This window comes from Zalophus californianus, chromosome 1 (genome assembly GCF_009762305.2).
Source record: "Zalophus californianus isolate mZalCal1 chromosome 1, mZalCal1.pri.v2, whole genome shotgun sequence".
NCBI lineage: Eukaryota > Metazoa > Chordata > Mammalia > Carnivora > Otariidae > Zalophus > Zalophus californianus.
The window spans coordinates 141,296,984-141,441,162 of NC_045595.1; positions in this window are offsets into that span (position 1 = coordinate 141,296,984).

Sequence of the window (144,179 nt, forward strand, 5' to 3'; positions counted from 1 at the left end):
GGGACCCCAAAAGATATTTGTATTAAACTTAGTGAATCAACAGGCAGTTGGCAATGGAGGATGGATGGGAACTGGTGAGGGTGAAGACAGACCATGGGTAGTAACTGGATCCGGGATGGACTGAGACTGCCCTGGTCTCTTACTACCTTCCAGTCTCCAATTTGACTGATACGGCTGTCCTTTGCCAGGTACATAAACAGCACCTGAGACAGAAATCAGGAGAGCTGCAGGTGGATCTGGGGGGAACTGTGGCGGCAGCTGGCCCAGCCTGCTGCCCTGTATTAACAAGGTAAGGCCAGCTATGAGCAGCAGTGTGAGCCAGCTGCCACGCTACATAGGGCCCCTGCACCAACCTTCCCAATTCAACCAATACGTCTCTTGCGTCACTTCCCTTTCCCACCACAGGCTCCAGCACCACACAAAGCTAACAGCCTTCATGCACATTGAACCAGCTCCCACAATGGCATATACTATGAAATACTTACATACTTACAGTCAGTCAACTTGTGCGTGCGTACGTGTGCATGCATGTGAGTGAGATTCCTGGTGGTATAGTTTCTTCTTCAAACTGCACTGATTTATAACTCAACAAGTTATGATATGGTGCTTTAATGGGCAAGAGGCTTTGCTTTGAGGCTGTACTGATGATGGTGATCATCATTACATTACATCATAACCACAGCTAAAATTTACTGTGTCCTTACAGTGTGATAAGACTCTTTTTTATGATATCACTATAACCTCGGAGATAGGTGCTTTCCCTATCATCATTCTTTTTATACAAATCAGACAACTGAGATATATGGCATTTAAGTCTCATCTACACCTTGGGATTGGAAGCCCAGAGCGGGGCACAAAGGACCTGCTCTAACCATTGTGGTATGGGGCTGTCAGTCCAACCCTGTAAATGAAGCTCAGTATGAATGATCTGATCTGATTGACCTGTGTGTCAGATAGTGGGCTAGAGGAGGGGGAAATGAGATAATGGGATTATCTGTCTGTTAACTGGGTTTAGGGATTCTGGTAAATTGGTGGTAAAAGGAAAGGAAAAGAAGTAAAAGAGGAGGAAATGGGAACAACTCTTGTACCGTGAACACACAGCTGCTTTGAACCACTTTGATAGTCATCTACTGTCTCGGGGGAAATAAAACCTTTTCTCCAGTGTGTATACTATTTTATCAAACAATGCTCTGGCTTAGTGTGCCAGACATCTGGCAAAAGATGCTATGTTCTAACTTTTGCTGTCCTTAATCTTGCCAGAATTTCAGAATCATCAATTTTCATTTCATATTTAGTGCATTAAAATGATCATAACCTATATTTAAGCTTATAATCAAGCTGTTCTCTGCTTTTATGGTAGAATTTAACTTAAGAGGACAGTAGTTTCAGTGATTACATCAACAGGATTTTTTTCATCTAATATATTTGAATTTTTTATTGAGGAACATTTTGTATAACATAAAATTAATCATTTTAACGATTTTTTTATTATTATTATTTGAGAGACAGAGAGCGCAAACAGGAGAGAGGTGAGCAGGGGGAGGGAGAGTTGCAGAGAGAGAGGGAGAAGCAGACTCCCCGCCGAGCAGTGGGACCCAGGCAGGACTGGATCCCAGGACTCCAGGATCATAACTTGAGCAGACGCTTAACTCACTGAGCCACCCACGCGCTCCCAAATTAACCATTTTAAAGTGAACAATTCATTGGCATTTATTACACTTACAGTGATATACCACAACTATCCTCCCTATGTAGTTCCCAAACATTTTTATCACCGCAAAAAGAAACCTTATATTTATTAAGCAGAGTAACTATTATCTTAATTTTTTAAAAAATTGTGTGTGGAAAATCCTAGTTGTGGCTGTTTGTTTATTTGTTTTTTTAAGCAGGCTCCATGCCCAGTGTGGAGCCAACGCGAGGCTACCCTGAGCTCAAGACCTGAGCTGAGATCAAGAGTCAGACACTTAACCAACTGAGCCACCCAGGCATCCCAAATCCTAGCTGTTTTTTGAAATCTACCAAAAAATACCTCCCATTCTGCATTGGTTTTTCTCTTTTACTTATTGACACTAGTATATTCTCCCAATCTCTGACATTTTAAAAATTTGTTGTGTGTGTGTATAATATTAATATACATATATGTCATGGATATCTATTAACACATTTATATATTTATATTCTATTTAAGGTACTTTAATGTTTTATATATTTATATCTTAACATATTAATATATTATGTTTTTAATTATAATTTTAGTCAAGTCCACCTGTCTTTTTTTTAAGTTTTATATTTTCCAATTTCTGTTTTCAAAAATCCCTTCTTATACTGAGATAATAGAAAATATTTTCTTCTAAAATGTTAAGGCTTACTTTTCAAGGCTTCACTCTGGAATTTGTATAGTGTAAAATAGGAAATACTGTTTTACATGTGGAGAGACATTTGATTAAGAATCAGTTTCTGATAGCTGGTTCCTTTCTATCTGGTATGTTATGCTACCTCTTTCCTTTATAAGTTGCTGTCCAAATGTAGGTTTAGAAAGACAAAAAATTAGCTAGCCTAGTCCTCTTATTTTATAGGATAGGGTAAACTAACAGGACCAAGGCCAGAGCACATAGTACAGAAATAGAAAACTCATTCTCGTCCATGGACAGAGGTTAGGCAAATGCCTGAGTAACAGCCTGGATCATGTTACTGTAATTTCTACGTGTATTTTTTTTTTAAGATTTTATTTATTTATTTGAGAGAGAGAATGAGAGAGAGAGAGCACATGAGAGGAGGGAGGGTCAGAGGGAGAAGAAGCAGACTCCCTGCTGAGCAGGAAGCCCGATGCGGGACTCGATCCCGGGACTCCAGGATCATGACCTGAGCCGAAGGCAGTCGCTTAACCAACTGAGCCACCCAGGCACCCTCCACGTGTATTTTGTACATAAAAATGATGCCTGTGTTTCTAAAAAGTTTTGAAAAAAAATATGTAAGACCTGAATAATGCTGTAAATATATTGTTAAGTATATTAAAAGAAAATTTATAACATTTGCCACACTTTATAGGTTTATAGGTAAGGCAACCCTGTGATGCACTATATTTTCTCTTATGTTTTAAATAACCTATGAAGTGATGAATAGCAATGGTTGGTCACCTTTTATATTTGACCTTGAATCCAAGAGACTTATGTTTAAATTCTAGTCTTCCCACCCATTAGCCAAATGACTATTGAGAAATTTCTTAAATTGCTGAATCACATTCTACTCATCTGTATTACTACATAAATAAGATTGTTCGAGTATTACTTGTTGAGATGATACATATAAAACACTTAGCTCAGAATCTAAGTCAAAGTAATGCCTATTGAATGATATTTTTTATTATTATTATTATTATTAGTGTTCAAACACCCAAAATTGCAGAACTATAATTAAATGAGTCTCAGTGTAGCACATGAGTGGAGTGGCACAAGAACTAAAGAATTATATACTCAACAAGTAACACTAGTACATGTAATAATCTATTACATGATAAAGGAGCCATCATATATCAATGTAGAGGCATAAATTTAAAAAGTTGTTTTTGCATATTTAGCCAATTATTTTGTCTAAAATATTTTGGAGCCTTACTCTTCACCCTATTAAATGTATATTTTTTTAAAAGTCAGATCAAAAAGAACCAGAACACAGTTCAGGTGAGTGTGTAACCCAAACCTATAGTCAACATTACCCTTGATGATGAGTTTCTAGCAGCATTTCCTTTAAAGTCAGGAGGAAGTCAAATAGAACTGCCATGTCTGCACTTGTTTAACGTTGTTCTGGCAATTATAAATAATGCAAGAATTTAGCCAAAGGAAAAGGACAGATCTACATATTGGAAAAGAGGAGGCAAAATCATTATCTTTTCCAAATGTTGATTTTTCACGTGAAGAGTTTGTGAAACTAACCAATAAAACAATTAGAACTAGGAAGAAACTTCAAGAAGTCTCCCATCACAAAACAAGCATTCAGAAATTTAAAACTTTCTATCTAAGCAATAAGTTGGAAAATAGACAAGGGAAGACTTAATTCACTCTGAGAATCAAATGTATAAACTATTTGAATAAACTCAAGAACAATCATTTGGAATCAATATGAATTTAGCTACAAGTTTTTTTTTCCTTAAACATAAAAGCTGATTAAAATTTTAAAGTGTTAACTCTCTCCAACTTTGTTTATTAAGTACAAGTCCAAACAAGTTGAACCAAATGAGCCCAAAAATGTATCTGGGAAAATAACCTAGTAAGAATAATAAATATTATATAGTTTGTATATACACATGTCACATGCACGTGCAAAGTTCCTACCCAATATCAAAACATGTTAAAGCTACAGTAACTTGTGTGGCATTGTTCAGGAGTAGGTAAATAGCATAGCAAAGGAAAGTTCTGCAACAAACAAAGATATTTGACAAAGATGAATTCACCACCCTGGAGTCAGAGAGAAGTGACCAAGTCCCTACCCTTAACCCACCGTGATAATCCTCACTGAAAAAAAAGGGAAAGTTAGTTCTTTGAGAAGAAGGAAATTGGTCTCAGAAAAGGGAAAAGCAAGAGAAAATAGGGAGAAAAGAAACTGGTAACCATGTAAATAAATCTAAATCAAAGTGTGTGTGAGTGTGTGTGCACATTCACTTTAGAAATATAAAAACAGCCATGCCTGGGTGGCTCAGTCGTTAAGCGTCTGCCTCCGGCTCAGGTCCTGATCCCCTGGGATCAAGCCCCACAGGCTCCCTGCTCCGTGGGAAGCCTGCTTCTCCCTCTCCCGCTCCCCCTGCTGGTGTTCCTTCTGTTGCTTTGTCTCTTTCTGTCAAATAAATAAATAAAATCTAAAAAAAAAAAAGAAATATAAAAACAGGTTGATATTGAATACAAGATAACAAAAAGTATATAAGATGGTAGAGATAAAATCAGATTTAAGTTTTACTAAAGTCTTTTATTGTAGGTTAAAGTTAGAGATACTGATATTGATTTAGAATTCATTAAATCAAATGTTCTCAGTAAATTTTAAGTAAAAATCCTAAGGTACGTATAACATATATTTTATATATAGAATATATAACTGCCAAAATGTTATATGGATGGACAAAAACAAAATAAATCAAACTTGATCATTCCAGTCAAATGTAAGAAGGGAGGGGGAAATACTTAGAAAGTTGGGTAAATAACAAATATAAATATATAAGAAATAAATCCAACTATATAACTAATCATAATAAATTGAAGTAAACTTCATATTTGTCATCACAGTCTGGTGTGGCTAAGATTGTAACGTTGGCTATAACAAGTAATATTATTTGGGTGTGTAGTGTATGCCAAGCTCTGTTCAAAGTACTTTATCTGTATTAGCTTATTTAGCTACTGTAAGAACTTTTGTAGGTAGCTTGAGTTCCACTTTCATAAGAGGACAGATAAATGGAGAATTTAGGTATCGAGGATAAAGAGAGGAATCACGTTTGAATTTCAGGTAGTTCAGTTTTAGACCTACTGTCCTTTATTACTATGCTCTATAGTTGCTCTAAGAGAATTTTAAAACAAATGTCATTCCTAGGACTGATATGTTTAGGCATGTTTCCTTTAATGTTAGGAATAGAAAAAGGATGCCTGATATTAGGGCTTCTATTAACATTGTATCACTTATCTTAATAAGCCTGGTAGTGAAAAGATAAAGAAGTAAGGGGTACTAGAATTAGGAAAGAAGAAACAATTTTACCACTGTTCATAGCATTGTGGTTACCAAAAAAAAAAAAAAAAAAAAGGAAAAAAGAAAAAAAATGAATAAATCCTACAGGCAGATTCCTTACTTTTATAATTTGACATTAACCTTTTCTGGCTATATGATTTTGGGCAAGTTACTTGATTTTTTCTGAGACTGTCTCTGTAGCAATGAAATGGCACACTAATTATACTTACTTCATAGAACTTTATGAGGGTTAAATGATGTTCCTGCTTACTAAAAAGGGAATAATTTCACATAGATTGTGTGAAAATTAGACATCTAACAATAAAATGTGCAATCAGGAATGAAACCACACACACATACACACACACTCATACCAGTATTACACATACAGTTTTTATATCCTGGATCATTCTTTAGAATTAGCATCTTTTAATATGTTACTGGATTATTATGCTCTTCTGTTAAATGACTATTCATATACATCACTGTTGTTCTGTGAGGTTGTTTTTCTTACACATTTCTTTATTATCTACAAGATACCTGTAAAATAAATGGATTCTGGATACTAAGCCTTTATTTTATATGGTCTTTTTCTTTCAATCTTTGGCGCTTTTTTTTTGTCCCTTTGTTAAGGGTTTTTTGATGGACCAGAATATTTATTTCAATTGAGGCAAGGTTATCAACATTTTCTTTTAGGGTTTGCACTTTTTATATTGATAAAAGGAACTGTTCCATATTCAAGATCCTAGTCTCCATTTTTTTCCTGTGAATGTCTAAAGATTTGCTTTCCGTATTCAGGTCTTTCATCAAAAAAAAAAAAAAAAAAGACTTTTATCTATGGTGTAAGGAAGCATTTTTTCTCATATAGTAAACGATTGCTTCCTCATAATTTATTAAATAGTCTGTCTTTGCCCCAGTAATTTATAACATTTCTATATCATTTATTAAATGCCTTTTTACGTGTGAACTTGTTTTAAGTCATTCTAGTCCATTCTTTTGGTCTGTTTGATATCACCTGCAGCAATATCAGATTGTCTTAACCATAGCTTTGTGATAATCCTGGGTATCTTATAGGCCAGTTCCTATGTTTTATTATGGGTTTCCCAAGAAGCAGAGCCTAAGGTGGAAAACTTATATCCTACAGCTTTATTGGGGAATGCGATCCCAGGGAGAAGTGAGGGACAAGTGATACGAGGCAAGGATGGAGGGTGAGCCCTTAGGTGTAACTGATTGCTAGATATACAGGACTCTTCTCAATAAGCAGAATATATCGAGTCTTATTGAGTTTGTACAGTCCATTCAGGGGAAAAAAGGGAATAAATTTATTCATCCAGCATTTATTCTTGTATGCTTTCATGTCTGTGTATCGGAGCTGAACAAGCTTGGCATGAACAGGGAATCCCTGAGGCAGGAGGCAAGAAGGATACAGCAAGTCCTGAGCTAGGTGTGGTCAGGTTGGAGCACATGCATAATGAGATGCCTCAGAAGTAGCTGGAACAAGAGTGAGAGGCCACAAGGACCTGGAGTGATGCCTGGATGGTAGCTGGTACACTTTCTAGCTTGTATTTCGTCTGCAAAATGTTCCTGGCTATTTTTGATTCTTCATGTTCAATATGAATTTTAGAATCAGATTATCAACTATCATTTTAAAAAGTACTGTTTGGATTTTGATTGGGATTACATTGAATTGATAGATTTCTCTGGAGAAAATTGACACTTTTATGATGCTTAGTCTTTCATACAGTTCAAAGAATTATCTTTCCGTATATATTTGTCTTATTCAATGTATTTGAGATTTTATATTTATCACTAAAGATCTGCAAACTCCTGTGTATTTATTCCCAAAAGTCTATTAGCTTTTGTTGCCACTCAGTATTTTACCCAGAATATATTTATATCTTAGAAATCTGTAAGAAAAATAAAAACAATCTAAGAGAAGATGGTAAAGGTCGTATCAGAGGAAAACTATTTGGTCAAATAATATGTAAAGCTCATGCTTCCTAGAAAATAGAATAATTACTACTTAACAAAATAATATTTTACCTACATCATACAAAAATTAAAACCTGAAAATAATATGTGTAGTTAAGAATGAAACCAAACAGGGGCACCTGGGTGGCTCAGTAGGTTAAGCATCTGCCTTCGGCTCAGGTTATGATCCCAGGGTCTTGGGATCAAACCCTGCATTGGGCTCCCTGCTTAGGAGGGAGCCTGCAGCTCCCTCTACTTGACTCTCTCTCTGTCTGTCTCTCTCTCTGTCCCTCTCTCTCTCTCTGTCAAATAAATTAAAAAGAAAATATAAAAAAGAAAAGTGAAACCAAACAAATGATCATTCTTTCGATGAAGTATACACTGGTAAATGGTAAATGCATTTAGATCAATTTGACAATATCTAGTAAAGTTAAATGTGAAAACAATTTCCAGAGAAACATGCATATGGTTAAAAGACTAAACAGAAGGGAACATTGTTGTATTATGATAGAAAAACATCTGAATATTTGCTAATCAGTGAATTGATGAATACGTTATAGTATATCCATAATGTGATATACTTCAAGGCAATTTAAATGAATGAGCTATATTTACATATATCAACAAAGATGAATATCAAAGAACACAAAATCATGGTAAAAAAAACAAGTTGCAAAAAACTGTGTATAGCATGGTAGCATTTACATAAAGCTTAAAGCAAACAAAATAATGCAAATCATTCTGAATGGAAGTAGTTATAGAGGTAAACATATACAACCATAAATGCTGTTGACAAATGCAAAATTAAGCCTATTCAGTATCTTTTGAGAAAGAGAGCAAAGGAATGCAAGAGGAACATCCAGGAAACTCAACCTTACTTATAATGTTATGTTTCATAATAAAAATTACCTTTATGTAACATGATAAGCTGGCTAAATTTTAGCAGAGTGGTGTCTATACAGGAGTTTGTTAAATATTCTCTTTACAATTAATATTCTTTGGGATGAAACATCCTTAGCCTTGTAGCCAGTCCCAAGAATTACTTAAATTCTGAGTTGTTTTGTAGGCTTTCTATTGCAGACAATTCTGATATCCATAGAAAATAAGGAAGGCATACCTTGTGCTAAACCTGAGACGAGTTTTAAGCAACATTATTAGGCAACCAAGTAGGTGCTCCGATTCCATTCAGTCAGAAAACATATAGACATATGCCATTTCCAAATGGGATAGTCCTTTTCTGATTAAGAGGACATTTTATTCTGTCTAAACCTTTTCACCTATAGGTGGATTCTTGCTTTGACATTTACATATTTAATTGACTCCATCTGGTCGCAACTACTTCCTCACAAAGCTTTGCAGCTTCTCAACTGCATCCAAACAGTACTTTTAAAGAAATATCTAAATATTTTTCCAGTATAAACTATTTCCCATCATATGAGCTTTAAATAATATTTTAATATAAAATATGCAATTTAAATGGGATATATAAAGTGATGTATGTATAAATCCACTAGTGAATGTTTTTGTAAAGTTAAATTCTTTTTGTTAGGGGAATTCTTTGTAAGTATAAACCATAATTGTACTACTTTGTTTTCTTAAATCAAGGTGAATATTTATTTTTATCCTTAAATTATGTTTTGAATTTGTTTTTAATTAATATTTTATTAAAATACTTTATTGAATTATAACTGACATGTAAAAAGCTGTACTTAGTTAATGTATACAGCTCAGAGTTTGAAGTTAAGCGAACATCCATGAAACCATCATCATCATTAAGGCCACAAACATATCCATCACTTCCCTGAATCTTCTTGTACTCTCCCTTATTATTTACATATGGTAAGAATATTTAACATAAGATCTACCCTTTTAGCAAAATTTTAGTATACAGTACAGTATTGTTAGCTATCCTAGGGCTATTTTTATGATAAGTTTGTTTTTCAGAAAGGGAAACTATAGGTGTGGCTAGAATCTCTTTTGTATGCATCACTTTGTGGGAATGGATAGCTCTGGTTAGGATTTCTTAAACTGTGGTCTACCGTGAACACTTTTCAGACCTTCAGAGAAAGTTAACTCTCTGTTCAGAACAGAGTGGGTACCCAAGAACAAATTCAAGTGTGCTTGGCAAAGATAAAAGGCTGCTAAGGTCCATGAAATAGTAACTGAAAAAGGACAATTCAGGTTGTCATGTTGTGATCAGATGCAATGTCCACAGTTACTTAAACAGAAAAATTCACTTAAATATCGTTTAGTAGGCAGTCTTTCTGGGGGGAGCTTAAGGGGCTCAGTATCTTCCATATTGAACAGCCTGTGAGTAAATACTTGAGCCATTTCCTTGGAAATTGACACTTCTTTTACTTCCAGTAGCATCAGGAACTCATTGCCTTTTTCTCGCTAGATCTTTCCCAATTCTGTCTTCAGAAGAGTGAGTTACTAAAAAATACTTAACCATCGATTTTTTTCGGGTGACTGAAGGAAGTGGGAGCATTAGTGTTCATAATAGCAAAGTGCTATCGTTGCGTTTCCACATGCTCACAGGGTACCCTTTCCCAGAATAGCTACACGGCCATGTAAGAAGGGCTCTTGCTCACCCAGCTTTCACAAAGAAATATTTCCTGTGGCTGGGATGCAAAAATACTCCTCCATCACTTGATGGGAGTTTTGTAGTAGTTTTTCAGCACAGTTGCCTTCTGCCACATTGTCAGATCTCAAGTACAGACATCTGTCCTCCAGTACTGACTCCATGGGCTCGACCCTGTTTGTGTCCAAGGTTCAGAGCTGGTCTCCAAAGGTGATGGCTTTCTTCCGCAAAGTCCTAGCCTCTTGGCTGCTGAAGTCCCCAAGCACTAGATGACGCAGCTGTTGGATCACCTCCACTGTGATATGGAGACTTTCCTGAGGATCTACCTTGGAGGTAAAACCCTGTGTCACGCCCCCGCCCCCCCCCCCCCCCCCACTGGCTGAAAGGCCAAGTCACCTATGACTTTATTTTTTTAGAACAGTTTTAGGTACACAGCAAAATTGAGAGGAAGTTACATAAATTTCCCATATACACATGCATAATCTACCCCATTATCAGCATCCCCCACCAAAGTGGAACATTTGTTACAATCGATGAACCTACATTAGCACATCGTAATCATCCAAAGTCTATAGTTTACATTATGGTTCATTCTTGCTGTTGTATATTCTGTGGATTTGGACAAATGTATATCATACAGAGTATTATCACTGCCCTATAAATCCTTTGTGCTCTGCCTACTCATCCCTTTCTTTTTCTAGTCCCTGAAAATATTTGTATTATTATCCTTGAAGAAACCTCGAATTAAGGGTTTGAGTTTTGTGAAAGTTACATAACCTCTGTCAAATGAAAGTGTTTTGTCAGTGATTACAAAATCAATAATCTGGTGACATAAATAGATATATGAAGAGATCCTAAGATTAAAGAATTAAAGAATTAAATTTGCTGCTTGTTAACATTCTAGCTAGTCTAACACTTTATGCCAACTGTCATCCTGAAAAATAAGGAGCCACAATGAGAGGCAAACGAGCATTTATCTGGGATCAAAGAATTGCAATTTGAGGAATAGATTCAGATAGAAACCCCAATAGTGTTTCTACTTCTAGGGTGAGAGCAGGGATATTTTTAGGAGGAAAACTAAAGGGGGGCAATTTAATGACTTGGATAAAAGAAAAAAAAATGTCAGCACAAACAGGCTGAGCTGCTTTGAGTTACACATTGATCGTCTATTGGTGTTAGCAAGCGAAACTATTCCTGTCATGCATTACTTAACTATTCTACAACCAAAGTCTTCTGATCAGGATGCTCCTTGTCAAACTGACTTCTCAAATAATTGCATAAAACAACTGCTGTTTTGCTAATCCGAAAGGTTTTATGTTTGTTTGCTTTTGAGAGGGATGGGGAAGGGCAGAGGGAGAGGGAGAGGGAGAGAGAGAATCTTAAGCAGGCTCCATGCCCAGTGCAGCACCGGACACCAGGCTCAATCTCACAATCCTCAGATCATGACCTGAGCGGAAATCAAGAGGCAGACACTTAACCGCCTGAACCACCCAGGTGCCCCCAGTCCAAAAATTCTGGCCCAGTTCAAACAAAAGCAGGTAAGACTGTTTCTCTACAGAAGCCTCTCCAACTCTATTTTAAAATGGCTCTAAGTCATGTCAATTTTTCACAGAACCAAGAACATAAACATTAACTAATAGATCAGAATACACTTTATGGTTTATGACTAAAGAAGATAAATACTATTTCAGAAAATTTTAAAATACCAACTATATTATCTCTAAAAATAGCATCAGTTTTAGTTACATGGGAATCAGTCTTTGAATGTGTAATTATACAGCACTGGAGCAATCCAAGGATTTCTTTTAGAGTGATAGACGTCCAGATCTTCAGTGTGCTTCTAGCCTCTAGGGGCAGTGGATAAGTCAGAAACTAGATGGGATTCCCCCCATTTCTAAAATGAGGGAACTGATCTAAATATTTTAGTTTGTTTGCCCAGTTTAACAAAACAAGAATCTCTTACATATTTGATTGTCTCTGTTCTCTGGATAATTTCACTTGCATTTTATCATCTTTGTGATCTTGTACCTCACTCTATTTCTTTTTTACTGAATGCTACGAAACCTTTCTCTTGTCCATGGTTGGTGCATAATTTCTTACATAGTCTTAGAAACTTTCAAGAGGAAAGGAACAAAATGAATAGATTAATGAGGAGCTGTTTGTGAAATTCTTAGAGCTCCTTCAATGGCAGGTGTGATAAATTACACACATTATCATTGTGATGATCATGCGGCAAACCATTATTAGAGCTTAATGTAGACTAGCTCATTACACAAGCACTACTTAAGTCTGAACATACTTTAGCAGAAAATGTAAACTGTTCACATAATTCCAACTAAATAGGCATTTCTCTAGATTGAAAATAGGCTTTCATTTAAAACCATTAGCCATGTTTACCATCAAATGGATCAGTTATATTTTACTCATGGACAAAGCAACCTATAACCTAAGTCTCATGTACATGGGAAATACGTCAACTCAAACACTTCTGTGTTTATAATGACCTGATTTTATAGCAATTTATATGTATGACACATTACTTAAATAAAACTTCTGCTGAAATAACAGCAATTCAATGAGTTTAAAAGCAGATATATGATGCAATAGGACAGTAAGAAGCTTTTATAAGGAATAGATTGCATAAATGAGCAATTGTGTTTGGTATAAGTGTTATATTGTCAATGTTCTTTTATGGGTAAAATGACTATTAATATCTAAAGGAAGTTTTGGTACTAAAAACCATTGTGTATTGAATAGAAAAATTCCAGTTTTTAACTATATCTTACTTTATCAAGTTAATCATTATTCAAAACACCTCAGATTATTTTTTATTTTTTTCAAATAAAAGAAATTCTGTGCAACACGGACCAACTGAATATGAATTTGGAGACATAAACTCCATTGTTAAAGTGTTTTGACTGGTTTCCTTGCTTCTACCCCTGCTCTCTACATTCATTATCCACAGAGTCATCAGAATATACTTTTAGAAACATATATTATAACCTGTTACTCTCTTGAATAAGACATTCCAATGCATTTCTACTGTAAATAGAAAACAATATTTCTCCCATGGCCTCCAAAGCAAGCATAATCGTGTTCCTGCTCATCTTTCCAGTGTCTCATTGCTTCTGTCACTTCTTTCACACTGGACTTTTCTACCCATTGGAAAATTCCAGGCTTATTCTGGTCTCAGAATCTTTACTCTTATTGTTAACTTTGGAATGGTTTCTCTCCTGCTTTCAGTATGGCTGTCTCCTTCACTCATTTCTTAGGTCCAATATTGCATCTTCTTAGCTAGATATTCACTTGCTAAGATTCATTATTGTGCTAGATTATCATTGATTTAGAGCTGCTAGGGTCTTTGCAGACCCAAAATAAAAGATGTCAGCAGTTTTGACTATATTCTGAGATAATGGAATTCATTCTCTGTTTCTCTCTCTCTCTCTCTCTCTGTTTATCTGTCTCTGTCTCTCTCTCTATATATCAGAATATACTTTATGCTATATATATGTATATATATATATATAATATATATTAACAAATTAAAACAATGCCATATAATACCCAGAATATCCACATATCTATAAAACTAAATCAAAAACTCATGATGTAATGTATGGTGACTGACATAATAAAAAAACTATATGAAAATAATGAAGGCACTAACTACATTCACAAATAAGGAAATTCAAGGAATCCAAGGAATCCAAATTCATGATGAGGGCTAACCAGTAATATATAGTTTAGTTCTAAGAACACATTATTCTAAAGATCACCTTGTTTTTAGCCTAGAAGAATCAAATAAAACTAAATAAACTAACAAAAAGTTTTCCTCTTCACCATGTTATTATTAGCTGGCCTTTTTATTTTTTGCACTTTCCATTTTACAAGAAAACAGATGTTTCTGAACAGGTGTAAGTGGGTGGATTTGGAAACCTACAAACACTGAAAGCTTTTATGTCTCTTTTTTGAGAAGAATAGAGAAGGAAAGAAAAAAAAATACAGTGCCCATTTCTTTTAAAAGTCTTTCTTGGCACCTGCTTTTACATTTGACAGCTATTTTCATTTTTCTTCCCTTAAGCTAGTTGACCAAATAAATAAATAATAATGAAATGCAATTTACTTTTATTTCCTTCTTCAAAATTGAACTACCCCAGAGGGAAAATACCCAGTTGTCCAGTGGTCTGTGTAATAACCTCACACTACCTCTCCCATCTGTCCTGGCATTTCCATTCCTCTGTTCTGGTTCACGTCCTCATTGTTTCATTATTTCATCCCCGCACCTCTCTTTTTCTTTCAGAAGATTCCTAAATGAACTCCATAACTAGATTTTTTTTCTCATTAAACTATCTTATAAATAAAGCCTCCAAAGTAATATTTTAAGCTGGAGATGTACTCAGGTTAGGCAGAATGGAACAAATCCTAAACCCCAAATCAGAAGACTTGTTTTAAAATTATTCCTTGCACCTACAAGCTTTTACCCTTTCAGGTTATTTATCTTTTCTGAGAACCTGTGTCCTCAATTCTACAACCTTATCCTCAGACATATTGAGAGGATTAAATAACATATCAATTTCTTTGGATGATGCCTGATTTTACATAAACACTACAAAATTACTATTTCACGTTTCTCCCCTAGACAAAATCATTAATGGCGTTTCATTAGCAAGAAAATAAATTCCAAATGTCTATGAATGGTACTCAAATATTGCCAAAGTTAGCACCAACATATCCATTCAGTGAACTCGCCTCCATATATTTAGTCCTTTAGGAACTTGGACATCCTTTCTCTATCAGGAATGTTTTTCTCCCTTCTTCTCTAGTGATTTAAACAATGCTCATTGATCTCTTCCAAAACCTCTTGTGCCAAACTTTCCAGATCTCTTTTCAAGATGTTATAAGGCAATATATTGTTACCTACGTAATAGTTTCTACAAAATTCTATGTCGTCAAACACCATAGAGTTAAGCAGTCAATGATGGTTGAGCCTGCATCAGAGGAAATTTTCTGCTCCTTCATTACACCCAGGCAGTGGGTTCTCTGAAGGTAAAACGCATGCCTTGAGCCATTTCCCTTCCATAACATACTGTACCCAAATGAGCAGAACCTGGTGGAAATCTTGATACTTAATGTTTTCTGAATTAAATAAAGACAAAAATTCTTATATATGTGTGCCAGTGTGCATGCATGTTAGTGTTAGTGTGGGTGCTGTGTGTATGTGCTTGCATGCATGAGGGCATATGGAGATAGAGTTAGAGTGCACTGTTATAAACAGTGACCTTTATGAGCTACTCAAAAAACTCAACTATCCGTCACTTCAGCATATTATCACTGAGTGTTTAAATCTGTGTGAGGCACTGTTGTAAAGGGCCAGGGATACAGCTGGGCGTACGACAAAGTCCCTGCCTTTCCATAACACTTACATCCTAAAGGGGGATATAGAAAATTAACAGGTGGACAAATAAATACAACTACAATGTTAGGATATGATAAGTGTTATAAAGAAAGTAAAATGGGATAAAGGGCTAGAAAGGGTCACCCATTTTGAAAAGGGTATTAGCGAGGCCCACTTAGGAAGTGACATTTGTTGATCAAGGACATGAATGAAGTGAGATATTAAATTAGGTAAGTATATAAGAAAGGATATTTCTAGGCAGGAAAACAACTGCAGGTTTTAGAAAAACAAAATGAGTATAACTCAGGCTCACCCCTCCTGTGGAACCTAGATGAGTCTGTCCCTCTTAGAAGTGAAATCACTATTAGTGTTTCTGCAGCAGAGATAGCATTTTTATTGTCAGTAATGTGACAATATTTATTATTTCCCTCAAACTTCTTTATTTTTAAAGTAGGGTTCCACTAGAGGAACATTAAAGTCACTTCTAATTCCAGACTGATATACTTTATGACTTAAATGCTTCTCTGTTCACTTGGCTTCACGTTCTTCATTTGGATGATGAGTGTAATATTTTTATTTCATGAATTTATATAAATGGTTAGGACACTATGAAATAAAAATTGTTGTTAGTAGTAGTGATATTTTCTCTTTATTTCTTTTTTAAAAAGATTTATTTATTTGAGAGACAGAGAGTGAGAGAGAGCATGAAAGCTGGGGGAGGGGCAGATGGAGAAGCAGGTGTCCCGCCGAGCAGGGAGCCTGACGAGGGGCTCTATCCCAGGACTCTGGGATTATGACCTGAGCCAAAGGCAGATGCTTAAGGTCTGAGCCACACAGGTGCCCCTCTCTTTATTTCTTGATTGCTGAAGTAGTGACTGCCTGGCCCTTTCTGTTTCAGTCATGACTCTAGTTTTGAGGCAACAAATAAGTGGTCAGGAATATGCTGCAGAGTTAGATTCTCTCTTCCTTATTAACTCCAGCACATCCAGAAAAGAGGAGGTTTGGGGGCACATTAAGAGGGGTTCACAGTTGGTCTGTTGCTCAATCAAGGTACAGAATCCATGGACAGTTTGTTGCTTGTTGGAAGAGGTCATGGGGAGGATGTGACCATCCAATTGACCCCTGAACTGGATCCCAGCCATCAGAGGCTCCTCACCCCATCTCCTGTCCTTGGCATGTATGTTTCTCTCACCATTTCCAGAATAGGAGCTGTTTGAAGGACACAGCCTTGAGAGAGGGAGGGGTTGTTGAGACCTTCAGGATCTTGTATATGACTGAACCCAGTTAAGGCCTCTGCATAAACTTCTAAGATTCTGGCAGCAGATACGGAAATCTACTTGTCTTGCATCTCTGAAGATGAGCCTCGTGTGTAAGTTCCTTCTTTGTTAAAGCTGCTACCATGGATCTGAAGCAGTCTGCTCTTCCTTATGTCTCTCTTTGCCTTTCATATCTGGGACAGTTTCCAGGTTCACCCTGGGACTCACCCGGCTTGTGAACGAACACACTAGCTGTGGGTTTGGAGGCCAAGAGGGAAACCTAGAGCAATTAGCCATATTTACTTAAACATCTGGCTGGAAGATTGGTTTGGGAAGACAGTGGCTCAGCTGGGATGTTGCACGTGGCAGGTCCCCAAACCAAATTCACAGCAGGAATTTTACACACACAGGCACAAATGAGCACTTGTGAAAATCCCTGTGAAACGGCTGCTAATATTGTCTAAACTGACTTTCAGCTTGTAGCCAGTCTTCTGGATAAATGTCAAATTAACAGGATAATTACTTGAGAATGAGCTTCGTGGCCAGTGTTAGGTATTTGGGAGGCAGATTTATTTTTCTTTCAACTGTGCTGTCTTCATAATTATATACAGATGTTTACCTTAGATTCTGAAAAGTATTCAAACAGACAAAACACTAAACAAAATGGGCTGTTTCTGTAGGGGGATGGGTTAGCCTGGTGATGGGTATTAAAGAGGGCACATTCTGCATGGAGCACTGGGTGTTATGCACAAACAATGAATCATGGAACACTACATCAAAAACTAATGATGTAATATATGGTGATTAACATAACAATAAAAATTTTAAAAAAATGGGCTGTTTCTTTCTCCCTCCCTCCTTTCCTCCCTCCCTCCCTCTCTCCCTCCCTTCTTTCACCTCATAGTACCTACTGTGTGCCAAGCATTATTCTGGGTGCTACGGAATAAAAAAAGACAAAAAGACAAGTTAACATACATCCTTTTGATAGTCAACTAGCAACCTAGTGGAGCATGTAGACATACACAGGCTAAATATAAAATATAATAAACCATGCTGTCATAGGAATACCCACAAAGTGTTTTGAAAACACAGACAGCCAGGAATGTGTGTCTTGGCTGCTGGTATTAAACTGCATTGCTCAGCAGGGTGATGAGACATAGTAGGTGTTTACAAAGGAGGAGGAGGGAATACCTTGTCTAGCTTTGTGGAAGAAACTGGGGGACAATGAATGAAAAATTAACAGAAGAAGTCATTCTGTACTAGGATATAAGGATATTTCCTTTCTTAACTTGTCTCTGTGAAAAGAGCCCAGAGCCTTCAAACATTTCCTCCCTCTACCATGACCACACTTTTGTGTTCCTGGGGCAGCACAAATACAATGACTGCACTGTGGTTGGCTTTAATTCTCACCAGCACTGGGCGAGTATTCTGGTTGCTCTACACACTTACGAACACTGGTTTTCAGTCTTTATTTCATCATCGCCTTTTTAAAATGTATGTAGTGCCATTTCTTTGTGATTGTAATTTGCTTTTCACTGATGACTAATGATGTTGAGCATATTTTTCAAGTGTTTCTTGGTCATTTGCATATCTTCTTTGCCCATGTGGTTTTTTAGACTTTTGCCTGTTTCTATTGGGTTGTTTGCATTTTCTTTTTTTTCTTAAGATTTTATTTATTTTTTGTGTGTGATAGAGAGAGAGAGAGAGAGAGAAATGAGTGGGGGGGAGGTGCAGAGGGAGAAGCAGAATCCCCTTAGAGCAGGGACTCTGATGTGGGACTCTATCCCAGAACCCTGGGATCAGACCCGAGTCAAAGGCAGATGCTTAAGTGATTGAGCCACCCAGGCTCCCATGCGTTTTCATTTTTTAGTTATGAGAGTTCTTTATATCCTCTGGATGTATGTTCTTTGTCTCATGTTGTGATTATTATCTCCCAGTCTGGGCATTGCTTTTGGGTAAATTAACAGTGATTTCCAGGAGGAAAATTTTAAGTTTTGATTAAATTTGTTAAAAAGAAAATCACAAACCCAAATGGAGTCACTTAAGTCCCCAGGTCAGTAAACCAAGACTTAATACATAACCTAACTACAGTTTCAACCCCCAGGAACATAACTTTTAACCACTTAAAACAATGCTTTATTTGCTAATAATTTCCTTTCCCCACCTTTAAAACCTTTCCTTTTCTGCAGCTCTGTGTAGCTCCCCTCTATTTGCTAGATGGGATGCTGTCCAATTCATGAATGTTTAATAGTCAATTAGATCTTCAAATTTACTCAGCTGAATTTTATTTTTCAATAGGTTCAGCTTATCAATGTTTTCTTAATCGTTCATGCTTTCTGTGTTCTAAGAAACCCTTGCTTAACCTCTCTAGAAATGTTATAATTTTACATTATACATTAGGTCTGTGTATAATTTCCAGTGTGTGGTATGACATAAGAATCTTTTATCTAATTTTTAAAAATCTCTATGGAAATCTAATCCAGTAATATTTATTGAAAACAATTTTCTTTATGCATTTAATTGCTTTGGCAACTTTGTCAAAAATCAACCTAACTGTGTTTGTGTGGATCTATTTCTGAACCCTTGATTTTGTTCTGTTGTTCTGTATGCCTAACCTCGTGCCGCTCCCACTCTTTCTGTAGTTTTATTTTATTTATGTATTTATGTATTTATTTATTTATTTATTTATTTATTTATTTATTTATTGAGAGAGGAGGAGAGGAGGGGCAAAGGGAGAGGGAGAGAGAGACTCTTAAGCAGGCTCCATGCCCGGCACAGAGCCGGATGTGGGACTCGATCTCACAACCCTGAGATCATGATCTGAGCTGAAATCAAAAGTCAGAGGCCCAACCAATTGAGCCACTCAGGCACCCCATCTGTAGTTTCATCTTGAATCCTAAAATCAAGTATGGTAATTATTCTAACATTGTTCTTTGTAAGAAAGTACTTAGCAAGGTAATGTCAGGTCCTTTGTAGTTGTATATAGATTTTAGAATGAGTGTCACATTCTACAGAGTACGTCTGCAAGATTCTTATTGGAACTGCATTGAATATGTAGATCATTTTGTGGAGAATTGACATTTTAACAATATTAAGTGTTCCAGTCCATTAACAAAATATATCATTCCATTTATTTAGACCTTCTTTAACATCTCTCAACAATATTTTATAAATCTTAGTGTGGAGGTTTTGGTTTTCCTTGTCATGTTTTTCTATTGTAAATGTTTTTAAAAAGTTGTATTTTGCATCTATTTGTGTCAGTATATGCAAATGCAAAATATTTTTATATTCACTCTCTGTCCTATAACCCTGTAAAGTTTACTTACTCATTCTATTAGTTGTTTTGTAGATTTGTTGATTTTTTTTAAATGTAAGCAAAGATAACATTTCCCAAAAGAGCAGTTCTACTTCTTTATTTATGAACTTTATATGTTTATTGCTTTTACTCTCCATATTCCAAATGATAGGACATCTGATATAATTGTTGAATGGAAATGGAGAATATGGGCTTCTTTACTTTGCTCTTGATCTTAACCAGAAATTTAGTCTATTACTATTAAATATAATGTTAGGAATACATTTTGGATGATATGCTTACTATTCCTATTTTGCTAAGAGTTTTATCGTGAATGGGTATTGAATTTGGTCAAATGCATATATTGAAATATATTTTTACAAATTCTGTTAATAGAGTGAATTACATGGTTTGGTATTTGTTAGACCAATCTTGCATTTCTGGAATGAAACTTAATTGTTTATATTGTGTTATAATTTCTATATTGTTTAGTTTTATAATATTTTCCTAGAAATTGTTGTGTTTATGTTCATGAAGGATATTGGGTCATAATTATTGTTTGCAATGTCTTTTTTCATGTTTTACTCTTAGATTTATGTTAACCTCATAAAATGATTTTGGCAGTGCCTTCTTTCTTTATTTCCTGAAAAAGTTTATATAATGCTGATATTATTTCTTTCTTCAATCTTTAATAGAGTTAACACTTGAAACCATTTGGGCTTGGAGTTTTGTGTGAAGGTTCTTGATAATGTGATTTAAAAATGTATGTATCAGACTATTCAGGTTTTCTCATTGTTATTGTGTCAACTTTGGTGAATTGTATTTTTTTTGTTTTAATTTTTTATTGTTATGTTAATCACCATATATTACATCATTTGTTTTGGTGTAGTGTTCCATGATTCATTGTTTGTTCACAACACCCAGTGCTCCATGCAGAATGTGCCCTCTTTAATACCCATCACCAGGCTAACCCATCCCCCTACCCTCCTCCCCTCTGGAACCCTCAGTTTGTTTTTCAGAGTCCATCATCTCTCCTGGTTCGTCTCCCCCTCTGACTTACTCCCCTTCATTCTTCCTCTCCTGCTATCTTCTTCTTTTTCTTTTTTCTTAAAATATGTTGTGTTATTTGTTTCAGAAGTACAGATCTGTGAATTGTATTTTTTAGGGCTATTTTCCATTTCATCTAAACTGACAAATCTGTTGGCATAATGGTATTCATATTATTTTTTCATCGTACTTTTAATGTCTATAGAGTCAGTAGCAAAAACCCCTCCTTCATTTTTGATATTGGTTATTTTTCCCTTTTTCTCTTCCTTAGTCTATTTAGGAGAGTGTTAACTTTGTTTATCTTTGCAAAGAATTAGGTTTTGGTTTTGTCAATGTCTTATTATTTGTCTCTTTTTATTTTCATTTATTTTTACTCTTTATTATTCCTATCCTTCTACTTACTTTGGTTTTACTTTGGTGTTCTTTTTCTAGCTTTCTAAGGTTGAACCTTGGATCACTGATTTTTTCCCTTTTATATATGTATTTCTTCCTTTCTAAGATAAGCATTTGCATTATTAGCTGCATCTCTTTTTTTTGTAAATTAAAATAAAATGTAATAGCTTTAAATTTAATAGTTTGGGATATAGTTATAAATTCACATGCAGTTGTCAGAAGTAACATGAAGACATGGATGAACTTGGAGGGTATAATGTAAGTTAAATAAACCAGACAGAGGAACGTAAATATTATATGATCTCACTTATATGTGGAATCTAAAAAAAAAAAAAAGTCAAACTCATAGAAACAGAGAATAGAATGGTCATTGTCAGGAGTTGGGTGCTGAGGGAACGGGGAGATGTTAGTCAAACTAAAAAAATTTTAGTTATAAGATGAATAAGTTCTGGGGATCTAGTGTACATCATGGTGACTATAATTAATAATGCTGTATTGTATACTTGAAATTTGCTAAGAGAGTAGATAGATCTTAAGTATTCTCTCCATACACACATAGAAGGTAACTATGTGAGGTGATGGATTTGTTAATCAACTTGATTTTGGTAAATATTTCACAATATATACATATGTCAATCATCACATTGTCATCAATTTAAATATACACAATTTTATGCCTCAATAAATCTAGAAAAAAATTAAATATCATCCAAAAAGGAAGAAAAAATAAAAAGAGATCCCCTGTCCCCTTCATCTGGTCTTCCTCAATGGTAAGGTCTTACAAAATTATAGTAAAATATCACAGCCGGGATAGAAACATCAATACACCCCAAATAGAAAACATTGCCACCACTACAAGGATCCTTATATTGTCCTTTAATAACCAAACCCCCACCCCTCCTTGCCTCACCTCTCCAACCCCATCCTTAAAGCCTAGGAAAATAACATGCTTCCCATTCATATAATTTTGAAATTTTAACAATATTGTATAAATGGAATCATACAGTATGTAATCTTTTGGGATTGGCTTTTTACTCAGCATAATTCTCTGGAGATTCATCCAAATTGTTATGTGTATCAATAGGTCATTCTGTTTCTTCCTTTCTTCCTTCCTTTTTTTTTTTTTCTAAGTAAAATTCCATGGTACAGATGTACCACACCCATTGAAACACATCTAGGTTGTTTGTGTTTTGGGCTATAATGAGTAAAGCTGCTATACACATTTCTTTACAGTGATTTCTGTGTGTGTGTGTGTGTGTGTGTGTGTGTGTGTGTGTGTGTGTGTGTGTGTTAACATGCGTCTTTGTTTCTCTGGGGTACATGCCCAGGATAACAATTGCATGTTTATTTTTAACTTCCAAAGTGTTTTCCAGAGTGGCTGTACCATTTAATTTTTTTAATTTTTTATTGTTATGTTAATCACCATACATTACATCATTAGTTTTGGATGTAGTGTTCCATGATTCATTGTTAGTGTATAACACCCAGTGCTCCACGCAGAACGTGCCCTCTTTAATACCCATCACCAGGCTAACCCATCCCCCCGCCCCCCTCCCCTCTAGAACCCTCAGTTTGTTTTTCAGAGTCCATCATCTCTCATGGTTCGTCTCCCCCTCCGATGTTCCCCCACTTCATTCTTCCCCTCCTGCTATCTTCTTCTTCTTTTTTAACATATATTGTATTATTTGTTTCAAATGTACCATTTAATATTTTAATCAGCAGTGTATGAGTATACAGTTTCTCCAAATCATCGCTAGGATTTGGTGTGTCACCATTTTATTTTAGTCATTCTGATGGGTGTGTTGTTGTATCTCATTGTGATTTTAATTCACATTTCCCTAATGACCAATGATGGTAAATTCATAAACTTATTTGCCATCTGTATATCCTCTTTGTTGAATTCATGTCTTTTGACCATTTCTAAATGGATTGCTTGGAGGTTTAACCATGGAGTTTTTAGAATAAGTTTTAATTTACAGAAAAATTACAAACATAATATAGTTTCCCATATACTTTGTACTCACTTTCCCCTATTGTTAAAATCTTACATAATATGGTACTTTTATTATAAGTAATGAGCCAATATTAATATATATGCTGAAGTCCTTAGATTATTCTGATTTTGTTAATTTTTACCTAATGCCCTTTTTCTATTCCAGGATGCCATCCTTATCATGTCTTACAATTAGTCATAATGTCTTCTTTGACTGTTCTTGGCTGTGACAATTTCTTAAGCTTTCCTGTTTTGATGACCTTGACAGTTTTGAAGAGTACTGGTTAGATATTTTGAAGAATGTCCTTCAATGGTGTTTGTCTGATGTGTTTCTCATGGTTTGATTGAAATTATCAGATTTTTGAGAGGAAGATGACAGAGTTAAAATAAAAAATGGTATAGGATGCCATTCTCATCACATAGTATCATGCGTATATTGACAACTGGACTTGTCACTTTTGATGTTAATCTTGTTCATTGGCTAAGTAGTGATTCTCCAGCTTATCCATTGTAAAGTTATTCTCTTTCCCCCTTTTCAAACAGTACTTTGGAAGGCAGTCACTGTGTGCAGTACACACCGAAGAAGTAGGGATTATATTTCACCTGCTATAGGATAGAATATTTATAGAAATTATTTGGAGTTCTGTGCAGGAGACTTGTCTATTTTCTCTCATTTATTTATTTAATCATTTATTTATATCAGTATGGCCTCATGGATAGTTACTTTATAATTTTGGTTATAATCCAATACTACTTAATTTTGTTGTTCAACTTTTTCCAGTATTGGCTATTGGGGGATCTTTCAGTTGACCCCTATATCGGTTTGGCATATCTCCATCTCTGTGTTTGTTTAAGCATTTATTTTCTGGTCTGCCAGAGTGCCAAGCTCATTTTGTATATTTTCTTCCCCAGTCCTAGAAATAGCCATTTATCCAAGGAGGCTGAGTTTCTTTCATTAGAAAATAGAATTGAAAATAATACGAGAAACCAAGATCTGGGTGCTATGTGTTATCATTGCTATCAGGATGTCATTGATTCTAGGTCCTCTTAGCTAACAGAACAAGAGTGTATACTAGCCTGTGTATGTGGGGGGGTATAATATATATAATAAGATATATGTGCACATATAGGTAATGATATATATTACCATATGTAACCATTGGGTATCTATACTTAGCTAAACATAAGTTCATAATGATATCTCTATCTCTAATCAGTTACTGTATGGCTTCATATTCCAGTTTATCTGTAACTTTCCTCATACTCCCAACAGTGAAACACCCGGCTCTCACTCTCTGCCATCCAATAAATTAGTTATTTCTATTTCAATATAGGTGCCAGTAGGTTTCAGAATTGTTATCCTGCACTCTTGTGGGAAATAACTTTATCAACTAGAGTATAGTACTTATGTTTAGTTCTTTCTGACCTTAGTCTTATAAATTCCACTTGTCAAAGCATCATCTTTCTCCCTACTCTCTTAAATGTGGTTATTTCAGAAATTTTGATTCAGGTCTTCACTCTATTCTGGATCCTCCAAACTCTTAAATGAATTTTTTTAATTACATAAATTAAGGTTTTTTCATTGTTTTGTAAAGTTCTATGGGTTTTGTCCAAATGCATGGTGTCATGTAAACACCATTATAAAATTGTACAGAATAGCTTCACCATATTAAAAAAATTCCCTGTGCTTTACCTAATCAATCTTCCACTACCCCTTGAATCCTTGTCAACCACTGATCTTTTTACTATCTCCATAATTTTGCTTTTTCCAAAATGTTCTATAGTTGGAACCATCCATTGTCTTTCTAGACTCAGTTCCTTTACTAAGCAATATGCATTTGAGATTCATCTATATTATTGCATGGCTTAATAGATTATGCCTTTTGACCACCAAATAATATTCTATCTATGGATGTACTACAGCTTGTTTATTCACTTTTTCAAGAGAATCTTGATTGCCTCCAGTTTTTAGGAATTATGCATAACTCTGTTATAAACATTTTATGCGAATTTAAGTTTTCAAATCAGTTGGATAAATACCTGGACTATATTTAGCTTTGCAAATAACTCCTAAACTGTCAAACTTCCAAAGTGTCTGTGCCATTCCGCCTGCTGTCTTAATGTGTATTTCCTTAATGATAATGTATCTTTTTATAGACTTAATTTCCATCTGCATATTTTTTTGGTGAGGTGTCTGCTAAGAGTTTTTGCCCATTTTTCAATTTTTTTTAAAGATTTTATTTATTTATTTGACAGAGAAAGACACAACGAGAGAGGAAACACAAGCAGGGTGATTGGGAGAGGGAGAGCAGGCTTCCCGCTGAGCAGGGAGCCCAATGCGGGGCTCGGGATCCCAGGACCCTGGGATCATGACCCGAGCCTAAGGCAGATGCTTAACGACTGAGCCACCCAGTCGTCCCTGGGTTGTTTGTTTTCTTATTGAGTTTTAAGTGTTCTCTGCATATTTTGTGTAAAAGTCCTTTATCAGATGTGTTTTGCATTCTCCCAGGCTGTGGCTTGTATTTTCAGTGTTAACAGTGGCTTTCACAGGGCAGAAGTTTTTAATTTCAATAAATTCAATTAATCAAAATTTTTCTTTCATGGATTATGGTTTTTGTTTATTGCTATTTTAGGGCTTAAGTGTACCACTGTATTTTTGGTTTTTGTGTGTTCTGTTTTTCCATTTCTCTTTCTTCTTGCTCTGCCTTTCTGTGGATTACTTGAACAACTTTGCAAATTCTATTTTTATTTATCGCTAGTAATTTTAAGCGTATCTCTTATATATAGATATTTATATTTATTTATTGCAGTAAGACACATACATATAACAAAATTTACTGTTTTAATCATGTTTAAGTGTATAATTCAGTGTTATTAAGTACATTCTCATTGTTATGAGTACAAGTATCATTATCATCCATCTCGAGAATTTTTTCATCTTCCCAACAGATAACTTAGTACCAACTAAATGGTAACTCCTTGTTCTCCCCTTTATCCAGTGCCTGACAACCATTATTTTACTTTCTATCTCTATGGATTGGACCACCCTAGAAAATCTGGCTTTTTGTATAGCTTTCATAGCGGTTTCTTTAGGTTACTATAATTTATCACAGTCTCCTGGTGTTGACATTTTATAAGTTCAAGTGAAGTGTAAAAACTACATTTCCTTTTAGGCCTCTTTACCCTCTGCCATTTATAATATAATTATCTTAGGTATTTTCTCCATTTATATTGAGAACCGTATCAGACAGTGTTATAAATTTTGCTGTATTGTTAAACATAGTGTAGAAATTCAAAAAGAGAATACAAATACATTTTATTTATGTATATTTTTACTCTTCCCATTGTTCTTTCCCCTTTCTGATGTCCAGATAGCTTGTTTCTCCTTTTATCATTCTACTTTTTTGATATGTTGTGTTTTCATTATCATTTGGTTAAAATATTTTCTAATTTTCTTTGTGATTTCTTTTTTAACCCATGACTTAGTCATAAGTGCATGATTTCGTTTCCAAATATTTGGTGTTTTTCAGGATATTTCATTGTTAGTGATTTCTAATTTAGTTTCAAGTTTGATTTCTTTTACTAATCATGTTAACTATAGTTCTTTACATTTTTGGTCTTAAAATTCTACTATCCAAGATCCTTTTCAGGTCTGACTTTCTTACTTTGCTTTTATATTGAATCCCCATCATTGTGTTCTGTTTTCCGTATGTAATTTGCTTTTTTAGACTGCAGTTTGTTCATTTTTGAATTACTCTTCAGCTTCCACAGTATTACATATTTTTATTTTTTCAACCTCACTAGGTTCAGTTTTTTAAAAACCCTTTAGGGAACCTTCTCCTTCTATGAATTTTTCAAATGTTATATCACTTATATCCTTTTCTTTACAATCAAATTTCCTATCTAAAATGAGCATTTTTGGGGCGCCTGAGTGGCTCAGTTGGTTAAGCGGCTGCCTTCGGCTCAGGTCATGGTCCTGGAGTCCCGGAATCGAGTCCCGCATCGGGCTCCCTGCTCAGCAGTGAGTCTGATTCTCCCTCGGACCCTTCCCCCTCTCATGCTCTGTCTCTCTATCTCATTCTCTCTCTCAAATAAATAAATAAAATCTTTAAATAAATAAATAAATAAATAAATAAATAAAATGAGCATTTTTACTTCCATGACTATGCTGATATCTTCCAAATTTTCATCTCCTTTTCTGAGGTCCAGACTCATTGGATACCAATGGCTTACTAACATGTCTATTTATATATAAATTATATATATAATTTATATTCATATATTATGCATATTTATATATATTATGCATATTACATTCCATTTCTATACAAAATACATATTATGGGGCGCCTGGGTGGCTCAGTCAGTTAGGTGTCTGCCTTCGGCTCAGGTCATGGTCTCAGGGTCCTGGGATCAAGCCCCGCATCAGGCTCCCACTCAGCTCTCCCTCTGCCTGCCTGCCTGTCTGCCTACTTGTGATTTCTCTCTCTCTGTCAAATAAATAAAATCCTTAAAATACATATTATATATAAATGCAAAATAGCCTGGTGATGGGTATTAAAGAGGGCATGTACTGAATGGAGCACTGGGTGTTACACGCAAATAATGAATCATGGAACACTACATCAAAAACTGATGATGTAATGTATGGTGATTAACATAACATAAAAATATAATTCTATTCCTTTTTGCATCAGGCTGTCTCCTTTTTGTGAAAAGAACTACTATGACCCTCAAATATTTGCTTTAGACAAAAAAACTATGCATCAAATTGATTCCTTTTTTGTTTCATCTTCCACATAAATCCAGAAAAACTTCTGGGTATCTCTGCCTTCTTAAATCTTTCCAGTTCTATTTATTTCTACAATTACCACCTTAGCCCATGGCCACAATCTTCTTACATTTGTTCAATTAAAAATCACTTACTAAATGGTATTCTTGCTTCTACTTTTGCCCCCCAACACACACAACAAAGACAAAAGGATCTTTTTTTAAATGTTAGTAGGATCATGCTTACTAGCTTTCAGCACTATCCCATTAAACTTTAATTGCAGATTACTTACCACTGTCTTCAAGAGTATTTCTCCCATAGTTATCCACTATCTCATTAATCTGCTTATTTCCTCCAGAGCATTTATCACAATCTGAAGTATTCTTTTTATTATTGTTTTTCACCGGTCTTGCTTCTATTACTAGAATAAAAGGGCTCTTGTCATTTGGGCTTATTGCTATATTCAGTGTTTTATTTATTTATTTATTTTTAAAGATTTTGTTTATTTATTTGACAGAGAGAGACACAGCGAGAGAGGGAACACAAGCAGGGGGAGTGGGAGAGAGAGAAGTAGGCTTCCCACTGAGGAGGGAGCCTGATGTGGGACTCCATCCCAGGAACCTGGGATCATGACCTGAGCCGAAGGCAGACGCTTAATGACTGAGCCACCCAGGCGCCCTTAACAGTGTTTTAAATAATGCTTGACACATAGTAAAATCCAACGCATGTGTATTGAATGAATAAATGAATGAATAAATATTCCTAAGGAAAGAGTCTAAGCTTTTGTTAAATTCTTAAAGAGAAACTTTACTTATAACTTAAGAACTACTGCTTTTAAAGTATGAAAAACAAAGATTTGTTCTGTTTTGTTACAAAACATGGAAAACAGTAACATTAATCAAAGGTGGGCATAAGGTTGGAAAACACATACAGATTAAATAGACCTCTCTATATCAGTTGATTTCTATCAACTTATTAAATCTTAAACAGGTAACATGTACTATGAGAGGTTCACTGATAGTTTTTCAGGATTTATTCTGAGATGTGCAATTTATTAACCTCTTTGATTGCTTTAGAATTAGACTGGTCTATTATTTACGGGGTTAAGATGTTGCCTTGGCTATGTGGGGTGTTTTGCAGTTCCATACAACTTTAGGGTTCCTTTCTCTATTTCTGTTAAAAAATGCCATTGGAAGTTTTATAGGGATTTTATTGAACCTGCAGATTGCTTTGGGTGGAATAGACATTTTAACAATATTAATCATTGCAATCCATGAACATGAGATTTAGTTCCATTTATTTGTATCTCCTTCAATTTCTTTCATCAATGTCTAATAGTTTTCAGTGTATAGGTCTTTCACCTCCTTAGCTAAATTTACTCAAATATTTTATTCTTTCTGGTGCTATTATAAATGAGATTACTGTCTTAATTTCTTTTTCAGATAGTTTGTGGTTAGTATATAGAAATGTAACTTGTTTTTTTGTATGTTGATTTTGAATCCTGCAACTTTACTGAATTCATTTATTAGTTCTAATAGCTTTTGGGTTCAGTGTTTACTGTTTTCTCTTTATAAGATCATGCCATCTGCAAAGAGAGACAATTTAACTTCTTCCTTTCTGATTTAGATGCCTTTTATTTCTTTCTCTTGCCTGATTGCTCTGATTAGGCCCTTTGCTACTTTGTTGAATACAAGTGTAAGAGTGGGCACTCTTGTCTTATTCCTGATCTCTCAGGAATAACTTTTAGTTTTTCACCATGCGTATGATGTTAGCTATGAACTTGCCATATATGAACTTTTTAATGTTAAGTCATATTCTTTGTATACCTAATTTGTTGAGAGTTTTTATCATAAAATGAGATTAAATTTTTTCATTGATTTTTTGCATTTATTGAGATGACTATGATTTTTATTTTTCATTCTGTTAATGTGGTATATCACATTTATTGATTTATGTATACTGAACCATCCTTGCATCTCAAAGATAAATCCCACTGGTGATAGTGTATGATCCTTTTAATGTGATGTTCAAATTGGTTTGCTAGTATTTTGTTGAGGATTTTTGCATCTATATTCATCAGGGATATTGACCTGTAACTTTCTCTTTTTATAATGTCCTTATCTGACTTAGGTATTGGGGTAATGCTGGCCTCATAAAATGAATTGGAAGTATCTGTGCCTTTTTTATTTAGCAATCTTAAGAAAGAAAAACAAAGCTGGAAGTATCATACTTCTTGATTTCAAACTATATTATAAAACTATAGTAATCAAAAGAGTATGCCATTGGCATAAAAATGGACATACAGACCAGTGGAACACAGAGACAAGATAAACCACCCGTATATGGGCAACTAATCTTTTTTTTTAAAGATTTTATTTATTTGAGAGAGAGAGAGTGAGAGAGCCCAAGCAGGGGGAGGGGCAGAGGGAAAGGGAGAAGCAGACTCCCCACTGAACAGGGAGTCCAATGCGGGGCTTGATCTCAGGTCCCCAGGATCATGACCTGAGCAGAAATCAGATGCTTAACTGACTGAGCCATCCAGGTACGCTGGTCAACTAATCTTTGAAAAGGACATTAATAATACACACTGGGAAAAACAGTATGTTTAATAAATGATGTTGATAAAACTGAATACCCACATGCAAAATAATGAAATTAGACACTTACACACAAAAATTAGTGGATTAAAGACTTAAATATAAGATCTGAATGTAAAAGTGTTAGAAGAAAACATAAGATATAAGTTTCTTTACATTGGTTTTGACAATTACTTTTTTGAATATGACACTAAAATCACAAACAACAAAATAAAAAACAAGTGGGACTACATCAAACTAAAAAACTTCTTCACAACAAAAGAAACAATCAACAAAATGAAAAGGCAGTCTATGGAATGGGAGAAAATAATTGCAGGCTGTATATATAAAAAGGGGTTAATATCTAAAATGTATAATAACTCTTACCATTCATTAGCCAAAAAAAGAAGAAGAAAATAATAATAAAATAAATAGCTTGGTTAAAAATTGGCAAAAAACCTGAATAGGTATTTTCCCAAAGAAGACATACAAATGGCCAATAGGTACATGGAAAGATGCTCAACATTGCTAATCATTAAGGAAATGTGAATCAAAACCACATTGAGATATCACCTCACACTGTTAGGATGGCTACTATCAAAAAGACATAGGTAACAAGTGTTGGTGAGGGTGTGGAAAAGAGGGAACCCTTCATATTGTTGTTAGTAATGTAAATTGGTATAACCATTATGAAAAAACAAAACAAAACAAAACCAGAGAGTTTCTTTGAAAAATTAAGAATAGAACTCACATGTGATCTAGCAATCCCACTTTTCGGCTTGTATCCAAAGGAAATGAAATTAGGATCTCCAGGAAATATCACATGTTTATTATAGCATTATTTACCATAGCCAAAATAGTAGAAACAATTTAAGTCTTGAAGAGTGAATGAATAGAGAAATGTCACACACACACACACACACACACACACACACACACACAATTTGTAATATTATTCACTCACATAAAAGAAAGAAACCCTGTCATTTGTGACAGCATTGATGAACCTGGAGGACATTATGTTAAATAAATATGCCTGATAAGGAAAGATAAATACCATGTGGTCTCACTTCTACATGGAATCTCAAAAATCAGAGTTACAGAAGCTGAGAGTAGAATGGTGATTGCCAGGGGTTAGAAGTCAGAAGAATAGGGAGATGTTATTCAAAGTGTACAAACTTGGGGTGCCTGGGTAGTTCAGTCAGTTAAGCATCTGACTCTTCGTTTTGGCTCAGGTCATGATCTCAGCGTCCTGAAATCAAGCCCCGTGTCAGGCTCCATGCTCGATGTGGAGTCTGCTTGAGATTCTTCCCCCTCTCTCTTCCTCCTCCTCTGCCCCTCCCCCCACTCATGCTCTTTCTCTCTCTCTAAAATAAATAAATAAAATCTTCAAAGGGTACAAACTTTGTCATAAGGTGAATGAGTTCTGAAGATCTGATGTACAACATGGTTACTATAGTTAATAATACTATATTATGTTCTTGAAATTTGCTAAGAAAGTAGATCCTAAATGTTTTCAATCCCCCCTCAAAAAAGGTAACTGTGTGAGGTGATGTATGTGTTAATTAGCTTGATTATGATAACCATTTTACATTGTATAGGTATATCAAGTGATCACATTGTATACCTCAAATATATATATATTTTGATATCTCAAATAAACCTCAATAAAGCTGGAGAAAAAAAAGACTTTGCTAATCACACCATTCAGATGAGAGACAGTATTTCCCCTATAAGAATATTAATTGATAATCCTTATCTGCTACTCATATTGTTTTTTGCATTTACCTTAATTGTCTAGTTTTTTGGCTTGTTTCTTACATCTTTTAAAAAAATACAGCATCATCTTACTGTTGAATTTTTTCAATTGAGAGAAATTTATCTGTGACTTAAATCATATTCCTCCTCATTTTCCAAGACGTACTAAGGGAAATCTTAGTCTCTCTATTTTATAATATTAATTTACAAGGTATCTTTTTCCTTGTCAAATGGTCAGACACCATAACAACAATATATGTTTTCACATGAATTTTAATCACATTTGAACAAACATAGCCTGCCCAAAAGTTATGTTGGTGTTTCTTCATCTCTTTAAATCACAGAGGGAAAAACATGGTCAACACAAACCACTACATAATTAAAATAAGTAAACTGATAATAAGTTTCCCCTAATAAAAGCAATCTACCTATTCTTCTCATTTCCAGTGTATTTTGTATCTCTCTTACAGCATTTACTTGGCAGCTGTCATTTATTGAGTGACTTCTGCTATTACAATATTTAATACACATGTTTTTATTTCGTTTCTTTTCCCACACTGGTTATATTGTAAGCTTCTTGAGTATTGAGTTAAGTATTCTGATTTTAAATATTCCACAATACTGAGAACACAATAGCTGCTTGTTGAATTTAACTATTTGTATTGGTCAAAGGTCTTCAGAGAAATGGTACCAAGAAGATATAGATATATAAATAGATAGATATAGATAGATATAGATGATATGGATATAGATATGTAATAGGAGATTTATTATAATTGTCTCATATCATTGTGGACACCAAGATGACATGATATGCCATCTGCAGACTGGAAAATCAGGAAAGTCACTTGTATAATTCAGACATCCCAGTACAAGAAGAGAAAGAGAATTCATTTTGCCTTTGCCTTTTCATTCTATTCAGACTTTCAACATATAGGATGATGCCTGTTCTCATCAACTGGATCTTCTTTACTAGTCTACTGATTCAAATGCTAATCTCTTCCAGAAACATCCTCAGTGACATACCCTCAAATGATGTTTTACCAACTGTCAGTCAGGGCATCCCTTAGCCCAGTCAAGTTAACACATAAAATTAATCATCACATGTATATTAATTGGTCGTTCTTTATGAACTGCCTGTTAAACTCTTGTTTATTCATATTGATATTTATATCTCAGTATTACAATATCTCTATGTATTAAAGGTATTTAATTATATGTGTTACAAATAATTTCCAGCTCTTCACTTGCACAGGTAGGAAAATCTGAACTATAATTGATGAATTGCTAGGTGCTCAGTGTGGACAAGTCTGAGAGTTAAAAACTCCAGGGGCACCTAGGCATAGTAGGCCCCCATATTTTTGTGAGATTTATGTTTAGGAGCTTGACAATATTTCCACAGTAAATACCAGAGAAAAATCCCCTCTTGCTTCTAACAGAGGGAGAAAGAAAGGAACCATGTTGAAATGCATCAGAGTATTCTATTCTTCTTAACAAGGTCTACCCTTAGGGGACACTAATTAACCAGAGCCTAACCTACTGGGCTATGATCAGAGCCTAACTGATCTGGGGGAGAGAAATACCCAACTCCAGCCCACTTTAGCCATCCTGTTCCACCTAAACAGAGAGAGAGAAAAAAAAAAACTGAGAAATGTTTGTGTAGTTTACAGTCCAAAAGCATAGGTTCATTAAAAGACTGAGACCTATTCATAACACTGTAGAATGCTTCTCCTCTCCCTACATCTCACCACCACATTACTAAAGGCCTATTTTTGGCAGTTCCTTTTACCCAGTACATCACATCTGGCTATCAAGAAAAAATTACAACTTATATCAAAAGGCAAAAAACACAATTTGAAGAGACAGAACAAGCATAACAAGACATAGCAAGGATGTTGGAATTATCACACTAGGAATTTAAAACAAATATGACTAACATGCTAAGGACTCCAGTGGATAAAGTAGACAGCATGTAAGAACAGATGGGTAGTTTAGAAAGATAGAAATTCTAAGAAAGAACCAGAAAGATATGCTTAAGATAGAAAACAATGTAACAAAAATGAAGAATTCCTTTGATGGGTTTATTAGTATATTGGACACAGCTGAGGAAAGAATTTCTGAGCTAGAGGATAGATGAATAGAATCTTCAAAAAATGAAAAAGCAAGGTTGAATCCCCATCATGTAATGTCTGCTTTTCAAGATTGAAAAAAAAGAAGACAATATTTGAAGACTGTGAAACAATTGCAAAAGGTGTAACATACACATTATAGGAATATTATCAGAAGAAGAAAGAGAGAAAGGAAGAGGAGAAATTCTTGAAACAATTAATGTCAAACACTAAACCATAGATCCAGGAAGCTCAGAGAATACCGAACAGGATAAATACCAAATAATACACTTATGCATATTATTTTGAAATTGCAGAAACTGAAAGTTAAAGAAAAAAATCTTTGCAGAAGCCATAGGGGAAAAGAAGAAGCACTTCAGTTATAAAGGAACAAAGATAAGAATTACATCTGTCTTCTCATCAGAAATATCACAATGAAGAAGAAAGTGGTGCTAAATATTTTAAAAATTGAGAGAAAAAAACTCCATCAACCTGGAATTCTCTACCCTATGAAATTATCTGTCAAAAATGAAGGAGAAATAAAAACTTTCCTAAATAAAAATAGAAAGAATTTGTTGCCAATAGATCTGCCTTCCAAGAAATGTTAAAAGAAATTCTTTGGACAGAAGGAAATAAAATAGATCAGAAACAGATCTATATAAAGAAAGGAAAAGCATTGGGGTGTCTGAGTGGCTCAGTCAAGTGTCTGACTCTTGATGTCAGCTCAGTTCTTGATCTCACTGTCATGAGTTCAAGCTCCACGTGGGACTCCATGCTAGCTGTGAAGCCTACTTAAAAAAAAAAAAAAGGGAAGAGCATCAAAGAAGGAATAAATAAAAGTAAAATAAAACTTTATTTTTCTTATTCTTAATTTCTTATTCTTAATTGATGTAACAGATAACAGTTTGTTCAAAATAATAATAGCAATAATGTATTAAGTATGCTTGTTATATACATAAATATATAAAATATAATACATATATAAAATATATACTTATATATGCTTATATATAAATGAAATGAATGACAGAAATGATACAGGGACAAGAGAGAGGAATTAGGATTATTTTGTCTTTAAAACATACACTACCATGAAGTAGCACAGTTTATTTGAAAGTGGATTTAGATTATTTGTAAATGTGTGTTTCAAACTTAAAGGTAACCACTAAAATAAGAAATATAATTGATATGGTAAGAGAGAGAAATGGAATCACATGAAGTGCTCAACTAACCCACAAAGGGCAGAAAAAGAGTGGATACAAAAATAAAAGAATAAGGGCAACAAATAGAAAATAGTAATGAGTATGGTAGGTATTAATTAAACCATATCAATAATCACTTTGAACATCAGTGGTCTAAATGTACCAATTAAAAGACAAAGATTGTCAAAATGGATCAAATAACATGACTCAACTGCATGTTGTCTATAAGAAATCCACTTTAAATATAAATACATATAGATGAAAAGTACATGGATGGAGAAAAATATACTATGCTAATACTAATCAAAAGAAGGACCTCGAAGTCAGGAAAATGATCAGGGACAAAAAGGTCAATACATAATGATAAATGGTTCCTTCTCCAAGAAAGTATAATTCTTATCATGTAACAGAGTGTCAAACTTCATGAAACAAAAATGGATGGAACTTCAAGGAGAAATGGATGAATCTACTATCTTAATTGGAGACTTCAACACCTCTCTCTCAGAAATTGACAGATTCTGCAAGGAGAAGATCAGTAAGGACATAATGGAACTCAATAACACCATTAATCAACTGGGTATAATTGATTTCTATAGAATATTTTATCTAACAACAGCAGCATACCCATTTTTTTTCTCAAGCTCATATGGCACATTTTCCAAAGTAGACCACATTCTTGTTTATAGAACAATTTAACAAATTGAAAAGACTAAACATCATGGAATGTCTGCTCTAAGACCATCATGGCATTAAACTAGAAATCAATAACCAAGAGATAACTGGGAAGTCCAAAAATACATGAAGATTAAACAACATATTTTCAAGTAATACATGGGTTAAAGAAGAGATCTCAAGAGAAATTTAAAAATATTTTGAAGTAAATGAAAATGAAAACACAATTTGTCAAAATTTGTGTAATGCAGCAAAAGCAGTTCTTAGAGAAAAAAATACTAGAAAAAAAAGAAAGATCTAAAATTAATAATCTATGTTTCTATGTGAGGAAAGTGGGAAAAAAATGAGATTAAATTCAAAGTAAGCAGAAGAAAAGAAATAATAACTAGAGACAAAGTCAATGACATTGAAATAGGAAATCAATAGATGAAGTCAACAAAACCAAAAGCCATTTCTTTACAAAGATCTACAAAATCAATATTTCTCTAGCTAACTAACAACAACAAAAACAACAAAGAGGACACAAATTACTGATATCAGAAATGAAAGAAGGGACATCACTTCTCATCATAGATTTCATGGAAAGTAAAAGGATAATTAAGGAATACAATGAACAACTCTGTCCCATAATGTTGATAACCTAGATGAAATGGACCAACTTCCTGAAAACCATAATCTGCTAAAACCCACACAAGAAGAAATAAATGATCTGAATAGGCCTATATCTAAGAAATAAATTGGATCAATAATTAATAACCTCTAAAATAGAAAGCACCAGACCTAGATGGGTTCACAGGTGAATTCTACCAAATACTTAAGGAATAAATTATTCCAGTACTCTATAATCTCAGAGGACAGAAGCAGAGGGAATACTCCTTATCTCATTGTATGAGGTGTGCCTTACCCTACTACCAAAACTAGACAAAGACATTACCAGAAAAGAAGACTATAGACCAATATCTTTCATGAACACAGATGTAAAAATCCTTAACAAAATATTAGAAAATTGAATCCCAAAAAAAGCATAAAAAAAATTATGCACCACAAATGAGTAGTATTTATTCCAGGCATAAAATGCTGGTCTGACATACAAAACTTAATTAACATAATTCAACACATCTGCATAACAAAAAACATTACCTGATTATATCAGTTCATGCAGAAAAAGCATTTGACAAAATCTAATACTCGTTCATGATTAAACCTCTCAGTAAGCAAGGAATCAAGAGGAATTTTTCTCAACTTATAAATACCATTTACAAAAACTGTACAGCTAACATCATGCCAAATGGGAAATAACTTGGAGCTTTCCCAGCAAGATTGTACCAGACAAAGAGGTCCTTCCTCTTGCCACCCCTTTTCAACATCATATTGGAAATACTAGTTAATGCAAAAAAGGCAACAAAAAGAAATAAAAGATACACAGATGGGGAGGGAAAACATATACATTTCTTTTTTCACAGATTACATGAGTGTCTATATAGAAAATCTGAAAGGATTGATGAAAAAATAAGACCAAACAAAAAACCCTCTTGGAACTGAAAAGCGATTATAGGAAGCTTATGGGATATAACATTAGTATAAAAATGTCATTTGCTTTCCTACATACCAAAAATGAACAAATGGAATATGAAATCAAAGACAGAACCATTTATATTAGCTCCCTCCAAAATGGAATACATAGGTATAAATCTATAAAAATATATAAGATCTTTATGAGGACAACTACAAAACTCTTATGAACAAAATCAAAGAACTAAATAAATGGTGAGATATTTCATGTTTATGGATAGAAAGATTTAGTAAGATCAAGATTTCAATTCTTCCCAACTTAATCTACAGATTCAATGCAATCCCAACCAAAATGCCAGCAAGTTATTTTATGAATATCCATAAATTTATTCTAAAGTTTATATGGAGAAGCAAAAGATCAAAATAGCTAACATAATACTGAAAGAGAAGAACAAAGTTGGAGGACTGATGATGCTACCCAACATCAAGACTTAGTATAAAGGTATAGTAATCAAGACAGAGTGGTACTGGTGAAAGAAGAGAAAAATAGCCCAGAAATAGACCCACAAAAATATAGTCAGTTCATCTTTGACAAAAGATCATGGAACAAAGATAGTTTCTTCAACAAATGCTACGGGAACAACTAGATGTTCACATGCAAAAAAATGAATCTAGACACAGACCTTACATTCTTCACAAAAATTAACTCCAAATGGATCATAGACATAAGTGTAAAATGCAAGACTATAAGTCTCCTAGAAGACAACACTGTAGAAAACCTAGATTACGTTGGCTATGGCAGTGCCTTTTTAGATACATCAGAGACACAATTATTTGAGAAAGAATTAATCAGCTGAACTTCATTAAAATTAAAAAAAATCTGCTCTGTGAATGAAAATATCAAGAGAATTAAAAGAAAAGCTACAGACTGAAAAAACATATTTGTAAAAGAAATGTCTGATAAAGGACTGTTACCCAAAATATACAAAGAATTCTTAAAACTCAACAATAAGAAAACAATCAGATTATAAAATGGGTCAAAGACCATAAGAGACACCTCACCAAAAATGATTCACCAATGGGAAATAAGCATATGAAAAGATGCTCTACATCACATATCATCGGGAAGTACAATTTAAAACAATGAGATACCACGGTACACAGATCAGAAGAGCCAAAGCTGAAACCACGAAAATACCAAATGCTGACAAAGATGTGGAACAACAAGAACTCTCACATATTGTTGGTGAGAATGCAAAATGGTAAGCTATTTTGGAAGACACCTGGGTGGTTTCTTAAAAACTAAACATACTCTTACCATACAATTAAGCAATCATATTTCTTGATATTTACCCAAAGGAGTTGAAAACCTATATACAAAACAAAAACAAAAACAACAAAAAATCCTGACACACAGATGTTTATAGTAGCTTTTCATAATTTGCTAAAACTTGAAAGCAACCAAGATGTCCTTCAGTAGGCGAATGGATAAACTGTGGTACATTCAGATAAAGGAACATTAGTCAGCACCAAAAAGATATATTAAGCCATGAAAAGACATGAAAGAACCTTTAAAGATTTTAGTGAGAGAAGCTGATCTGAAGAAGCTACATATTGTATGATTCCAACAATATGATATTCTAGAAAGGCAAACCTATATAGGCAATAAATGGATCAGTGGTTGTTGGAGGCAGGTGATGTGGTGAGGGTGAGGAGAGGAGTGATTAAGCAGAGAACAAAGACGTTTTAGGGCAGTGAAAATACTCCATATGATATTATAATGATGGATATGCCATTATATACTTGTCCAAACCCATAGAATGTACAACACTAAAAGTGATTCCTAGGGTAAACTAGGGACTTTGGATTATTATGATATGTCAGTGTAGATTCATCATTGGGAACAAATGCACTATTCTGATGAGTGATGCTGACAATAAGGGAGACAATGCATGTGTGGGTGCAGAAGTTATTTAGGAAATCTTTATATCTTCCTCTCACTCTTGTTGTGAACTTTAAACTGATCTAAAAAAGATAAAATTAAAAAAAAAAAGCAGAAGAGTTTACCATCACACTTTTAAATTTAACAAGTTTTTTTATGGCAATAACAAGTTATAGATTGGGAAAATGCCAACATAATCAAGATAAAAATATCCATGTATATATCAATAAAAGATTGTGTGTTATATAGTTGCAAAATTTTTGTCTTGTTTGGCTTGAAGTTATCCTCAAGAACTATGTTTAATATGGAACTACATTTCTGCTCACTTATTTTAATATGGCAGTGTCATAGACTGAATTTTCTTCTCCTAAAAATTCAAATGGTCATGTCTTATATAGCCCCTAGTACCTCAAAATGTAACTGTATTTGGAGACAGGATCTTCACAGTTTATTAGAGTGGGTTTTAAACCAATGCGACTAATGTTCTTATAAGAAGAGGAAATTAGGACAAATGAAGAGACACCAGGGGTGCATGCTCACAAAAGAAAGACAATGTGAAGATATATCAAGAAGGCATTTATCTATAAGCTAAAGTGAGATTCCTCAGAAGAAACCAACCTGGCCGACACCTTGATCTCCAACTTCTAGCGTTCAAAACTGTGAGAAAGTAAATTTCTGTAATGCCACGCAGTCTGTGGTATTTTGTATGGCAGCCCTAACAAACTAATACAACCAGAGTATAATATCTTCCATAAAGCCCTACTGATGCTTTATGGATAGGGACACCTGCTTTTACAGAGGGAACAAGGCACTTTAGTACAGCATTTAAATATATGACTTTGACCTTGGATAGAAGTCACAAAAGATGTCTAACGGCTGCATCTCTATCTCTTACTTGGCAACTGTCATTTCTCTGTTATTACAATATTTAACACACAAAAATGACCATGGGCAGTTCCTTAGCTTTACTCATTTTCTTCATATGTAAAATGGGAAAATTGAGACAACATACACAGGACACTTAGAATCAGCCAGACATACATTAAGCAACTAAAATGTTTCAGTTTAAAAATAGAAGCTTACATTTTACATAGAAATTTTAAGAAAGTAACTACCTTTAGACCATATGGGCTATATCTAGAATTAAAGTAATTATTTAACTTACTAAAAATAATACATAACTATAAAAATTTACCTTACTAAAATGTAATGTATACTCACTGATGAAAAATTAGAAAATGTAGAAAAATGTTAAAAATATACTTATTTTTAATCATTATTAACATTTTTCTTATATTTGATCAAAGTCCTATAATACAAATAAATATTACAATAAATAAAATAAAAATACTTATAATTTGTTTTTTCCCTCAACAAATATTAGTTATGTTCTAGGCAGTGTTCTATGTGTTCAGGGTATAATGCTGAATAAGACAGGACAAGTACCAGACTCCTATTACACCTCTTTCCATTTGAGGAGAGTATAATAAATAAAAATCAAGTTATATTTTTGATAATATGTTATACTTGATAACTGAACAGATTCTTTGGGTTGAAATCAATTGCATTTACTAGATAAACCCACCCCTCTAAAAACACAGGGAATCTCACAGGAAAGTTGGGAATTCTGACAGTAGGAACTCTGCGTCCTAAATAGAGGACTGAAACAGGCTTTTGCCTGATGACATTTGCCAAATCAAAGAGAACTGACGTTTGGTTTTCATGACTTCAAGAAGTACAGAGGACAAGGGACAAATCTGCAAGAACTGGAGAGTTCAGTAGTGACCTGCAAGGGAGATTTATGTCTCAAAATTTGACATTGGATGGAAAGAGAAAACATCTTTTTAAATAATTTATGGCCACATGAAATCAAATTTGTTAAGAGCATTTTTAAAAAAAAGGAAAAAGGATAGAAAGACTGCAAAAATGACCAAGCAGATTTGAAAAATAATCAAATAATATTTCTAAAAATAAAAAGTAAAATAACTGAAATAATTCAACATATGAAATTATCAGTAGTTTAGACCCAGCTAGGGAGAGAATTAATAGACTGGAATTAGATTCAAGAACTTAATCAGATCATAAAAAGAAAAATAAAGAGGGGCACCTGGGTGGCTCAGTCAGTTAAGCATCCAACTCTTAGTTTCGGCTCAGGTCATGATCTCATGGGTTGTGAGATTCAGCTCCTCAGCGAGACCCTCCCTGGGCTGCATTCTCAGCAGGGAGTCTGCTTGAAGATTCTCCTTTACCCTCCCCCACTCAAGCCTAACAGTGCACAAATGCCCATGTATGCCTGCTCTCTCTCTCAAACAAATAAATCTTTTAAAAAAATGAAAAAGGAATATAAAGTGTGAAAGATTAGGAAACATAAAGAAGAAATGAGAAAAATCTGACATACTTGAATCACCTGAAGGAAACAATGGGAGAAATGGAGAGATCTACAGTTGAAGAAAAAAATGGCAGAAAAATTTCCTATAAATTTTTACAAAATACCAATTTTTTGATTCAGGAAGCCAAATGAATTTCAGTAGGATACATGCCAAGTAGTTCTCACTTGTTCACATTGTAGTGAAATTACACAAAACCAAAGAAAAAGATCTTGTAAGCAGATGATGGAAAAAAGAGGAGATTGTTATTATCAAGTAATAATTAGACTGATATGTGACTTCTCATCAGGAACAAAGGAAACCCAAATATAGGAGAAACACATTTTGAGAATTTTGAAAGAATAAAAGAAATCTAAAGTGTCATACCAAGAGTAACTGTTTATTAAAAAATCAGACAAATAGAAACAAGGTATTTCTTACCAAAATACTCTTATCACCCCTAAATCACTGTTCCTGCTGAGTTACAGTGATCTTAGGTAGAAGATTTGAGAGCAGAGGAAGAAATTAAAAAATTAATGAGAATGTAGATAATTCTATACAAATATTGATACAGAAAACAGTAATAAAATGACTATGGTCTTAAAATATAGAATTAAAATATGAGGAATAACATGATTGGGAGAGGTCAATCACAGTGGATGCATCATAAATAAGTCTCCTGTGTTGATCTGCGGAAGGATGATGGTCAACAATGATTGGCAGTCTGCCTACAAAATCTAAGCCAGGCCACTTATTTTGTAATCCTGAAAATTTTGCCTAACCTGTGATTTTAAGGCAAAAACCAGTTTAAAACACAAAGAATATGTAACAATTTCACACTTATATTTCAAAATATGTAGAGTCAACATATACAAATAACTACAAGGACAAATACAGAAATATACAAATAACTACAAGGACAAATACAAGTATACTGTCACAACCAGGGGTTTTAATATGCCTTATAGCAATTGATCCTACTGACAAAACTCACAAATATTTGTACAACCCAATTAACAAACTTGATTTAATAGACATATGTGAATAACCATTTAATTTACACTTAATGACAGTTGGTGAATTTCGTTCTGTTTCTCATATCTTTTTTTTTTTACTTCTTATATTATCATATTGGCTAAGATATTAAGAAAAAGTTAAATAGGAATGATAGTGGATACCTTTGTCAGTCAGAAATGAGTATAGGGAACAGAAACTACCCTATGTACTTTTAAGAAAGAAGGGGTTTTCGAGCTTCACTGGACCATCTTATTTGAGAAAGGGGTCTGATATGTATATTCCCCCAAACCTTTCTTTGTCATGGAAATCTGATGAGTCTTCACTCATGCCCAAAGTTAAAGACCTGGGACATCCTGGGCTCTAGTCCACAGTGATGGCGAAGTGTGTGAGGCATTCTCTTTCCAGCTGTTTTTACCTCCTCCTCTTCCTCAGGCTCAGAAAAGAAAGCAAGAAAGCAAGACAGTCAACCTGACATGGTGCTGAGCATCATGCAGCCATGTTTCTGACAGTAGCATCACGTGGCACAGTAAGAAAGCACGAGAGCCGAACTCAGAGAGCTATTTATGGTTCTAGAGAATTTTTTGTTTGTTTGTTTGGGAACCTAACTTGTCCATCAAAGTAATTGAATTGTTCTTAAATTAAGGGGTGGTGAGAAAAGGCGCTGAGGGGATGCTGACATTCCTCTACTATGAGCAAGACTGCATTGTTTCCAAACTTGAATAAAAGACTTGACATCTGCTAAAAAAAAAAAAAAAAAGTTTTTTTAATTCTTTTTTTTAATTTTATTTTATTATGTTATGTTAGTCACCATAAATTACATCATTAGTTTTTGATGTAGTGTTCCATTATTCACTGTTTGCATATAACACCCAGTGCTCCATTCAATACGTGCCCTCCTTAATACCCATTGCTGGGCTAACCAATCCCCCTACCTCCCTACCCTTTAAAACCCTCAGTTTGTTTCTCAGAGTCCATAGTCTGTCATGGTTCATCTCCCCCTCTGATTCCCCCCCTTCATTTTTCCCTTCCTACTATCTTTTTTTTTAACATATAATGTATTATTTGTTTCAGAGGTACAGATCTGTGATTCATCAGTCTTACACAATTCACAGCGCTCACCATAGCACATACCCTCCCCAGTGTCCATCACCCACCACCCCATCCCTCCCACCCCCCACCACTCCAGCAACCTTAAGTTTGTTTGCTGAGATTAAGAATTCCTCATATCAGTGAGGTCATATGATACATGTCTTTCTCTGATTGACTTATTTCATTCAGCATAATACCCTCCAGTTCCATCCACGTCATTGCAAATGGCAAGATTTCATTCCATTTGATGGCTGCATAATATTCCATTGTATAAATATACCACATCTTCTTTATCCATTCATCTGTTGATGGACATCTTGGCTTTTTCCATAGTTTGGCTATTGTGGACATTGCTGCTATAAACATTGGGGTGCATGTACCCCTTCAATTCACTACATTTGAATCTTTGGGGTAAATACCCAGTAGTGCAATTGCTGGGTCGTAGGGTAGCTCTGTTTTCAACTTTTTGAGGAACCTCCATACTGTTTTCCAGAGTAGCTGCACCAGCTTGCATTCCCACCAACAGTGTAGATGGGTTCCAAAGAAGGGGTTTTATTAAAGGAGGTGACAGTGACAAAGTCACAGGAAGGGCCTAAGGACTATGTTGTAGACTAAGCCTCCAAGAATGGCATTCAGCACAAGGCAAAATTGCCTCAACCAAGGAATACTATTTCTAAGACCACAACTGAGCAAAAGATGCCACTAGCTATAGTTGCACTTCCCATACCTCTTAATACACACACACAGGAAAGAAAAGCATAGGTCTCCTTAGCTGAGATACAGGGATAAAAATTCTAGAGTAAGAAACTCTCACTGATATAAATGCCACTGTTCTCATTACTGTAACTATCTCTTGAAACTCTGGGACACTGGGGCAGAATATTTTTACTTTTTCATGTCAATATTTTCTTGCAGGAGAGCCAAAAGGGGAAGAAGGATGGTCTCTAACTCACCATTTGTGTCTTCTAACTTTATGGGAGTACACCTAATTGGCAGATTGTATTTTGCATTCATATTACTAGCTACAAGGAAGTACCAAAATGTAATTTTATGTCTCAACATATCTTGCTAGAAAAGAGTAAAGGATAGGTTGTATGAGCTATAGTATCCTGAACAGTATTTCTGTCTTGTTCCTCATTTTAATGAAATGTCACTAAAATAAATCACCATTGTATTGTTTACTGTATGCTTTTTTGGCATATCCTTTATTATGTTAGTTATTCCTAAATTAATAATGGAAATAATTTATAGTTAAAAATCTGATGGAAGATTATTTTTTAAACTTGGGGCTAGGTTTTCTCAGGTAGTCTTTAAATTAACTTGCAGTTTTCTTTCCTTTTTTTAAAAAAAGATTTTATTTATTTATTTGACAGAGAGAGAGAGATGGCAAGTGCAGGAACACAAGCAGGGGGAATGGGAGAGGGAGAAGCAGACTTCCCGCCAAGCAGGGAGCCTGAGGTGGGGCTCAATCCCAGGACCCTGGGATCATGACCTGAGCTGAAGGCAGACGCTTAACGACTGAGCCACCCAGGTGCCCCATTAACTTGCAGTTTTCTGCTGGAACTTTTGTGTACCTGTATACTTTCGGATTTGGGCATTTCCCTTTATATATATTTTATCCTATTACTTCTGCTATTCTCTTTCTTCTACTACTTTCTTATTTCTGTCTTCCAGAAGTTTTTACAACAAACCTTGTTCTTAGGTGCATTCAAATTTATAATTTTTCTGGTGAATTGAATCTTTTCTCAATATCTGATTATTGTGTTTATTGTTCTCTTTCTTTAATGTGTACTTTATCTAATACTAATGTATATATGCCCAATATACTTATTTTGCTTGACTTTGGCATACTTTTTTCTTTTCTTAGATTTTCAATGCTTTGTTCCCCATATATTGTTTAAAAATTTTTTTAATTTAATTTTTTTAATTTAAATTCAATTAGCCAACATATAGAACATCATTAGTTTCAGATGTAGAGTTCAGTAATTCATCAGTTGCTGATAACACCCAGTGCTCATCACATCATGTGCCCTCCTTAATGCTCGTCACCCAGTTACCCCATCTCCCCACCCACCTCCCCTACAGCAACCCTCAGTTTCTTTCCCATAATTAAGAGTCTTTCATGGTTTGTCTCCCTCTCTGATTTCTTCCCATTCCATTTTCCCCTCCCTTCCCTTATGAACATCTGCACTGTTTCTTATATTCCACATATGACTGAAACCATATGATAACTGTTTTTCTCTGATTGACTTACTTCCCTCAGCATAACACCCTCCAGTTCTATCCACATCGATGTAAATGGTAAGATTTCATCCATTCTGATAGCTGAGTAATATTCCATTGTGTGTGTATATATATATATATAAAATATTGTGGTATTTATATATAATGATATATATATATGTGTGTGTGTGTATATATATATTATATACACACACATCTTCTTTATCCATTCATCTGTTGATGGACATCTAGGCTCTTTCCACAGTTTGGCTATTGTGGACATTGCTGCTATAAACATAGGAGTGCAGGTGTCCCTTTGGATCACTATATTTGTATCTTTGGAGTAAATACCTAGTAGTGCACTTGCTGGGTTGTGGGGTAGCTCTTCTTGAGGAACCTCCAGACTGTTTTCCAGAGTGGCTATACCAGCTTGCATTCCCACCAACAGTGTAGGAGGGTTCCGCTTTCTCCATATCCTTGCCAACATCTGTTGTTTCCTGACTTGTTAATTTTAGCCATTCTGACTGGTGTGAGGTGGTATCTCATTGTGGTTTTGATTTGTATTTTCCTGATGCTAAGTGATATGGAGCATTTTTTATATCTGTTGGCCATTTGTATGTCTTCTTTGGAGAAATGTCTGTTCATGTCTTCTGCCCATTTCTTGACTAGATTATTTGATTTTTTGGGGTGTTGAGTTTGATAAGTTCTTTATAGATCTTGGATACTAGCCCTTTATCTTACATGTCATTTGCAAATATCTTCTCCCATTCCTTAGGTTGCCTTTTAGTTTTGTTGACTGTTTCCTTTGCTGTGCAAAAACTTTTTATCTTGATGAAATCCCAATAGTTCATTTTTGCTTTTGTTTCCCTTGCCTTTGGAGATGTGTCTAGCAAGAATTTACTGCCGCTGAGGTCGAAGAAGTTGCTGCCTATGTTCTCCTCTAGGATTTGTTCCCTATATATTTAAAGGAAAATATAGTCTGACAATTTTCTTTTAGCCCTACATTGACTATGATTTGATTGTATTTTCTTTTGGCTCATTTAAATTTGTTTATTTCTTTCTCCTTTTCTGTTTTTTTCAGTCATAATTTTTCTGCCTACTGCTTTAGAATGTATATCTAATCTATATCTAACATTTAGTGGTTTTTCTATAATTTGTAAAATTCACATGTATATGTGTGTGTGTGTGTTTGTGTGTGTAGTAATAAATCTTAAAGCTAATCTCTTATCAAACAGTACATAGACAGAATTGATTATGTCCACTTCTTTACTACCATGATGCCTCTCATATACTATTTTTTTCTCCACTTTTTGGCCAGGATTTATTTCTACTTTAATTGATTAATTTTGTAAACTGGATACTATTATTGTTGTTTGATGTATTTAATTTGTTAATTTTACTGAGCTGTATCATTTTCTTTACTCATAATTTCCACTTTACCTTAGACTTTACTTTGAAATTAATTTTCTTTCTTAGTAAAAAATATGCTCTAGAAGTACTTTCAATTAAAGTCTAGAAGATGCTTTCAGTTTGTGTCTGTCTGAAAATACTTCCATTTTATCTCATTTCTGAAAGTTAATTTCACCAGGTGTAGATTTCCAGGATTACTTTTTTTAAACAGTCATCTATGTAAAGATAGAATCACACTGTCTTCTGGATTTCAGTGTTGCCAATATTTAATTATAGACCTCTTATAGTTAATCTATATTTTCTTATGGACTGTTTTTAATTTTGTCTTTGGTATTTTACTATGATGTTCCTAATTTGGATTTTCAAATATGTATTCTTCTTGGGGTTAATTATGTTGCTAAATGTGAGGAGTGGGGCGCGTGGATGGCTCAGTCGTTAAGGGTCTGCCTTCAGCTCAGGTCATGGTCCCAGGGTCCTGGGATCGAGTCCCGCATCAGGCTCCCTGCTCCGTGGGAAGCCTGCTTCTCCCTCTCCCACTCCTGTTGCTTGTGTTCCTGCTCTTGCTATCTCTGTCTCTGTCAAATAAATAAATAAAATCTTAAATAAATAAATAAATAAATAAATAAATAAATAGATGTGAAGAGTGATGGTTTACATCTAGTTATCACAAATGTCAGCAGTGTTTTTTCAAGGATTGCTTTTTCTCCATTCTTCATGTTACCTCCTTCTGGAATTCTAGGTCATGTGAGATTTTCTTACCCTATCCAACCCTATTATATTATATTATATTATATTATATTATATTATATTACCCTATTATATAACACTAGGTTATAATTTCTCTTCTTTATTTTCATCTATTTTCTCCATGTTCTTCAGCCTGTTTAATTTCTTTGTTTCTATTTTCCATTTTGCTAATAGGAGATGACTATTCAGATCTTCTTACTGTACTGCATTTTTGTCCATTCACTTTATAAATTCAGTATAGACATTCATGTCTAGAGTTTATATTTATTCTCATCAGATCTACTTGGCCATATTTTCTAAAGCATCCTATTTCTTTGAACATAGTAAGCATAGTAACATATTCTGGTCAGACAATTAAAATATCTACAGCTTTTATGGGATTGATACTTCAATTCTTTTTGATTGCTGGTTGTTTCCCATGGAGATAAATATATAAATATTTCCCTTTATTTGTTTATCTATATTGCCTTTTATTTTAGTTTCATTGTATTACTATAATTGTGTGTGAATTCCTTGAGGTTTTATTTTAAAGTGCATTCTACTGGGATGCCTGTGTGGCAAAGTCACTTCAGCTCCGACTGTTGGTTTGGCTCAGGTAATGATCTTAGTGTTCTGATCTCAGGGTCATGAGATCAAACCCCACATGGAGCCTGCTTAAGTTTCTCTCTCTATTTCCCTCTCCACCCACTCCTCACTCTCTCATGTTCTCTCTCTCAAATACATAAGTCAATAAATCTTTTAAAAAATCAAGTTTATTCTACTAATTAATTTTTTTTTTATACTTTTTCCAGGAGTCTGAAGGTAATACTAGCCTGGAACCATGCTACAGGAAATTTCCAGTTTGGGGGTTATTGTACCAGAGGTGGTGGGAAATCTGTCCCCAGACTTATATAAATGCAGTCTTGCTATTAGTAATTCTCAAAGGAGACTATTTTTCCTTTTTGTTCAGTTCCACTTGGAATCAAATAGAGCCAGGTAAAAGATTCTGCCAAGTCTCTCCAGTCAGGTTTTAACCTACTTTGAATTATGATTGTTCCAAAGTCCTGGTCTTCTCTGAATTTCTCTTAACTGAACTGCCATCCTGCTAGCACCCTAGTGGTGCATTTGACTGATTATAATAGAAGCTTTAGGCTGGCAGTGATGGACAGTTGGCCCCAGGTTAATGCAAGCTCCAGTGCACACAGAATCCTCTTCTTTTTGCTGGATAGGATTTTTGTTTCTGCATTTTATTCATCAACTTTAGTTGTGCTGTTGTGGAAGGTGTTTCAGTTAATGTTTAATCTGCCTAAAATAGCTAAAAATGGAAGTCCCTATGTATTTCTATGACTAGTTTTTAATTGTTGAGTTTAATCTATATGTAATAGAAATGGTAAAAGTACATAAAAACCTGTATATGATGGCATGTAATATCTGATGTTGGGGAGGTCATTTGTTTTAACCAAAGGAAATACTGTGATATGACTCAGGTTAGTTGTTTTAAAGATGGAACAAACCAGTATCAAGTTTCTTGACAATGAAAATGGCTATTATGTCCTCTACTCAATTTTATTTTTGAAGTGAATAAAAAAAAAATTCAGCAATTTTGCCAGGCTGGTGTCTTATCCTGATAACTAACACAGCCAATGCTACAAAGGCTAGGGCAGGAAACCACCACATGTAACTTTATTTGCTAGTTAAATATGGTATGAGATTAATAATATCTGCATATTAGAATTAAGGAAACTATTTAATTCTTCTCAAAATGTCTTAAGATGTGTCTAGGTCTCATTTGTTTATTTCCCCAGAACATGATGATTTCTGAAGTAGAAACAGTAATTATCTATGCCTGATGAAAAGTTTTGTAAGCTAGGAGTGGAGATGATTACAGCAATGCAGCCACATCAATCAAAGAAGACCCAGATCTGTCTCATTTCAGAAAATTATGATATACATTACACTCAGTAGAAACATACACCAATGGCCACATTTTGGCACTTCTTTTGGAGACTGTTTAGGTTCTACTTGTTTTTACAACTGTCTCTATTAGTCACTTACAGTATAGTAGCTGGCTATTTCTTTCATGTTATCCCTCTAGTCTATCTCATGCAAGAAAAGAAGACACAATTTAATTTCTATCCACTCCACAAGTAAAAAAATGGATGAGCATGAGAAAGGTGAAGTGATTTACTTAAGGTCATGCAAGGAAAAACTGGTTGAGCAAGTATTCCTACAGTTACATCACAAAATTTCTAGTTCTGACAGTTGAAACTGCCATGTTCTTCTGGGAAAGATTTATGAAGACATCTTTCTCCCAATAGCAAAAGCCCAGAAACTCACAGAATGTCAAGGTCCTATATCTATCTCAAAGTTCAGGGACAAAGTTAAGAAAAAAATCTTGTGGCCTAAACAGAATAGTTGTAGGTGGACTTTTTTTCCCCAAGATTTTACTTTAGGTATCTGGATCTCTTAAAGCCACATTTTGGGGTAATCATCTCAAATGTCAGCCTGGTGTGATGAAAGTTCTACCCTGGCTATCCTAGCTTTGAACCTCCTTGCTTTATAAGAGGGTGAGTAACAACTTTCACCATAGTGAAAGCAGGCAATTTGATTCGAGGAAGAAAAATAGTACCTTTTTTTAAAGGATGGAAAGCTATTAGCAACCTAAAATACATTTTAAAAAATCAGAATGTACTTGAAATTATTAAGCTACAGAGGGGTTGGCTGTTGAATTAAAATGTGTCATCTTGTTGGCATTTTAGAAGGAAGCTGAAGGTGGCATCCAAAATCTTTTTCTTAGTTATGAATAAAACCATCAGGATATATGGCAATTGTGATGAAAAGAATTCAGACAAATTGAAGTGAGGTGAGATGTGGATTACATCAGCTCTGCAGGACACGTGTAAGATTTATTGAACTCAGCAAGGACAGTGTGTGAGATATCACTGTCCGACTGAGAGAACCAGGCATACTGTCTCCTTTCTTTAAAAACAAACATTTGAGAAAGCATCATACATATTTTAATTTTTGAAGGCTTTATTTCATCTTGGGAGTAGTGTGTATTACCTACTTATGTGTTTTTTTTCCTCTCAATGAGGAGTACTATATTTGAAAGAAGATTAATTGTAACCTCCCCAACATTACTTTCTTTAGAAATAGAAGTTTCTTCCCTAATTTATTTCTCTTTTTTTCTTCTACCTGCTTAATTCTTCTAAAGCAAATATAATTAAGATTAAAAATTCAAAACAGATATTTGTATATCACCCAAAAGAATTTATAATTGGATCTGATAAAAAAAAAGGGAGTTTGAGAGATAGTTCAAGATGGCAGAACAGTAGGAGTCCTCAGTTTCAGCTGGTCCCAGGAATTCAGCTAGATAGCTATAAAATCATTCTGAACACTTGTGAACTCAAATGAGATCTCAGAAAAGAATTGCTGCAACTCTATAAACAGAAAAGTAACCACTTTTTGCAAGAATGATGAGACAGAAAAACACCTCAAAAAAGAGAACAGGAGGCAGTACTGACTTGCCAGGGACCTAATCAGTATGTATATAAGTAAGATGTCGGAACTAGAGTTCAGAATAACGATTATGGAGATACTAGCTGGACTTGAAAAAGCATAGAAGACACTAGAGAATCCCTTTCTGGACAAATAAAAGAACTAAACCTAATCAAGTCAAAATCAAAAAGGCTATTAATGAGATACAATAAAAAATGGAGGCTCTAACTGCAGGATAAATGAAGGAGAAGAGAGAATTAGTGATATAGAAGACAAAATGATGGAGAATAAAGAAGCTGAAAAAAAAAAAAGACAGATAAACAACTACTGTATCACAAGGGGAGAATTCGAGAGATAAGTGATACCATAAAGTGAAACAATATTAGAATAATTGGGATCCCAGAAGAAAAAAAGGGGGGGGGGGCAGAAGGTATATTGGAGTAAATTATAGTGGACAACTTCCCTGATATGGGGAAGGAAACAGGCATTCAAGTCCAGAAGGCACAAAGAACCCCCCTCAAAATCAATAAAAATAGGTCAACACCTCAACATATTATTGTGAAATTTGCAAGTCTCAGAAACAAAGAAAAAATTCTTAAAGTAGCTCTGGACAAGAGGTCCGTAAACTACAAGGGCAGAAACATTAGACTGGCAGCAGTCCTACCCACAGAAACCTGGCAGGCCAGAAAGTACTGCATGATATATTCAGGGTGCTAAATGAGAAAAATATGCTGCCAAGAATACTTTATCCAGCTAGGATGTCATTCAGAATAGAAGGTGAAATAAAAAGCTTCCAGGACAAATAGAAACTGAAAGAATTTGTGATCACTAAACCAGCCCTGCAAGAAATAGTAAAGGGGAACTTTTAAGTGAAGAGAGAGCCCAAAAGTAACATAGACCAGAAAGGAACAGAGACAAAGAGGGAAGGCAAAGGAGGCAATGAGGAAACATTTAATGTTCAACATTTTTTGAAAATATAAGTATCTTCTAAGGTTTCCATGCAGACATTGTGACTTGGAGGAGTCATTTTCTGTGTGTGGGCCTTAATTTCCCAACTACTGAAAGATTAGGAGTGATTTATGAATTTGTCTGGGGGTGGGGAGGCAGGGCAGAAACTTCTAAGGAGCCACTCTGTAGAAATAAATACATAACTATTGGGACTTAATCAAGATAAAAAGCTTTTGCACAGCAAAAGAAACAGTCAAAAAACCAAAAGACAACCAACAGAATGGGAGAAGATATTTGCAAATGACATATCAGATAAAGGGCTAGTATCCAAAATCTATAAAGAACTTATCAAACTCAACACCCAAAGAACAAATGATCCAGTCAAGAAATGGGCAGAAGACATGAGCAGACATTTTTCCAGAGAAGACATCCAAATGGCCAACAGACACATGAAAAAGTTTTCAACATCACTTGGCATCAGGGAAATCCAAATCAAAACCTCAATGAGATACCACCTCACACCAGTCAGAATGGCTAAAATTAACAAGTCAGGAACCGACAGATGTTGACGAGGAGGTGGAGAAAGCGGAACCCTCCTACACTGTTGGTGGGAATGCAAGCTGGTATAGCCACTCTAGAAAAAAGTATAGAGTTTCCTCAAAAAGTTGAAAATAGAGCTACCGTATGACCCAGCAATTGCACTACTGGGTATTTACCCCAAAGATAAAATGTAGTGATCCGAAGGAGTACGTGCACCCTGATGTTTATAGCAGCAATGTCCACAATAACCAAACTATGGAAAGAGCCAAGATGTCCATCAACAGATGAATGGATAAAGAAGATGTGGTGTGTGTGTGTGTGTGTGTACACACACACACACACACACACACACACACACACACACACACACACTGGAATATTATGCGGCCATCAAAAGGAATGAAATCTTGCCATTTGCAACAACGTGGATGGAACTGGAGGGTATTATGCTGAGCAAAATAAGTCAACCAGAGAAAGACATGTATCATATGATCTCACTGATATGAGGAATTCTTTTTTTTTGATATGAGGAATTCTTAATCTCAGGAAACAAACTGAGGGTTGCTGGAGTGGTGTGGGTGGGAGGTATGGGGTGGCTGGGTGATAGACAATGGGGAGGGTATGTGCTATGGTGAGCGCTGTGGATTGTGTAAGACTGTTGAATCACAGACCTGTACCTATGAAACAAATAATACATTATATGTTAAAAAAAAAAAAAGGAAGAAGATAGTAGAAAGGGAAAAATGAAGGGGGGGGAGTCGGAAGTGGAGATGAACCATGACAGACTATGGACTCTGAGAAACAAACTGAGGCTTCTAGAGGGGAGGGTGGTAGGGGGATGGTTTAGCCTGGTGATGGGAATTAAGGAGGGCACGTATTGAATGGAGCACTGGGTGTTATACGCAAACAATGAATCATGGAACACTACATCAAAAACTAATGATGTAATATATGGTGATTAACATAATAAAATTTAAAAAAAGAAAAGAAATTAATACGTAATTATTTTTCATACAATTCAGGACATCTATGGACTACTTTGAAGTCCATGATTCTCAGATGATCTATAAATTAACCTAACACTCTATTCTAAAAGCTCATGATTGTAAGATCAAAACAATGTTAGAAACTAAGGGGTGAGTCCAATGTTCTACTTTTACAACTATGCCAATTATGAATTTAAGTATCTTTTTCATATTCAGACAGTCACTGGTTGGACTATTATTCTGTCCTCATGTGGTGCTATTCCACTTCACTAATCCACCTCTCATGTTTTCTTTTGTTCTCATATTTTGAGCCACCAGTGCCAAGCTCAGCCCAACCCAACTCATGAGAAAGTAACTCTGATTTTGAAAGCTGCCAGGATGATGCTTATAAGAAAAAGGAATCCAATGTAGGGAGAAAAGGGAAATGGAAAATCTGATTAGTAGAATAAAAGGAGAGATGTAGGGTAACACTTAAAAATTGATCAGCCAGCCTCCCAAGGAAATTATGTGCATTCTTAGGACCTGGTCAAGTTTTCATTATTTATGCTTTACTTTTCTTCAATCAGCAATAGCATTCTCATTACACTGAATTCTGCTGGCATTGCCACTATTGGGTTTAGGCATTTCATCCAAAAGATTGTTAAGTGTTGAATGAGATGATTCACACACAAACTGCAGTTTGTGAGGCAATTTATAAGCTGAATAAATAAAATATATTTTTGTACTCTATTTACAGCCAGTAAAATGAAAATTAGGCAGTTGTGTACAGGTTTCACAATGTGAATAGCTTTAAAAGAGGCATAGATTTTTCAAAACAGAAGTCGCTATGTCATTCCTTTGAGAACATCTGTGCTTTCATGTAAATACCCTTATATTTTAAAATTAATTAAAAACACATTTTCTCAATAATTATTAAACTAGCCAAAGTAAAGAGACACAAAATGGTCTTATAGCTTCTCCTTGAACTCCTGATAGTTTTTTCATGAAATATTAAAAAGTTGCATTTGCACATTTTTACATTGTATTTTTAGGCAGAATTAAACATAAATTTTAAAAATGCTAAATGAACTACAGGAAAGTATTATATTTTATTTTTTAAATATTTTTAAAAGATTTTATTTATTCATGAGAGACAGAGAGAGAGAGGCAGAGGGAGAAGCAGGCTCCCCGCTGAGCAGGGAGCCCAATGTGGGACTCGATCCCAGGACCTGAGCCAAAGGCAGACGCTTAACTGACTGAGCCACCCAGGCACCCAGAAAATATTATATTTTAAAGAGATTACTATCTATGTGGCATGAAATCTTGTAAATTCCATTCTTTGCTCTGACCCCTTTTGTAAGCAGATCTGGATGCAAGTGAATGGATGTGACATTAAAGGAATGACCTTGAATCATCTTTAACTGTAAAACATGAAAATAATTCACATATTTTAATGCTTTAAATTTTCAGTTTAACAAACTACACCTGATATGCCTTATATTTTACTGTGTTGTATTTGCCTGGGTTTACACAAATTATCTCAGTTTCAGGTAATGAGGATATATCTTTGTTTTTCAGACAGACCAAAAATGAGACAGTCTGATTTGGCACACTAAGGAATGAAAATGGAGAAATGGTACAACAACATTGTATTGGGAATCATGAGGGAGGTGTTCAACTCTTGTTTATTTCTGTAATTATTTTTGTAGTCCTCGACAAGATCTACCTCTTTGGACCTCTTCTTCATATGTAAAATGAGGGTTTTGAACAAGGTGAGCTTTAGGGTCTCTTTTTGCCCTTAATTATACAAATACTTTCATGAATAATTCTCAAATAATCACAATTATTCCCTAGAACATTGTGAAAGATAGAATGATTTTCTTAAGGAGTATTAAGTCAGTTTTACAGGGCAAAAGAAGAAAAGTATATAATTACAAGTTTTAAGAACAAAGCTTAGATTTCTTTTCTGAAATTATGATCTTGGATATTAGAGAGAACTACTTGCACTGAGATTCTGAAAAAAAAAAAATGACCATGTGTTCTTTTATGATACTTGGGAAAAAGTCCACCAAGACCTCCTGATGTTACTCTTCCATTTTGTTTTGGTTAGTATGAAACCTAGCTATATGAGGTAGTGTAAGATTATGATTCTGTATTAAAAATCATTTTTTTCTTTTGTCATCTGTATTGTTTACTTGGTAAACAATAATTTTTACATATTTAGTGTATACATTTTTATGAATTTGGATATATGCATACTCCCATGATGCAACTACCTAAATCAAGTTACTAAACATATCCATTACCTCCAAAAGATTTCTTGAAAAAAAATTTTTTTTTGCTCTGTGTGTGTGTGTATGTGTGTATGGTAGGAGTTCTTAATATGAAATCATGAGATATACCCTCCTAATTTTTAAATTGCACACCACTATATTGTTAACTATAGGTGCTATGTTATCCAGCAAATCTCTAGAACTTGGGTTATATTACTTGACCTTGATGTACATATCCATTTGATGAAAATTACTCAAGCTTGAGGCTCATTTGAATTTTTTCAGGAATACCCTATCTCCACTTCCACATATATTCTTCCACCTCAAAATTCTATAGCCCTGTGTCTTATAGGGCACCTTGGCATGTTCTTCTGTTTATAATACATGAGGCCTTACACAGTCTTACTCTTCCTGGGAATACTCTCTCCAGATCTTTCTGGTTGTCTCTTTCTTGTCATCAAAGTTTCAACTTAGTTTCCACCACTGCAAAGAGATCTTCTCTGACCATTCAAGATAAAGTAACCTCCTAGTTACTGGCTATTCTATCATCATGTTTTATTTTAATTCTAGCACTATCTTTTCAAATTACTTATTGTATGTCTCCTTCATTAAAACGCATGCCCCTGTCTCCTGACCCCTTGCCCACACCTTTCACTTTAAAATGGTGACTGGAGATAGCAGATGCTCAATAAATATGCAGTGACTGAATTAATCTCTTTGTAGGGATTTCATCCCATTATGCTGGACAGGGCATTAACCTGAGAGCCTCTGTTTCATTTTTTTATCTTCTAATAATATTTGACACATGGTCTTGCATACCATAAATAGTAGATTTTTTATTAGTAAAATTGTATGAATGTGGCTGATAACTAGATAATTGGAACTATACTCTTACTCTATTTGGAAAATATAGTTTCTGTTGTAGCATCATTTCATTTCATGAGCACTTGGCTAGATGAAAAATAAAGAAAAGAACTCCACAGTTTTAGTATGCTAACTAAAAAAAATCCATATCAAGGCAAAGAAATTGTATTCCCAGGGGAAATTTAATTTAATTCCTTTCTAAGAAATTTATCTTATCTATTCAACTGAAATTTAGCAAATGGGGAGATTATTTAAATAAAAGAGATTTAAAACTAGAGCTCTTGTAAGAAATCTAAAAATATAATTGCAAATTTTTAATATAATTAGGGACTTTTCTGCATAGATGTGGTCTGATCTCAGAATAGTCAATCCACCAAAAATGTAACTTTTTTATTTATGATTTTAAAGTGTCAAATAATATGTAATTCTTTAATTGACCTATTCAGAAACACAACACTGACTTAAATGAAGTAGATAAAAACAGAAGATTTCTAAAATATGTAGTTTATTTTTATAGGAACTGGGGAATAAATCAAAGGAATATGTTATTCTTGCAACATACATTGGATTGGATTTGCAATAGACTTGCTACTTTGAAATTAAATTTACTACCAATGTAATATTAATTAGAATTTGAGAACCAGGAGACACTCCAGAAGTCATTTAAATGAGATACTTTATAGATGCTGAAACTTAAGTGATCCAGTTTGCTCAATGTTATTCAACCAGTTACCCTGTATTAGTAAAACCTTAAGGTTGCTTAAATGTCCAGACGCAAGGCTTTCTTTCTGTCTACTGCTTACTCCAAACTATAGTCAGCTGACTCCTATTTTCATCTTAAAAAATACCAAGTAACAAACTTCTGAAACAGTCACCCAGCAGCCTTAGAGGCCACTTGGTTTGGGTTTATCAAATGTTAAATTATCAGTTATATCCAAAAAGAATTATAAACTTTTAATAACACATGGCAATCAAATAAATAATATTAAAATCGTACCTCGCTCTGCAGAAATCTTTCTTTGATTATTTGGGAGGTACTTGTGGATCTACTACTGATTTCTTTATAAAATGTAGTGAGATTTGTATTGGGTATGCTGAGTGACATTCTAATTATCAGAATGTGAAGTAGCAGAGAAGGATGTTAAGTGTGCTGTTTTGGTGGGTATATGGGATCTTTTCAGTTGCACAAGGCAGGGACTCAGATTAGCTTATACAAAAGCAAACAGCTCACTGACTGGGAAGAAGAGAAGAGTTTAGACGTTAAAAGGAAGAGCTATAGAAAAACAAAACGTCTAAGACAGGATTAAACACTCAGCACTGTTAAATATTATCTCTCTCTCTCTCCCCACCCCTTTACCTATGCTTAATTTCATTCTGCAAAAAGCTTCATTTTAAGTAAGATATGACTCTGGCAGCACCAGCATTATTTCCGTTCAGCTAAGAAATCCCTAAAGGAAGTAAGAACTTCTTTATTCCAAGTTCTATCAAAATTAAAGAAGATCTTGAATTGGCACAGTTAAAGGAGGTTGGCCACAAGGAGAGATTGGGGAATTCTGCAGCAGGATGATATGATTGATATCTTCACAAGAACTACATGCAGCTGGGGAAGTGTGATTTCCCCAAAGAAAGGTTGCTAGATTAAAAAGAATATATACCCTCTTGAGCATTTTTGACATTGGAACCTGCTGTTCTAACCTCTATGAGTTAGTTATTTCAGAGGTGGCATTACCAATTTCCAGTATTTACCTTAGGTACTTATAAATTTGCAAAGATTAAAATATGGTAAAACCAAATATTGGTAAAGGTGCAATAAGATGGGTCCTCATATAATTCTGGTGGAATTATAAATTGGTAAAACTTTTTTGTATAGGAAATTGATATATTAAGAATCTTAAAATATTTCACACTCTTGGATCTGTAATTTTACTTCCAAAAGGGAACTCTAATGAGATAATTAAAAATGTGGATACATATTTATGTGAAACATTTTAAATAATTCAGAATACTGGAAACAAATGTTGAGCAAAGCTGGTTTAGTTAAATATAACTATATGCTGGGTTAATATGCAGATTACACGATAATCTCACATAATATTGCTAGTATATCGTGTTTGCAAGATTAAAAGGAAACAAATGTTCTTATAAACTCTTGGTAAGAATGTAATTTGATGCAAACTCATTGGAATGAAGTTTTTCATATATCCATATATTATAAAGATATATATCAAAATTAAAAACACAAATATAGCCTAGCTACTTCATTTCTAGGAATTTGTCCCCTAGATATTTTTTATGTATTCTAAGAATGTTCACTGCAATATTGTTAGCAATAGAAAATATGTGGAAACATGTTAAATGTCCACCAATATAGAACACATTAAATAAATGTACAGTTAAAAAGAAATAATGTATCTGTATCTTAATCTGCAATATAAGTTAAGTAAAAAAGCAAGAGATAAACACTGTTTATAGTAGACCCTCATTGTTCTAATATTGTATGAATATGCCTGCATGTGTATAGAATTTTTTGGTAAGATTCATAAGAAATAACAGTTGTGTGGTCGACATGACAGGTAGTCACTCACCTCAGTTCTCTTTTCCATCTTGGACATATGGAAGATTATCTTTTCCAAACTTCTTGCAGTTACCTAGAGCCATGAAACTAGTTCAGGCAAATAAAATGTGAATGGTGATGAGTTTTCAGCTGACAAAAATGAAAAGCCTTTTTTAAAACTCTCCAGTCTCTCTCTGTATTCATGCAGGTCTTGTGTTGAAAAGGTGGAACCACAAGATAAGAGCAGTCTGCATGGCTGTCTCACACGTAAGACAGCTGTCCAAGGGTCACCAGGAATGGCAAAGAGTTTGCAGGAAAAAATAAAATTTTACTGTGTTAAACCATTGTGGATTTTGTTTACCACAGAAGAAACATGGTCTGTTCTAATTACAGGGAGCAGTAAATTTGGGAAGCCAAATGTGTTTAAAATTGTCTTACTCGTGGGGTGCCTGGGTGGCTCAGTTGGTTAAGTGACTACCTTCAGCTCAGGTCATGATCCTGGAGTCCTGGGATCGAGTCCCACGTCGGGCTCCCTCCTCAGCGGGGAGTCTGCTTCTCCCTCTGACCCTCCTCCCTCTCATGCTCTCTGTCTCTCATTCTCTCTCTCAAATAAATAAATAAAATCTTAAAAAACAAATTGTCTTACTCTTGTAGTACATAGATTCTAAATTGTATAATAGCTCAAATGCACTGGAAGTCCATTTTTTGCACATTTATCCACCTATGAAGATTCTATGCTAATTGTAATGATGGAGATGAGCATCTCTTCATACAGGCATTCAGGAACTCAAGGTGATCCAGATTGTAGCATCGCTTCCTTGTGGCTTTCAAAGGTTTCCTGAATTTTAAAACTCAAGAAGGGCAAAGATCATGAAGAATTGCATGTGGGAGGTGTTTTTGGGAAGATCTGGAGGTAATACATTACACTTTTACTTATTGGCCAGGAAACTCACATGACCATACCGAACTGTCAGTGAGGCGAAAATATAGTAATTTGGCTGTGTGTCCAGGGAAAAGAAGAAATGAATTTTGCTGAACATAATTTTTCTGCTCTAGCTGGAGGAGCTTTGTATTATATAACCAGTGATTATTGTTTGAATTTAGAACAATAACTGTATTATTTTTGAATAAAAATAATCACAAAAATGACATAAAAAAGTTCTCATGATATATCTTTTTGCCTTAGTTTTGTGAGTTTTTTGGTTATAATTTCAGTAAATACATGACCTTTGTAGAAAACTTAGGAAGTAAGGTGAAGATAAGTAAGCAGGAAAAGTCACTCAATAACCTCCATGATCCCACCATAACAATCTTATTAGGATAAGTGAAATTGCCATCCTATTTTACAACTGGAGATGCTAACCCCCAGGGACTTTAAGAAACTTGTCAAATTTAGAAAGTGGTAGAACTTAGAGGAAAAAAGAGCCAGGGAATCTTTCACAGAGGATGATACAAGGATAGAAAATGAATTATTAATAAAGAAACTCAATTTACAAGTTATTTTAGAATTTTGCATTTCAATTACACTGAGAGAAGGAATAAAACAGGAGAAGCATGTCAAGGCAGGGGAAGTAATGAAATCAGCTTTAAGTATTTTGGATACCCAGAGGCAGTATGAACCTGGGTCTTAGAAAGAACGGTCAGGATACTGAGATTAATGTCTCACAGTGGCAGTAGTTCACGGCACTGGTATTAAAGGTGGGGAAGAGGCAGAATCCTAAGCCACAGTACAATTTAAGAGTTAGATTTTTGAGGATTGTTGAAAGCTGGAATTGTTTTTTGTTTCTTTTCCTAATGCCCTAGTGTATTTCACTGAAGAGCTCCCCCTGGATCAATCAGAGTTGGATGCAGCATGAGGTTGATCAAAATTCTAAATGGTGAACATGGCAACTAGTTAGCTGCCTGACATTAAATACATCCAGATGTTTAATTCTCCTGAGTCCCAAGGCTGTTAATTTTTCTTAATTGAAGTATAATTAATACACAGTGTTATATTAGTTTCAGGTGTACAATATAATGACTCAACAGTTCTAGACATTACTCAGCGCTCATCACAATAAATGCAGTCTTAATCCCCTTTATCTATTTTAACCGTCCCCCCACCCAGCTTCCTTTAGGCAACCACCTGTTTGTTCTCTGTTAAGAGTTGGGGTTTTTTGTGTGCCTCTTTTTTCTTTGTTCATTTGTTTTGTTTCTTAAATTCCACATGTGAGTGAAATTATATGGTATTTGTCTTTCTCGGTCTGACTCATTTCATTTAGCATCATACCCTCTAGGTGTATTCATGTTGTTGCAAATGGAAAGATCTCATTCTTTTTTGCGGTTAAGTAACATTCCATTATATATATAATGGAATGTGTATATATATATATATCTCACATATTCTTTATCCATTCATCTATGGAATGAAACTTGGGTTGCTTCCATATCTTGGCTATTGTAAATAATGTTGCAATTTGCAATGAACATAGGGGTTCATATATCTTTTTGAATTAATGTTTTCATTTTCTTTGGGTAAATACCCAGTAGTGGAGTTACTGGATCATACTGTAATTCTATTTTTAATTTTTTTGAGGAACTTTTATACTATTTTCCGTAGTGGCTACACCAATTTGCATTCCCACTAATAGTGCGCAGAGTTCCTTTTTCTTTACATCCTTGCCAACATTTGTTGTTTCTTGTCTTTTTGGTTCTAGCCATTTTGACAAGTATAAGATGATATCTCATTGTGGTTTTGATTTGCATTTCCATGATTAGAGATGTTGAATATCTTTTCATGTGTCTTTTGGCCATTAAGATTTCTTCTTTGGAAAAATGTCTATTCAGGACGTATCCCCATCTTTTTAATTGGATTATTTGTTTTTGTGTGTTTGTTGAGTTGTATAAGTTCTTTATATATTTTGGATATTAACCCCTTATCAGATACATCATTTGCAAATATCTTCTCGGAGTCAGTAGGTTTCCTTCTTATTTTGCTGATGGTTTTCTTTACTGTGCAAAAGCTTTTTATTTTGGTATAGTCCCAGTAGTTTAATTTTGCTTTTGTTTCCCTTGACAAGGCTGTTCTTCCTAACCATTGTAAACATCCATTCCTCTAAGTATCAAAAGACACTGAATTTAGGGAACTCGTTTTCCTTCTGGATCTGTTACTAATTAGTTGTATGAGCCAGGATAAATTACTTTTCCATCCAGAGCTCTGATTTCCTCATATCAAAAATGAGGAGAATAAACAATAATTTTTATCTTCCAGATTAAAATTCAGAATCTATGATATGAGTCATCATTCTTCCAAATTCCCAAACTTGATACTTTCTTCTGCTTGACAGAAATTATTACTTTGTCTTCATGCTGTGGACATAAATGTCTTGTCACTCCTACTAGACCATAACCACCACAATAGAAAACAACACTCTATCTGTGTCTTCCTCAGTATCAGATTCAGAACCTCGAACATAGTAGAAATCAATAAAAACTTTAACAATGAAAAAAGACATACATTTACTAACTGAAAACTTTGTGTGGTGTGCTGATTTTTCTGATAATAATATGCTAAATTTTGAATACATGATCATGAAAAGGGTATTCTAGAACCATTGTACTTACAGCACTATTCTTCCTGGACAATTGTGGAATGAAGTTTGAGCAACCCCACGTTTGACATGTCTAGAATAATAATGTATTTAAAAAAAGTCTCTGAAGCATATACCTTAAGGATTTATGACCTGGAGAAATCTCTTGATTGCATATTGTGTTTAGAATGACAATATTCATTTATATTTACTCCTTGGAATCTTGGCCCTACACTGCTTTGACAGCTTGTCAGACACAAATCTTGTCAAGGGGGTTTTCCTTTGGGAAACTTGATGCAGTTTGTATTGCTAGTGAAGAGGAAAGAAAAACATAGCAAGTTTGGTTCCTCCAATTAACAAATATGTGACGTTATCTTGTTGTGCAGCTGGGCAATTGGTAATGGAGGAAGTTAATAGTATGGTCTTTTAGAGCCTCTCATTTGTGATGAGGAACTCAGGAACTCAAAGAGTATTGTTAACTCTCTCAAAATTATTTTGCAGTTTCTTTGCTTTTATAACTGTAGCAATGAAAAAAGGTCTCTTTCTTTATGTAAGCAGGAATGGTTCAGTATTTGTATCAGCACATTAGAAATTACTGGATAATTCATCAACATGGATCTTAACTCGAAAGAATAGGTTTATTTACTTTAATTAAATAAAAAAGGTTTTATTTAATCTGGCATTTAAATCTGTTATATGGTGTTGTACAACATGTATTAAATTATTCGTTTTAAAAATAAGTATAAAATCTAATACTTGCAAGCTGTGAATACAAGTTATTTCACTGTTGAGGGCATCAGTTTTGTCATACACAAATATTACAATAGAACTATATCTTTTATATTATCATAGAATAATTTTGAGGATCACTGTATACCCATGTGTGAAATTACAAAATCCAAAACATCGTACCAATATATGTGTATATATGGTTTTGCCATATTACACCGTCAGACAAATATTGCTCTGAATTATTTACAATCACTCATAAAATAGAATCTTAAATTTTTACTGTTATGCAGTTAATGAGCCATTTTCACGCAGACATGTCCTGAGAATTTTGCCGTACCCTGTGATCATGCATTATTTTTCCCCACTTGACTGATGAGAAAAGTAAGATGCAAAAATCTTCAGTGATTTTTCTCAATAATAAGGGTCAAATCTTGAGGCTGTAGGGGCTGCTGCTGCGGCTGAAGTGGGGGTGGGGGGCACAGAACTCGGGCACACCTGGGCGCCGCGCCGTGCGGCAGGAAGATGGAGGAGCGCAAGCTGAAGACCCGAGAGCTTAAGTGATGGACAGACGGGCTGGACCAGGCTGGATCGGGCTGGGCATAGTGGCGGGCACGAGGAGTTGAGCTTGCTGACCTCCAGTGGAGATCCGCTAGCTGCGGGAAGATTGGCTCACCCAGGCCAGCAACCATGAGCCCACGGCATGGCTACGCTGCGCACATAAACAGCCTCTCGCGGGCTTTATGACGACAAGGTTCATGTCAACACCGAGAGGCCGAGAATCACATTCCTGCCTGCACGGGTGCAAAACACAGTGGGTCATCTAAACTCAGTCTCCCACCCCAGCCAGTGCCTCTGCTGGCCTCACAGAGATCCCCTCAGGGCATTCTGGGCAGAATCTTAAAACAAGTTAATTCTAAAAGCCTTTCCCAGTCGTCCTTTTCCTGTCCCGAAAGCTCAGGCCACCTCTGTAGTGCCCTGTGACACACTAGCACACACTTGGTGGCCCTCTGGACCTCAGCTGTGAACCAGCAAGCAGGCTGAGGTCTTCAGCCCTGCTTGGCCTTATGAAGCTTGAGCAGACGGCCTGGTCCTGCAGTCCGCAGGAGGAAGACTTGGCTGCTCCTCTCCAGAGAGGAGGGGGAGACATTTTTTTGGCCCCCTGCTGCACTGTCAGAGCTGTTACTCATTGTCCATCCCCTAAGAACATGGATCTGACTCCTAACGAAGAAAAACGCATGATTTGTTTTCAATATCTTGGAACTCAAATGTTTGTAATCATAACAAACACTAACAGTTCTGCATGAAATGTAGTACTTTTTATTTTTTTAGGCCAAATAATGAAAGACAAGGGAGCAACATAAATGACAGCCAACAGGCTACTTTCCTGACTATATGAATCCTTAAGAAAAGGACAAATCACGCACTAGGAAAGTGAGCAACCGACTTGGAAGATATGAGCTAGTGCTTGCAGAGCAGTTACTCTGAGGTAGCCAGCACTGTCCTAAGCACTGGCCAGGGAAGGAGCGAGGGCCTCACTAACACTGCACTTTGCACCTATTAACCTGGGAAGTTCTCTCAGCAGCAACTCAGCACAGTGTGTGCTCTCGTTCCCATTTTAGGAGAGGAGATGGAGGCACAACAAATTTAAGTAAATGGCCCAAGGTTACACAGCTAGGATGTAGAAAAGCTAGGATTTGAACTTTGACAGTTTGAACCACTAGGTTACATACAAAAAAAGAAAAAAGAAAGAAAACGGAATAGCAAATATGAAAAAAAAATGTTCAACCTTGCGCAAAGAAATACAAGAATAACAATCAAAGGCCATTTTCACCTGTCAGACTGTTGGACTAGAAAGCTTGATAGCAGTGATAGCAAGTGTGTGGGTATCGTCCTTTGTTCATGAGATCATCCATTGGCACATCCTCTTCGGAGAGCAAGTTGGCATAGTTATCAAAATTAAAGACATTGGCCCTCACCTCAATAAATGAAACAAGTAAAATGAATACACTTGTCCTTGACCAAGTACTTCCGCTGCCACAAACTTACCCGACAGTCACTCTCATCGGAAGGGCACACGTCTGTGTGGTCTCTGCTGCCGTTCTTTTATATCAGTGAAAACAGGCAACAGTGCAAATGCCCAGTAGTGGGAAGAGGATAAACTGATTGAGTTATATACATTTAGGGGGTGTTTTTATTGAAAAGAATAAAATACTTTCTATGCTGAAAAAAACACTAATCAAAATCTCAACATTTTGTGGGACTCTAATCCACGTCTACTATTTTCTGCTTCTACCATCCTATTTTAAATAGGGCCATTGAGGGTCAGTATCTGTTGAAATGATATTTTGGAAGATTCTGGAATGAAGGGAGGCAGCGAGCAATACCAAAGTGTGGGCAAAGGGCACTTCAGGGTAAGGAAACTACAAGTGCAAAGGCCCTGAGACAGGGAAGAATTGTTGTCTTGAGGGAAAACCAGCAAGTCCAGTGTCGCTGAAGTCAGATGAATGAGAGAGAAAACATGGAAGGAGAGAAAGACAAAGACATGGGCAGTTGTCTGTGTCGTCCCTTCGACCATGGTAAGTGCTTGAATTATATTCCAAAAGCAGTGAAATGGCACTGAAGTCTGAATAGGGAAGCAATATGATCTGATTTGTCTTTTCAGTGGATCATTCTAGCTCCTATATGGAACATGAAATTTAGCACAAAAGAAGTGAAAGTAGGAACAGTATTTCAGGTGTAGAGGCTTGAATGAGGGTGACAGCAGTCAGGATACTGGAGAATAACCAGATTTGGATGGATTTTTAGGGTCATTCCAACAATTATATTGACTTGTTGAATGTAAGGATTGAGAGAAAAGAATAATAAAAAGTGTCTCGAGTTTTTGGCATAAGCCACAGTGCTAATGGTGAGGGACACAGGGAGAAGTAAGTTTGGAGATAGAAAATCAGAAATTTGGGTTTGTATATACTAAGTTTGAGATACTTAGACATCCAAATGAAGAGGTTGAGTGGATATAAGTATTTTCATCTCAGGTAATAAAAACAACAACAAAGAAAAAAATCATATAGCCTTTATGTATGCCAGGCATAAGTCTAAATGTTCTTCAGGCATCAAATCATATAATGGGTTAATAATGCTTTGTCTAAGGGGCGCCTGGATGGTTAAGTGTCTGACTCTTGATTTTGGCTCAGGTCAAGATCTCAGGGTCATGAGATTGAGCCCTGCATCAGCCTCCTTGCTGATTGTGGAGCCTGCCTAAGATTCCCCTCTCTCCTCTCCCTCTGCCCCTCCCCCTCCCAAAATAATGCTTTGTTTAAGATGTGTCTAGGACATTTAGATGCAGGTGTCAGACTACCTGAGGTATTATAGCTTAGGCAGATAAAGGGTCATAACTTTTGTGATTCGTATATTGTTAACTTCATATAACAGAATATCTTCAAGTAGTTGGATTTAAGTTGGATTACTTTTGATGGTACCAAGTATCTGGACTTTTACTAATTTTTTTGTTTTGCCAGGCTAAGGATGTTGACTTTTTTATGTTTATTGCCAGATGGCTGCATCAGCTTGAAGGAGCAGGGGCTTACACATTTGCATTCAAGGCAGGATGAATGGACCAAGCCAATTAAGGAGGGGCTTTTCTTATTCAGACAGAAAAAAAAAAAAGGAAGCTCCAATCAGACTGAATATTTCTTATTGGATCGATTTTTTTTTCTCCCAAAGGAGTTAATAAAAGAAATTACCTCTTTAGCATTTTCCTTCCACAACTTTTAATCAGGATTTGCAGTTGATGTCTTATGGGAGGCAACTAAGAGGGAAATTATGTAGTGGGTTAAAACATGAAAAATTGAAAACACTCAAAAAGATGACAATCACAATCTCTTACCAATCCCTAAGGGGTATATTTGTGGTTGGTGGATATGTGTGTATGGATACGTGTGTTTACATTGTATTTGTAACTATCACTTAGAAATGATTTTTAATGAAGTGCCTCAAAATTCTGGAAACTTGAAATTAGAATAAACCACAACCTATGGCTCAAGATTCATATCACACAATTGATCTTTGCCCAGGGATTCAAGGGATTCAGGAAAGCTTCCCTGTTGCAGGAAAATATTAACAGCAGAAAATCTATAGATAGCAAGTGACTATGAAGGGACTTGGGATTAATTTTGTAAGAGATGTACAATACCAGAAATACCAGGAGAATTTATTTTCCTAGAGATAATCATTATTGGTTGTAATTTGTTTTAATTGCATGTCTCTCTTGCCTTCCAAGTTAGACACTTTAAAAATTAAAAAAAAAATTGATCTCATCACCATACCAAAAATGCGGCCTTTTTGCCTCAGCTGCTTTTATATCCAGGGAAGGAAATAGCTAAGTTAATGATGAAGTTTAAGAAGTAGGGGAAACTTTCAAAGAAAAGTAATGAGCAGCAGTTCCCTTTGGACATGTTCTTAATGATTAATACAGAAAACCTTCAGCGGTCTTTTAAGATTCACAGGAACTATCATGATGTAGGCAATGTTTCTGGGTAACTCCTTAGTAATATCATACTTAGTATGGAATTTTTCACATAGTAGGCAGAATGTAGGTTATGTTTTTTATTGCCGTCATCATGGCATATAGCAAATAGATTGATTGGCCTTTGAAAATTTTTGTGTCATTTTAGGCATTCCATTCATGGCATGATAATCTAGTCTGATGATTTTGTCGGAATCTGAAGCTCGGAGAGGTGAAATAACTGGTCAAGATCCTATGTCAGCAGAACAAAAACAAAATGTCCTTTTTGACCTTTAAGGTCAGCACTGAGGTTGGAAAAAGCCAGATAATGACTTTTTCCTGCTCAGTGTTTACCTGAAAATTAGGTCATTTTGAAGAATGATGTTTTTGTTTGTTTGGGGGAGGCAAATTAATGCTCGGAGACTGAGATTGCCTTTGCCTTGCCAATAGTTTATTTAACAGAGGTTCACTGTGGGAATTTCATGAGCCAATAGCATACTTGATAATGTCTGTTAATAAACCAATAAAGAAATCATGTACTCCAAATCAATGATAGATTAATCACACTACTGCTCCAGGCGAGGGGAGAGGAAAAGAATAAAGTCTAAATTTCGTTGAGGTGTATCTTTATAGGATTTGATACAAGAGACAACTTAGTCGACTGAGAGTTGCTGTCTAGCTGCCAGCCCAAAAGTAAAAGTCTCTTGTTGCAACAGCACGTTCCTAGGGAGCAACAATGCCAATGTTGAGGGACAAGATGACCTTTGTAGGGCCCCTGCATGGTTTTCACCACTGTAGGTAAAAAAGTCGCCCTTACTGTGGCAGGCATTAATTGCCTCAAGGTCTTCAGAAAGCTATTTAGATCAACAAAATGTAGCCTTGCCCAGAATGAACACTCTTGGATAGTATTCACAGACTCTCAGTATTTATAGTCAAAGTGTCTTTTAGAATGGTTGCTTCTTTACGTGTTTTTATTGACAGGCCCCCAGTGGGATCCCTCAGCAGCTGAGATACTGAGTTCTTACCCATAAGAACAGATGACATGATGACATCTGGATACAACTTACTTTATTCTTATATCAAAACAACTTTATTTCTAAAAACAACCTTTTTTAGTCTTTGTCAAATACAAGTGGATTAAAATAACTTCACTTAAGTCAAAAACAATTTGAAATCATATCAAACCAATACATAACAGATATTAAGGATAAAGAGTCTCTAAAAGAGGGGTGCTCATTCTCTTGGTATTTAAAATTACATACTGATTAGGTATTACTGAAATAACTAATTTACACTGAAAATGACAGTCTCTAGGACCTACTCCGCTTCTGGAAGAGTGTAGATTATCTATGGTAAAGAAACTGAGCAAGCAGAGATTCATTCTCTCTCCTGAGAAAAGGCTAGAACCTCCTCAGTCCCTTCCTGAACCTCCCTGTTGTCTGCCCTCCTGCTGTGTGCTGAGAGAAGGAAGCTCTCTGAGAAGCCTTATGAAGGCCTCTTCTTATGCCTTCTGCTTAGAGATACCATCTCTACAACTCCAGTGGGAAAGACACAACTCATCTTCAAAGCTTAACAACAATAACACCTCACCTATTATATGTGATTTTCCCTTCAGGTAGAAGTATTGCTTCTTCCTCAATGTCATTTTTGCTGTCTCTGTACATGGAAATTGTCCTGCAAAATAAGCAAAACAAGAGTGGTTACCAGAGACCTACCTGTTGGTTCCTGTGTTCCTTCCCCTGCCCATTAGACTGTCTCAACCTCCAACAAGAGCTTGCAAATCAAAAAATTCCATAAGAAATAAAAATCAGTTTGCTGAATGCTGTGCCCAACCTTTCTGGGCTTCTCTCCTTTCTGATATGTTGGCCCTGCAAGTCTACTAACTTAGAAGATACTAGTGATACCTTCATGTAGATCCTTTTAAATATTATTTTCATGTTTTCTAACTATTCTTGGAAGAACTGTTGATATTTAAAAATCTAGGCTGCCATTACCAGGAACAGAAATTATTACTCTTAGACTTTATGGTAGCAAAACAAAGCAAAAATTAGTGGTATATATAAATATTTTTTTCATATCAACTTTCTTGAGGAAAAAAGTTCATACAAGAAACTACATTCATTTAAAATGTATAATCAATGGGTATTGACATCTATAGACACTCATAAAATTACCATCATCGTCAAGATACATAACATTTCATTATCTCCAAAAGATCCTTCCTGTACCTTTGCAGTAAGTCTTTCCCCTAACCCTCAGCTACAAGCAGCTACTTAGCTGATCTTTGTCCCCATGGATTAATTTGCATTTTTTATAGAGGGAATCATGTCATATGATCATCTTTTGTGTCTGACTTGTTTCAGCAAAATTATTTTGAGATTCATCCACAGTTCTATGTATCACTAGTTTATTCCTTCCTATTGTTGAGTAATATTCCATTGAGTGGATAACACTAATGGAGATTCATCTAATGGAGAATATTTGGGTTATTTTAATTTTGGGGTATTGCAAATGAAGATATTACAAGCACTTGTATGCAAGGACATCTGATTTTATTGCCTTGTGCAAGTATCTGGGAGTGAAGTGGTTGAGCCATATGGCCAGTATATTATTAACTTTATAAGAAGTTGACAAACTGTTTTTGTCAGTTGCATCATTTTACATTTCCATCAGAGATTTATGGGACTGTCAGTTGTTCCATATCCTGGCCAACAGTTAGTATTGTCAGTCTTTTTAATTTTAGTTATTTTTATGGGTGGTGTAAGAGTGCTGACAACATTGACTCCATCTTTGTCCCTCCATCGTGTTCATGCCCACACAGTGACCTCCCCCTGGGCTGCATGTTCCAGACCACATGGAGGTTAATGTTTGCCCCGACCCAGAATGCAGGGAGGCTTGTTCTGATCTTCCCTAAAGTGGCTCACAGAAGGCAACACTTTGATAACTACTAGAGATGATTGCCACACAGATGGTGCCACTTTAGGTAAGTAGTAGAGATCCTCTGAACCTTTAGTGCACTGTGACCTCACCACCATGCTTCTCACTCTATAAAAGCTGTGAATTAAGGTCCAGATGGGGGCAGAGAATGGCTGCGTAGCGCCTGGGTGGTTGCCAGCTTGATCCTGCTGTCAGTAAGTTACATGGATAAAATTCTGTAAATGTCGTAGAGTGGCTTGCTTCACTTTTCAGTCTCAAAGTGCCTTCTCAGTCTGGAGGATACTTTACTGTTCCTCCTTCACCTTTTAACAGGTGGTAAGTAGCAGCTCATTGTGTTTTAATTTGCATTTTTCTGATGACTAATGATGTTGAGTATCTTTCTGTGTATTTATTGTCTAGTAATATGTCTTCTTTTGTTAATTGCCCATTCAGATCTTTTGAACATTATAAAAATGGATTGTCTTCTATTGAGTTGTAAGAGTTGTTTATATCATCTAGATGAAAGTTCTTAGATGTATATATTTCCTATATTCTTTGATTTATATGTATATCCCCTATAATTTATATATGTATATATATCCTCTATAATTATGTCATACATGTTCTACTTAAGATGTGCTTGCCTACTTTAAATCTCCAAGACTGTGGTTTATTTTATTATAGGTGTTTTATAGTTTTTAGCATTTATATTTAGGTCTATAATCCATTTAGATTAACTTTGTGTGAGTTAAGGTTGAAATTATTTTTTTTCAAACTAATATCAAGTTGTTCAGTGACATTTTTGGAAAATACATTTTCCCACCATTGAATTGGTTTGTCATCTTTGTTAAAAATCAACTCACCATATATGTTTGGGTCTATTCCTGGATATTCTATTCTGTTCTGTTGATCTATGTATCTATCCTTAGGCCAATACTACACGGTTTTGATTTTAGTGTTATTGTAATTTTCAAGGTCTTATGGTGTAGGTCTTCCAGATTTTCTTTTGATTAACTTTGCTTTCACTATTCTAAGTCATTTACATTTCTATATACATTTTAAAATCAACTTGTAAATTTCTATAAAACAATTTTTTAGACTTTTTATTGAGATTTTATTGGATTTATAGACCACTTTGGGAAATTTTACATCTTAATAATATCTCCCAATTTCTAAATGTGTAATGTCTCTCCATTTATTTAAATATTTGTTAATTTCTCTCATCCTTTGTAGTTTGCAGGGTAAAGGTCATGCACATATTTTGTTAAGTTTTAATTTAAGAAATGTGTGGTTTGAGGTGAATGCAAAATTAATTTTTAAAATTTCTTTTTCCATGTGTTTGCTGCAAGTATGTAAAACGAAGTTAATATTCTACATTAAACTTATGTATTAAGGAAATTGAGAAAATTGTTATTTTTATATTTACATATTTACTATTCTTAATCTTTATTCATTTAAATTTTATTCATTCCCGAAGATTTGAGTTTCCCTCTGATATCAATTATCCTCAAGCCTGAAGAATTTTCTTTGCATTTTCTATAGTTTTGCTTTATCTGAAAATGTTCTTTAAAAAAAAAAACTCTATTCTATTTTTACTCAATATAGAATTATGGGGGGGGTACCTGGGTGGCTGGGTCGTTAAGCCTCTGCCTTCAGCTCAGATCATGATCCCAGGGTCCTGGGATCCAGCCTCTCCTCAGGCTCCCTGCTCCGCGGGAGGCCTGCTTTTCCCTCTCCCACTCCCCCTGCTTATGTTCCTTCTATCGCTATGTCTCTCTCTGTCAAATAGATAAATAAAATCTTTAAAAAAGTATAGAATTATGGATTAACCACTAGTTTTTTTCTTTCTACATTTTAAATATGTTTTTCTTCTGTTGTCTGTCCTTTATGGTTGCAATGTCATATCCACAATCATTTGGATCATCATTCCCCTATATGTAAAGTATTCTTATTTTGTGGGTACTTTCCAGATTTTCTCCATATCTTTGGCTTTCAGTAATTTGACTATGATAATGTGCCTACATATGATTATTTTCAAATTTGTCTTTTTGGGGAGTTTGCTGATCTTTTGGAATCTGTAAATGTATGTTTTTACACTTTGGAGAAATTTAAGATCACTATTTTTTCAAAAACTTTCTGCCTCAAACTTGCTCCTTTTTTTTTTTTCTGTGACTCCTTTTAAAATTACCCACAGCTCTCTGAGGCCCAGGTTGTATTTTTTCACAATCTTTATTCTCTCTTCTTCAAACTGTATGATTTCTGTCAATCTGTATTCAGGTTCACATAGATTCCTTTGTCCTCCTGGCTACCTAATCGAAGGAATCCAAGAAATCTATCTCAAATCTGGTAGTTTTCAATTCTGATATTTTCATTTTGTTTCCTTTTATGTTTTCTGTGTCTATGCTGAGACTTCCTATCTTTTATTTCTTGCAAGTGTACATTTATTTTTTTATCTCACTGAGCGTAGTTATAATAATTGCATTTAAAATTCTTGTTTGATAATTCCAAAACCTGGTCATTTTAGGGTTGGCATCTGTTGATTTTCTTTTTCCTTCAAGGTGGGTCATTGTTTCTGGCTCTCTGTATATGAAGTGATTTGGGTTTGGGTTTGGAGCGTTATGAATATTATCTTGTGTAAGTTCTTCATTTTGTTATAATGCTTTAAAAAGTGTTGGTGCTTTTGTTTAGAAGAAAATTAACTTAGTTTCAAATTAAAGACTACACAGCTGTAGTGGCAGGGGCTCAGCTTGTACTTTAGTTCTTTTAGCTTCCACTTGCTTTCAGCGCGCCCAGGCATGCATACTTCAGGTATTAAGTGATTCAGGTTGTCTGTATTCCTCTTCTCTGGATTTTTCTTTTCAGGAGGCCCTGGGCTCTCTACCTGATTCCTCTGCCAAAAAAAGGGTGAGGTTTTTTTGTTTTTGTTTTTGTTTTTTGTATCAGAATTATTGCTACCCTATGCCCAGTACTGCTGCTGTGATTTCTTTCTGGGCAGAGCAGCTAGAAAAAGAATGTACGTCATTCTTTTGCTGGTTACATCCTCCAAGATTCAACTCCCCTCCCAAGGATGCTTGCTTAGCTTCCATCTCTAGGGCCCTCTGGTAGTTGCTTTTGAGAATCAATAGCTCTTATTTGTGGGAAGATTGGTTTATTAGGAGCTTACTCCTCTATGCTGGAAGCAGAACCCTGGGTACACATATTGTGATAGAGCCAACAAGAGCTCCATTTACCACATATTTTCAGCCCTTTTCCAATCAAACATCCTTTAAAATCTATTATTCCAATAAAATAAAGCAATGAAGAAAGACAAATTAGTTTTCTCTGAGATACTGTCCATGCATGCAAATTGTACCATAGTCAAAATATTTCCTGCCCCTCCTTCCACTCTGAAACTTTATTTATGGAAAGACTATTTTATCAATCCCAACAACAAGCCCTAGCCAATGATACTTAGGCATAGTTATTTGGATAACTTCCCAACAAAAAAATTAGAGCTATTGCGTGGCTCTGCCAACTTTCTTACTGTCATGGAATAATTATACCATACCCTGAAATGCACATGATTATGAGGGAGCAATAAATCTTTGTTGCTTTAAGCCTAAAATTTTGGAATCATTTGTTACTATAACAATTTCTCCTAAAATAACTGATATAGACATACTACATAATTTAGCCTAAGCTGACAGTATATATGAATATGAGACTGAAAAAAAGGTGAGGAAGATATAGTCCTTCATTATATACATTAGTAACAACACAAACAGAAATAATAACAAAATCAAAACAAAACAAGACACCCCACTGGTTTTACTAAATAAATTCCTGGTTCCTCAGAAGAAAGAAGCATAAAGTAGGGGGCAAAACTCTTAAGAATGAGAGGAGCTAAATTCTGTCCCTTGTTTAGACATCCACCTTTACATTATCCTTTGAAAGTCTCCTCTTTACCCTTTGGTGTTGCTATGTGTATAATAATAAGATTGACTACTTATCCTCTGAGGGTCTGCTAGCTCTAACACATCTAAAGATTTGATGACTAACAGCAAAACAAAGCTCAGTCACTACTGCAGAGCCTCTCTACAGTGGAATACTCAGTAATACCTCAAGGACTTTTGTTATAGCACAATATTTAAAAAAAAAAAAATCTGGCGCTCTAACTTGCATACTAAGACATTCATTTCTGTTTAAAATGTCATGATACTTCTTGCTTTTTTCCTCTGTCATGAGAATGGATACATAGGGACTATTTGTGATGTGAAGCAATCATTGTTTTTTTTTTTTTAAGATTTTATTTATTTATTTGACAGAGAGAGATATAGCGAGAGAGGGAACACAAGCAGGGGGAGTGGGAGAGGGAGAAGCAGGCTCCCCGCTAAGCAGGGAGCCTGATGCAGGGCTCAATCCCAGGACCCTGGGACCATGACCTGAGCCGAAGGCAGACGCTTAAGGACTGAGCCACCCAGGCGCCCTGAAATAATCACTGGTTTTTAAAATCTACTTGTGGACATAAAATAGGTTGAAAAAATTGCTCATTTCCAAAGGAGGTCATGTTCTTCTAGACAAAAGCTGTTTCGACAACCTGTTTCTTGGGATGAAAATTCAAACAGAACCTAGACAAGCAAAACCATAGCCGTCAGAGTCAACCTACATGTAAGATGAATAAGGAAGTTTATAATTGTAAACCACTGAGGTTTTGGTGGTTTGTTTGTAAAACAGCAAGCTGATCAGTATACAAATAAAGTGGTACTAGAAATGGGTGCTGCCCTGACAAAATACCTCAAGCTATACCATTAGTGTAGCAGGCCAGTGATGGAACTTTTATTGGAGAGTAGAAAAATATCTCAGTAGATATCAGCAGTGGTAAACATTTGGCACACTGAGGGTGTAACTAATAAACTTGTGGATTTTAGTATGCAAAAATGATACAAAATTTTACTACAATTTGTATTTATTAGCTGCATTAGGCAAGTGAAACAAGGCAAGTACTACTACATGTGTTTAGAAAAGAATTGGCCCATTTGTAAGCAGGGATATAAGGAAAAAGAAAGAACCCAGAAATTCTTTATCTTACCAGGCTAAGATTTGTAACTCCTGCTCATGTCCAATAGATAAAAGAACAAGTAGAGAAGTTATTCAAATAATCAGACTCAATCTCAAGGCATAAATCAAAGCAAGAATACAACTGTGATTCCCTTTGTTAAGATATCTCTATAGATTAGTATGGGCCCCAGTGTATCTTTTTGGGTAGACATGATGGCACAAGAAGAGGATCTTAAAAGTGTTCTCCCAAAGAAGATTTGGGGGTAGGGAGCTGCAGTATTTGAAAAGTACTGTGGATGTGGATAGTAGTGTAAGCAGTTGACTGAAATCAAAACTGTATTAAAAAATATGGTTTCTGATGTGAAACATTATTAGATTTCAAAATATCTATAGGCATAAAGTAGACTGAGAAAACTGCTCAATTTCTTTTTTTAAAATTATTTAAATTCAATTTAGTTAACATATACTGTATATTAGTTTTAGGGGTAGAATTTAGTGATTTCATCAGTTGCATATAACACCCAGTGCTCATCAAGTGCCCTCCCTAATGCCCATTCCCCCAATTATCCCTTCCCGCCACCCACCTCCGCTCCAGCAACCTGCAGTTTGTTTCCTAGAGTCCAGCATCTTATGGTTTGCCTCCCTCTCTATTTTGATCTTATTTTATTTTTCCTTCCCTTCCCTTATGTCCATCTGTTTTATTTCTTAAATTCCAGCAATGAATGAAATCATATGGTATTTGTCTTTCTCTGACTGACTTATTTCACTTAGCATAATACCTTCTAGTTCTATCCAGGTTATCACAAATGGCAAGATTTCATTCTTTTTGATGGCTGAGTAATATTCCAGTGTGCATATATGTGTATATATATACGTGTGTGTGTGTGTTTCTTCTTTATCCATTCATCTGTCAATAAACCAAAAACCGTAAAACTGCTCAATTTCTTTTTTTTTTAAAGATTTTATTTATTTTTCAACAGAGAGAGAGAGACAGCGAGAGAGGGAACACAAGCAGGGGGAGTGGGAGAGGGAGAAGCAGGCTTCCTGCTGAGCAGGGAGCCCGATGCAGGACTCGATCCCAGGACCCTGGGATCATGACCTGAGCTGAAGGCAGACGCTTAACGACTGAGCCCACCCAGGCGCCCAAAAACTGCTCAATTTCTAAGGAGGTCATATTCTTCATTGCTTTCTTCTGATTTGGTTAGGGAAGATAATGGAAAATAAAGGAACTCTCAGAGGACAGAATAAAGACTCACGGGGAGTAATGAATTGTGAAATCTGTTATAGGAAATAGGACGTGAGCCTAGTCAAGGCATATTACCAATCTTCAGAGTAAGGAATTTAGCAATATTTGCCCAGTGGAATTTAAGAATTTTCATAGTGCAAAGATTTCTGGATGTTTCCCTTCTTCAATGACAAAATGTGGTGTGCACTAGTGTATGGGGGGAGAGAAAATTTGTCTTTTTAATTCACAGGTCTCTGGACCAAAGGAGCTATATCTGGATCTTATGTAAAGACCACCATGACATCTTAGACTTCAAGGCTAAGAGTATGATGGGATGAAGTTTTAGGGTATTTTTTGGGGGAGGGGAAATAAATAGAATATTTTCTCTTTCAGAAAAAAGAAGAAAATATTTGCGATCAAGAGAGGTCTTTGATTGATCACATTATTTTTCTCAATCATTTACTTCTCTGGAAGACTATTTTACTAGCTTACCAATTGTGTTAATTTCCAATACCTCTGATAAGAGGAGTTTACATCAGCAATACACTGACATAGGTTTATCCAAGAAAATGCTTCCACCACAAAACTGTCATTTCCTCTTGTATTTCAGAAGAAAGCAAGATTTTTTTAAAAGACCCACCCTCTTGAGAGAAGGGGATTTGTGTTGTTTGAAATATATATGCACATATTTATAATTTGTAATATAATTTAGGACACATATCATGGAGCAGAAAATAGGACTCTAGCTTTCAACCTTACATTCAGTACTGCAAAACAGCCTTTTGCAGATCAGTCTCTTTGGGCTTTCAATTCGTCATATGTCAAATAGAAATATGTATCCTGTCCAACAATCTTTGATACATTTTTGAAGATCCAAAAGGATAAGAGTCAAAATATTTTAAGGACTTACATTAATATTCAGATTTTGTTGTATGAATCTGAAAAGATATACTCTTAAACAGTACTGCTACTAGGGAGAGCTATGATCTCTATGAAAATAAAATAGTTGTCTGCATTTAATATAGAGAATATGCTTGTAGCATGCACATTCAAATATACAGTTTCCCAAGAAAATCAGAGGGAAACATGTACTTGCATAAATGAAACCTTGAAGCTCTGTGCATTCTTTAGCACATGCCTTCAGTAGAGAACAATAACAAGTAAACAATGAACGTGTGGATTTGATCTTTAAACATAGTAGAAATTGACATTCATACAAAGATTGTTTGCTAAAATTATTCACTGATTCTGGAAACCAAAATTCTGATTTTTGTTACTTTCTGAATATGACTTCAGCCTTTTTGAAGAAAAAATATTGTAAGAGAAGTGAATATTTTAAATTATTCCTTCCTAAATCCTTTACCAACAGCACTTTATAGGCAATTACAATAACAAGAGGGACTATTTTTCTTAAAATCTTCATTATGTTACATCGTGTGAGAGAATATGACTCAGGAGAAGTAATGAAAAGTGAATTCCAATCATGTGCTGAAAACTGAGCCAATCTAGGTGTTTAACACCTCATTAAATGAGCTTTGTGAAAGCAAGTGTGCAAATTTTGGCAGCATTATTGGCCTACTGTATATTTTTGTAATGAGAAAATAGGAAGTATGGCAATGTTTTTCTCATCAGCTAATAATTTCCTTACCTGCAAGTTATTAATACAACTCATTTAAACAGTGTTTATTTATTTATTTATTTATTTGAAAGAGAGAGAATGAGAGAGAGAGAGAGCGCACATGAGATGGGGGGAGGGGCAGGGGGAGAAGCAGACTCCCTGCCGAGCAGGGAGCCCGATGCGGGACTCGACCCCGGGACTCCAGGATCATGACCTGAGCCGAAGGCAGTTGCTTAACCAACTGAGCCACCCAGGCGCCCTTAAACAGTGTTTATCAAATGACTGGTATGCCAGGTGTTCTGCTAGCTGCTGGAGTGTCTAGAAGAAAGATTCAGTTTCTTGTTAAAGCAAAATTACCATGCCTCCACGGATTTTAAAGTCTCATGGTAGATGATGAATATTTTTAAAAAATCATATAAATGTGTATGATTAGAAAATGTAATAACAACTATAAAGAAAAAGTACAGGGTGCTTTGCTAACATTGAACAGAGTCCCTGGTCCAATATGGGAATGAATTTGAGGAGATTTTCCCTGAGGCGATGATATGTGAAATGAGACTTGAAGGATATATAGAAGTTGAGCAGGTGAAAAATGGAGAAAAGAAGCATACTTCTAGGCGGGTAGAATAGCCTATGTGGAAAGCTGGAGGTGATAAAGGACTTGGTGCCTACAGGAGTATGAAGTGGGCTGATGTGACTGGAACTAAGGAGCCAGAGGAGTAGGTTGAGATGAGACTCTAGAGCTGGGCAGGAGCTCGCTCCTGCAGGGCCTTTAGATCAGGTGAAAATTTTGTATGCTATTCTACTTCACTCCAACTGCAACGGGGAACAGGTGGAAAAGGTGGGAAATGTTTCAGACAAAGAGACTTGTCTGCACCAAGGCCCAGGGGCAAGGCAAAGCAAACTGCTCTGTGAAACGGCACAATGTTATAAAGCTGGAGGAAGAGGAGTTAAGTGGAAAAGATGAGGCTAGATGCTAAGCAGGGACCAGATCATGTAGGCTTTGTAGTCTGCAAGTTAGGGAGTCCAGGCTTTAACTCCTAGACAGTGGGAAGACTTTGGAGAATTTGAACGTGATCTGTCACGTTAATGGCATCATCTATCATGCATTTTAGGTATCCCTTGTTGCAGGGTGGATCGTGTATTACAGAGGAAGAGGCCAGAGGGAAGGAGGCTGAACAAGAAGGATGCAAGAATTTAGATGTCATTTTAAAAAGGTACGATAGTTATTGAATATTGTTACCTGAACGTTTCATAATAGAAACATCGGGGCGGGGGGAGGTGAAGATGACCTTTTAATAGTTGTAGAAGCTTTATTAAACTATTGCATTTGAAAATATTTCACTTTCATGCTTGCTTTGAAGCCATTTCTTTGTCTAGTATTAATAACGAAAATTTAATTCAAATTTAACCTCGAAGAAGGCATTCTTGTTCACTAATTAATTCCATTTCACCTTTCAAAACAATTCTATTTCCAAAGCGTTCTAAAAATTTCTAAGAATTATTGGATTTCTGGTATCCTTCTCTCCTAATCTCAGCTCATTTATGGATTTATTTCCTTTTTTTTATTTTGTTGCTGTTGTATTAGTGGGTTTCTGATTCTAAACTAACTAAAATCAACTTCTGCATTGAAATTTTGCTACATTGGGCCATCAGAACTTTCTTGAATTAATGTAACACCTAAATTACTTGGTTTTCAAATATATTTTAATATCATGTAGGGAAAATCACTTTTGTAATTAAAAAGGAAATTACTATAAAAATGACCTAAAAAATTGTAGAGCGAAAGAAGAAAACTGAGAAGATACCAAGTCCATATTATCTGAATGAAAATTTGAGTGAAAGGACTAAAAGTAAAGTAGTCAAGGAAATAGATGTGATCACTACACTCACTCAGCAAACTTTAATCCAACTTCTTCACCTCCTATCTCAATTTAGAGATTGAACTGAATTTTAAAAGTACTGGGTTTTCCTTGTTTAAACAAGTCATTATTAGTGAATGTGGGATATTAGGACTCAGTTGATTAATGTCTTAATTCTGTATGTTTCTTGAAATTATATTCTTGATTTCAAAACGTATGTTCCAAATTCAGAAAGAATGATTTTGGAATAGTAATATTCAAGCAATAGTATCATGGGACCAATAAACAAAATATCTGGATTGGAAAAAGAGCACCTAAATGATATCATTTCAGTGTCTCTTGGAAAGTCCTGGGTTGATGCGGAGAGGGGGAGACAGTGTGAGGGTGAATTCCCTTGTACTCTTTTAGACTGGAAGAGAACCATTTGGTGGGGAAATGTTATACTTTGCAGGCTATAAAGAATTAATCACACTTTAAGCAAATAAGGGAGCAAGTTTCATCTGAGGAGTGAGGGAGAAAGTAGGAGGCTATTAGGAACATAGGGGAAGTAGCATGGGAGAAGCTCTCTCAGATGCAGGGAGACAGTGAAAAATATGAGTCTAAGAATACCATTTTCTGATTTGTCCATGTTTCATTTAGTGTTGGAACAATCCCTTTTTTTTTTTCAAATGGACTTTGTAGCTGGTCTATCTGCACATCTTTTACTCTAGTGCTGATTTCTTCTTCATTACCAAGGAACAGACTGTTACCCTAGCAACCTAAGTGTCAAATCTCACATGCAAACACCTGTACCTTCAAGGAGAAGATCACACATTCCTTGTTGATAATAATGTGATCAGAAAAGACGACTTCTTTCCAAGTGTCTTTTTAAGGGGCATATATACTTGAGGGGAAAAAAATAAAACCACCAAAGGTTGTAGGTAAAGAAAATTTAACCTTTATTAAGTTAATGATTACATGTTAACTTGCCAAGTTTTTATTAAATATCTTGTTAATATAAATATATGCCTACATATGTGCTTATTTACTAATTTTTCTATAAACAGTAGCATATTACACAAATTTTCTCTACCTTTATTTATCCACTTTCAATATATCCTAGAAATCTAGGAATATATAAAGATATTCTTCATTTTTTAAATGGAATGCATGCTTTTTAAAGACTCTTCAAATGCTTACATTTTATTTAGTCATGGAAGAAAACTACATCTGTTGTTGTGCTCTACCTATCTTTTCCCTCTAAGCTTATTTTCACAATATATTGCTTTATTCAGCAGTTTCTTTCAGAGAACTTATAAAAAAAATAGGAAGTGAAAGGCCTGCCTCTGAAATCTCTACAATCTTCCTCCTATTGTCACAAGGAAATTGCCCTCCACTCCAATCAATAATTGCAGTGTGTCTATTATGTTTTGGTCCCTTGGTTAGGTACTAAGTATTCAATAGTGATAATCATGTTTGCTGCATTCAAAGTGCCAAAAGTCTAGTATAGAGCAACAGATATGCTCACAGAGAAGACTAATAATGTGTTAAAATTTCTTTTAAAGAAGACTTCTAGTATTTGAGGGGGATAATAATGTGTAAGCTGAATTAACAAAAGGGGATTTTTATGAGCTGGATGATTGTATCCCCCCAAAATTCATATGTTGATGTCCTAATGCCCAATGTAATGATATATGGAGATGGAGCATTTGGAAGGTGATTAGGTCATGAGGGTAGAGCCCTCATGAATAGGATTAGTGCCCTTAATAAAAGAGCCTCCACAGAGCTCCTTTGTTCTTTCCTCCATGTGAGGGTAGAGCTAGAAGAGTATCTGTGATCCAGGGAGTGGGCTCTCAACAAATGCTGAATGTTCTGGCACATTAATCCTGGACTTCCTGGCCTCCAGAACTGTGAGAAATAAATTTCTGTTATCGTTAAGCCACTCCTCTGTGGTAATTTGTTACAGCAGCTTCAACTGACTAAGATGAGAATCAACCTGTCTTTCGTAACTGGTAAAGATTTATTAGAGAATGGAGTTTGGTTCTGATATATAAAAATGTGCTTCTTAACTACCAACCTACTGAATGAATTGATATATCCAGACACTCACAGTCTAAGAAGTGCTCTAGAAAGAAGCTAAGAACTGTTTCTTTCCATACAAGTCAGGAAGGACCTGTTCTTATGAGTGTACCCCACTAGAGTAGGGTTCTATGCAAGAAGGGTGATCTGAGATGTAGTTAGGATAAAGGCTGTGGCTCTTTATCCAACTTATTAATCAGATAAGGCATAGATATCTCTTGGAGAGAAGGGCATGAGAGATAAAGACTAGATGCTCTATATTATGGAGAACTGGAGAAGGGCATGGAACAAATCATGGAGGTATGAAAGAGCATGATGTATTTGTAGAAATGGAAGTGATTTCACATGACTTGAGCCATAGCTGGTGGAATGCCAGTGTTACAATAAATCACACAGTGGTGCAGATGATTGGCATAACAGACTTATGATTTCCACTCTTACTATATACTTAGAGCCAAGAAACATTATTCTCTGAATACTTGGGTTTCTCCCTCCATCCTCCACATTTGTTCTTTCAATGTGTCTCCATATTTTTCAAGAATTTATTCTACCACTGCCAACCTTTTCTATACTCCATGCACAGAGAAAATATATCTACAATAAAAACTTCTTTAACCACTTTCCTCCTCAATCCTAGGCTTCCTGGAATGCTGCCATTGCTATTCCTGTTATTTCTTTCCATTTTGTAGAAAGGTTGGCTTTTTTTCCTGACCAAGAGTTATGTCATCATCTTTGTTTTGGATTTCATCTCTTACTACCACTTGGGACTTTGTAAAACTATATATTTTTTTGTTCTTGGTCTTCAGATCATCTCACTTTACCAAATTCTTGCCATCATCTTAAAAAGTGTTTTTACCCTTTTGTCCAATATTGTGTATAGAATTCATATAGAAAAGTACCTTTCCCATCTGAAATACATAGACTTGCAGATTAAAAGACAAATAAAAAAATAACAAAAACAACAATATAAAAAAACCCTCTACCTGAAACCAATCAACCAAATCTCTACTTTGAAGAAAATCCTAGAATGAAGAAGCATAAGATTAGCAAGTAGAACCTAAAGGAAAAAAGTTTATGGGAAATCTAGATTAGATGGAAATTAGGACTTTATTTTTTTAAAGATTTATTCTATTACCTATTTGAAGGAGAGAAAGCATGAGTGGGAGGGGCAGAGGGAGAGGGAGTGGGAATCTCAAGCCGACCTGTGCTCAGTGCTGATACAGACCTGGGGCTTGATCTCATGACCCTGAAATCCTGACCTGAGCTAAGACCAAGAGTGTCGGGTGCCCAACCTATTGAGCCACACCGGTGCCTCAGAAATTGGGATTTTAAATCATATCAGGGATAGAAGCACTCTAGAATGGCAGATTAAGGACCTCAGAAAATCTGCCTTCTTTATAAAAGCAATGAGAACACTGGCACAATCTGCCAAAATCACTGTTTCAGAACCCTGGAGATAAACCAAATTCTTGAAACATTTTAAAAAGCATTATTAAAAAAAAAAAGAAAGCTGTATCTTGGTAATAGCATTGAGCTTTGTGGTGCTTTTAACTTGCCCTAATTCTATCTCTTTTCCCCAAATCTATGGCAGCCTTGAAAATCAACAGCATTACCAGCAGCCTAGCAGCTGCTGGAAAGAACAGAACAGGTTTGGAGATCCCCAGAGAAGTGTCATTATTTGACCTGCCTGGAAGCTCATGAAAAGCTTCATTTCCAGGTGTTTTCTCCTTATTTGACCCCAGTCAGAGCTCACTCTGTGTGAATAGCCCTATTCCCAGGGCATTTTTCAGAAACAATTAGTGGCAGTTTTTCAACATTGCAGCTGCCTGTGGTGGTATTACCAGTTGGGGCTGACCAGAGGTTGACCAAAAATAGAAAAAAAGCTGAGGAATGAGATATCCATAACATGCTTTGAAAATCTTTGCCATATTCTTGGGAACCTTGAGGGCCACTTGCATGATCAGGGTCTGCTCAGGAAAGGTGTGAGAAAAGACTAACCTCACACCTCATAAGGAAATGCAAGGGTTCCAGAATAGTAAAGTCAATATTGAAAAAGAAGAACATTAAAGACTCACACTTCCTGATTTCAGAACTTAACTACAAAGCTACAGTTATCAAGACTATGTGGTACTGACGTAAGGGCAGACAAATGGATCAATGGAATATAATTGGAAGTCCAGAAATAAAGTTATATTTTATGGTCAATTGTTTTTTGACAAGCGTGCCAACAATTCAGTTTTGGATAAAATAACCTTTTCAGCAAATGGTGATAGGAAAATTGGATATGTACTTTCAAAAGAAGGAATGGAGACGCCTATCTCACACTGTATACAAAAAATAACCTAAAATGGGTTGTAGACCCAAATATAAAAGCTAAAACTCTTAGAATGAAACACAAGAGTAAATATTTGTGACCTTGGATTAGGCAGTGGTTCATGAGATACGACTCCAAAAGTATGAGTGATACATAATAGTTAAATAAATAAAAATAAAAGATAAATTTGGCTACATCAAAATGGAAAACTTCTGTGTTTCATATGACCTCATCAAAAAAAGTGGAAAGACAGTCCAGAGACAGGGGAAAGATTATTTGCAAATCCTGTATCTAATAAGGAACTTATATCCAGAATATATAAAGAACTATTACAACTCAGCAACCCGTTTAATTCCCAGCATGAGGGATAATACTTGCATTAATGAAGGAAGTGCTAGGTTATCACATAAAAAAAAAAGTGGTTTGGAATTAGAGAAAGAGAAATGGTGAGGGAGAAGAAAACAGAAGAGGGAGAGACTTGGATGGGAAAAGAATCATCAGTTAAATCTGGAGCACAGGTCTCCAGTGCAGGTGTGGGTGAAGTCCAAAGGCATGCTATTCACATAGTCACATAAATTTAAAATTTAAAGAAATGAACATAGCTATATGAGTGCAAGTAATAGAAACCCAGCAGAAGTACATATAAAACATTGGTATTAGTATGTTACTGAAATACCACACTTCCACACCTTAAGGTACATGGAATTCCTATTTAAAACAAAAAGTAGTAGTAAGAAGGACTGATTATATGAGGTACTACCAATAGGGAGAGTTACAGATATTGAATAAAAAAATACTATGGTACTATAAGATATAGAGAAAATATATAAACTGTCTGGAAGAGATTTCTAAATACGTATATTTAAAAATTTAAATAGAGAATAGGAAGATTTTTGCTTCTGGTAAAGATGGAATAATAGGGAATGAATATAAATGAAGTTTAAAATACACACAAAATAAATATAATATATAACAAAGGTTTCAATGTATTGGACCAGGTGGCAAAGAGATGGAAACAAATGAGATGAGCCCTACATTTGGCCCACTTACTGCCTTGAGAGAGTTTTCGGGCCACAGCACAGTGAGAAGGAACTGAGGTAGAGTGCAACAGACACCCTGAGTTGAGTAGGGAGAGCTGAGATTCCAGGGGGATCGAGGCTGTTAGTTTATAGGACAGAGTGGCAGAGAGGAGAATGCCTCACATAAAACCTTGGAGACCTAAAAAAGTCCCTATCAAATATTAGGCAGAGTATGTGAGGAAACTACTCAAGATTGGGGAAAAAGATAGATTAAAGATTAGATGGAATGGTGCTCAGCACTCAGATAAGGTAGGAAGACGTTTTTTCTCACCTGTCAGAAAATCATAATTCCCTGGGAATTAGGTAGAGTGCTGAGGAAAGTCTTGCTGCAATTTGGGGAACATTTAGCCCTAGATTGAGCCTTGTTTTGGACAGGCCTCACATATTATCAAAGCAATACCTGAAAGTACGGTCAGTTTGAGAGTAATTTAACAATATCCCAGATCAAACTCAAGAAATTTATAGAAATACAAAACTGTCACCACTCAGTAAGGTAACATTCCCAGTGTCTGGTTGCTGGTCAAAGAGAGCAGAAAGATATAACCCATAATGTGGAAAAAACTCTATTAATTGAAAGCCAGTTGGAAGCAACACAGATGTTATAATTAGAAGACAAGGAAATTAAAATGGTTCTTATAATTGTATTCCACGTGTTCAAAGAGAGAGAGAGGGAGTGGGAATCTCAAGCCGTGGGAATCTCAAGTAGAAACGTGGAAGGTTTTGGGTGCCTTGGTGGCTCAGTTGTTGGGCGTTTGCATTCGCCTCATGTCATGATCCCAGGGTCCTCGGATCAAGTCCTGCATCAGGTTCCCTGCTGGGTGACCCTGCTTCTCCGTCTGACTGCTACTCCCCCTGCTGTTCTCTCTCTCTCTCTCTCTCTCTCTCTCTCTCTCTGTCAAATACATAACATTAAAAATAAAAAGAAAGAAAGAAATGAGGAAGACTTTTGTGTGTATTTTTTAAAGATTTTATTTATTTGAGAGAGTGAGTGAGAGAGAGCACAAGCTTGGGAGGGGCAGGGGGAGCTGAGCAGGGGGCCTGATGTGGGACTCGATTCCAGGACTCTGGGATCATGACCTGAGCTTGAAGGCAGACACTTAACCGACTGAGCTACCCAGGCACCTGTGTTTTGTTGTTGTTGTTGTTGTTGTTGCTGTTGTTGTTTTTAAAAACCCAAATCAAACTACTAGAGATGAGAAGTATACTGGGAAGAATTAACAGCTGATTAGACACCGAAAAAAACATATTACTGAACTTGAAGACATAGCAATAGCAATAGAAGCTATCAAAATGAAATATATACACACAGAAAAATAATAATGGAAGAACAGAGCAGTGGTGAGTTGTTGGACAACTTCAGTCAGCCTAACACACGTTTAATTTGAATCCCTGAATGCAAGGAATGAGAAGTGGGGAAAGAAAAAATACTTGAAGAAATAATGGCCAAACATATTCAAAATTTGATGAAAATTATAAGCCCCCAAATCCAAGAGTTTCAACAATATTAAAGTCCTCTGAAAGAAGGAAATGATTGGTAATTTTTATTTATTTTCAAGTTCAGTGACTCTTTTCTCTCTCATGTACATAGTGAGATAATCCATTCTGCTAGTGAGATAATCCATTCTTTTATATCAGATACTGTCTTTTCCATTTGGTTCTTTTATTTTCTATTTCTCTGCTAATATGGTCTATCTTTTCATTTATTTCAAGTGTATTTTCTTTTACTTCTTGGAGCACACTTATAACAGCTGCTTGAAAGTCTTTGATCATTCCAACCTCTAGTTCATCTCTCTGTTGGCATTTGTTGATTGTCTTTTGTCTTGAGAATGGATCATATTTTTCTGTTTTGTTGTTGTTGTTGTTGTTGTTGAATAATTAGGATTAGTCTTGGGTATTGTAAATATGTGGTGGATAGGATCCTCTGGAGGATGTTTTGTTTTTATTATAGCCAGTTGTTTAGAAGTCGTAATTTCTACCTTCCTCCTCGTGGCACAAAACTGCGTTCAGTTTTTAAGCCTTTGCTTCATTGGATTGTGAGCGTCCCATGAACATAAGATCCAGGGGTTCGACTGATAACTGGGAGGGTTGATACCCATGATTAGGATCTGTCCTTTTCTAGTTCTCTTCCCCTGGGACTCTCTCCTCACTCTCTGGCCCACAGGAATTCCTTTCCCCAGTTCTCCTGGCCAGGAAGTTAGGTTTCTATCTGAATTTTGTTTCAGTGCCACCAAACAGCTCTATGTCTTGGACTCAAAACTCAGGACAAAGCCCTGAGAGGAAAACAAAGTGAAAACAAGAACCTCCTTCTGATGCAGGTGACTTCTTCAGATTTTGCCCTTATTCTATAGTCAGCCTGTTTTTATTTTTCCTCATTCTCAATTAGCTAATTTTACATTTTTTTTCCCTAAAGTTTTTAGCTGTATTTAGCAAGAGGGATGGGCTGGATGGTGCTTACTATGGCACTGGCACTAGAATTCCTAGAAGTGTAGATTCCTTGATTGAGACTTTTGTGAATAAAAGCCACTGGAAGACTTTTTAAGAGTTTTCTTGGCCTCACCAGAATTATCACAGAATAATGAAAGTACGATCACAAGAAACCTAAGGGTGAGGAAGTGTTAGCTCCGTATATATTTTATGAAACCATGTACTTAAATAATAGAAATTAATGAGGTAATATTGTAAATTATTTCTGTAAAATATGCATGCAACCATAACATAAAAGAACATGATTTGAATACATACCCATCTGGATATGGCTCAGATGAACCCAAGATAAACTGAGTGAGTGTATACTAATCAGATGATAGATGTGATGCTTAATATCCTCTTAAGAGAGAATAAAACACCTAGTCAGGTCAGACATAACCCAAAAATCGAAAGTCAAAGGGGCTAGTGTTTTGAATTACAGACTATGATTTGCAATTAAGCGGCTGCTCACAGAGGCAGAGCTATGTCATCTGCTGGAAGGTGAGTAGCAGCTGTATTTTATTCAATCATGTTGAACCATTCTCTTGGGTAATGCTGCCTAGTCTAGCTAATGCTAATAGGGAAAGTGTTATTGAGCATGAGGGTGAGGAGAAAAGTTTATAACTCACATATATGTAGTAAAACAATGTAAAACCATATGGGAAAATGATAACCAAAAACAACCTGATAAGCACACAGTTTGGTACTGTGGGTACATTCATGGCTGAGAAAGGGTACTGGGATAAGGAAGGATACACAGAAAAGGTAACTTATTTTTCTTTGAAGTGTACCAGTGTCCATTGTATTGCCATCCTTTATATCTCAGGTGTATCGTTTAAATGTTGTTTTGTACTACCAATATTTAATAAGAAATGGTTAAAAATGGGCTTAAGACATGAAGAGGGCATTTCACAGAAAATAAAGGAACAATGAATAAAAAGGAAATATACTTAACCTTACTGATAACCAGGGAAATGTAAAGCAAAATTTCAAAAAATTATTTCAAGTCAATCACAGCCACAAAAATTGAGATTAATTACACCTTGAATTTTAAGAATATAATATAAGAGGAAGGCACATCTACTGCAGATGGGAATGCAATTAGATGCAAGCACCTTAGTAGGGAATTTCTTAGTATTTTTTAAATGTATGTACTTTAAAAACAAACTGAGGTTTCTAGAGGGGAGGAGGGTAGGGGGAGGGGTTAGCCCGGTGATGGGTATTAAAGAGGGCACGTTCTGCATGGAGCACTGGGTGTTATGAACAAACAATGAATCATGGAACACTACACCGAAACAAATGATGTAATATATGGTGATTAACATAACAATAAAAAATTTAAAAAATAATAAAAAAATAAAAAATAAATAAATGAAAATAAATGTATGTACGTTTGATGCAGTGATTTCAGTCCTAGGAGTAAAATCTAGATGATGTTTTACCCTTGTATACCAATGAGATATGGATAGCAATGTCTTAGTAATACTGTTTCAAGCAATTAGATAAAATATTTGATATAACCCAAATGTTCATTGCCATTATAATATTACAACAGCATGTTTATACAATGGAACTCTAAAAAGCAGAAAATATTAATTAATTACATCTATAGATATCACAATTGAAAAATCCTAACATGGGGTTGAACAAAAGAAGCCAATCATGTAGGTACAAGTATAATTCCACAAATTTAAATTTCAAAAACAAGTAAAACTAGACACACACATATATGCTTAGGGAATAGCCAGGGATGTAGAACTATGAAGAAGACCAAGCAAATAATTAACACAAATTTCAGAATTATGATTCACTTTGGCTGGAAGGCAAGGGGGTGTGATCAAGGAAGTTTCAGAGTAGACCTTCAATGAAGTCATTGTTTCATAACCTGGGCAGTACATAAAAGCTGTTTATTATTTTTAGACTATACATATAAATCTATAAACCCTTTTTACATGTGCATTTCACTTACTAGTTTTAAGAACACACTACTTCTTATATTGACCATAGTGTTTTATATAGTTCAAGAACTATTTTGACATGAGCTGTGATGTGAAAAAGAAATATTACTACAATTTTGTGCATAATAAAACAATTTATCTCATTATTATAGTGTTTTCACTTTGCAAACCACATTTGCAATCATTGTACTTCTTTTCATTTGATCATCTTTTTTTCTTTTTAAAGATTATTTATTTATTTGGCAGAGAGAGAGAGTGAGAGAGCAGGGGGAGCAGCAGAGGGATAGGGAGAAGCAGACTCTCTGCTCAGCAGGAGCCCGACGGAGGGCTCATCGCAGGACCCCAGGATCATGGCCTGAGCCTAAGGCACACACTCAGCCAACTGAGCCACCCAGGCACCCCTCATTTGACCATCTTTATCATCTGAGATAGAGGTAGAACAGAGCTAACTCACCATTTTTTACATGGGAAGTCAGGTGATTAGACTGATTAGATTTTAAGTCAGTTTAATACGATTATATAATGGTTACATTAAGCCAATGGAATGAGATAGTGCATAAAACCAATTTAGTATTCTTGTGATAAATTCAGCTCATTCTTAACGTATTAACTTTTTAGTACATTGTTGGATTCAGTTTGCTAATTTCTTTTTTTAAGGGATTTTGCCTCCCTGCTCATGAATAAGATTGGCTAAGTGTGTTAGATTTTTTTTCCTAGTTATGTTTATGCTATTGATTTCTGGCTTAATTGCATTGTGGTCAGAAAATATTATCTGAAATTTACCGAGTTTTTGAAATGTGTTTACTAACATGGTCAATTTTTATGTTTCATATAAGCTTGATAAGAATGCGTAATTTCTAGTTTCTCTGGTGCAAAATTATATATATGTGAATTTTATAAAGTTTAATTTTTTGTGTGTGCCATCAAACCTTTTGTTGCTTTATTCAATTGCTCTCTGCTTGATGTATATATTACTGAAATATCTGTGTTAAAAATCTTGCCTTATGCTGGGTTTTTACTGTTCACAGTATAGCATATAAATTATTATTTCTTTTAGATATCACCATTATTTATCAGTACATTTGTCTTCTTTTTAAAAACTTTTACTTTCCTCTGTCTAGGGATGGATTTTATTTTATGTATCTTCCTTCAGGCTCTTGAATCTGTGGACTGATATTTTACATCAGGAGAAAATTATCAGCCATTAATTTTTCAAAAACTGCCTCTTTCCAATTCCCTCATTTATCTTCTAAAATGAAACAGATTATATGTATTCAATCTCTACACTTCAACATTTATATCTCTTAATCTTTCATATTTCCCAACTCAGTTTTTACTCTCTGCCTGCATTCTGGTTCCTTTCTTTGGATATATTTTTGAGTTCACTAATTCTGTCTTCAGCTTTGTCTAATATTCTGGTTAATCTACCCAGTAAATTTAAAAATTATATTTATTATATATATTTAACCTCCAAAAATTCTGAATGATTATTTTTCAAATCTTCTTTTATCTGGTCATGTTTTTAACCTTTCTTTTCATGTCTTTAATCACATTTTTATACTTATACTATAGTCCAGATCTGAAGGAAAAAAAAACAATATCCATAGTTCTTTTAGGTTTATTTTAACTTCTATTGCCATTTGTTACTGGTACTTGGCATTATTCCCAGATGTCTATACCCTGAAAAGTTATATGAATAAAATCTCAATTCTGTGGAGTTATACAGATGTATTCAAGGTAGAAGCAAACTTTGGTACTTGCTTCTTTTCCAGGAATATATATCACATACAGAAATATGTACATATCTTTAGAATGTGATTCAGTATTTATTCAGTATTTTAGTTGCTTTAATTGAGATAATTTTTTATCTCTCTTTCAAATTGCAAATTGAAACTGAATGGTGGGTTATGCAATCATTTTAAGGGATCATAAACAACACTTTGAAAATAGAGTCCAAGAGAATAAAATGGAATGGAAGAGAACAGAAAATACCAGGGTACATTATACATAATGGTAGTGTTGTTTTGTGAAATAAAATTATTTCTCCTCTCTACATTCTCCTCTTCCTGCCTCTCTCTCCCTCCTTTCCCACCGTCTTTCCCTCCCTCTATTGTTCTGGTTTAAATGTATGGTTATTTATTTATTGTTTTTTTGTATTTTTTTTCTGTGTGTTGCAATCAATAAATTTAAAAACGTATTTAGGATACCTAATCTGCCTTTGGGTAGTTAGTATATTGCAGGATCTTTTTCTGATCTTCTTTGTTCGCGTGGTCTTAGAATATAAGTGTTTCTTTAAAAAAAAATCCACCATACTTGAGCAAATTGGAATTTTTTGAGTTCGTATAAAATACCCATAAGGATTTTTTCACAGTTATAAATTTTGTTATTTGGACCCAAATGAACTTTTTTTTCCAAATGCATGTTTTTGGAAAGGCAATTTCCTTTAGGAGAAGTAACAAAATCACAATAATCACAAAAAGTAATATCTACAGCAATGTTTGAGCAACTGTCATGAACATTGGTCTTATTACTGAAGCTGTTTTGAAAGACTGACTCAGACTTACAGGCGAAGCAAATGATGAGAATCAGAGGCAAAAAAGCCCAGTGTTAAACACTAATTCCATCATCTCTCCAAGACTTTGCTGCTAATCCTGAGCAGAAACTACCAAAGACTGTGTTGAGGGGGCCCGGGGCTTCCCCCCTTTGGAGGGTGTTGTAGGCTCCATGACTCTGTGCAGTTACAGACAGCAGCTTGTGACAAGCCAGTGTGGGAGGCCTTTCCCTGGAGTGCAACCTATTCTGGGCAGCCACCCACATCCTCATGAATATTTAAAATCTGGCTCTGGCTCTGCTGGCTGATCTGTGTCCTACTCTGGGAAACAATGCATAATGAATCACCGTTTTTACCTCCCTCCTTTCCCTTCCACAAACAAACACAGGATGCCTCTCTGATTTATTTATTTCTAGATTGCATGCCAGCAAGGGAAAGCACTACAGATATTATAGCTTAATGTTGTGGAAAAAGAAAGACTTAAACTACTTAGTTAGGACTCTTGATTTCTGGTTCTGCCGGTAACTACCTGGGGGAGGAAGGACAATATTGTTCTCCAAAATATGTTTTCACTTTCTTAGCCGTAAAATGGGAATAAATCTGCTTTGATTCCCTTAAGGGATGTTGCAAGGATTATGGGAAAATATTTTCATGTATTTGTATATATTTATATGTTAGAAAATATACCAAATGACAAAAATCTAAATAGAAAGTCTGTTAGGAACTATGGCACAGTAGTTAAGAGTTAAGAGGGAGGGGGCCTTGGAGAGCTGTGTAAATTTGAGTAGATAATTCACCTTTTTTTAGCTTGAGTGTCTTCATCCATAATGCAGAGGAAATAATATTCCCACATATAAGGGTTGCTTTAGAATTAAATGGGTTAGTGTGTATATGATATTTTTAAAAATTCTCAGATATACTAGACTCTCAGTAGCTGCTAGTTCTTATTAAAGAAACATACAAACATTCAGCATTATAATTGTTTTGGGACCTCCAATGGGTTATGAAGATGTAAGCTTCTGGAAGACAGAGATGTTTCTATACAAGGCAAAGAACATTTTGACAGTGAGAACATGAAAGCTCCCAAGTTTAAAATAGAATCTTAAGCCTAAAGGATAAAATGTGACCCATATTTCTTTTCACTCCTCAGCAAACTGTTATTTTTGTTCTTCTCTCAGGAAAGCCCTCTATGATTAGTGTTTGATGATCTGTCTGTAGATCTGCCTGCAACCTTGTGACACATTCTCTTTCAGATTTCTTTAACAAAGTAGCTTACTAACTCCTGTTACACTTGTAATTCCCTTGGGGAGGCTGTTCCTGGGGATATTGTCAGGGAGCAGAGTCCCCTCTTTCTCTAAATAAGTTCACTTAACTCAGTGATATAATAATTTTGATGAACAGAAAAGACACAAACACCGACTTTAATTATGTAGTTTATGTATATACACAGTGATGATTCAGGGTACACTTGGGCTGTAAATCTATTCACCTAAGCCATAGTACTATCATTTTATTTGTTATATATGGCACATAAAGTTTTGGGATGCACTAGCTCCAGAGTTTAGGCTTTCTACATTTTCTCCAGGAATTTATGCTTTGTGATGTAACTAGGAAAGAGGTGGGATGTGAATTTCAGCTCTATTCCAGTCAAATAATCAATTCTACCCCAGCCTTTTTGTTTCCCAGACTGTCTTTGATTCATTTTTTCACCTTATAAAAGCTACCAGCTATCAGTAAATACCTAGTTACCTCTCTTTCTCCAAGGCATATCAATATTAACTTCAATAGAATAATAACCCTCTTTAAATATAACATGAAAGATCGTCCTTTCACCAGTGGCTGCCATCTTTACATGTCATTAATTCTGTTTTCTTCCCTCCGCTCCTGCTCTTGATCTGAAATCCTTCTCATCTCCGTTTTATCTCTTGTGATCTTGCTTCCTCTTGGTCTCCCTACCCTTTACACTATGGCATTGATTGGATTTACTATGAAAACAATGATAAAATGGAATAAGCATGATAACTATAGAAAAAAAAAGGATAAACCATAACAAGTATTTTCACAATTGTAGAATTTCAGAGCTGAATCAACTTACAGAGTGAATGGATGTAGAAAAGACACTGCTCTTTACATGATTTCTCCTTATATAAATAGGAAACACAAAATGTCAGAGCCAAAGAAAACCTTAGGGGTTACTCTGCTCTCTTAGTGAATCAAAAATATACATTGATTTCCTACTGTATCTTGGGCAGTGTTCTTCAGCATTGGGATTTGTAGTGAACAAGGCAGAAATTTCTAACCCTCATGGAGCATATACTTTAAACAATTTTTTTTTTTAATTGTGAGGTATAATTCACATATAACATGTTAGTCTCAGGTGAACAATGTAATGTTTTGCTATTTGTGTATATTGCAAATGATCACCACAATAAGTCTAGTTAACATCCATCACCATCCATAGTTAAAACATTTTTTTTCTTGCAATGAGAGTTTTTAAGATCTACTCTCTTAGCAACTTTCAAATATGCAATTTAGTATTATTAGCTGTAGTCTGTATGTGGTACCTTACATTCTGTTGTCCATATGCTATACCTTACATCCCCATGATTTAACCCTATACTTTGTTTTTTCTATATATACATACTATGATAAAGTTTAATTTATATATTAGGCACAGTAAGAGATTAACAATAAGTAATAATAAAATAGAACATAATAGAGCCATAGAACAAAAATAGAAAAAAATAGAATAATAAAATAGAGCTTTAAAAAAGCTTCCCATAATATTCTTTATATAAGTGAAACAAGGCTGTAAATGGGGCCCCTTAACATTCAGTCCCATTCTTTTCCCAGCACAATCCTCGTTATGAGTAACTCAGATATGACCATAATTTTCTTAGAGCTCTCCCCTGTGCTCCCTGGCCTTACCTACTGCTGTGGCTCATTGACAGGGAGCACACTTATGTTTAAAATTGCAGAAAATAGGGGCACCTGGGTGGCTCAGTCAGTTAAGCATCTGCATTCACCTCAGGTCATGATCCCAGGGTCCTGGGATGGAGCTCCACATTGGGCTCCCTGCTCAGCAGGGAGTCTGCTTCTCCCTCTGCCTCTATGCCACCCTTCTCCCCCGCCCCAGCTTGTGCTCTCTCTCTCACTCACTCTTTCTCAAATAAATAAATTCTTTAAAAATAAAATAAAATAAAATAAAATTGTAGAAAATAAATTATCTGATTGCCAATCTGCTTTGCCCATCTTTGACTTTCAGTAGGCTTCACTATGATATCATTTCTTTTCATTCCACATTATAGGATACTCACTAAAAATTAGGTAGCAATATTTGGGCCTATGTACATGAGAAAAATTTATCCCAGTTCTGGTATGAAACTGTCCCCTTGGGAAGGACACAGTCAACTGCAATCTGAATGTTATCCACAGTTGAGCCAAAATTGTATAGTGAAAATAATTACACATTTGCTTGGCTAAAACCATTCACCATTTTAAAAATAATCTCTTTTACCAGCTGATGCTGAGCTCTGTGTTAAATCAGAGGCTTTATACTAAAAAATATGCTGTAGTGTGAGAAATACGGGGCTCCTTTAAAATGTCTCATTAAAAACAATTAGGAGGCTATTAGCTCTTGCATAAGAAAAATAATGCAACTATTAATCATGCTTAAGTACTGACAGGTGGAAAAAAAAGAACTGAAACCACAAGGATAGTTGTCTAAAAAGGAAGGAAAAAACTCTTTCTTCTGCATTTTCATACACAATATATACAGAATAATTTTAAGTGTTCTGCATACTTTCCCCCATTTTAGAATCACAGAAGGTAAAACTTAGAACTTTAATTCACTTTAGAACTCACTTAATTTAGAATCATTGATTTCAAGCTGCCCATTTCACAAATTAGGCCCATTTCATATTTAGCAAGTTGGTGGTATGTCAGGGTAAGAATCAGCTCTGAGGTTATTCGTAAGGCTTATTTTCCCTGATTTCTCCTTGTTTCCTTAGAAAGTCTACATTTTCTTTGAAGTCTGATCTTAGAATATCATAGTTTGTATTTCAGTAAAGGAAGAGGTGCTTAGAAATCTTCCAAGGAAATTAATGCTACTAAGAGTACAGATATCAGTTATTCCTTTGAGGATAAATTTCATATTGTGAGACAAGAAGAACACCTTTCCTTGAAAAGTAGTGAATAGAACACATAACACCTGGCCTTCTCTGCAAAGTGTATCCTGATTAGGGAGGTAATTGCAGCCCCCCCCCCCCCCCCCCCCGCCCCGCCCCGCCCCAACTCCCAGCCCTCTTTTGTGTTACTAATTCTAATGGTCTAGGTTTGATATGTCTGTTGTATTGCAATGGTTGTACTGAATCGTTAGGCATCTCTTTGTGCCTAAGCTTGAAAAGGAAATTTTCATTTAAAAAATATTTTCGGGGACGCCTGGGTGGCTCAGTCAGTTAAGTGTCTGACTCTTGATTTTGGCTCAGGTCATAATTTCAGGGTCATGAGATCAGGCTCTGCGCTAGGCATGGAACCTGCTTAAGATTCTCTTTCTTCCTCTCCTTCCACCCCTCCCCTGCTTCTCTCTCTCTCTCACTTTCTCTCTCTCTCAAAAACAATTCAAATAAATAAGCTCTGTGCCAAAAATTAACTGACACATTAACCATAGTAACGGTCACTGCAGAGCAGCAGGATAAAAAAAGCATGAATGCAGATACAGAAAACTATAATTTTATAATTGCCTTTGGGCATCATGAATTAGAAAGGGAGATAATGAATCAAGTTTTGCTTACAATAGGTGCTTTTCTTTATCTTTTAGGTTTTTTTAATGGAAAACAATTTATAGCCAGACAGGGAAAAAAAAAAATCTGCTGATAAAACAGTCACTATTTGTTTGTGTTATTTCCTACAAGACAACAGTTCATCATATTGTTGGGGAGGAATAACCTTTATATACCCTTCAAGATTCTTCTAGGTGTTTTAGTAATTAAATTGACAGGAGACAGATTAAAAGGAGAAAATAACCAAAGTTAATTATTTAATCACAGAGGCCCAATTATAAAATCAAGACCCAAAGAAGTGACCAAAACAGGCAGTTTTTATACTATTTAGGCAAAGAGACATAAAGGAATGTCAAGACATTTACAGGACAAAGAGAACTTATGTTCAGGAGCTTCAATTAGTAAGGAATTCTAAACAGAGTTTGGGCTGGGGTAGTAAATTAGTAAAAGTAACAAGGTTTGTTTATGTGGTCCTCTCAGCTCTGATTCCCCTATCTCTGGGGATAAGGAAGTCTCTTTACCTCCTGATCCTGGGAGGGTACTTTTCACATAAGAGATTTATTTCTTGGTTTGGGGAGACAAAGGGGGGGATGGGTCAGAGTGTTCTTACACCGGCTGTTTCTTAGGTAACTTTAATCCAAAATAATCAACATGTTAAAATGGTACATTTGTGGGTGGCCCTGTTCTTGGTCCCCACAATATTTAGATAATGTTAAGTGTACAAGATTTATTCATGTAATAGTTTTTTTTTTTTTTTTTTTTAATCTTTCAACAATCCTGTCAGGCAGATAAAGCAGGGATTATTATTCCCATTGTACAGGGGAGGTAACTTATACAGAGGATAATAAAGTGATTTGTCTTAAATAAATGGAGAAGTTGAGACTTGACTAGACCTTCTTCCCCTGCTCGTAACACCTCTCTCTTTGGAGTTCCGTAGGATTTAAGTTTTTAAAGGTAAGCTGCTCAGAATCCCAGTGTGTTAGATCTCTGTTCCCAACCCAGAGGACTTCCCTGGACAAAAGCAGCAAAGTTTAAATGAAAGAATATTAGATAAGGAGATCTTGAGTCCAGTTCAAGTTTAATGTTGGGGAAAATCACCAAACTCTAGGGGTCACTGATCCTTTAAATGGGTGACATCCTTCAGGAAGTTTCTGGTAACTCTGTCACTAACAGGCTGAGTCACCTCTCAAAGACTGTTCGGCAGAAAACTAACACATTCTTTTTTTTTTTTTTTAAAGATTTTATTTATTTATCTATTCATGAAAGACAGAGAGAGAGAGAGGCAGAGGGAGAAGCAGTCTCCCAAGGAGCAGGGAGCCCGACGCGGGACTCGATCCCAGGACCCTGGGATCACGACCTGAGCCGAAGGCAGATGCTCAACCATCTGAGCCACCCAGGCGCCCAAACTAACACATTCTTAACAAGGTAGAGCACAATAAAGGAATACAGCCAAATCCCCATTTAGGCTGGTGGATGCTACTCTCTTTTCTGAAAAGAATATTCTAGGCCTCATGTTAGAAAGTGAAGATGATGGGGACCTAGGTGGCTCAGTTGGTTAAGCGACTGCCTTCGGCTCAGGTCATGATCCTGGAGTCCCGGGATCGAGTCCCACATCGGGCTCCCTGCTCAGCAGGGAGTCTGCTTCTCCCTCTAACCCTACCCCCTCTTGGGCTCTCTCTCACTCTCTCTCTCTCTCAAATAAATAAATAAAATCTTTAAAAAAAAAAAAGGAAAGAAAGTGAAGGTGATTTCTACCAGGAGTACTAGAACCAGCAAAACTGAGTGGACCTTTATAGCCAGAAAGACTTTCTATCTGAACTGTTTATAGGAGGGGGAACACAAAAAAATTACTTGTTCCATCAGAGGTTCACGATTGGTATACCTTGTACATTGATGATCCATACAGAGAGTTTCCATGCCTTCCTTACACATTGTTAATAATGATAACAATAATTTGAACCAGTCCTATTTTGTTTCCTCTGGTTATGCTGCCATGATTGAAAAGCTTATCTGATGATGTTTTTTGTGAAAATGTCCCTATGTCTGCAAAGGTATATATGGTATGTGTTGGATGGCTAATTTGTGCCAGCACACCCTGAATGACCCTTTTAATCACTATCTTGAGAATGTAGAGATCCCATCCTTCCTCCAAATTACCACCAAGCAGGATGTGTAGAAGAATGTATTGTTCAGCATTTCAAGGTCAGGGGCTCTGGGAGTGGCCAACCGGGAGTATGTCCCTTAGAACAAAGGGTGTCAGAATGGTAGGACTTAGAATGCTGGCCTTAAAAGAGGGAAGGACTACATATAGTTGCTAGGACAAGTTGCTATGCTCTAAAGTCTTGCTGCATGTAGATTCCGGCAGTGGATGCCTTGTCCAGTTGGCCGCTTCTACACTTCTGTCTGTAAGTTGCCCCAGTGAATGTACATCTCGATTGCTGTCTCTGGATCTTTTCTCATCTTCACTAGATCATCACCCACCCTTGGTTTGGAGTCTGCTGGGGTGCAACTATACAAGGTAAAACTAAGGTAAACTGAAATGCTGGATCACCCGACTGAACACGAGCAGATATAAGGTGTTAAGGGGTATATAAATGCCTACATGTATACACACAGACACATTGAGCATGTATTCTCAACTACCCATAATGGCTATTTGTTAGGAGGAAGGGCAGGATGTACCAGTAATGTGTAATTATTAACATTTCTGTGTACAATTCATTGTTTTGTGTTTGATCAGAGACATTCTGTCTTAACTGTGTACATCTATATGCTCTGGTAAGGTGTTACACTATAATTATTATTGGTTAAGGCTAATTGTTTGGATTTTTGCAAGCTGTTTGTGCTAAGAAAGCCCATTCAAGATGATGATACCATTAAATTAAAAAGAAATCAATATTAATATACTCTAGTCTTTAGTGGCAGATAAGCAGTGGTCAAAGTGTTGGCCATGTTGATCATTCTTTAAGTTTTAGGAAACTGAGCATTTTTCCAGTAGACATTACCTATGGAATTCAATATGAAAGGTATTTTTTACATATTATAATTGATGTACCAAAGAAGAAAATCTTCTGTCTTGCTGTCAAGTAATTAGAAATTTAGACTTATTGTTCCCCTACCCCTACCCAGCCCCAGCTGTAAGGGTCAAGTGCAGAATGTGATTCACAATGAAACAAGGACAATTCCTATTTGGTTTTCTGGGCGGTCATCCAAGCAAGCTCTCCTCATGGCAGCTTTGAAGTATGACAAAGAAATAGCTGCCCCAGGTGGTGTAGCAGCAAGATGCCTTCACACTGCTGGAGAATCTCATCAAGGAGAATCAGCTTGGTGAGAAATATTACTGAAGTGATTTGGAATGATGGTGTTTCAGAAGGGAATTGCTAAATAGAATTCAAAAGATCACCTAGGCTGACAGTTGTGATGAAGAGTCTTTCTTTTGAGAAAATCTCCTCATCTTTCTCTTAGCCCTCCACACCCATCTTTGATTTAGAAATTCAGGGTAGTTTATTTAATGTACTATATGTTAGTTAAACAAAATAGTATACTATATTAAATTAGATATTCTCTTGTATCTGAAAATTTTGCAAAATAAAGATACTGCTTTCTTTTTTTTGTCTTGATATTTTAGTCATCAAAGTAGAAATAATAGTTTTTAATTTAGACTTCTCTTAAAGAGAAGATTTGTAAAACCAAGTCTCTATTTTTGTAAAGTTTCAAAGGAAAGAATGCATTACATATACGCACAAAGTATTTTATTTGTATGTAAGAAAATTCTTAGAATCACCTCAACCAAATGTATCATTCTTATATTAAAGAAATTTTGTATTCTTAAAGACCTAAAAAAGGGAAAGTTAATGAATTTGATTAAAAATATTTGTTAGTAGTATGTTAGATAAATATAAAATGACTTAATGTTTCTAAAGCATATTTATTACATTGTAGAGAAGAATGCCATTGATATAAGAGATACATAGAATGGAATATGAATGTTAACACGATGTGAAATGAGAATTTACAGAGATCTGTATCCTTCTGACTTTATGAAACATGGTTCAATAAATGGAGGGTTATAGCATCATGAGAAAGTCCACCCTCATTTCAATCAGGCACTCCTACCTAATATTATTCTTTCTGTGACTGAAAGAAGAGCTTAAATTAATATTCTCTTCTAAAGGTAGAAACTCCCACACTGGGATTTACTAAAAGAAATTTTAATGATTTTAATATGATTATTAAGAAACTTATGTATCTTACCTACTTAATTGGAAGCTGCTTATGGATGGAAATGATCAATCTGTGCCTCTTTCCCTGAATATTATTGGAGACATGATTCACATATGGTCTGAAACCAAAATATTTCCTTCTCCAAAAATTCACTCAAGAAACATTTTAGGGGCACCTAGGTGGCTCAGTCAGTTGAGTGTCCAACTCTTGATTTCAGCTCAGGTCATGATCTCAGGGTGATGGGACTGAGCCCCGCACTGGGATCTGTACTCAAGCGCAGAGTCGGCTTTGGATTCTCTCTCTCTCTCCCACTCTCTCTCTCTCAAAATGAATGAATGAATGAATGAATGAATAAATAAATAAATAAATAAATAAAATGTTTAAAAAATAAAAAAAGAAACATTTTAGACATCTATATCATCCCACCATTCCTAAAATTCTGTAACGAGGGACTCTATTATTTTGAGTTAAGCATCTCTATTCACTGGAATTACTGAGTGCATGTGTTCTAATTATTAAATGAGATTGATTTAAAATATCTCCGCAGATTTTACATCTATTCTTTTTTTGATAGATGGATTCTTGGTAGTATAACCAATTGATTTTACAAAGTGGCATTTTAAATACAATGATGATAAAGGAAGGGAGATTTATGAGTTAAAGTCTTGTTACTGCATTGAGAACTGCCAATTCCACCTGATGTCTCCATTGGCTATGGTTCAAGATGTTATAACTAAACAGATGAATATAGAGAAAGGCTCACTGCCCTCTCAGGAGCAATTCTTAATGTGAGGTCATCATGGCTCAGAGTTTTATCTTTAGTTTTGGAAGTACAGAGTGTTGGTTTATAGGCTCTCTCAACTTCTGGAGAAAATTACTTGAAAGAGACACCAACCAAATACATGTGGTGAAATTGATTTTCTAGTGACTGAAAGATTCTTTTTTGGTATTTAAGATTTGATATTCAAGGTCCATGGGAAATAAGAATAGTCATCATAATATTAGCTTTTTGAGTGTGGATTAGAGTATTTGATGGTGATGGCTTGAAGATCATCCTAGGTTTGATAGATTGAGAAGAATGAAACCAATCAAAGTACAAAGTATATAGATGCTTTTCTTAAGTGCACACATTTTATTATGTGCATTTCTACATATATTTTTGTGTTTTGTTTTTGTTAAAAATGATTTGACATGGTTTACTATATGTCATGTAAAATGAGGTGAAATTTTAAGGACCTCATTCTAGTACCTAGAGTTATTATAAGCACTTGACAACTATAAATAAATGAAATCTGTTTCCAATATGTATGTGTATGTAAGCAAATGTATATGTGAGGACACACACTCACACACACACACACACAGTATATATACACACATACATACATACATATACACACACACATACATACATGCATGCATTTGTCAAAACCACTGTGAAATACTCCAATCTAGTTCATCAGGGGAGGCCTGATGTTCACCTTGCTTGCTTGTTTGACTCGAGCCCATAGTATGGGATCAGGGACAAGACTGAAATCCAGCTCCAAGAGCATCTAATTCCCTGTTGCTGAATAATTCAACTCCAGGTTGAGTTATTTGTTTTTCTAAATGTTTAAAGATAGAGCTGGTACACCTGATATAGGATCTATGAAAAAATTCTACAATCAAAAAGAATGACATGCATACAATACTAAAGTGAGAACAAGAACATTTATTTGTAGATTTATATTAGGAAACAAATCAGTTTAACACAGCTTCTGGTTTTTGCTCTCAATATAATTCAATAAAACAGAATCTATGAAATAAGTCTAAAGATGAGATAAAACAACAATCTGAGACAACAGACTGAGATGGAAATGCAGCTGGCTTAGAGGCAGAAATAAAGAGAGAAACACATGAGATAAGAAACTGAAATTGCTAAGTGTGTTTAGTAACCCTGGTTTAAAAATGTCATCCGGCTAGAAGAGCCTAATATATTTTGCTCAACTTTTTTTTTCTGAAAAAATTCATAAAGAAATGCCTTTCATAATATTGAAAACAAAGATTGATAGAAAACTAAACAGGGACAAAATAATTAAGAGATGTTTTTACTGTGATAAAAAAGTGCTACATAGATTTCTGCTCCAACCTGCCTCAGGACCTTTGCATTTGCTTTTCCTTCTGCTTAATATATTTACCCTCTCACTTTTAGCAACTCAATGGGTTGATTCCTATTGATTCTTCATCTCTCTCTACAAATGTAACATCCTCAGAGACGCTTTTGCTGAAGACTATATTAGGTCAGAACCCTTTTTATATTTTCTCTTGACAATATGCTAGCCCACTGGAATAAAAGACACTTAATGGGAGCAGGAAATTTGTTTTTCTTTACTGATCTACTACAGAATCTGGAAAAGAGGTTAGCAAAGAAGGTGCTCAATGAATGTTTATTGACTAAATGAGTTAATTATTAAATGTCATTCATCAGAATCTGTTATAATTTTTTTGTATGTGTTTTTTATTTTCTATTTCCTTATTTGATCAATAAGCTCCATGAGGCTGGGAACATGTGCTCTGTGTCTACTTTGGTCACCATTGCCTGTTGGCACAAAGCAGAATACTTGGTGTATACTAGACAATTAAATATTTGTGAAATATTTATTGGGTATTGAACAAGAACTGTAGGCAGAGGCAGAAAAATGAGAAGCCCCAGTAGCACTGACAACTAGGAGTTACAGATATTCAAGAGTAATAGAGAGTTATGCTATGAAGAAAAGAGGAAGACGGTACTACCAAAGAGCAGACATATCCTGCATGGAGAACTAATGGAAAACTTGGAGGTGTACATTTAATTGGTTGTCTACTTGAGGTCTGTAAATGGCACTTAACAGTTACATCCATAGAGACTGAGATGAAAGCAATCCACTACCCTGTCTGTTAACAAATCCAAGTTTATGGAGATGCCATGTCGTCTGTGGCTATATAAAGATTGATTGAGGGTCCTAACTGAAAATTTCTACAGAAAAGAGAGAAGAATATTGAGAAGTACAGAATTCCTCTGAAAATAGTTTGAGAGAAGAAAGTTTTAGGTTTTTTTTTTACCTCCTCAGAATAATACACGACAATATGGACTCCATGGATTAGGAGCAGAGTCACAAAGAAAGAGTGGCTTCAGATAAAAAGGCAACTAAATGCTGTAAAGAGTGGAAATAGGTGAGATAGAAAGAGATTTTAGAGAAATGAAAGTGCCATAGCAGAAATAAATCAGCACTGGACATGGTAAAAATCAGAACTTATTCTGAGGATGTATGTATCTGTAACATGAGATAAAAATTTGAAAATATCTTCTAAAATATTCTATAAAGATAAAAAGAACATTAAAATTATGAGAAAAAAGATGATAACTGGGGAGATTTTACAATGTAATGCTAACACACAGATTTGGGACACTTTGAAATGAAAGATTGGAATAAATGGATCAGAAGCAATAGCAGAAGAACATTTCTTTGACACAAGACATGACAATGTAAGTCAAAGAGAACATAGTATCTTCACAGTTAGACTATGGGGAAGATATTAGCACCAAGACATCTTCAGGCAAAACATTTTAACTACATTGATAATTTAAAAAGGGTAAAATATGAAAATATAGTATATTCTTCGATTTTTAGCAATACTGAATACTAAAAGAAAATATCCATTTTGAGGGAAATTATTGTCATCCAAGACTTTTACATGTTGCCAAGTCATTTTTTCTGTATGAAGGAAACAGAAGACTCAAGAATTTATTGGCTCAGAAAATATGACACCTGCATATCCTTCTTCTTAACAAACAAACAAACAAACAAACACAAAAAACCCTGAGCCAAAGGTCCTGGGATTTGAGCCCCACATCAGGCTCCACACTTAGCAGGGAGTCAGCTTGTCCCTCTGCCTCTCCTTTTGCCCCCCTACTACTCGTGTTCTTTCTCTCTCAAATTGACAAAAATCTTTAAAAAATATCCTGCAGATAAAGGCAAAGAGAGAAGAAATTCCCATGTATCAGAGACTCCTACCCAGTCATTGTGATAAGCATTTTCTCATATATCACTTGATTTGCAACGACAACCAGTTCAACATTAGTCTCTGCATTTTAAAAATGGAGACACTGGGGCCCAGACAATTTAATTCCTGGGTTTACATGGCAAACCTGGAGTGAAGGGGAAATTCAAACACAGGTCTGACTTTCTAGATCATGATTTTTGAACTTCACTATGCTTCCTGGCAGGATATGTTTAGTAGGCCAGATAATATTCCAAGCCAATTCTGACTGACTAAAGAGCTCATCATACAGAAGTTCTCCACCAATGAGAAGTGACTCCTCTCATCCCTTATTTTTTATTTGGACAATTAAGAAACGTTAGTTCATGAGAATGAAAACTCCTAGCATAAGGTGCCATGACTTGTTCATGTGTATTGTCACAGTGATCCTGTCACACAATAGCTTATCACAAATTTTCTGTTGAATGCACTCTTTATATTTAAAACTTTAATTGTTTTTATAATTAAAAATCATAGGGCTCTTTATAACATATAAATAAAGGAAAAACAAAACTGCTTCTATTTTTACTATGCAAATATAACTAGTGTTAATATTTTGGGGTACTTTCTTCAAATTTGAAGTGTTCATGTTTTTAATTATTATCTTATGACATTAAAATTAAACACAGTTATTTAACAAAACCCCGCAAACTTATGATAATGTGCTCCAAGTAATAAGAGCATGATACAGGGCCACTTATGGCATAAACTCCAATTATGATGGTGAATATACATGCAAAGATTAGAATAACTACAGGAATGAAATTTATAATGCAATTAAAAAAACACATTATCTTAACAAAAATTTAAAATAAAATGAGGGTAAAGAAGAAATGACCTTTGTCATCAACCAATTGCTGAAATAAAGGAAAGCTAAAAACACAAACTAATGTATACTTGATTCCAGGGAGATTCTCTATTATCCAGCAAATGCATACATAATGCCAATTATTTGTTAATCATTGTCCCATGTATTTTTTCATATATGAACTCATTTTATAAGAAAGATTGTTTGGATAGTATCTTTAGAGAAATGTAATCAAACTTTTACCAGATTTAAACAGGATGTGTACCTTCCAAAGAGTAGAGGAGATAAGCACAAAGAGAAAAACCCAAAGGAAATAGTAAGAATGTGTAAACAAATACAAAGAAGAGAATAGGGTGGCATAAATGAAAGCTAAACATTTTATTTCACAATATAAATGAAAATGAAATTGATCTTAAAAGCAAAGACTCTCAAATTGGATTAAAATTATTTGTGGTTTTACATAAGTCATGCCAAAATGAAAGTTTTATGAATATGATATGTAAAAATTGGGCATTATTATCTCAAAACAAGCAATGTGCATGCAAGGGATAATGGTACTAATACTAAAAAGAAGGATTCATAGCAAAAGCTCTCATGATAAAGATAGTCATCTCATATTAATAAAAGGTATAATTAGCAATGAAGATTTATTTATCCAAGAAACCTAACCTTTCACTGTTCAACAAAGGCAAATGTTTTTCAACACAAGATGAGAGTCCTGGCACCACATTTATGGTTTCTCCACACTTATTCTAGGATTTCTTGCAACTGTAAGTAATCCAGACTCTTGACTGACTTCCTGAGCATCCTCAACCTTATCTGCCAACCAGAAATTTGCTATGTTAATTATTTTGGCAACTGGCTATTCATTTAAGTCCAACACACTAAAACTGGTTTTCCTTCTGTGCTGTATTCTCATCACCGTAATATTTGAGCTTCTTTTCCTTTGACTCAAACCCTCACTAATCTCTTCATCTTCCAAATATTACCACAGTATCCTCTGGGCCCTATGTTTTTGGTAACCAACTCTGCTACTTCTTGCCCTTCACTGAAAATAGTTTCTCTTCTGAGAACACTATTTCCACTGCATCTGTCTTAAACAGATGGTGCTCATTTCTCTCACACCCCATACCAACCAGGGTAGGGAAGTGATATCTGTATGTTCCTACAAGCACAGTGGTATTTCTAGGCCATTGCTATTTTACTCATTTAAAAACACTGTTCCTTTGAGGCATGACCTTTAAGTCTTCTGTCTTCTACCTGTTTTTATTACTGCCGTCTAGTCACTGCTACATTTGACCAAGTCACTAGATTGTCTTTCAGCTTAGATTCCGGTGCTGATCACTTCAGGCATTTGTTTGTCAAATCCTCAACTCCATGTTAATCCATCGCTTTTACCTGTAACACATTCACTCCAGATCCATCCATATGTCATCGTCTTATTTGTTATATTCTAAATTGGATTAAAACATTCACAGGCACTAAAGTTAAAATACTTCCCCTCATACTCTGCCATATGCAATTCAAAATAAACACAATTTTAAATCATAAAATAAAAGTAAAGCATCTAGAAAAATTCTCATTTTTTCCCCCATGACTACTTCCATGATTTTTCTCAAAATATATGCTAAGTCCCCACATTGGGCAATTTAGTTCTGATTAGATAAAGACTCATGGAGAGTGTGGAGAAATCACACCATCTTCAAATTGGTGCCTATTACAGTTACATTGCTATATAATAAATTATGATAGTTCAGCATCCTAATACCACTATTTTATTATGTTCATAAATTCTGTAGGTCAAGCATTCAGACAAGGCACAGGAGGAATGGCTTATCTCCATCCTTTAATACCTAAGACCTTAGCAGAAAAATAACCGAAGGGGTTATTTTACTGTTAGGCACTGGAATCATATGGAGACACTTTCATATATATGTCTGGTGATTAACACTAGATGTTAACTAGGACCTCAGCTAGAATTTTTGGCCAGAGAGTCTATAAATGATTTCTTCATGTAGTCTGGGCTTCCTCACAGCATGGAAGCCTCCAAGAAGTTGAACTTCTTCCATAGTAGATCAATGTTCCAAAAGTGAGTGCCCTAGCCAACAAAGCAGATCTATATTATTTGCTCTGGCCTAACCTTGGAAGTCACATAGTATCATCTGCCAAATTCTATTAAATACAGTGTCATAAGTTTGTCCATATTCAAGTGAAGAGGCAAAAGTTCCATCTTCTAATGGGAAAATTTACACCATTCAAAACAAAACAAATCAAATCATTTTAATGCCATTCTAAATGTGTGGTCTTCTTTTTTAGATGAACCTGTAACAGTGCTCTAAAATCATACTAAATAGTTAACTCTCCCCAACTTTATTCAGATGACTGATTCAATTTTTTTCCCCTTGTTTTAAAGCTCCTATATCAATTTCAGTAGCCAGAATACTAAGATGACTCTCCAGTGATCTATACATTTGTGTAATTTATCCCTTTGAATGTGGATAGGACCTGTAACTTGCTTCTAACCAATAGAATGTAGCCAAGTTGAAGGGCTTTCCAGATGCAATTAAAGTCCCTAATCAGTTGTCTTTACATTAATCAAAAGGGAAATTATCCTGGATGAGCCTGACTTAATTAGGTGAGCTCATTAAAAGAAGAGTCTAGAGATCAGAGAGATTTTCCTGATTTCTTTGAGAAGTAAGTATCCATAAGTTCTACAAAAATAATGAGATGAATTTGCTAACCATTTGAATGAGCCTAGAAGTAAAATCTTCCCCAGGAAAGCCTCTAGATGAGAACATAGCCTGGCTAACACCTTGATTTCAGCCTGCTAAGGTCTTGGTAGAGGGCCCAGCTAAGCTATGCCCATATTCCTAACCCATAAAAACTTTTGAGATAATGAATGTATATTGTTTTAAACTGCTAAACTTGTGGTAATTTGTTGCAGAGCAACAGAAAATTAATATGTTGTCATAGTTCAGTGACTCTCAGACAATATTCTTCCTTTCTACTTTCTCTATAAAATAGAAACCCCCCCCCCCATGGGAATTCACTTATCTCTGACTGCATCACATCTGAAATGTACTTTTCTACCATAAAAGAGCTTTGTTTCCCTTTCTTCTATGAGGATAGAAATGTTTCCTTTCCTCATTTGATTAATTCCCTGAAGTAGAACTTATAAAATTCTTATTCCCTGAACATAATACAATAATATTAGAGGTTATGACAAAACATTAATCAAAACAGTGAAAAGTTTATCATCTTGGGATTTACAAAATTCCCAGTAATATGGGAATTTTATTGATTTCCCCCATGTGAAACAATAAAAAGTAAAACATATAATTTTGGAATATCTAGTTCTAACTCTGAGAGAATAGTTCGTAGTAGACCAACATGCACACCAAGATCAACTAGGAAAACAACATTAGCAACAATTGTGTGAACAGATTTGTGAGTTTCAGAGGCATCCAGGTCTTAAAGGGTCATGAATCTTATAAGAAGGGAATTTCACTAATGTGAGCCCAATGTCTCCTTGTCACTGGTTAAGTCTAAAACTGTGGGTAGTGACAGCCTATGAAACCAGAGAGAAGGGGCCTGATAAGAGACTGAAGAGGCAGCAGAGACCTCTGTGATTTTATTAGGCTAGAGACAGAAATTGGAAGCTAACACTTGAATCAAGAATTTGGAGACCAAGGAAGTATGTTGAAATGAGACTAGAAGTCTGAGCTATATTTTTCTTTGAAGCTTTTGTCACTTCTTAAACTCTACTGGCCAATAGGATGTAAAGTCATGGAGAAATAGACAAGTCAGAAAAGCTTTTGTAAGCCTTTATTTCTTTTTTAAAGATTCTATTATTTATGAGAGAGAGAGAGAGAGAGAGAGAGAGAGAGAGAGAGAGAGATCACAGAGGGAGAGGGAGAAGCAGGCTCCCTGCTGAGCAGGGAGCCCGATGTGGAGCTCGATCCCAGGACCCTGGGATCATGACCTGAGCTGAAGGCAGATGCTTAACCGACTAAGCCACCCAGGCACCCCTTTTGTAAGCCTTTATAGTACTAAGGGAACAAATAATATCTGGAGTTCTGGCCTTACTGAAGTTGACTGTCATGGTAAAAAATCCCACCCATACACTCTCAACCGTTCCTGGGAGACTATACATCAGAAGTGGGTGATAAACCCAAGGTATTCAGAATCATAAAAACTAGAAATGATACTTCAATCTAATAAGTGATGGCATTAAAGAGAGATGTTCCTGTTCTACCAACCTGCCAGAAGACAAGGGAAATCTGCCATGGGGGAAGCCTGTACAATTTATCATCATATTGTCTGGAATTCAGTAAAAGGTGACCAGGCATATCAAGAAAATGGACCAAAAGTAATAAAAATGGACAATAGAAATAGGTTACCTGTAGAAGTTATCAGGTAACTATTTTAGAATAGCTGTGATTAATATGTTCAAGAAAACAGATGGTAAGATAGAAACTTTTGCCAGAAAACCAAAGGTTCTCAAAAGAAACAAATGGAAATTACAAACTTTAAAATATATTTCAATACATATATAGAAAGTAATAATTCTATAGTAGGACATTCCTAATGGGAAGATTGTTATTCTAGACAAGCACTGTCCAAAATAGTGGACACTAGACACATGTGCCTATTGATGACTTGGAAAGTGGTTAGTCCAAACTGATATGTGTTATTAGAATAAAGTACACATTGGATTTCAAAGACTAAGTACAAAAAATAACAAAATATCTTATTGTTATGTTGGTAAATATTAAAATGAAACTGTTTCAACTTAAATAAAATGTTACCAAGATTAATTTAAATTGTTTCCTTTTTACTTTTTAAAATGTAGTTAATAGAGAATTTAAAATTACATATGTGACTTGAATTAATTTCTATTGGAAAACAATTATTTAGAGGTATAATTATAGAAAGTAGAGTTATAGAAAGTAACTAGATTGATGGATACAGAGAGAAAAGAATGGAAAAACATAAAAAAGTATAAAAAAGATATAGGATGTGAAATGAATGTCAAAATGCGTGTAATTGGAAATCCCAGAAGGGGAGGAGAGAGACAGTGGTGCAGACACAATAATTGAATAGATAATGACTGAGAATTTTCCAAAACTGGTGAAATAAATTAATAGAATCAAGAGTTATGATAAACCTCTAATAAAAAATAAAGAGAAATGAAGAGATAAATAGGGATGTTTCATAATGATAGAAGATTAAATCCACAAGGCAGATATAACAATTTTAAATATTATATACTTAAAAAGATAGCTTCATAAAATGGACAAAATAAAAGTTTACATAGACAAACCAGCAACCAGTGGAAGATTTTAAAACCTCTATTAATAGCAGACAAAATATTGTAAGAATATGGACATACAAAAAATGCAGTGAGAAATGCTAATATCACCTCAAGTTCAAAATGATTTCTGCTGGCTAAACTCCAATTCAGCTTTTCCGAAGTTTCCTCAAAAATTTCCATATAGGTACAAAAAATGAAGAAACTAACATAATTTCCACAAATCAGACACATGATGCCAGCTTCATGGCAGAATTAACACAAAATATAAAGCAGTCAGAACTTGAAATTCCTACCAGAACTTCAATACATGGTCTAAATCAATAGCTTCTTCAAATTGAAACCTGACAAATTGTACAAAGATGTGATACCTTTTTGAAGGTTAGAATAGAGCCAGTTATAACACACAAAACCAGGAGTCTATTTCTCCTTTTACCACTATTAAGCTACTCTGTTAGGGGCTAGGGCTCACTCCTGCATTTTACATTGAAAGGAAAAAAAAATACTGCAAGACAAGTATGTAATGCTCCTCCTTGCCTCTTCCCTCCTCCCTGTATATATAATTTACAGAAGTCTATTTGAACTAAATTGTGTGTCCAAGGTAATATATCTTTAAGGCTGAAATTCAGGGTCTCAGATATCTCAAGAAGAGCACAGGCCTTTTCCAAGAGTTTCTCAACACCACACGAGGTGCCTATTCCAGTGACTTTTAAACATGCTGGCCTCAAAAACAAGAAGGTTACTCCCAGAAAACTGATAGACTGTAACTTTGATCATTCTGGTTATATATTTGGTCTATGACTAACTTTAAAAATATTTTATTTTTTAATACATTGTGGTTTATAGATTTTTATGATATTTTCCCATTTTTATATAGTTACTTTTTTTAAAAAATATTTTATTTATTTGAGAGAGCGAGAATGAGAGAGAGAGAGAGCACATGAGAGGGTGGAGGGTCAGGGGGAGAAGCAGACTCCCTGCTGAGCAGGGAGTCCGATGTGGGACTCGATCCCGGGACTCCAGGATCATGACCTGAGCTGAAGGCAGTCGCTTAACCAACTGAGCCACCCAGGTACCCCTATAGTTACTTTTTTATAGTTACTTTTCTTTTTTCACTTGCTCTAAATACTTACATTGTATTGGCTGAGTTAATATTAATGTTATTCAAAATTATTTCTCTTGCCTCTTGGTCTGAAAAGACTCTGAGTTTCCTTACACAGTGATAACATGGGAATCACCTCTGTTTCTTCATTGCTTAGCATAGTGTCTGACAGTGGTGAATATTGAGGAGCTGTCTGATGCATAAATTATATGTTATGATGATTGACTATAACATAATCCATTGCTTATTAGTGTTACATAAGAGTTTTGGTTAGTCTGTGAATTGTTGATATTAAGGTTAAACCTCAAATAATTTTTCTATTGATAATATTTATTTTTCATTTATAGGCCTTTTAAAAATGCATATTTATGTCAGGAGGAAAAGACCCCACTAATTTCAAAACATTGGTTAATACCAAAATAGTTGGCTTTTTAGGCAATTATCTTAGTAGTAGTTTATTGTCATATTCCAGACTCTCTTCAAGGAAAACATCATTTAATTTATTGTGGAATCCAAGAGAATCTTTGCATATACCAACAGATGTTTAAGTGCTGATGGAAAAAAATGGGAATATTTTTAGATGTAATTAACACAGCACATGCTATAACTAATTTGTACTTTTAAAAATTGCTTGCAGCAGTTTTCTTCTTTATAAATAAAATTTGACCTTGAATAACACAATTTTTGTGGGGTGGTATAAAAACTTATGAATTAGGAGCAGATTTAGGGTTTTTCTGCACATTTTTTTCTGTGTTTATTTTCTTTGCTGTACAAAAAAGCTACTTTCAGAAATCAAGACAATTTAGAGTCAAAGAAAAGTTTCCGATCTTTTAAGTAATTAATCACGTAATTAATTTTAAATCAATTAATTTTTACTTTTATCCAAAGTAAACATTAAAATTCTCACTGATGCTCTAGTATATAAAAAATTAATTTCTTACATAAATATAGGTTATTGTTGCTATTCTAGTTTATTATATGTAATTAAATATAATTGCTGTCTTATATTGTAATAGGAGGCTATTCTAGGAACTAAAAGCACATTCTATTGTGTTGTGCCAGATATCTAAATGTCACTCCTTTTATGTGTTCTAGTTAAAAGAAATTCATAAAATAAAATGTAAAGCAAATTGATTCCCTAAGCAGCTGACGGGTGGTTTAAATATGCATTCATTCCTCCATTGAACAAGTGTTTACTGAGTTCCTGTCATGTGCCAAACACTATTCTGGGTACTGTAGATATAAAGCTAGTAAGGCAAAATCTCTAATCTTGAGGTTCCACTATAAGGAGGAAAGGAGAAATAAAAATGAAAAGATGATTGTACTACAAGGAAAGTGTAATGATAGAGACATGCACAGAGTGTTATGGAAGCAGAGCGATCAAATAGCTAATCCAAACTTGGTGATCATGGCTAAGAAAGGAATTTTGGAGAAGGTAATTCTTAAAAAAGTCTTAAACAATCAGTAAGAGATTATGAATTGGAGAAGAAAGATGTTCCAGGAAGAAGAATAGTATGACCAGTGGCAGACAGGCAAGAAACAATAGACTTTGTGCAAAGTATACTATATAACACATATGTTGGAGGGTATTAGTGCAGAGAGAAACTAGTAATGAGGCTAGCAATAGGCAGGGCCAGATCAAGATAAAACTACAAAGTAAATTAAGGTCAACAAAATGAACTTGTAGGTAATTTGGAGCCATAATCAGTGGGAGAGTCAGGTGGCAAATTTTAGATGACAGAAAGAGAATTCTGGAGGAGTATAGAGAATGGTTTGAAATGAACAAGCCTGGAAGCCATTAGAACCTTTGCAGTAAGCATGTGAAAGGTAATAAAAGGATGATAGGAACAGAAAGGAATAAAGCTATTTGAGAAATACATAGCTAGTAAAATTAGAATTGCATGATTATTTGGAAAGGGGAGGACAAGGGTGAGTTTGAGATTGACATCTTGCGAGACTGGGTAAGTGATTGTGCTGAATTGTCTGCTTTACTTCAAATGTAATACATGAATTAGAAATTGGTCACTAGCCAGGTGAAAAAAGGGCTTGCTAATTCCAGGAATCAGGGCAATTACCACAAGAGCAATTTAAAGTCAGGGTACTTTCAGATCTTATAAAATAGTTAATGTTTGGAAAATTATTACCATTATCAAAATTAAAACATCATAGTCCTGTCTAAAGCTGTAGTATATCAAAAGTGCATTTTTTAAAAATTAGGATATCATTGATAGACAACACTATATTAGTTTTAGGTGTACAAGGTAAGGTTTCAATATTTGTACATATTACAGAATGATCACCACAATAAATCTAGTTAATACCTGTCATCATTTTTTTTCTTGTGATGAGCACTTTTAAGATCTACTCCCCTAGCAACTTTTCAAATATGCAATACAGTATTGTTAAAAACTGCATTTTTATTTTACCTACAAATGGAGGTTGTTGCTATCATATGCCCTTAAATGTAACTGTTAGGCTTATGCTTGAGAAGTGTCAATGTGAAGTTAGCAAATGATTAATAATTATTTAAAAATGCATACTTTTCAGGGTTCTTATTATTTAACAATCATTAATATAGTTTGAGTGCATACTATATGTTAGACACTGCACTATGTGACAAAGAGGCAGAGAAGAAATACAAAATTCCTTCTTATAGGGTTGTTTTAGCTGAAGGATGGACTTTTTTTATATTAAAAATACCTTTGATAGGATGCTATGATTTTTGCCCCTCACAAGAAAATTCTCCATCTCAATCCATGAGTAACCATAAAATACAAATTTACCCTCAGAAAGAATATGCCACTGCTTAGTTTTCAGTCTGAATCGTATTGAACATTTTATTACTTTTTGTATTTATAGACAGCAATCAGTTTTTTAATCATCTATGTGACTACATATGTAAATAAAATTCATTGCTACTAGAAACCAGATTAAGACTGATTTGTGCATTTTCTTTACATACAATTTCTCATTCTCTTAATATATTTTTGTGGAACAACCCAAAATTAAAAGGTACAGGATTAGCTAAACTCTGGACACTTTCTATTCATGATAAGGATGTGATTTAACCTCTGGAAAAGACATCTTTATAGAAGAGCATGGTTTTGGGGGGGGACATCTAATTATTGAGACATGTACTTTTCATATTCTAATTGATCCCAATAATTCATCAATTAGGGCTATATCCTAAAGATAGTTCTTTTACAGATGTCTCTGAAGTACAGAGGGATTGTGGAAATTTTGGATAAAAATCTTTAATCAATGAGTTAAAAATTAGTCAAATGCAATGAATTAATCTGGCTTATTTACTGAGTAAGTGTTAATTTAATTGCCTTTATCAGTTAGAGAGTCAGAAAGAACATTATGGGTTATTTAACAAAATTTAAAACCATTATTTTATTGGTGAGGAATCGAAGATTCAGAGGCATTTTTTAGTAATAGTTTTTTTCGGGGCCAGATAGCTAGATAAAAGAAAATAAACACTTGAAACTTGAAACTATGGTTCTTTTTTCATAAGTCATGTGTACTGAGGTATAAATTAAATCTATTTAAATTCATCCCTTTTTAAGTAGAGGTTCAGTTCAAAAAGTTTTGAAAAGCATATACAATCACCACCATCATAATCAATATATAGAATATTTAGGATATATAAAAATAAATCTAAATACACAAAATATTTACATCACTGCATAGTTCTATTTTGCCACTTTTTAATCAAAACTCTATCCCCCACTCTTGTCCCTCTGCAACCTTTGATCTTATTTCCACAGAGAGACATAATTTTGCCTTTCTTCAGCATGCTATATAAATGAAATCACATATTATATAGAATTTTGTGGTAACTTCTTTCATTCATAATTATTTTGATATGAATGGGTTATATATATCAATAGTTGAGTCCTTTTTTAATGATGAGTAGTATTCCATTTTAAGGATAAACCACAGTTTGTTTATCCATTCACCAGTTGATGGACATTTAGGTGTGGAGATTTTTGTTTTTGTTTTTTTGCAGCTTTTGCCTCTTATGAATAAAACTGATATAAACATTCTGTAGAGCACTTTGTGTAGACATAAGTTTTCCTATCTCCTGTGTATATACTGAGGAGTGGGATTGCTACATTTTAGGATTTAATTTTATAAAAACCTGCCAAACTGTTTTCCAAATTGGCTTTTATAGGTTGCATTCCTTTTAGCATGTATGAAATGTCCAACTTTATGCTCTACGTATTTGTTAGCACTTTGTATTGTCTTTTCTTTTTCAGTTTAGCCATTCTATTAGGTATATATCTTGGTTTAGTTTTAATTTAATTTGCTTTTTTCTGATGCCAAATGATGTTGAGTATCTCTTCAAATAAGCTTATTTGTTCTGTATAGTTAATAGTCTATTTTTGGTTTTCCTATCTTTTTCCCCTATGGTAATTTGTCTTGTTTCTTAAATTCCTCGTATGAGTGAAATCATATGGTACTTTGACAGTCTTTCTCTGTCTTTTTTTTTTAAGATTTTATTTATTTATTTGACATAGGGAGAGAGCACAAGCAGGGGGAGCGGCAGGCAGGCAGAGGGAGAGGGAGAAGCAGGCTCTGTGCTGAGCAAGGAGCCCGATGTGGGGCTTGATCCCAGGACCCTGGGATCATGACCTGAGCCGAAGGCAGCTGCTTAACCAACTGAGCCACCCAGGTGGCACTCTCTGACTGTCTTAACTGTAAAGAAACTGGATTGTTACCAGAGGGGAGGTGGGTGGGAGGATGGGTTAAGTAGGTGATGGAGATTAAGGAGGGCACTTGTGATGAGTGCTGGGTGTTGTATGTAAATGTTGAATCACTATATTGTACACCTGAAACTAATATTACACTGTATGTTAACTAACTGTAATTAAATACAAATTAAAAACAAAACAAAACAAAAAAACAAACACCACCCCCCCAAAAATACAAATAAGCTTGTTTGTCATCCACGCCTATCTTTTCAGATCTTTATCTGTGACCCATTTGTTTACTGGGTAGTTATCATTTGGTTTTAAGAGTCTTTTTGAAGATATGTATACAAGTTCTTTATTAGACATGTCTTGCAAATACTCCCCTCCAATATTTGGCTTGTATTTACATTTTCATGTGTCTTTTGAAAGAGCATATGATCTTAATTTTGATGAAGCCCAATATATCTATTTCTTCTATGGTTAGTGCTTTTTATGTCCTAAGAAATTTTGCCTGCTCTTGAGTCATATTTTCTCCTCTGTTTTCTTCTAGGAGTTTTTTTTTTTTTTAATTTAGCTCTTATATTTAGACCTGTAATCTATTTCAAGTTGTTTTTTAATGTAGTAAGAGAAATGGTTTAAGAATATTTCATTATATTGAATATGCTGTCCAAGTGTTCCAAAATCAATTATTGAAAGGTTTTCTTTTTCCATTGACTTACTTTGGCATCTCTCTAAAAAACTCAGTTGACCACCTATGTAAGGGTCTATTTTTATACTTTCTATTCTGTTTCAATGATGTTCATTTTTATAGTAATCATATTCCCTTGAAAACTGTTGCTTTGACTACTTGGCATTGAGCAATATGAGTTTTCCAACTTTTTTCTTCAATTTCAATATTATTTTGCCTATTTAAGATCACTAGCATTTTCATATACATTTTGGAAAAGTTTGCCAATTCCTACAAAAAAGAAAACCAGAGAGGATTATGATTTGAATTATTTTGAACCTATAGATCAATTTGGGAAGAATTTAAATTTTAAACTAAGGAGCCTTCTCATCTTTGATCATGATATATCTCTGAATTATTTTGTATCTTTTTAAAATTTCTCTCATTGATGTTTTGTAGTTTTCAGTATACAAATATTGCACATATTTTCTTATATTTATTCTTAAGTATTTATGGTTTGATGTTCTTGTAAGCAGTATTTTTAATTTTAATCTAATTTTAAGTGCTAGTAATTAGAAAGGCAACTGAATTGAATATATTAATTTTTATTCTGTTAACTGCTAAACTCACTGGATCCAGTAGCTTTTTCTTTTTTTTTTGTAGATTTCTTAGAGTTTTAATAAAAAATAAAATAAATAAAATAAAATCAATTTGGAAATGCTTAAAAAAAGAATGCTGGTAATGAATAATTACAGTTTTTACTTGTTTAAAGTTTCTTGATTTTGCCAATTTCTGAAAAAGATTTTTCTTGTGTATAGAATAGCTTTTTCTTTCTTTCAGTACTTTAAAGATGTTGAACCACTGTCTTCTGGATTTCATAGGTCTTGTGAAATGTCTCATAATTCTTCAGTGTTTGATACGTAGGTTTTTTCTTCTCTGACTACCTTTAAATTTTTCCCTTCACTTTTGGATTTCAGTAATTTAACTATGATGCATTTGTTTTTTTCTTTATTTTTTAATGTTTTCTGCTTATAATTATTGAGCTTCTTAAAAGTGTATTTTATTACATTTCAGTAATTTCAGAAAATTCCCTACTGTTATCTGTTCAGATATTCCTTCAGTCCATTTCTTTCTTCTTTTTGCAGAGGTCCACTTACATTGTGTTAGACTGATAATTTCCTATGGCTCCTGGATGATCCAATTATTCCTACTCATTTTTCTTTTTGTTTTTCATTATGGATATTTCTATTGACTTTTCTTAGCATTCACCAATTCTGTCCTCAGGAAAACATATATTTGATATCATGGTTTTCATATCTAGCTTTTCCATTTAGCTATATTTTATAGTTGCTATATCTCTGCTGAAATTCTCTGCTTATATTTTAGAGTGTTATACAAGTCCTTATGTAATTGTTCAATTCAAACATCTAGTTCATTTCTGAGTCAGAATTTGTTGATCATATTATCTATTAACAATGGATTTGTTTTTCTTTTTTTGCTTTTTAGAGTGTCATATGATTAGTGATTGAGGGCCAGACAGTGTATAGTGAAAAATCATTGAAATTACAATGAATAATATTTATGCCAGAAATGCACACACCTCTTCTTTCAGTATAGAATGGAGGGTTTAGTCAATCTAGTCAATAGTTGAATAAGGTTTGAGTTTGTCCAGTTTCCACAGGCTTTGAATTCCTCTTGTGGAGGTCTGACATTTCCTTTTGGTTAGGTGGGACTTGGAGTGTTGGCACGTTTTTCTGTGTTCTTATACCATCTTCAGATTTCAGAAGTCTCTGCTCATCTGACTCAAAGAAAGGGTTTCTTTCCATGCTTTTGCCCCTGCTCCAGTGGTAGATTGTTGTTGATTATTAATCAGTGATAGGCCTATGGTGGAAACAGTGAGTGTTCTCAGTTCTCTTGGTCCAACCTCACTCTTAAATAGGGCCTGTGTACCTGGATTTTAGAGTTAGGACCTCTCAATGTTTCTATCCCTACCTACCCATGGCATCCAAACGTTGCCTTGTATCTGTGGCTGGAGAGTTTCCTTTCTTTCCCTCAGTAGTGGCAGACTTCTGTTTTGTGCTAGTGCATTATCTTGGTGTCAACAGTTTTTGCTTATACACGTCTCCTCAGAAGCAGTTAAAAACTTTGCCTAATCCCTGGAGGTGAGCAGGAAGATTTCCTACTCCTCAACAGATTTTGTTTTTACTTTTCCATTAGAAGCAATGGATCTTTCCCTTGTACTTGAGGAAAGAATGTTCAATGTTCTATGTTTAAAGTTTGTTTCATTTTTAAAATTTATATGTAGGCATGTTTTGTGCCTGTTTTCCAGTATAGCCAACTACCTTTGTATGTCTATGACATTGACAGAGCTTTCTTCAGTCTCCTACACTACCTCTGATATTTTTTCTGACCACCCAGTGGAGGCTTATTGAAGAGAGCTTTGTTTCTGGAACTCTTCACCCAGCCTTTATGAATACTCTACAGTTAAGTGGATTTCTTCTTACCTGCTTCTGTGATAACAGTTGCTGGCAGAGATAAAAGTATCCCTGGCCCAATCTCTGTTTAGGACCTTATAACTCTTTGGAATACAGTTCATTTGGGTTGACTTGGTTGACTTGTGATCTATGACAGGTATAAGAAAATTATAAATTGTTAGATTATTTGGATTTTTCTCATTGTTAGAATGGTAAGGACATTATTTTGCAGGCTTCTATATCCTAAGTACAAGTAGAACTTGAATCCATGAGCCTTACAAGTAATTTTTTATTTGAGTTTTATTCATCTATTGGGAAATATTTTCTGTGCCTGTCTGTATCTATTCTGCTGATAGTTAGGAAGATATAAAGCAAAGAAGATAGTATGTTGTAGTACATCATTGTCCTTAATCCTATAAAAAACAATTAAACAAACCAAACCAAGCCAAACTAACAAAACAAATAAACAGTGTACTGCACTATTTTGATAACTCCATGTGCAAAAGAGAAGTCTGGATAACATTACAAAAAATTCTGTTTCAATCCTAAAATTCTGATTATAAATCCAAGCAAATTCATTTCAAAGCTTTGAGGTCCAAGGAACAATGGCCTGACTTATGGAAATAGCCAGCCTCATCTATTAAATAAATTTGTCTAATAGCTTATATAAATTCTAATGTTGAGAATATTAATTTGAACTCACTAGGATTTGCTTTTATAAATTTTGCTCCCTGTAAGATTTAGACCCTACTGTTCTTTTCTAGTTCACTCCCCACCCACTCACCACAAAACAGATGAGGTTAAGTACTTTTAAACATTCTAGATGCATAACCTTATCAGTTAAGGGAAAATAAAGCACCTGTTTGTAGTTGTTTCCCCACCCACTAATTATGTACAATTCAGAGAGAGCAGAAATAGAAAAGGTTTACAAAATACCTTTAAATAGGGTGCTTGTTTCAATTTCAGAAACCTGCATAATTTTAAATAAATGAACACTGTTAAATGCACAGTAGTTCAGAGAATTTGAGGAGGTAGGACCTTTGCACTTTTGTATAGATGGAAAAGACATGGCATATCTGGGACCAGTACAAATGGGTTCATGGTAGAACTTCTCTGCTAACTAGTTATGTGATATGATTTTGGATGAGTCCTTTCTTCATTTCTTAATTCGAATTCTCTTATCTATATGGACTGAAGGTAGCAATATCTTTCCTTCTGGGATTGTTGTGAGCATTAACTGAAATAGTTTATGGAAAGACTTGATAGTGCCTGCGACATAGTAGTTGGTGTTGAATCTGAATCCTTCTGTTCTTACTATTTTTCTGTTACAGCATTATTCCAATTTTGGCTTTACAGTAACCAAGTATGTTCATGTCTCAGTCCCCAGTAGGACTTAGTATCCCAAAAGCAGACTGGGAAGTCCTTTCTGCATCCACAGTAGCTTTAGTATAGTCTCAATATAAAACAAAACAAAACATTTGCTGTTAACATAATTTGGATCACTATTCTGACTACCCTGCTTGAGTTTCGAACTGGCAAATTAGACAGTGAGTATAAAAGCACTGTGTAAACTAAAATACAAGACAGGGAAGGTTTAGTGATGATGATGAAGACCCAGTCTCTGCTTTCTAGGAGATTATAATGGGTGGGTGGGAGAAGGTGTTAGATAAATTAATCAAAGAATAGGTCACGTAAAACACATAGCAACTACATTTTAGGTTGATTCATATTCTTCATGGAAAAGCTGAAGAAATCCTTTCTAGAGGTTAGGGAATAACTAAGAGGGGACTTTGCAGGAGCATTGGGGGAGAAATTGGAAATGAACCTTTATCGAACCACAAGGAAAATATATTCTTTTCTGTCCATTCCACCAGTTTGCTTTAACAATTTTATGTTTCCCTTCTCTTAAACACTTGTTTAATCATAATTCTACCTGAGACTCCATTTCTCTTATCACTTTATGCTTTTAGACTGACTCATACTCATCTATTGCTATGGTTTCCATTATTTAAGTTCCAAATTAGTACTAAGATAAATCTCTCTCTTGAATACCTACCCTCTACATCCAAAATCCAAAAACTCTTTGGTGAGATGTTCACACCAAAGTCTCACAGATACTTCAGGCAACTCAAATTCAGTAAGTCTCAAACTGACCAAATTATCTTTCTCTTCACCCAACTTTCTATCTAATAGTCTATATTTCAATGAATGACATCATCATCCACCCAGTTTTGCAAGCTGGAAATATGGGCATCATCTTAGTCTTCCTTATCCTTTATCTATCACCACCAAAATCCAGTCCTTCACTAAATTTGAATCCTAGATGTCTCCCTGCCCCTCTCTATTTCTTCCCACCTTCATTCCATTCAACTCCAGTTCCCATTTTCATCATCTGTCACAGAGATTATGCAGCAGCCTCCCAGTTGGTTTTCCTACTTGTATTTCTGTTGCCCTCAATGCTTCCCTCATTCTCTAGGTGACTTCTCAAAACTGCAAAAGTGATTGTAATGAGACAAAAATGAACAATTATGAATAGTTCTAGTCTCTTAACACACTCAATAAGGAGAATTCTAGCTTAAACACCAGAATCTTCCTCTTTTCCATCCTCTAGAGTTAGAATAAATGATATTGATTTTTAAATTATCAGTTACATTTTTAATCCATGAAGACATTCCAACAATAAAAGCTAACAATGCAGAGATAGTACAAATTTTAATATCCTATCAAACTCCTGAGGAAAATAAAAGCCTAATGATTAAAATTCTCTGGAAATCAAAGGCAAAAACATCAAAATTAAAAATAATTAAAGTCCCAGGTAAAATTATTTCGCCCTACTGAATTAAATGTCCAAAGAAATTTCATACTCTTGAATTCTTTATCCTACTAAGCCTCATCTGGAAGTGTCCTTCCATAATGCCTGGGGAAAGGTGATTTTTTTCTTTCAGCAACTACATTCAGGATGCCTCTCATTAGCTTCAGGATCTCAGAGGTTTTGTGTTAGTTCAGTGCTTAGTCTCTGAGGTGCCTCACTTTTCAGAAGTCCTGAGAATTAATGAGACACACTATCAGGGCATTACCTTGATAACTACTTCATTCAGAGAATAAGGCCAACTGCAGTCCCATGGCCAGGTTTACCAGTTAAAATCATGTTTTCAAAACCTACTATCTGAGGAAGGAGAACAGATAGAGAAAATCCATTTTTAGCTCCAACAGAATCCCAATTAACTTTGGTGGTCCAGCAAAGGCAACCAGAGAACATGTATTTACCCAGGAGAAATTTACCTTTGTGTTCATTTGGGCTAGGCTATCCTGCACTTATTTGGTTCTGTCCCTGGAAAAGAGCAGATCTGGAGCTTCCTCCAGAGGAAGCAATAGCAGTAACCACATTTAACAATATACAAAACAACAACAAAAAATGATTCTCAACAACATAAAACACAATCTTATTTTTGTCATATCCCTGGACAAAAACTCCAGCAGAGTCATTAATTTTCTGAGTTTTAGCTAATAGACAATGCTAGTGCCATCTTGAGCCACTAATCCTTACTTGTGCTAAATCTGCTCTCCATTCCAGGTAAGCCACTGCAGACTTTAATGGGAAATCAGGGCATAGCTGGTTTCTCCTTTTTCTCTCTGTGATCGCCTTCTCCCCCATTCACTCCTTGCTGTTTACATTTTCCACTAAGATCAAAGTGGGGAAAAGGTAGAGGGGCGAGTTCTTACTTGAACTTGTGCTATCAAATGCTAGCTTTGAGTTCACTGGGTGTGCCAGATGTTTAGAGATGATTCTTTTTCTCCTGGTGCATTTTAATGGCTCTTCCCAGGTTTCCTGCTGAGGTCTTTTGCCTTCAATTCCTTGATCCTTCTTTCTTTCCAGCAGTAGTTTGCAGTGATTCCCTCTGCAACTAGGTACATCTGGGAGAATAATTCCAGTTGCTTTTTTCTTAGGGCTTCTAGACTCACGTTGCACAGGACTCTGGACAGCCTCCAGTTCTGGTTACTTACCCAACAACATCTGGGTGTGAAGATTAATGCCTTCACAGTCGTACTCTCTGACTTTGCCACCAAAACGTGTAGTAAACCTATCTCTTGCCTTCAAGATTTTCCAGGAAGGGGGTTGCCTGGGTGCCTCAGTTGGTTAAGCCTCTGACTCTTAATTTGGAATCAGGTCATGATCGTGAGATTGAGCCCTGCATCAGACTAGGTGCTCAGTGGGAATCTGCTTGAGATTCTCTCTCTACCTCACCCTCTCCTTCTCCTCTTCCCCCCACTCTCTGAAATAAGTAAGTAAATCTTAAAAAAAAAGTTTCCCAGGAAGAAGTCATAACCCCATCCATATTGTTTTAGATTTCTCGGACTTAACTCAGGCTTAAATCATCTGTATCTACCAACAGTTTAGGGACTCCAACTCCTTTCTGACAAGTATCTAGGGCTCTCTAATGAGAGGTTGTCCTTAGGTACTAGATTTGTGTGGAGAAAGCCAACATCCAAGAACAGTTCTGATTCCTTCTACACTTGGTCCCCTTTGTCCAGAATATCATCTAACTTCCAATTTTCAGTAAGAAGCACACTCCACCTCTTTCTTTCCCTCTAGGCCTAGGCTTATCCAGTTTCTATTAAGAGAAAATATACATATCTTACAAGCAAGATTTTCATTGTAACCTAGATGTTTGAGATGAGATGTTAGTTTCTTGAAGCTTTGTCTTTGCTTTGGAGTGACTTAAAGAGGAGAGATTGCTCTTCAACGAATGAGAAAAAGAAAAAAAAAAGAGAAAAGAAGAGAAAAACTAGATTCATGTTTTGAATTATAACTTTGTTACACAGCCTGCCCTACTAAACTTTTGCATTCTTCCAAGGAAAGTTACTTCTTATCTTAGGGCTTTTCCTCCCCCCAGGAATGTAGGAGTCATGGCACTCTGGACCACACTTCACCAGGATAGTACTTTCTAACTGTCTCCTTGCAAGCACCACAATGAGCCCTGTGGGTGATGCTGCACTTGGTCCCAGTTCCCCAGATGAATACACAAACCGAAATACTTACGGATTAACCTTCCTTCTTTATTAGGAACAGGCACAGTTAACCTCATTAGTCAGGCGGAGTCCCTTCTAAAAGAATTGGGGTCATTTGCCTCTCTGACTCCCACTTCAACTCCACTTCTTTTTTTTTTTCAAGATTTTATTTATTCATTTGAGAGAGACAGAGAAAGCACAAGCAGAGGGAGAGGCAGAGGGAGAAGGAGAAGCATATTTCCTGCTGAGCTGGGAGCCTGATGTGGGGCTCGATCCCAGGACCTAGAGATCATGACGTGAACCAAAGGCAGAGGCTTAGCCATCTGAGCCACTCAGGCAGGCGCCCCTCATCTCCACTTCTTATATACATTTGCCATTTCATCTTTTTTCTTTTTTATGAAAAATTCCAAACTTACTATATTTCATTGATTCTAAAGACACATAGTATTTCAGCTCTTAACACCCCTACAGTTGGAATGCATCTCGCAATCCATGGTGTGCTAAAGTATTATTCTTGGCTCTTTTTCCTCTTTACTGATACATTGGCTACCATCTAAGATTTGATAATACATATTGCATGAAAGTGGGGAATAGAATAATTAATATTCAATAATGACCCTCCAGTTTTAATAATCATCATCTCATTGTATATTCTTTATCTTTTTAAACTTTTTTATTATTGTGAAATGTCTCTATTTTTAATAAGTATTTTAATAATTTCACTACAAGTTAATCCAAATTACTCTACTTTTATTGATAAAAATATAAGTGTATTTTCTTACATAACAATCCTATTATTATACCATCAAAATTTAAAAATATTAACATTATAATAATCCATTTAAAATTTTTTCCCAGTTGCCCTTAAAATAACTTCTTATATGTGGTGTGTTTGAATCAAACTTCAAATAAAATAAAGTCTTTTTGGTCTGATTGCCTCCTTATGGTATAATTTAAATTATTTTTCTGTCCACTGTGTTCCTTGTGAATTAGAAATTAGAGACGAAGGCTTAATTATCTTCAGGTCTGATATTCATGGCAAATATACTTTAGAGCTACTTCATATTGTATCACATCAGGGGAAACGCAATGGCTGGTTGTACCACATTCAGAGATGATCAATTTTAAAGTTGATTGTCTTCCCATGGCAGTATATTTTCTGTTTCAATGAATGAAATTGTTTCTCAAAAATTTCCAAATATTTCAGAAGCATGTTAATGTTCATCTCCTCCTTTCTTTTAGTCCTTCTCTTTCACACTATTTATTTTTCATAAGTCATGGTTATCCATCCACATATTTTATGATTAGCTTCTTCTACAGAATAATATCTATATCAAAGGATTTCCTCCTTGGATAAAAAAAATTGATTAGGATCCCTTTGTAAGTTGTGGGTCATATTGATACAGGCTTCTATTTTAGGTCTAAGTAGGCAGGCTGGGGATATGTTAATATCACAGTGAAGTTAGGAGTAGAGCACTTTAGGATATTTCCTCCAAGATAGAGGTGTTGTTTATTTTCCCCCTATATGAAGAAGGAAGACATGATTCTGGTCTGAAAAATCTAGATAAATTACCTTAGTGCATATAACCAGAAATTGCATGGAAAGATTTTATTTAATCTCCTCTGAAATTAAATATATAGGAAATTATTTGGTCTTTTCTGGGATTTGCAGAGTTCATAATAACCTTCTTTATTCTTCCTAACTTGGTAAAACTTGAATTTACACCTCTGTTTCTACAGAACCCTCTGTTGTTGCTAATATCTTTTCCCGGCTATGTCAGGCTTCCAGATTCTGCTTTCCGTGGGACTCTGACTCAGACACCTATACCTTAGGAGTTACCCAAGGATTTAAAGGGTAAACTCATACATCTGACTTACCAACCCAATAAGACAAACACATTCTCCTTGAGCTTCATCCCCTATGTGCACACCAACTAATTGTCACCCCCATTTTAATATTGTTCTACTGAGCACTCTTCAGTGATTGCTACTAAATAATGCAATCGATGTATTTAACATAATCCTAAAATAATAGGGATTATTATTATATAATAATATATGTAATATATGATATGATATATGATATATAATTATATATAATAAGTATATATATAAGTATATATATACTTAATATATCCTTATGAAGATAATGTGGAAATTAAGGAAAGAATAAAAATATATATTTACCAGGACTAAATATCATCAATGCTAATATTTGTTATATTTTCTTCCATTATGTTTCTATACCTATAGCACTTTTAAATGCATGTTTAAAATTATATATAAATATTGTAACTTGACCCTCTTACTTACAAATGCTATGAGCAGTCCTCCACATGAAACAGTTACTTTTTTAATGGTTTCATAATATTCCATTAGGTTTATTTGACCATTCCCTATTATTTTAGTTTTTTCTTCCTAAGTTTTATATTTTTATAAATTTTGCTGGGATAATTTTGTTTATAAGGCCAATTTAAATTAAGTATTATTTCCATAGGATATTTTATAGATACAATTTCTAAGTGAGGGACATAAATATATTTAGGACTCATAATAACACATTAAAATAGCAATGTATGTAAATGCTTTTTACTGTACCTTATTAAACTTGTACACTGTTTTTTTTAAAGAGGATGTTATTACAGTAAGTAATCAGAGTTGTGATATTATATCTATTTGCATTTTGTGTTCACTGGTGAGTATGCACATTTTCAGACTGGTTTAATTAATATAATCCCATTTATGTTAATTAACTACTGTGCTCTTAATATTATTCTCATTAATTTGTGTGGTTTTATAAGACTAATGTGGTAACCTTAGTCGTTTATAAATCCAAGTAATTTTCTCAGTTATTTATTGCTGAGTCACATGTTTATTAGAGTGATACATATTCAATTAAAATCAACCTTAACCAGTATAATCTTTTGTTTGTGCTCTTAATTGGTGTTTCTTTTCTTCTTTTTTTTACTTCCTGTCTCACTTGCCCTGGGTCTACATTTAGCAGCCAAAGTAATAATTTTAAAATAAATCATATCAAATCACTTCCCACCACATGCAGAGTAAAATCCAAAATCTTTTATATAATTCCAAAGGCTCTGTGTGATCTTAAACTCATCTTTTACAACCCTTCTCAGTCAGTCCATTCAACCCTTACTGGGTTTCTTTCTTTTCCTGGAACCTTCCTGTACATTCACCCCTAAGAGCTTTGTATTTGATATTCTCTCAGACTAATGAAGCCACGTACACATGTGTATGGCTCATTCCTTTTCTTTATTCAGTTTTCTGCTTAAATGACAAATCAGAGAAAATTTATTTATAATAGAACCTTCACATCACTCTTTATCCCAATTTCATTTTATGAAGTCATAGGACTTATCTCAAGACCCACTTGTGCAGATACACACATACACACACACAGGTTTATTTCCCTCACTAGACTAGAAGCCCAAGAAGGGTAGGTCTGTCTGCCTGCCTTCCTCCCTCCCCCCTCTTTCTTCCTTTCTTCTTTCCTTTCTTTCTCTCTCTTTCTTTTCTTTCTCTTTCTCTTTCTCTCTTTTCTTTCCCTCCCTCCCTCCCTCCCTCCCTTCCTTCCTTCCTTTTTGTTTTATTCTTTTTCTGTTTTGTGCACCAAACTAGAATAATGTCTATAATAAAAGGTGATCAAGAACATCCAGAAGAAATTCTAAAATATAAAGAAAAATTGCCCATAGGTCATACAATCACAATCACAGTTAATATTTGGGCATTATTGTTAGTCTTTACATTTATGATAGATTTTGAATTTTACATTTAGAGTAAGTATAAAGTTTTTGAAATCTTTTATTCAACTATTTTATTAGGCTCTATTCTATGAGCATTTTTTATGTCATTAAACAGTTTTCATAAGCATCTTAAAGGGCTGAAGATTATTCCTTAATTCTAACCTAAAGTAAACCAAGATGACATTATTTATATGAAATCTTAGCTTAAATATTTTATTAATTAATAAGTATCATCCTCTCCATATTCATGGTAAGGTTTTAATTATCATTTTAAAGCAAATTTACCTTTTCTGTCTCTTCAATGATTTACATTTTTAAAAACCGTTTTTAAAGCTTTTATTTTAATTCCAGTTAGTTAACAGACAGTGTTATATTAGCTTCAGGTATACAATACAGTGATTCAACAGTTCCATACATCATCCTGTGCTCATCAGGACAAGTACATTCCTTAATTTCCATCACCTATTTAATCTCTCCCCCTCCCCCCCCCGGTAACCATAAGATTTTTCTTTATAATTAAAAGTCTGTTTCTTGCTTTGACTCTCTCTCTGTCTCATTTTTTTCTTTTGCTTATTTGTTTTGTTTCTTAAATTCTACACACAAGTGAAATTATTGGTATTTGTATCTCTCTAACTTATTTTGCTTAGCATTATACTCTTTAGCTCCATCCTTTTCATTGCAAATGGCAAGATTTCATTCTTTTTTATGGCTGAGTAATATTCCATTGTGTATATATATCACACCTTCTTTATCCATTCATCAATTGATGGACACTTGGGCAGTTTCCATAATTTGGCTATTGTAAATAATGTTGATATAAACATAAGCATACATGTATACCCTTGAATTAGTGTTTTTGTATTCTTTGAGTAAATATAGAGTAGTATGTTTTCTGGATCATCAGGTAGTTCTATTTTAACTTTTTTTTTTTTTTAAGATTTTATTTATTTGACAGAGCACAAGCAGAGGGAGAGAGAGGGAGAAGCAGGCTCCCTGCTGAGCAAAGAGCCTGATGTGGGACTCGATCCCAGGACCCTGGGATCATGACCCGGGCCAAAGGCAGTCGTTTAACCAACTGAGCCACCCAGACGTCCCAGTTCTATTTTAACTTTTGGAGCCTCCTCCACAGTTTTCCACAGTGGTTACACCAGTTTGCATTCCCAACAACAGTGCATAAGTGTTCCTTTTTCTCCACATCTTTGCCAACACCTGTTGTTTCTTGTGGTGTTGATTTTAGCCACTGTGACATGTGTGAAGTGATATATTACTGTAGTTTTTTTTTTTTTATTTGAGAGAGAGAGACAGACAGAGGGAGAGAGAGAAGCAGGCTCCTCGCTGAGCAGGGAGCCCAATGTGGGACTCAATCCCAGGACCCTGAGATCATGACCTGAGCCAAAGGCAGATGCTTAACTGATCAAACCACCCAGTCACTCCTTACTATAGTTTTGATTTGCATTTCCCTGATGACAGGTGATGATGAGCATCTTTTCATGTGTCTATTGGCTATCTGGATGTCTTCTTTGAAGAAATGTCTGTTCATGTCTTCTGCCCAGTTTTTAATTGGGTTATTTATTTTCTGAGTGTTGAATTTTATAAGTTCTTTATATATTTTGGATACTAGCCTTTTATCTGACATGTCATTTGCAAATATCTTTTCCCCTTCCATAGGTTCCCTTTTAGTTTTGTTGATTGTTTCCTTCACTCTGCTGAAGCTTTTTATTTTGATGAAGTCCCAATAGTTTATTTTTGCTTTTGTTTTCCTTGCCTCAGCAAACATATCTAGAAAAATGTTCTACAGCTAATGCCAAAGAAGTTACTCCTGTGTTCTCTAGGATTTTTAAGGTTTCAGGTATCACATTTAGGTCTTTAATCCATTTTGAATTTATTTTTGTTTATGGTGTAAGAAAGTGGTCCAGTTTCAGAAAGAAAGAAAGAAAGAAAGAAAGAAAGAAAGAAAGAAAGAAAGAAAGAAAGAAAGAAAGAAAGAAAGAAAGAAAGAAAGAAAGAAAGAAAGAAAGAAAGAAAGAAAGAAAGAAAGAAATAAAGAAATAAAGAAAGAAAGGAAAGAAAGAAAGAAAGAGAAAGAAAGAAAGAGAAAGAAAGAAAGAAAAATAGAAAAGAAAAGAAAAAAGAAAAGAAAAGAAAAGAAAAAAGAAAAGAAAAGAAAAAGACCCAGTTACCTTCTTTTGCATGTAGCTATCCAGTTTTCCCAACACCATTTGTTGAAGAGACTGTCTTTTTCCCATTGGATATTCTTTCCTGTTTTGTGGAAGATTATTAATTGTGCATTTATTTCTGGATTTTCTGTTCTGTTCTAGTCATCTATGTGTCTATTTTTGTGCCAGTACCATACTGTTTTGAATCCTACAACTTTGTAATATATTTCAAAGTCCAGAATTGTGAGGCCTCCAACTTTGCTTTTCTTTTCAAGATTGCTTTGGCTATTCATGGTCTTCTGTGGTTCCATACATAATTTTAGGATTGTTTGTTCTAATTCTGTGAAAAATGATCTTGGTATTTTCATAGGGATTGCATTAAATGTGTGGATTGTAAAAGCCATTTTTTAATTATCATTAAGATTGTTTCCACAGTGGGGCATCTGGGTGGCTCAGTTGGTTAAGCGACTGCCTTCGGCTCAGGTCATGATCCTGGAGTCCCAGGATTGAGTCCCGCATTGGGCTCCCCGCTCAGCAGGGCTCCCTGCTTCTCCCTCTGACCCTCTTCCCTCTCGTGCTCTCTGTCTCTCATTCTCTCTTTCTCAAATAAATAAATAAAATCTTTAAAAAAAAAAGATTGTTTCCACAGTGTATAAATTTGATCAAGTCCAAAATTATCACTAGAGCTCCTCTTTTTCTTGTGAAAGTTCATCCCCTCTTTTATTCTTGACTGAATTTTACAGATATTTTATAATATGACCTCCATATTTTTTGAGTTCTGCAGTTTTTCAGTTTGTTAATTTTTTTCAGTTTACTTTTTTCTCTACCATTTGATTTATTCAGCTCAGTTAGTTTATTTTCTATTTTCAAATAATGAAAGCATTTAGATTGTGAACTTATTTTCATTCAAATTCAATTAATTTTTTTGTCTTTATTTTTATAAATTGAATTACAGCTTAGTGAAATCCCACATTGATCCAATATTTATATAAGAGAATACTTTTGAGTATTCAAGAATTTGAAATTTTTAAAATTATTTAAGTTCATTTAATGTCAAGTTCTATTCACTTTTAGTTAGAAAATGAATGTATTTTGAATAAATTCTCATTTTAGTATTTCTAAAAGTTTTCCATGAGGCCAATTGGATGATTTTTAAGTGTCATTTTTTTCTGTGTTCTAGTACTATTTTATTAGTTTTATTAGAACTAAGTGTGGTTATTTTTAATGTATTTACTTCATTACCATAAAATGAAGCTTTATGTCTTTTTGGTTGTTTTCCTCCTTCAACTTGTATATTTTATGTTAATATTGATCTATTGCTTGTCCCTTCTTAATATAGTCCTTCATGCCTTTATTTTTAACCTTTACTGTGTCACATTGTTTTAAAGCATATAAGTAAATTATGTTTTTTCAAATACAAAAAAAAATTACTTTTCATAGAAAAGTAGAATTAATGTCATAGATTTTCTTGACTGTTATGCTTATTCATACATATATATATAAAATATACATATATACAAAATTTTGTTTTAACATATAATTCAACTAATTCTTGCCTAATTTTCAAACAATAAGTATGATAATTATGAAAGATGAGGGAGAATATTTATTTCACTAATCAATTTACTTGGTTGAAAATCTAAGGTTGTCATGCCCAGAATTAAAAACGAAAGTAACTCTAAATATATAATCCCATTGTCCCACTTATTGTCATCATATTTTTAGCAGTTATTTATACATATCCTTATACCTTTAATTATTTCAGTGGTCACAAATGCCAGTTTCTTTCTTATTTTTCACACTTTTTGGTTTAAATTTTTGGAGTCATATCTTCGTTATTCAGGTCATGTGTTTGGATAATTTTTCAGGAATAACACACCTAAGTAATATGTTTTTCTAGGACTTGCATATATAAAAAGTTATTTTTATTAACTATTTTTGAGCAACAACTTGGTGGAGTAGAAAATTCAGTTATGGCCTCTTTCCCTTAATACATTTCAGATATACTAGTAGTCTAATACTTAGATTGTGGACAAGTCTAGGATCTGTTTTTTAAAGTTACTAAGCTATTATTTATTACTTTCTGGATTGGTCTTTTTAAAAATACTTTTATTTATGTAACATTTACATTTTTTTCTTAATTTTTATCCTTTTATCCTTTGCTTTTGAATTTTGGATTACCTTCAAGATTGCCATTTAATCACTTGTTTCTCTGCTGTGATAGCATCTATTTCTTGCCTGCAATATGCCCTTGTATCACACCAGTCCATTTTGCATCCCCTAAGGTCTCTTCTCACATAAATTTGACTATAACCACAACCAAGTCTTTATGTCTTTTATCACATTGAATCTTCAGAGCAATTATTAATGTAGGTTCTCTTACCCCCATTACAGATGAGGAAAGAAAGAATAAGAGAAATTCATTCAGTCAAAGTCACATAATTAGTAACTAAATCAGGTGTTCAAATTCTGATTCATTGTATATCAGGGTCTAAGTTCTTCACAATTGGGCTCAACTGCCTTCCAAAATGTTCTTATATATTCTGTAGTGAATTCAGTTCAGAGGAAGAATTTTTCTTTGATGTCTGTCCTCTTCTGCTACAGAAACATCTAAATGTCTGAAATATGTTTTTCTTCTGTTAACTCACTTGGCTATAAAACATCTGGAAATAAGGAACAGTGACATTGTCTGAATATCAGCTGCTTAATAGTCTTCTTTATGTCTGGCAGAATAGCAATCTTTGAAGTCAAAGAAAAGGATGATGTACAGTTCTTAACATTTATCATGTAATCAGGTCATTTTAGTTCCACTTTTTGAGATAAACCATCTTCTTATCATCTAAACTGATATGGTTTCCAAACCTAGTGTGGTGAAACACCCTAAAATGACTCACAGTGATCTAAGCCCTTATGTCATCCCTTCCCCTTGACTGTGGGTGGGATCCATGATTGCTTCTAACTTGTTTTATGTAATACATGGCAAAGGTGATGGGATGTCACTCCTGTGATTATGTTTGGTTGTATAAGATGCTGTCTTAGTAGACTGGAAAAAGATTCTCCTACTGGTCTTAAAGAAGTATTTAACAATGCTGTGAATTGCTTATGAAGAGAACCACACATTAATGAACTTATGAGCAGCCTCTAGGGACCAACAAGTAGTGTCCAGTAAGCAGAATGCTGGGGATCTCAGTAAACAGCAGCATGGAAAAGAATTCTACCAACAATCTCAATGAACTTGTACTTGAGCCTCAAGATGAAAATAAAGCCCAGGCAACAAATTGAGTACAGTCTTGTGAGACCCCGAGCAGAGAACCCAAGTAGACCATGGCTGAGCTCCTGACCCATTGAAACTGTGTGATAATGGAGCCCCTGGGTGGCTCAGTCATTAAGCATCTGCCTTCGGCTCAGGTCATGATCCCAGGTTCCTGGGATTGAGCCCCGCATTGGGCTCCTTGCTCAGCGGGAAGTCTGCTTCTCCCTCTCCCACTCCCCCTGCTTATGTTCCCTCTCTTGCTGCCTCTCTCTTGCTGTCAAATAAATAAATAAAATCTTAAAAAAAAAACAACTGGGTGATAATATGTTTCTATAAGCTACTAAATTTGTTAATTTTTATGCAGCAATAGAAAATGAATACACATGGTTATTTACCAAATTAACCTAGAAGAGAGAATTAAAATACATATTCTTGTGCATTTATTGTTTTTTATATGTAATCATGATCTTGAGATAGGACCATGCTTTAAAAAAATTTTAATAAAGCATTATTTAGAATAATTCTCAGAATAGTGTTTGAAAATCAGTGCTCTAGATACCACAAAGAAGAAAGTCTCCTATAGTGAATCATAAGTTGGAGTAAGGGGCTTGGGAAAAATCCCAAGTATATTCATGTGAAAGGCTTAAGTCTGAGCCTCCACTTATGGGACACATAAATCTAAAGAGATGTTCTTTTTATTCAGTTCAGGTCTCTTGAGAAGTAGAAGCCAAGACAGGGCTGGGAATCTGAGAGATTTATTGAGAGAAATGCCTGCAAATCATGGAAGAAGGGAGCAAAGTAAGCAGTTATAAGGCTTCAGACAACGATGTGGGTCTGACTCTAGAGAAACAAAAAGAAAAAAAATTAACCACAAGACTTGGGCTAATCCTACCCTCTCAGACCTCAGTCTAATACTAAGAATGCTTTAGCTAAAGGAAATCCTCAAGCAAAAGTTGCTTATGCAGGCAGGAATGATCCAGTTACTAACTACCACCATTGTGCTCAGTTATTGGATGGGAGCAACCTGAGGAAGTATGGCTTCCACATTCATGTCTAGGTGGATCCAGTGATGTAGTAGTGGGTCTTTAGTCAGCCATGATCTTTAGAGCCACTGATCTTAAAAAAGGGTATCTTAGAGACACACCTCCATGGCCACCTTTTTAATTATTTTCTGCCATTTCTTTCTTCGATGTATGCAGCCCAATTTACCTAAATTAGGATCTCTTTCCTTTGCCTACTATCTGGCTGAGAAACATGCTCTTTCTAGTGAAAGAATAAAGTGGATGTTCACACAGTTTAAGTGAAATCTCCTGAACATTCTGAACAGGGAGATGAATTTATCAGTTCAGATCTTGAACGATGGTGCAATTAAGTAAGACAGGATCATTTCTGTAAAAGAACTGACAAATCCACATTGATAACTGTATAATTGTCAATTATTAGTTCATATCTATTCAAAGAGGTTGTGTCACCCCCTTACTGCCAGTGTTTCGTTTGGTTTCCCTTACATCATACAAGTTCTTACCTTCTCCCTTCCCCATTGTTTTCTTCCTCCATCTTTTTCTTCAAATATATTTTTGTGTGTTCCTCAGTAAAATTATGAAATTAGAACAGAACTGTTTAGGAATTCCAAGAAATATGTTTGTCCCATAATAAGACGAAATTTTGCTTTCACATGAAATTACACTAATAGAATTTTCAAATAGAACTCTGTTCTCATGAATAAACTATCACTAATAATTTCCTGTTTATTCTAAAGGCATAATATCAGATGTCGTGAAGATACCAATTTGTCAATGTAAATAAGACATATTTTGGGGTCAAGGAAGTTGAAATCCAGAATGAGATAACATACATTATGACATAATGTGTGGAAAGTAGTGATATATTTAAAAATTGAGGAATAGGAAGTGTTAACTTCAAGGGAAGATTTCTCCTTTTTCAAAGGAAATCAAGGATGGCATGCAGAAGTTGATAGTGAATGGAAACTTAAAAAAAAAATGGGACACGGGGGCGGAGCAAGATGGTGGAGGAGTAAGAGACCTGGATTTCGTCTGGTCTCAGGAATTCAGCTGAATAGGGATCAAACCATTCTGAACACCTACGAACTCAACAGGGGATCGAAGAAAAGAATAGCAACAACTCTCTGAACAGAAAAGCGACCACTTTCTGGAAGGTAGGACGTGCGGAGAAGTGAATCTGAGGTGATATTCGAGAGGATAGACGGCGGGGGAGGGGACCTCCGTCGGCTGCTTCTGGCAAGTGATAGAGCAGCGGAGCACAAAATCGGAACTTTTAGAAGTCGGCACCGCTGAGGGACATTGCTCCAGTGGCTAAGTGGGGGTTGGAACCCTGTGGGACAGTGTGGTCTCAGGACCCTTGGGGTGACAGAAAGATCGGGGGGTCTGAGTGTGGCAGAGCTCCCAGGTATCAGAGCAGGGAAGCCGGCTGCAGAGACGGAGCCGAGGTGCGGGCTCTCAGCTCGGGGTTGCCATAAACTGATCGGCGACACAGTTGGGCCACTGCTCCTCCAGCAGGGACCCAACAAGCGGCAGATCCGGGGAGACTCCCCTTCCTACCCCAGAAGGAGCGGCTTGGGAGTGCACCGCAGGGATCTGCTGGGTTTGGAGACTCCATACCGAGTTGGGTGCCAGAGATAGAAACGCTTGGTCACAGGCCGGGTGAGCACGGAGTGTGGCCAGAGACCAGGGAGACGGGAGTGATTGACTGCTTTTCTCTGGGGGCTAACTGAGAATTGGGGCCCCCGAGTTCTCAGCTCCTCCAGGGTGGAGATTGGGAGGCCACCATTTTCACTCTTGGCCTCCAAAGCTGTGCGGAAAGCTTGCAGGGAACAAAAGCTCCCCAGAGCAAACCTAAGCAGATTGCTTAGCCGGGACCAGCAAGGGCGGGGCAATTCCGCTTCCAGCAAAGACATTTGGGAACCACGGCAACAGGCCCCTCCCACAGAAGATCAGCTGGAACAGCCAGCCAAGACCAAGTTTACTGATCAAGGAGAATGGGAGAACTCCAGTGCTAGCGGGAATACTGCACGTAGAATTCATGGCTTTTTTACCATGATTCATTAGTTTTTCAAAGTTAATTTTTCTAACTGTTTTTTTTGAATTTTTCTTTTTCCCTTTTTCAACCAACATCTTATCAATCCCTTTAAGAAAAAAAAAAACCATTTTTTTCATTTTTAGAGTCATATTCTATCCCTTCATAGTAGATAACCCTTATTTTTGGCATATATATATATAAGTTGTTCTCACTTTAAAATTTTGAGATACACTTTCTTCTGACAGATCAAAATATACCCTAAATCACTAGTGTATGGCTTTGTTCTAGTCTCCTGACTGACCACATTCTCTCCCTTTTTTTTCTATTTTTTTTAAATCTTCTTTCTTTTTTCAAACAACTTCTTATCAATTCCTTTTATAAAATCTTTTATAATTTTCATCTTTACAGTCATCTTCCATCCCTTCATTGTATCAACCCTTATTTTGTACAAATATAAGTCTTTCTTTTTTTACAATTTTAGGAGGCACTTTCTTCTAACAGACCAAAATACACCCAAAATCTAGCGTGTGGCACTGATCTATGCACTAGCCTGATCATATTTGATCATATTCTGCTTTTTGTTTTGTTCTGTTTTTGTTTGTTTTTATCTTTTCTTTTTCTTTTTTTCTTTTTTTCTCTTTCTTTCCCTTTCTTTTCCCCTGGTTTCAGGTCTTTTCTGATTTGTTTAGAGTATATTTGCTGGGGACATTGTTAAACTGTTAGCATTTTGTTCTCTCATTCATCTATTCTCCTCTGGACAAAATGACAAGACGAAAAAGATCACCTCGGCAAAAAGAACAAGAGGCAGTACCGTCTGCCAGGGACCTACTCCGTACAAACATTAGTATGATGTCAGACCTAGAGTTCAGAATCATGATTTTAAAGATACTAGCTGGGCTTGAAAAAAACATGGAAGTTATTAGAGAAACCCTGCCTGGAGAAATAAAAGAACTAAAATCTAACCAAATCGAAATCAAAAAGGCTATTAATGACGTGTAATAAAAAATGGGGGCATTAACTGCTAGGATCAATGAGGCAGAAGAGAGAATCAGCGATATAGAAGACCAAATGATGGAAAATAAAGAGGCTGAGAAAAAGAGAGAGAAACAACTACTGGATCACAAGGGCAGAATTCGAGATATAAGTGATACCCAAGACGAAACAACATTAGACTAATTGGGATCCCAGAAGAAGAAGAAAGAGAGAGAGGGGCAGAAGGTATGTTGGAGCAAATTATAGCAGAGAATTTCCCTAATTTGGGGGAAGGAAACAGCCATCAAAATCCAGGGGCACAGAGAACCCCTCTCAAAATCAATAAAAATAGGTCAACACCCCGACATCTAATAGTAAAACTTACGAGTCTTAGAGACAAAGAGAAAATCTTGAAAGCAGCTCAGGAGAAGAGATATGTAACATATAATGATAGAAACATTAGATTGGCAACAGACCTCTCCACAGAGACCTGACAGGCCAGAAAGGACTGGCATGATATCTTCAGAGAACTAAACGAGAAAAATATGCAGCCAAGAATACTGTATCCAGCTAGGCTGTCATTGAAAATTTAAGGAGAGATAAAAGCTTCCAGGACAAACAAAAACCAAAGGAATTTGCAAACATGAAACCAGCATTCCAAGAAATATTGAAAGGGGTCCTCTAAGCAAAGAGAGAGCCTAAAAGCAGCATAGACCAGAACAGAATACAGACAATACACAGTAACAGTCACCCTACAGGCAATACAAGGGCACTAAATTCATATCTTTCAATAGTTACCCTGAATGTAAATGGGCTAAATGCCCCAATCAAAAGACACAGACTATCAGATTGGATTAAAAAACAAGACCCATCATTATGCTGTCTGCAAGAGAGTCATTTTAGACCCAAAGACACCCCAGATTGAAAGTGAGGGGGTGGAAAACCATTTACCATGCTAACGGACACCAAAAGAAAGCTGGGGTGGCAATCCTTATATCAGACAAATTAGATTTTAAACCAAAGACTGTAATAAGAGATGAGGAAGGACACTATACCTACTTAAAGGGTCTATCCACCAAGAAGTTCTAACAATTGTAAATATCTATACCCCTAACATGGGAGCAGCCAATTATATAAGGCAATTAATAACAAAAGCAAAGAAACACACTGACAACAATACAATAATAGTGGGGGACTTTAACACCCCCCTGACTGAAATGGACAGATCATCTAAGCAAAAGATCAACAAGGAAATAAAGACTTTAAATGACACGCTGGACCAAATGGACTTCACAGACATATTCAGAACATTCCATCCCAAAGCAACAGAATACACATTCTTCTCTAGTGCCCATGGAACATTCTCCAGAATAGATCACATCCTAGGTCACAAATCAGGTCTCAACTGCTACCAAAAGATTGGGATTATTCCCTTCATATTTTCAGACCACAGTGCTTTGAAACTAGAACTCAATCACAAGAGGAAAGTCGGAAAGCACTCAAATACATGGAGGCTAAAGAGCATCCTACTAAAGAATGAATGGGTCAACCAGGAAATTAAAGAAGAATTTAAAAAATTCATGGAAACCAATGAAAGTGAAAACACAACTGTTCAAAATCTTTGGGATACAGCAAAGGCAGTCCTGAGAGGAAAGTATATAGCAATACAAGCCTTTCTCAAGAAACAAGAGAAGTCTCAAATACACAACCTAACCCTACACCTAAAGGAGCTAGAGAAAAAACAGCAAATAAAGCCTAAACCCAGCAGGAGAAGAGAAATAATAAAGATCAGAGCAGAAATCAATGAAATAGAAACCAAAAGAACAGTAGAACAGATCAATGAAACTAGGAGCTGGTTCTTTGAAAGGATTAACAAGATTGATAAACCCCTGGCCAGACTTATCGAAAAGAAAAGAGAAATGACCCAAATCAACAAAATCATGAATGAAAGAGGAGAGATCACAACCAACACCAAAGACATACAAAGAATTATAAGAACATATTATGAGCAACTCTATGCCAGCAAATTAGATAACCTGGAAGAAATGGATGCATTCCTAGAGATGTATCACCTACCAAAATTGACCAGGAAGAAATAGAAAACCTAAACAGACCTATAACCACTAAGGAAATTGAAGCAGTCACCAAAAATCTCCCAACAAACAAAAGCCCGGGGCCAGATGGCTTCCCAGGGGAATTCTACCAAACATATAAAGATGAATTAATACCTATTCTCCTGAAACTGTTCCAAAAAAATAGAAATGTAAAGAAAACTTCCAAACTCATTTTATGAGGCCACCATTACCTTGATCCCAAAACCTGACAAAGACCCCATCAAACAGGAGAATGACAGACCAATATCCTTGCTGAACATGGATCCAAAAATTCTCACCAAAATACTAGCCAATAGGATCCAACAGTACATTAAAAGGATTATTCACCATGACCAAGTGGGATTTATCCCTGGGCTGCAAGGTTGGTTCAACATCCAGAAGTCAATCAACGTGATACAATATATTAAAAAAACAAAGAACAAGAATCATATGATCCTCTCAATAGATGCAGAAAAGGCATTTGACAAAGTACAGCATCCTTTCTTGATCAAAACTCTTCAGAGTATAGGGATAGAGGGTACATACCTCAATATCATAAAAGCCATCTATGAAAAACCTACAGTGAATATCATTCTCAATGGGGAAAAGCTGAGAGCTTTCCCCCTAAGGTCAGGAACGCAGTAGAGATGTCCACTATCACCACTGCTATTCAACATAGTATTAGAAGTCCTATCCGCAGCAATCAGACACCAAAAAGAAATCAAAGGGCATCCAAATCAGCAAACAGGAAGTCAAACTCTCACTCTTTGCAGATGATATGATACTTTATGTGGAAAACCCAAAAGACTCCACCCCAAAAATGCTAGAACTCATACAGGAATTCAGTAAAGTAGCAGGATATAAAATCAATGCACAGAAATCAGTGGCATTCCTATACACCAACAACAAGACAGAAGAGAGACAAATTAAGGAGACGATCCCATTTACAATTGCACCCAAAACCATAAGATACCTAAGAATAAATCTAACCAAAGAGGCAAAGGATCTGTACTCAGAAAACTATAAAATACTCATGAAAGAAATTGAGGAAGACACAAAGAAATGGAAAAACGTTCCATGCTCATGGATTGGAAGAACAAACATTGTGAAGACGTCAATGCTACCTAGAGCAATCTACACATTCAATGCAATCCCCATCAAAATACCATCCACTTTTTTCAAAGAAATGGAACAAAGAATCCTAAAATTTGTATGGAACC